Consider the following 135,480-nt stretch of genomic DNA (forward strand, 5'->3'; position numbering starts at 1 on the left):
CCTTCTCCGCTGCTGCAGGCCTCCCTCACCCGCGCCGCACTCCCCTGGGGAAAATGAAAGCTAGTGCCTGGGCAGAAGCAAAAGGGCGGGATCCACTCTCCTTAACGCGCAAAGGAAAGGCCAGAACCAACCCTGAATCTCGAGGCGGGCCTTAGGCCGCTGCTGAACCGCCGGGAGGCCCCGCCCAAGCCCGCCTCCCAGAGCCGGGGACTACATTTCCCGCCGGCCTTCGCGGCCCCGAGGGCAGACCCGCCCTCCCTCTAGCTCACACTGGCGGTGACTGGTTCCCCGGAGGAGGGCGGGGCCTGCCTTAGCCAATAGGAGGGGTGCTCGTTACGGCGGCGGAAGCAGCGGCGCTGGGCTAAGTGGTGGGGGACAGAGTGCTTGCGCCCCGGCGGCGGCGGGGGCGGCGGCTGCAGTGGAGGGTCCGGGGCCGAAGACGTGGGCCCCCAAGCTGCGAGCACCCGGGAACGAGCTCGAGGCTGCGCGGCGACCACTCGGTGCAGCGCCCAAGTAATGGCGGGACGGGCGCCGGGAACGGAGGGGCGAAGAGGGGAGGAGACGAGGGGGCGGGGCGGTCGAGCCGGGCTGCAACGTCCGTCCCGCTGCGCGTCCCCGGGGAAGGGCAGCGGTGCCGGGTCCGCAGTGGCTTGGCCCCAGGCTGTGTGGCGAGCGGGGCTCGGCGGGCGGACCCGGCGTCCTGCAGCCAGAGGGGAGAGGCGCTGGGTTGATTCGGGTGGGCCTGGGCCTTGGCGAGGAGGCGAGCGGCGGGGCGGGCGGGCGGGCAGCCTGGGAGTTTGGCTCCAGGAGCAGTTTAAAGTGACTCTCCACATCCGGGCCCTGCGCCCGCCGCTTTTAGACCCCGGCGAAGGCGAGGCCTCCGCTCTCCGCCCCCCGCGCCGGAGAGCCCGTCTTCCCTGTCATTGGCTCCGCCTCGCGGGCTGGGACGGCCGCGGCCAGGCTCGCGCCTGATTGGCTGGCAGTCGGCGGGCGGGACCTGACTGCGCAGGGCTCGGCGGATTGGTGCCAGGCTCGGTGACGGCCGTCCCGGGCCAATGGGCGGACAGGGGTGTTGGGGGCAGGTTCGGGGAAAGGGCTGGAACCCCCGGCGGCGCGGCGCGGCGCGGTCCGGGGCGGCCCGGCCCGGCTCGGCTCGGCTCGGCTCCGGGCGAGCGAGCGGAGGGCTGGATGTGGTCGAGCCCGAAGGGCACTCGAGTCCCGTCTGCGGCCCGGAGCTCCGCGCTGCCGCCGAGATGGGCCCTCCGCGGCCCGCCCAGCCCGGCGAGATGCAGGCGGGGGCGGCGGGCGGCGGCCGCAGGTAGAGACCCGCGGCTGCGCCGGGGTCCCGGACGCCGGCTCCCGCTCCTCGTAGCCTCGGAGGCCCTCCATCTCCGCCGGGTGGGGGCGAACAGGGGCGTCCGAGAGCTTGGCTTCGAGGGGCCAGGGAGTACATTTCAGAGAAGGCGTGGAGGTCCCGGTCCCTCTGGCTCGGGGGGTCTGAAAGGGAGACAGCTCTTGGGAATTCCTTTTGGGTCAGGTCTGATTCTTTCTGAGGACTGGGCATCTCCTTCTGTGGTATCTGTGACCCCTGCTGCTCCCCTTGTGAGGGTCACAGATACCACGTACTGTATTGTGGCTGCCAGGCAGGATTCAGGTGTTTTAACGTGGAAACCCTAAAAAATATTTGTGGAGGGCCAGTATCCCCCAACACCATGTAAAAGACTTTGCTATTAATTAAACTTAGGTACATCCAAAATTACAGAATTTAGATAATTTCTGCACTGTATATTGATCACAAGTAATTGTTATAGATGAATAATGCTGCAGTGATTGTTTCTGAGGGGAGATATAGGTACTAAAGATGCTTTAATTTTTCATTATAGATTTTAATCTAAGAACCCAGTAATAACCATATGATTGTATGCATGCAGGTGGAAATGAGTTCTCAGCAGTTTCCTCGGTTAGGAGCTCCTGCCGCTGGGCTAAGCCCTGCTCCGGCACAGATCGCCAGCAGTGGTTCGGCAGGACTGATAAACCCAGCAGCTGCAGGTGAGACGTGAGATACTGTGTTGTTTCCGTTTTAAGAATATTGTCAGTTTTCTCATTAAAAGTTAGCAAATTTCTCCTGTGATTTTAGTAAAGACTAAGTTGTCAAATTTAATGAAAGGACATGTTACAATTCTAATTTAAATTTAAGCAGTTCTTCCCCCCTCCCCTATTTTAGTCACATCATTCACGTGTACTGGTTTATTCATGAAAGTTATAGTATAGATGCATAAATGCCTTCTCATTTCCTTAAGGCCCGGAGATATGGTAATAAGAGCCCAAAGCGGTGCCGGGCATAGGCCTTGCAGAGATGCTGCTAACCGTTCTCCAGTATGCAGGAAGGAATTCTGTTGAATTAACAGTGCTGGAGGGGAAGAACTTTAAATAGTCTCCTTCTCTTTAGATATCACGTAAAAAGATGGCACTGCAAAGTGAAACGAAGCACTTTTTCCTATTTATTTTTCTTTGCTATGTGATTGTTCTGTTCTTTATTGTGGTAAATGGTGCCACTGTCTACTCATTGCTCAAACCAGGAACTCAGACATCTTTAACTGCTCTTTGTCTCTTCCACATAAGCTATGGCCTTCTGTCTAATGTTTCAGCCTCTTTTCTATGACTTGGCTTCCCTCTGCCAACTTAGTTTTTGTTACAAATTTATTTTAGTTCTGTTTATTCTTGAAGTGGTAACTTGAAGCAACTCTTATGTCTCCTGCATAATTGTATCTATCACATTTTCTGAACTCATTATAACAAATTCTAGGCTTCTTTTAAAAAATTTTTTTATTGATTTTTTACAGAGAGGAAGAGAGAGGGATAGTTAGAAATATCGATGAAAGAGAATCATCAATCAGCTGCCTCTTGCACACCCCCTACTGGGGGATGTGCCCGCAACCAAGGTACATGCCCTTGACCGGAATCGAACCCTGGACCCTTCAGTCCACAGGCCGACGCTCTACCAATGAGCCAAACCGGTTTCGGCAAATTCTAGGCTTTCTTGACCTTGAGAATTTGAACATTTGTTCCTTTTGCCACAATCTTGCTTCTTCCTTTCCACACTTATTTGTCTGGCTAATTTCTGTTCTTAGGTTTTGAGTCAGATGTCACTTTCTCTAGGAAGCTTTGCTGACTCCCATCATCCATAACAATTGATTGTCTCCTGCCCTTCTGCTAACCAGTGTAGGACACAAAGTGGTAGTCAGCAAGTTATTGTAGAGTAACTGAAAAGTGCCTTACTCCTTCATCACTTTCACCCTATTTTGTCTTTGGTGTAAGTTCACAACAGAATAATTTAAAAGAGCATAGCTAAGATAATATTTTTGAACATCTCTTCTTACATGGAATTATATTGCTCATTTTAAAAGCTGTTAGCAGTAATTGCCCTCATATTTTGTTGAGAAGCAAATCATTGACTTAGGCCAAAATTGTCTATAATTGCAAAGTTCAGAAGTATAGATTACAACAATTCTCTATTGCTTCAAGATTCTTTTTTGGTAAAAATAAACTGAAATTGAGAACTCCAGATTTCTGTAAGGAAATGATAAATAGTTCCAAAAAGAGCTTAAGGAAGATGGTCAGTATATAATAACTTTTTAAAAATATATATTTTTATTGATTTTAGAGAAGGAGGAAGAGATGGAAACATCAGTGATGAGAGAGAATGTTGATCGGCTGCCTTCTGCATGCCCCACACTGGGGATTGGAGCCCACAGTATGGGAATATGCCCAACCTGAAATCAAACTGTGACTTCCTGGTTGATAGGTTGATGCTCAACCATTGAGCCACACTGGCCAGGCAGTACATTATATCTTTTTTTTTTTTAATCTCTGTTGTTCAGATTATTACAAATGTGTTCCTCTCCCCCCCTCCCCCCAATTACTCCCCTCCACCAGGTTCCCACCCCACCCTCTGCCCTTTCCCCACCCCCCATTGTCCTCATCCATAGGTGCACAGTTTTTGTTCAGTCTCTTCCCGCATCCCCACTCCTCTTTTCCCCGAGAATCATCAGTCCACTCCCCTTCCATACCTCTGATTCTATTATATTCAACAGTTAATATTGTTCATCAGATTTTTTAATTCCCTTGGTTTTTAGATTCACTTGTTGATAGTTACGAATCTGTTGTTCATAATTTTTATCTTTATCTTCTTCCTCTTCCTAAATAGCCCCCTTCAGCAATTCATATAATTCTGGTTTGGTGGTGATGAACTCCTTTAGCTTTTTTTTATTTGTGAAGCTCTTTATCTGGCCTTCGATTCTGAGTGATAGCTTTGCTGGGTAGAGTATTTTTTGCTGTAGGTTCTTGCTATTCATCACCTTGAATACTTCTTGCCATTGCCCATCTGGCCTGCATGGTTTCTGGTGAGAAATCAGCTTACAATCGTATGGGTGCTCCTTTATAGGTAATTACCTTCTTTTCTTTGCTGCTTTTAATATTCTCTCTTTGTCTTTTGCTCTTGAAATTTTAATTATGATGTGTCTTGGTGTGGTCCTCCTTGGATTCCTTTTGTTTGGGGTTCTGTGGGCTTCCTGGACTTGTAAGTCTAATTCTTTCCCCAGGTGGGGGAAGTTTTCTGTCACTATTTCTTCCAGTATGTTTTTGGTATCTTGCTCTTTCTCATCTTCTGGGACCCCATAATTCTGATGTTGGTTCGCTTAAAATTGTCCCAGAGGTTTCTTACACTATCTTCAACTTTCTGGATACTCTTATCTTCTTGCTTCTGCAGAGGAGTGTCCTCTGGCTCTTCGTGTTCTAAATTTTTGTCTTGATTCTTGCGATCTTCCAGTCTGTTTTTAGGACTTTGTATAATATTTTTTATTTCAGACAATGTTTTCTTCATTTCTAGTTGATTCCTTATTATTTCTAGTTCCTCCCTTTTCATATCCTCATAGGTCTCATTTATTTTATCGGCCTTTTTTAGGATATTGTTGAATAACCTTATAAATGTAGTTTTGAACTCAATGTCCAATCTTTTCTTTTCTTCCATCTTCTTCCTTTGTGTCCTGGCTCTTGTCTGCATTTTAATTGTTTCCCTAATTTGATGGAATAGTTTTGTGTGCTAGGTGTTCTGGTAGAGCCCAGTAGCACAGCCTTCCCAGTTACCTGCGGTGGACAGTCTTGGTGTAGCCCTTTGTGGGCTGTGTGTGCAATCTTGTTGTTAAGCCTTGCTTATTGTTGGTATCACTGGGAAGCATAGCTAGGAGGGCTTCTGTACCCCACTTGGATGGGGTGGGGTCTCGGGTGGCGCAGACAATCTTTGGTTCCTTGTCAGTCTCGCCTTAGAAAAGTCTTCTCAGTGAGTTTCAGAAGATTGGTTGCAGGTGTGCACACCTCTTTGGTAAAGGCACAGACAAGCTTTGGATTCTGGCCAGTACCTCCTTAGAGAAAGCCAGCTTCTGGGAGAGCTTCTGTGCTCAGCTTGGAGGGGCGGAGTCTCGTGGTGGTGCAGACAAGCTTTGTTTTCCCATCTGCTCCTCCCCAAGTGGCTCCTCCCCAAGTCCCGCAGTAATGGCCTCTGGCTTCACACACCTCCAAGAGATCTCTGCCCGGTGCCTGACAGTCTGGCCTCTCCCTGTCTGGGGCTGTCTATCAGAGCAATAGGGTGGCTCTGTTTTCCTCTCGAACAAGAAAACCAGTCTCGCATTAGCTGTCCGCCCTCTCCGTGGGCCGGGAGTAAGCCAGCACCTTTTCGTGCGCACAGTTCTCCATACCTTCACAGCTCCTGAGGCTCAGCGTGCCTTCTCTCTCCTTCCCAGATGGTAGACCCTCCTCTCAGCCAGCCGTCCAGTGCTTCAGGGCAATGCCTCCCCTGTTTTCCAGTTCTAAATTCAAACTTGTTGCGGTAGGCAGCATTCGGGTGTCTACCCTATGCTGCCATCTTGGTTTCTCCCAAAGCAAAGTTTTGATTTTAGTACATTATATATTAATGAAATTGTCAGTAATCAAAGTCTTCCTGAACAAATTGATTTGGAGGAAATTCATGAAATTGTCCATTTTCCTTAAAATTTTAATTAGGGGGAAAATCTGTTTAGATTTTTCTAAAAATTGATAATGAAAGGCAGAAGTAAAACTGCTTTTATTCATAAACAACATGCTCATGTATGCAGAAAATCCTAAAGAATGTTTGTAACAAGCTGTTAGAACTAATAAGTGAAATTAATAAAGGTTTCAGGATAAATGTTTGATATACAAAAATCAATTCTATTGAACAATGAAATTTTTTAAACGTCAGTTACAGTGGCATAAAAAAAAAAAGCCCATAGAAAAGTCAGGAACATGTTAACAAAATATGTGTAAGACCTAAGATTAGAAAGATATGTAAAACATTGCTGAGAGAAATTAAAGATCTAGATAAATATAAGACCTGTCATGTTCATAAATATTTTTTATACACTGATCTATTCATTTTCAATGTTTTTTATTTATTTTTAAAATCTTTATTGTTCACATTATTACAGACTAGAGTCCCGGTGCACAAAATTCATGCACGGGGGGCAAAGAGGGTGTCCCTCAGCCCAGCCTGCATCCTCCAATCTGGGACCCCTCTCACAATGCAGGACTGCTGGCACCCAACTGCTCGCCTGCCTGCCTTCCTGATTGCCCCAACCGCTTCTGCCTGCCAGCCTGATCACCCCCTAACCACTCTCCTGCCAGCCTGTTTGCCTTCATCTTCCCTCCTCCGCCAGCCTGGTCACCCCTAACTGCCCTTCCCTGCAGGCTTGATCACCCCCACCTGTCCTCCCTTGCAGGCCTGGTGCCTCCCAACTGCCCTTCCCTGCTGGCCATCTTGTGGTGGCCATCTTGTGTCCACATGGGGACAGCCATCTTGTGTGTTGGAGTGATCGTCAGTCTGCATATTACTCTTTTATTAGATAGGATAGAGGCCTGGTGCATGGGTGGGGGCCAGCTGGTTTGCCCTGAAGGGTGTCCTAAATCAGGGTGGAGGTTCCCTTGGGGCATGGGGTGGCCTGAGCGAGGGTCCTCTGGTAGTTTGCAGAGTGGCCATGGCCCCTGGCGACCCAAGCAGAGGCCCTGGCATCTGGAATTTATTCACCTTCTACAGTTGAAACTTTAGCCTGGAGCAGAGCCAAGCCTCCTGCTCGCTTTGTGGCCAGCAGCCATTTCTTTTCGGGTTCATGTATATATCTTCTATAATTTAAACCTTGTAGCCAGGGTATGTGAAATGCTTTGCTTCCTCCATTGCAGTCCAACTCCATGGCTGCCACCATTTCTGTTTGGATTTATTTACCTTCTGTAATTGAAACTTTGTAGCCTTGAGTGGAGGCCTAGGCGGGCAAGGGCAGGAGGAAAGCTTGTCTTCTTCTGTTGCCTGGGAAACCCAAGCCTCCCTCCTGTTCTCTGTAGCTTTGGGTTTATTTAAATACTCGCTCTGATTGGCTGGTGGACATGGCTGGTGGGTATAGCAGAGTGGTGGTTAATTTGCATATTACTCTTTTATTAGATAGGATATTCCTTTTATCCCCCAGGCCTCCCTCCCGCCCCACTGACCTCATCCATAGGTGTAAGCTCTTTGTCCAATCTCTTCCCCCACCCACCACAACCCCTTCCCGCGAGGATTGTCAGTCCACTCCTTTCCATTCTATTCCATTCACCAGTTTGTTCTGTTCATCAGGTTTTTTATTCATTAGATTTTTATTTTATTTTTTTTATTTTTATTTTTTTATTTTTTATTTTTTATTTTTATTTTTATTTTTTTAAATATATTTTATTGATTTTGTACAGAGAGGAAGGGAGAGAGATAGAGAGTTAGAAACATCGATGAGAGAGAGTCATTGATCAGTTGCCTCTTGCACACCCCCTACTGGGCATATGCCCGCAACCAAGGTACATGCCCTTGACTGGAATCGAACCCGGGACCCTTCAGTCCCCAAGCCGACGCTCTATCCATTGAGCTAAACCGGTTTCAGCTTATTTTTTTTATTTAAAAAAAATATATATTTTATTGATTTTTTTACAGAGAGGAAGGGAGAGAGAGAGAGAGCCAGAAACAGCGATAAGAGAGAAACATCGACCAGCTGCCTCTTGCACACCCCCAACCGGGGATGTGCCCGCAACCAACGTACATGCCCTTGACCGGAATCGAACCTGGGACCTTTCAGTCCGCAGACTGACGCTCTACCACTGAGCCAAACCGGTTTCGGCAATTCATTTGATTTTTAGATTCACTTGATACATATGTATTTGTTGTCACTTCGTTCATAATTTTTTATCTTTACCTTTTTCTTCCTCCTCTTAGAGAGTATCATTCAGCATTTCATTTAATACTGCTTTGGTGGTGATGAACTCCTTTAGCTTTTTTTTTTTCCTTTTTGTTTTTCTTGTCTGTGAAGCTCTTTATCTGACCTTCAACTCCGAATGATAGCTTTGCTGGGTAGAGTAATCTTGGTTGTAGGTTCTTCCTATTCATCACTTTGAATATTTCTTGCCACTCCCTTCTGGCCTGCATAGCACCAGTGTATGGGTGTTCCCTTGCAGGTAACTAACTGTTTTTCTCCTGCTGCTTGTAATATTCTCTCTTTGTCTTTAGCCCTTAGCATTTTATTTTTTATTTATTTATATATTTTATTGATTTTTTTTACAGAGAGGAAGGGAGAGGGATAGAGAGTTAGAAACGTCGATGAGAGAGAATCATCAACTAGCTGCCTCCTGCACACCCCCCACTGGGGATGTGCTCACAACCAAGGTACATGCCCTAGACAGGAATCGAACCCGGGACCTTTAAGTCCGCAGACCGACGCTCTATCCACTGAGCCAAACCGGTTTTGGCTAGCCCTTAGCATTTTAATTATGATGTGTCTTGGTATGGTTCTCTCTGGATTTCTCTTGTTTGGGGTTCTCTGTGCTTCCTGGACTTGTAAATCTATTTCTTTAACCAGGTAGGGGAAGTTTTCTGTCATTATTTCTTCAAATAGGTTTTCAGTATCTTGCTCTCTCTCTTCTTCTGGCACCCCCATAATTCGGATGTTGGTACACTTTGAAGTTGTCTCAGCGGCTCCTTACACTATCTTCATATTTTGGATTCTTTTTTCTTTTCCAGTTGGGTGTTTTTTGCTTTTTCGTAGTTCAAATATTTTACTTGATTCCTGCAATCCTCTAATCTACTCTTGGTATCTCTGTATATTATTCTTTATTTCAGCCAGTGTATGCTTAATTTCTGATTGGTCCTTTTCCATATCCTTGAAGGTCTCACTAAATATCTTGGGAGGTTTCTAGAAGATTCTTGAGTAACACTGTAACCGTGGTATTTTGTTTTCATCCATTTCTTTTATTTGTGACTTGTTTCTTTGTCTCCACATTTTGGCTGCTTCCCTGTGTTTGTTTCTATGGACTGAGTAGCTGCTAAGTCTCCTTGAATTGATAGAGTGGCCTTGTGTGGTTGGTATCCTATAGGGCCCAGTGGCTCGGCCTCCCCAATCACCTGAGGTGGACACTCTTGGTGCACTCCTTGTGGGCTGCATGCACAGTCTTGTTGTAGTTAAGCCTTGATTGTTGTTGGTATCCCTGGGAGGAATTGACCTCCAGGCCAGTTGACTGTGAAGATCAGCTGTGTCTACACTGGAAGATCTGTTGTGCAGGAGACACCCTTATGGGGCAGAACTTGCTTCAGTGGGGATTTGGTATTCACTGAGTCTTCCCCTTGAGTGTGACTCTTATGGATGTGAAGAGTTGTAGCCCAGCATGGTCTCATACTGACCACTGGGTACACTGGCACTTGGATCCCCAAGGAGGTGCATGGTCAGCTACTGTCTGGGGCTAGCCAGCGGGAGCTACAGAGAGATCTGCAGATTCCTCCTCTTTGTATGGGGTTTGGAGGTGCCCAGACGGGGCCCAGCTGTGAAGCAAGGCAGGCTACTGCTACTGGGCCTTGGGCCTTCATTTGGAAGCTCCGGCAATCTTTGACCCAGCTGCAGTTGGACAGGCTTTAGGCAGAGAAAGGACAGGCTACTCCTATGCAAAAACCAATGCGTACAGCTTGAGTTGGGTTGTTGTAAATTGGGTGGGGCAGGGTCTCTGGGAATCACCAAGGCAGAGTAAACAGCAATGGCTGCCAGTCAGCCCTGCACTGGACAGGTCCCCGCATCTCCACGTCCCACATCCCCTTGCAGGAACAATGATCACTGCGAGCACCTCTGAGAGAAAGCCGACCTTGCATTACTGTCCTGTTGTCAGACAGTCCAGTTTCACCCCATATGTGCCGGGTCCCCCAGAGTCTCACCCAGAACTTGAGTTCAGAGGCAGTGGGAGCTTGTATCCCCCTCCCGATTAAAAGAGCAGCACATCCATGTGCCAACACTTTCTGCACCTCCGCACCTCTTACCACTATCACTGCGCTTTCTTCACCTCTCTAGCTGTGGAACTTCCACTCAGCCAGCTTTCCTGTGGTCCTAGGTGGTGGTAGTTCTGCCTTTCAGTTGTAATTTTGTTGTGGTTGTGAGAGGCAGCAAGTACCTATGCCGCCATCTTGGTTCTCAGTATTTTTTTAAATAGTTTATTTTTATACGGGGAGAGAGATAGAAACATCTATTGGAGGTTGTCTCCGACAATGTCAGTCCCTCCCACCCCCAGGATCAAGCCAGCAACTTTTCAGTGCATGGGACAACCAACTGAGCCACACCAGCAAAGTTGAAAAACTCAGGATTTTATTTCTTTCATTAATCTTCACCCAAGGGTATTATTTTCATTTCATTTTAGAGAGAGTGGAAAGGCGGGGGAGAGAGAGAAACATCTATGTGAGAGAGACACTTTGATTGGTTGCCTCCCACATGTACCTGACCAGGGCCAGGAATCAAGCTGCTACCAGTATGTGCCCTTGATTGGAATTGAACCCAGGACCCAGCTGACCCTCTATCCACTGAGCCAAACTGGCTAGAGCAGAAAACTCAGTATTTTTAAGGGATCAGTTCTACCAAAGGGATCTAAGGTTCAAAGAAATTCTAATAAAAACCCCATCAGGCTCAGTGTAAAAATTGACGGCCTAAATGTAAAATTTATGTGGAAATCTGAAGACCTTAAATAAAATAGCCAAAGCACTATTGACTAAAAAGAGAAATTTGGAGAACTCTGCTGTCTTACTTCAAGACTTTGTTATAGCTACACTAATCAAGACAGTGTAGTTTTGGCATAAAGATAGAGGTATGTATCATTGGAACAAAGTATAAGTAAATCCACACATAATGGTCACTTGATTTTTAACAAAAATATTGTACATAGGTAATTCAATAGGGAAGTGATAGTTTTTTTCCAACAAAATAATGCCAGAACACCAAAATACACATGTGGGGGGAAATGAACCTTGACCTTTACCTGCACCATACACAAAAATAACACCAAATGTGTCATCATGGATCTAATTCAAAAGTTAAATTTTCTAAAGCAAAACATTGGAGAAACTTTGCCAACTTAGAATAAGTAAAAATGGCCCGACATCACACAAAAACCCCCCACACTGTATAAAGAAGCAACTGATACATTAAAAATGACTGCTTGTCAAGATACTGTTAATAAAATAAAAAGGTATGCCACAGATTGAGAAAAAATTTGCAATAAATGTATCTACAAAGGACTTCTATCCTAAATTCATAAAGAACTCTTGTAATTCAATAGTAAAAAGACAAACATCCTGATTGTTTTTTAATGGGCAAAATATTTGAATAGATACTTTTACCGAAGACTTCTTTAATGTCAAATAAGCACATAAAAGATACTCAACAGAATTAACCCTCGGGGCAGTGCAAATTGAAACCTCAGTAGGAAACTACACATCCACTGAAGTCATTAAAATGAAAAGACCACCAATACCAAGCTCTGATGTCTATGGAGTAAGTAGAACTCATACATTGTTTTTAGAAATGCAAAGTAATCTAGCCACCTTCAGAAACATTTTGTATCTTATAAGATTACATAAATACACAATTACTATCCAACCCAGCAGTCCCATTCATAGGTATTTACCCAAGACATCATACATTGAAAGATTTACCCTTCAATGTTTATTGAAAATTATTCATAACGAGAGGCCCAGTGCATGGATTCATGCACCAGTGGGGTCCCTTGGCCTGGTCTGCAGGGATCAGGCTGAATCTGGCCCCATGCACAGATTTGTCCAGGGTGTGTCTGGCCCATGTCCAGTCAGTCTCTCCCATTCCTGATCAAGGACAATTGGAGCTGGCTGGATGGGGAGGGACTGTGGGAAGTGGCTGGCTGGGGAGAGAAATTTGGAGAACTCTGCTGTCTTACTTCAAGACTTTGTTATAGCTACACTAATCAAGACATTGAAGCTAATCTACTGGTTGGAGCACCTGCCCCCTGGTGGTCAGTGCACATCATAGCAACTGATTGGTCAGACACTTAGCGTTAGGCTTTTATTATATGGGATAGCCACAAACTGAAAACAACCCACATTTTTAAAATTTTATTTTATTGATTTTTAACGGAGAGGAAGGGAGAGGAAGAGAGAGAAACATCAATGACAGAGAAACATCGACCAGCTGCCTCCTGCACACACTCTACAGGAGATGTGCCCGCAACCAATGTACATGCCCTTGACCAGAATCGAACCTGGGACCTTTCAGTCCGCAGACCGACGCTCTATCCACTGAGCCTAACCAGTTTCGGCACAACCCACATTTTCTCACCTGGTTACTAGATAAGCAAAGTTTGTTTTCTCCATTCAATGGAACACAAAGCAATAAAAGGAAACAGACTTACTGGTATACACAACCACATGGATGAGCCTCAAAAACATAATAGAAACCAGTTTGGCTCAGTGGTGGCGCGTCTGTCTGCGGACTGAAGGGTCCCAGGTTTGATTCTGGTCAAGGGCATGTACATTGGTTGCGGGCACATCCCCAGTGGGGGGTGTGCAGGAGGCAGCTGATTGATGTTTCTCTCGCATCGATGTTTCTAGCTCTCCCTCTCTGTAAAAACCAATATATATATATATATATATATATATATATATATATATATATATATATATATATAAATATAAAATTTAGAAAAATCTGATCTGGGAGAAAAGTCAATATGCCAAAATATTAAATATATATTTATCTTTTCACCTAACACTTGTACTTTTGGAAAATTTTTCCTAAAATTTAATGAAGACTCAAAGTATATATGTAGCCCAGCCAGTGTGGACCAGTGGTCCACCCATGAACCAAGAATTCGATTCTCAGTCATTGTACAAACCTGGTTGCATGGTAGATCCCCAGTGTGATATGTGCAAGAGGCAGCCAATCAGTGATTCTCTGCCTGCAACCTGGGCATGTGACCTGACCACGAATAGAACCAGCAACTTCTTGGTTCATGGATTACCAATCTATACTGAGCCACACCAGCTGGGCTTTTTTTTTTTTTTACATTTTTTAAATCAGCCTTACTGAAGTACAGTTTACACATAAAATCCACTAATTCCTCGTTTAAAATTAGGTACATTTTTATAAAAGTACACAGTACTGCCGGGACCGGTTTGGCTCAGTGGATAGAGCGTCGGCCTGCAGACTGAAAGGTCCCGGGTTCGATTCCGGGCAAGGGCATGTACCTTGGTTGCGGGCACATCCCCAGTAGGGGGTGTGCAAGAGGCAGCTGATCGATGATTCTCTCTCATCGATGTTTCTAACTCTCTATCCCTCTCTCTTCCTCTCTGTGAAAAATCAATAAAATATATTTAAAAAAAAAAAAAAGTACACAGTACTGTAACCACACCATAATCATGATATAGAACATTTCCTATCTAACAAGTTCAATCATGGCCCTTTGCAGTGAATTCTCTTCTACATTTACTCCTTAAAAACCATTGTTGTGTTTTCTATCACTACAGCTTTGACTTTTCTGGACTGCAAGAGGGCGCAGGCCGGGCCGAGGTTCCCCTCCACGCCTCCCCGTGTATGAGATTTTGTGCACCAGGGCCTCTATGCATATATATTGATTTCAGAGAGGAAGGGAGAAGGAGAGGGAGATAGAAACAGAGATGAGAGAGCATCATTGATTGGCTGCATCCTATACGCCCCACACTGGACAAATCCCACAACCAGGGCATGTGCCCTAACTGGGAGCCGAACCGTGATCTCCTAGATCAAAGGTCAACGCTCACCCACAGCCACGCTGTCTGGGTTGTTGTGTTTCTTGATCTGGGGTGTTGGTTACTCGCGTGTATTCAGTTTGTTCAAGATCATTGAACTGTACAGTTAACATTTGTGCACTTTTTGAGGGTTTTATTTCAATTAAAAAGTTAAATAGCCCTGGTCAGTTTGGCTCAGTGGATAAAGCCACAGCCTACAAACTGAAGGGTCCTGGGTTTGATTCCGATCAAGAGTATCTCAGTTGCAGGCTCCATCCCTGGCCCCAGTGGGGGTTTATGCTGGAGCCAACCAATCAGTGTCTTTCTCATGTCTATGTTTCTCTCTCTCCATCCATCTCTTTTTTTTTTTTTTTTTTTTTAAATATATTTTATTGATTTTTTACAGAGAGGAAGGGAGAGATATAGAGAGCTAGAAACGTCGATGAGAGAGAAACATTGACCGGCTGCCTCTTGCACACCCCCTACTGGGGATGTGCCCGCAACTCAGGTACATGCCCTTGACCGGAATCGAACCTGGGACCTTTCAGTCCGCAGACCGATGCTCTACCACTGAGCCAAACCGGTTTCGGCTCTCCATCCATCTCTTAAGATCAGTGAAAACACATCCTTGGGTGAGGATTAAAAGAAAGAAAAAAAAAGAATCTGGAAAAAAAAAAATGCCCTTCATTACAAAACAAAACAAAGTAATAATAATTTGCCCCAGAGCAGAGATTAAACATACAACCTAATATGTGCTTGACTGGAATTGAACCCCTGACCCTTCAGTTGTCTAGGATGATGTTCCAACCAATTGAGCCACAGTAGCTAGGGCTTAGATTATCTTTTTAATGTTAGTTTTTATGACATTTTCCACTGAGCCAAACCAGTTACGGCAGTTTTTATGACATTTTAAATAAATATTTCAAATGAAATTATATCATGTATTGCTCTTTCAATAATTTGAGCTCATTTTAGTAGTTGTCAAGTGCTTGGTTCATAGGAATGGGAAAGCCACAGGAACCAAAATAAGTCTCACAGGTGTGACTTTTGGTTTGCTCTCCATCAGGGGAACTTAGTGCCCAAATTCTCTTAAGAACACCTTGCAAGGAAATTGTCAGTTTATCAACTGACATTAACTGCAAGTTCCACTCTAGTATATGCTATTATATTAATCACTATTGGAAAGGCATGACATGCTCTGCTACCCTTCTTCATCTTCACTAGTCAATGATGAGTCTTCTCGAGATGCTGAAGTCACAGCCAGGGAGCACCTGGGATCCAGCAGCTCCCTCCAGGCCCGGGAAGAGAAGCAGGAGCCGGTGGTGGTAAGGCCCTATCCGCAGGTGCAGATGCTGCCTGCACACCACGCCGTGGCATCGGGCACCCCTGTGGCCGTGACAGCCCCACCAGCACACCTGACGCCTGCAGTGCCGCTCTCCTTTTCGGAGGGCCTTATGAAGGTAACGCAGAGCTTTAAAACTTCACATTGAACCACAGCTAAGGACTGGCTGTGATATTGCTGACCATTTTCACCACGTTTGAGGCTGTGTCCTAGTACCATAGTTTGCTTTGACCTATCAGTTCAGCTCTTCTTGGAACTCGGAGTTCTGCTGTTCCGCAGTGTCATCTTAGGAACTTTTCCAGTACTCATTTGACATTGATTTTATTCAAGTTATAGACATGCTAACTCAGCTGATCAATGATTCTCTGGGAGTAGCACTCTTTTTTTTTTTTTTTTTTTTTCTTAATTGATTTCGGAAAGGAAGGGAGAGAGAGAAACATCAATGATGAGGGAGACATCTTTGATTGGCTGCCTCTTGCATGCCCCCACTGAGAATTGAGCCGCAACTCAGGCCTGTGCCCTTGACTGGATTTGAACCTGGGACCCTTTCGTCCACAGGCCGACACTCGATCCACCAAGTCAAACTGGCTAGGACTGGAGTGGCACTCTTTGCCAAGGTTTGGTTTGGTTTTAATCTTCACCCAAGGATATGGTTACTTATCTTTTTTAGAGAGAGAGAGAGAGAGGGAGAGAGAGAGAAACATCCATGTGAGAGGGAACATCATTGGCTGCCTTCCATACATGCACTGGGTGGGGATTAAACCCACAACCTAGCTATGTGCTCTGACGGAGAATTGAACCCACACCCTTTCAGGGTATGGGAGGGCACTCCAGCCAACTGAGCCCCTGGCCAGGGCCAAAGTTTTATTTTGTGTGTGTGTGTGTCATTTTTTTGTTCGTTTTTTAAGATATATTTTTCTTGATGTCAGAGAGGGAGAGAGAGGGACTCATTGATCAGCTGCCTTCTGCACGCCCCACACTGAGGATTGAGCCCACAACTCTGGCATATGCCCTTGATCAGAATCAAACCTGGGACCCAGCAGTTCGTAGGCCGACACTCTATCTGCTGAGCCAAACCAGCTAGGCCCTAGGTTTTCTTTTAATAGCTTGCTAATTTGGGGATAAATGAGAATATTGCCTTGTATATTAGCTTGTAGTCATGTTTCAGTTCCTGTGAGGTTTGCTCGCTTCTGCTCACTCCTGGGGGAGGCAGCATTGTATAGGAGAATGTGGGCTGTAAGCCGTATAGATCTGGACTTTATGCCCGTTCCCGTTGTTGCTCTTCGTGTGTCTTTGAGCAAATGACAGACTTGTTTTGCATGTTCCTCATCTGTGCTGATCCTCCAGCGGAAAAGCTATGATGAGAGGAAACATACAAGGCTTCTGGCATCTTTCCTTTTGTCCCATTGCTGAGTACTCTAAGAAGTTGTCTGCCCCCTCCAGAGTTGACTTGTGTACTTTTAACTTTAACACGAAATACGTTACTCATGCAACGCTGTGGGTAACGTTCCGTGTGCTTTTCGGTTTGCAGCCGCCCCCGAAGCCCACGATGCCTAGCCGTCCCATCGCTCCTGCTCCACCTTCTACCTTGTCACTCCCTCCCAAGGTTCCAGGGCAGGTCACAGTTACCATGGAGAGCAGCATTCCTCAAGCTTCAGCCATTCCTGTGGCGACCATCAGTGGACAACAGGTTTTCCCCTCTTAATCTATTGATTTTCAAACTGAGATGCCAAACTAGACCATTATTTATTGAATGTCAGCAGTGTATTAGGCACTGCACTAAGTAAAAAGTTAAACAGGCATTCATATCTGCAAGAGGAAGATGGTAGGTTTGAGAGAGAAGTAGCTACGGTGAATAAAACCAAATGCACAGTGGTCTGTCGTTTGGCCAGTAAAGGCCGAGATCTGCTCTGGGTGAGGCACTGCCTGCCCTGAGATACAGATCTAGAGAAGACAGTCCGTGTCCTTGCGCTCAGAGCCCGGTGGTGCTTGGTTGTAGTTCCGCATGTGGGTGGGTTGAGAGCTCGCACAGCAGTATTGCTTTTCTAGGTTTTGCTCTGAGGACAGCAACTGTATCTCTCTTGAGTGACTGGCGGGTTCTCTAGCAGTCCACCGATCAGGAACAGTTATTTTTAAGTCTTTTGGGGGTTTTGGTGTGTGTGTGTGTGTGTTATTTTTCCATTGATTTTTAGAGAGTGGAAGAGAGAGGGAAGACAGAAATATTGATGTGAGAGAAACATGGATTTGTTGCCTCCTGCATATGCCCTGACCACAGCCTGGGCCAGGGAGGAGCCTGCAACTGAGGTACATGCACTCGAATGGAATTGAATCTGGGAACCTTTGGTCTGCAGACAGACACTATCCACTGAATCACACTGGCTAGGACTTAAAGTCTTGTGTTTTAACTTAAAATTTTTTTTTTGAAAATGTAATTCTTCTGCATAATATATACAGTATTTGATTTACTTAAATATTTTAAATTACCCATGAAAAATTCTAAACCTCAAAACTTTCCCTTTTAAGTTTTCAAGGGAAAAAAAAAATCGGTATTCCAAAAAGGTGCATTGTGTTTTACTTTTGTCCCATTGCTGAGTACTCTAAGAAGTTGTCTGCCCCCTCCCCCCACCCGCCTCCTGCCCTGCCCCCAAACACACACACACGAGAAACACTGGCATTAGGGTTGGGAGAATATGAGGAAGGGGTGTGTAGGGGTGAACTGAAGAACCAGTATAGGAGTATTTGCTGGATGCTGACATTTACTTAGAAACAGAGCATAAAGAATGGATGACTGCAATGGCATGCAAAGGAAATGGTGAGAATAGGAAAAAAAAATAAGCTTTTGGCCACGACAGAAAACAAGCCTGAAAGAGTAATATGAAGATGAGAGTGTCCAGAAGTGGCCAGTCAGTTGTGGCATGTGTCCCGAGTCCAGCTAGTGGATGTGTTCACAGTCACTCACCGGGCCTGCCCACAGGCCACCGTGCAGCATGCTGTGGGAAGAGCTCAGTGTCCTTCCCTGGGCGAGGCACTCTGAAATGAGCAGCTGGTCCACATTTGGAGACCGCGGACCTACCAGAAGTAACATCTAAGCCACAGGGGCTTCGACTCGCAGGGGGAGAACATTGCCTCGTGTCTGTTGCAGGGCCATCCCAGTAACCTGCACCACATCATGACCACCAACGTGCAGATGTCCATTATCCGCAGCAGCACTCCTGGGCCACCGCTGCACATCGGAGCTTCGCATTTACCTCGAGGTAAAGTCTGCACGTTTTGTTCAAATTCTTGAAATGCAGTATACATTTGGTAGAAGATACGGTTACACAAAACATATCCGGAACCAGTTTATTCACATGACAAGACAGTAGAAATAAGGGCAGTACATGTTTTTAGCATCATGTAGTATGTGCTTTTTATAGATACAACAAGTATGTGTATGTGTGTGTAAACTTAAAGCAACTTAGATTTTTTTTTTAATCTTTATTGTTCATATTGTTACAAAAGTTCCTCATTTTTTCCCCCCTCCACCAGGTTCCCACCCCACCCTCTGCTCTTTCACCACCTCCCATTGTCCTCATCCATAGGTGCACAGTTTATATTCAGTCTCTTCCCGCACCTCCCACTCCCCTTTTCCCTGAGAATCGTCTGTCCACTCCCCTTCCATACCTCTGATTCTATTACATTCAACAGTTAATATTGTTCATCAGATTTTTTAATTCCCTTGGTTTTTAGATTCACTTGTTGATAGTTACGAATCTGTTGTTCCTAATTTTTATCTTTATTTTCTTCCTCTTCCTAAATAGCCCCCTTCAGCAATTCATATAATTCTGGTTTGGTGGTGATGAACTCCTTTAGCTTTTTTTTTATTTGTGAAGCTCTTTATCTGGCCTTCGATTCTGAGTGATAGCTTTGCTGGGTAGAGTAATTTTGGCTGTAGGTTCTTGCTATTCATCACCTTGAATATTTCTTGCCATTCCCGTCTGGCATGCATGGTTTCTGTTGAGAAATCAGCTGACAATCCTATGGGTGCTCCTTTATAGGTAACTACCTGCTTTTCTCTTGCTGCTTTTAATATTCTCTGTCTTTTGCTCTTGGAATCTTAATTATGATGTGTCTTGGTGTGGTCCTCTTTGGATTCCTCTTGTTTGTAGTTCTGTGTGCTTCCTGCACTTGTAAGTCTATTTCTTTCCCCAGGTGGGGGAAGTTTTCTGTCACTATTTCTTTCAGTATGTTTTTGGTATCTTGCTCTTTCTCATCTTCTGGGACCCCATAATTCTGATGTTGGTTCGCTTAAAGTTGTCCTAGAGGTTTCTTACACTATCTTCAACTTTCTAGATTCTCTTGACATCTTGCTTCTGCGGAGGAGTGTCCTCTGGGTCTTTGTGTTCCAAATCTTTTAATTGATTCTTGCAATCTTCCATTCTGTTTTTAGGACTCTGTATAATATTTTTTATTTCAGACAATGTATTCTTTATTTCTAGTTGCTCCCTTTTCATATCCTCATAGGTCTCGTTTATTTTATCGGCCTTTTCTAAGAAATCCTTGAAAAACCTTATAAGCATGGTTTTGAACTCTATATCCAGTCGCTTTTTGTCCTCCATTTCTTTCATTTGTGATCTGTTTCCTTGTCTTGGCATTTTTGCTGCTTCTCTGAGTTGGTAGGGTGGCTTTGTATGCTAAGGTGTCCTATGTGGTTCAGTGGGTCAGCCTCCCAGTTATCTGAGGTGGACACTCTTGGTGCACCCCTTTGTGGACTGTGTTTACAGTCTTTTGTAGTTAAATCTTAATTGTTATTGGTATCACTGGAAGGAACTGACCTCCAGGCCAATTGGCTGTGAGGATCATCTGTGTGTCTGTGGGGAGACAGCCTTATTCAAAAGCCTCTGTGCTCAGCTTGGATGGGGTGGAGTTTCAGGATGGAGCCTACAGCCTTGGCTTCCGGTTAGCCCCGCCCTATGCGGTTCCTGAGTCTCAGTGTTCCTCAGTGTCCTTTGGTACTCCCTGCAAGCACCTGTGACAGAAAGGTGCCCTCGAGTTTCGCCCACTACCAGACAGTCTAGTCTCTCCCCCAACGAGCCTGCAACTGGGATTCAGTGCAGTTGGAAGTGGGGTTCAGTGCAGTTTGGAGCTTTTGTCTCCTTCCTGCTAGAGCAATCCAGCGCACAGTAAACAGTCAGTCCTCTGCGTGCAATGTGCGCCACTCCAGGATCTGCTTTTCGTCGCTCCCCCGAGTTTCCGCCTTACAGCCTAGAATCCCTCTGTATGAGCCTGGGTCCTCAGGGTCTGGCCCAGAACTGGGGTTCAATGCAGTCGGAACTGGGGTTCAGCACAGTCTGGAGCTTTTATCTCCTTCCCACTAGGGAACACCAACCAGCCACTCAGCCACCCCTCCTCTCCGGCTCCGTCCTCTCCCCACGTGCGCACCATGTCTCCGTATTTTAGGCTTTTACAGCTCCTCTGATTTTCCTTCTGGTTTTCTCTTTTCTTCTAGTTGTAGAATTTTCAGTCAGTCAACTTTCCTGTAGTTCTGGATAATGTCCACTTTATATTTTAGTTGTATTTTATTGAAATTGTTGTGTGAGGCTGCAGTTAGGCGTTTACCTATGCAGCCATTTTGGTTTCTGCAATTTAGATTTTTAATGTCTAAAAATGGTCCTTTTTAAAGAACTCCCCAAGGCTATGATAGCCTAAACATGGTCTTATTTTTAATAAATTGCAAATACAAATACTGATGAGTTGCAAATACTAATTCCTATATGTTTAAAGTTTTAACCAAAATTTTTTATTCTCATAGCAGTAAGATGTCTTGCAATTAAGTTCAAGTCAGTTATGATTTATTAAATTTAATGAGGTTTTTCAACTTCCTGGTCAAAAATGTTACTTTCTCATGGAGTGTATAAAATCATTGCTTGCGCCGAGACTGGTTTGGCTCAGTGGTAGAGCGTCGGTCTGCGGGCTGAAGGGTCCCTGGTTTGATTCCGGTCAAGGGCATGTACATTGGTTGCAGGCACATCCCTGGTGGGGGGTGTGCAGGAGGCAGCTGGTCGATGTTTCTCTCTCATCGACCTTTCTAGCTCTCTATCTCTCTCCCTTCCTCTCTGTAAAAAATCAATAAAATATATTTAAAAATAAAATAAAATCATTGCTTGCAAAATTAGGTTAAAAAATGCAAAATCAGGTTTACTCTGGCTTAATGTAACTTTGTAAGTCACAAGGTGAGGCTCACAGATGGCAAGGCATCTTTGTAAGATCAAAACTGTCCATGAATATACTGAGTCATCTTCTGCCTGTCACAGCGTTGGCATTGCGCTGACGGTGCAAAGGCAGCGGTGGATCTGGTGGACCTTCCCTGTCTGTCTGGTGGTTAGATTGTTGGAGGGTTGGCCTGCATCAGCAGAGGCACCAAAACAGGCTCCTCACTGCTTCATTGCTACATACTTGCAGCTAAGAAAATAAAAAAAAAAACACCGAATTTCATTTAAGAATGTGTTTTAAGAAGCAATACAGATCAGTAAACTTGTTAAATCTCAGCCCTGAGTGCACAGTTTCTTAATTTCCTATGTGATGAAATAGGAAGAATTTCCACTGAATACTGACATTGAGTTTTATTAATTCTGATTATAGTCCCAAGGAATATAATGAGAACTATTTAAATTTTGAGTCTACTAATGAAAAAAATATTTTCCAGGTGCAGCAGCTGCTGCTGTGATGTCTAGTTCTAAAGTAACCACAGTCCTGAGGCCGACTTCCCAGTTGCCAAACGCTGCAGCAGCTCCACCAGCAGTCCAGCACATCATTCACCAGCCAATCCAGGTACGTGTAGGGTGTAGGGTGTCAACCAGGAAGTGTGAATGCCTACTCTTGAGTCATTCGTTCTGCTAGGCAGTGAGAATCCTTTGACCTCAAGTGAAGGGAAGGTTGAATCATATACAATGTCTGATCCTCTGTAAGAATTCAGAAGAGGGCTGAAGCCGGTTTGGCTCAGTGGTAGAGCATTGGTCTGCGGACTGAAGGGTCCCAGGTTCGATTCCGGTCAAGGGCATGTACATTGGTTGCGGGCACATTCCCGGTAGGGGGTGTGTAGGAGACGGCTGGTCGATGTTTCTCTCTCATTGACATCTCTAGCTCTGTCTCTCTCCCTTCCTCTAAAAAAATCAATAAAATATATTTTTAAAAAAATAGAATTTAAAAGAGGTAGTAAAGAAAATTGGCTTTTTTTTTTTTTTTTTTTTTTAAATCCTTACCCCAGGATATGTTTTTATCGATTTTAGAGAAAGGAAGGGAAATAGAGAGAGACAAACATTATTGTGAGAGAAACATCCATCAGTTGCCTCCCGTATGTGCCTGACCAGGATCAAACCTGAAACTTTCGGGTACACGGGACGACACTCCCACCAGCTGAGCCACACTGGCAGGCAAGGCTTTTGTTAGGAGGAGGTGGGGGCAGTGCCGTGAGCAGTGGCAAGGAGGATAGTGATTGTTCCCTACAGTGTTTATTGGTAAAGGCTAGTGAGAGCTGAGCGGCTCTAATTTGGATAGGGGTTTAGGAACCCCTGTTTTACACACATATGTATATTTTTTGAGGAAGACAGTCTATGTATGCTTTTCAGCTTCTTTTCAAGGAAATTTGCAATCTCGGTATTACTGAAGTATAATGCAAGATTAAGTGATATTGCTGTGTCTCAAAACAGAACTCTTAAGATATAGAAAGTAAACTTGATTTTGTACGCTGCAGAGAGCTACTTAAGTTTTTTGAATAATGTATAATCAGACAAGTATCTGAGAGAGATGAACATAGCTGAATTACATGTAGGAGACGAGATTGGTGATATGTATCAGAACAGGTTTAAAACAGTGAGGAAAAGTGCTGATTAGGACACTGGGTAGTACATGTCCAGCCTAGAGCTTTCTAATTAAAAAGAATAAAAGACCTTGCTGGCTAACAAAGCAGTTAGAAACTGATGAGGTTCCCCAGGAAGACATGTGGCAGATAGGGAGGATTGGAGACGGAGGGGAACTGAGCGAGGACAGTGAAGCAGCTCTCAGGTCAGACAGCACGCTGTAACCATAGGCACGGAGGGAAGAGGCACGGAGGGAAGCACAGAGCTCAGGAATGGTCAGGGTTTGTCTGGCTGGTGCCGCGCAGGAGGTCACGGTTCCATTCCTGGGTTGGAGGCTTGATCCCCAGGAGGATCAATGATTCTCTCTCATCATAATGTGTTTTTTTTTCCTCTCTCTCTCTCCCTCTCCCTTCCTCTCTGAAATCTATAAAACATATTGTGATTAAAAACAAAAACAAAAACAGTGGGCAGAGTTTGCAGATTTAAGTATATGTAACAAGGTCAAGAAAGAGGACCCACTGAGAGGAGCTCCGATAAATAGCAGGATTGACAGTGGACAAGCAGGGGAAGCCCGTGTGGAGCTCAGTTGTCAGGTGAAGGTCTCACACGCATGTAGCGGTAAGGGAAGTGTGTCCATGTGAACGCCTCCAGAGAGCATCTGGACACTGAATCTTTTGAGAGCAAGAAGGCCACCACTGTGTGTTTGCCTTTAGTACGCTAACGTGGATGCCCTGAGGGCCAGCCACTCGCTCTGTCCAGGGGCTGAGGAGCCCTGTGCGGACAGCACTGGTTTGCGTGGTAGTGTCAGCTGTCTGCACCAGGGCCAGCAGCAGACATGTGGGAGATCTGGATCTGAAAGGTTCAGGCCAGTTTGTACTGACATTGATAGTAAGACAGAATTTTTAATCCAGTTGTACTTAGAAAGAAGGGACTTGTGTTTTATCCAACCAAAATTGGATTTCTTTTTTATAAGTCTGACTCTTGGATAACAACATAGCCAAAAAGATAATTCCTTAATAAGAATGGTACATAAACATACTTACTTGAAGGCCCAGATTTCAAATTATACTTTTAGTGTTTGTCTTACTATATGTTGTTTTGTTTTTTGTTTTAACTGAAATATTTTTTTCTCTGCCTTGGTAGTCTCGTCCACCTGTGACGACTTCTAATACCATCCCTCCTGCTGTGGTAGCAACTGTCTCAGCCACCAGAGCTCAGTCTCCAGTCATCACCACAACAGCGGCACATGCTGCTGATTCAGCACTGAGGTATGTCTGGGTGTTTGATGATCAAGCCATTCTTCCTTCTCCTCTCCCTTTCTCCTTTCCATCCTTAATACCTTTCCTAACTCAATAAATACTTACTGGGTCCTTTGTAAAATGAGTTATTAGGTGTTCTAATTACTGAGGATAAGACAAATTCCTACCTCAGAGTTTCTATTTTAGGGTCTGGAGACACAATTAAAATATATATATACACTTTTTTAGATGATGAAAAATGTTTCTGGGGAAAATTAGATAGGGTGAATGTCATTTGAAATGATGGGGGCTAGTTTTCCATAACGTGACCAGGGAGGGCTTTGATAAGAATACATCTGAGCAGATGTGATAACCACATGGCTGTCGGGCTAAGAGCATTGTACGGTGGGCCCTGAGACAGGATATGTTTGCCCATGAAAGGAGCAGCAGGAGGTTATTTTAGGAGTGTGCAGGGTTCCCCAGTCATCGGGTGTATGGCCCACACTATGATTTAGACTGTGCTGGGTTTCAGTGAGAGCCTCAGTGAGAGTTTGATCTGACGTTTTAGGAGGATCAGCCTGGTTGCTGGATAGAGTAGGCTTTAGAGAGGCAAAGTTGGGAACAGAGGAATTGTTTGGAAGGGCATGGCAGAAACCCAGGAGAGATGATTGTTGGGGATAAAATTATATGGTTTAGATTCTAAATAGAATTGTGGAGGAATTGCATAGAGAACCAGGGAAGAAAAAAAAGAGCTAGCATTAGGCCAGCACTAGGTGGCTGTGCAGCCAGGAGGGTGCAGCTGCATTAACTTCAGATGGAGAACAGTGGGGAATCAGTTTTGGGGAGGAAGTCCAGACTTTAGTTCTGGGTATTTTAAGGTTGTACTGACTTCTGAGCATCCAAGTGGAGATACTGAGATAGGATTATATACAAATTTGGAGCCAGGGAGGAGTTCTGGAGTAGAAAACTTAGTACGACAGTATAGTTTGGCAAGAGGTTTATGAGGGAAAAACGGCTCCCAGTTGAGAGAGCTGTAGGGGAAGAAGTGTTCACAGAAGAAGCAAGATTTATTAGGGCAGGAAGGTAAGGGTATATTCAGAGATGAGGCGGAGGATACATGGGATTTTACTAGAGATGAATTGTGAGTCCGAGGGTACAGTGGGATGGTGGAAATGTATTTGGGGCAGGCAGTGGGATTTGTCTTGCTAGGAGTACACAGAGTTCTGGTAGTCTTTCTTGATTTATCCCTGTGTGTGGGTGCCAGGGAAACCTGTGGCAGTGGAAACAGTGATTCGCTAAAGGAAAGCAGGAGTAGTAGGCATGAGGAACAGAGCTGTCAAAAACTAGAGACTCTCCCTAAAACTCCATGACCAGGTGGAGGCAGGAGAGACTAGAACAGTGGGGAGACTGGGGCTCTGCCTGGATTTCCTTCTTGCCGGACCAAGTACATTGAAAGGAAACAAGGACAAGAAAGAAGGTTGCACTTAGGATACTGGGCTTTTCAGGGACTATCCAAATGGCTGAGATTAACAGATGGTTGAAGAGAGAATGGGTTTGGAAAGTCATTGACCTACAATTAAATGTGTGAAGTATCTGAGTTTATTCAGGAGAAATCAATCCTAATCCTAATGTATAAAAACCCTGGGTCCGTAACGACTAGTAATGACCACAGGCTCGACCAGATGCCAGGCTAGGGATCTGAGGGAGCTGGAGCTGTAGGCCCCTGGCTGTCCGTGGCAGCGCCTGGGAGGAGGAAACTGTGGGCCCAAATGACCAAAGAACCGGGCCAGCTCTCACGGTGTGGGGGGCGGGGCTGAGCAGGCTGAGGAGCCTCGCAGGGCAGGGGCAGTGAGCATGGCGCTTTGAGGGGCTGCTGAGGCAGAAAGCGTCATGCGGCATGGGCAGTAGAGCCCGAGGAGCCTCGTGGGGCAGGGCCTGTTAGCGTGGAGGTCATGGGGCGGGGGCCACAGAGGTGGAGGAGTGATGCTGGGCAGCAGACATGGCCCTGATTGCAGCCAGGCCCAGGGAACCTGAGCGGTTTAATCGTGTGCAGGGCTACTAGTAGAGTAATAAGGGCTTAGAACCAAACGGAAGAAAATAACGTTTAAATGCAGAATAGTGCCTAGAACTCACCTTAAATATTAGCTCTTATCGCTTACTAGCTGTGTGACATCAGGCAAGCTGCTCAGCTCCCCTCACTTTCAGTCCCCTCTTCAATAAAGTGAGGACATGTTACTTCGCTGGTAATTGACTATGTTGCCTGAGGCACAGAGACACAACTGCCCAACATAAAATAGACTGGGTGTAATCATTTTAACTTTATGTTACCTTTAAAAAGTTAATAGATTCAGATGTTATGTTGAAACTCAAAAGTATAAATATGTATGCAATATGTATGCAATGAATTCTAGGGCTAGAGTAGAGTGTCTAAACCCCCCCCCCCCCCCCCATTTTATTGGAGCATCTATATTTTCTAGTGTATTGAGTTTTTAATAATAAATGGACATTGAATTTTGTCAGATTGCTTCAGCATTCATTCATATAAGTATTTATTGTGTACCAGTCATTGCTCTGGACACTAGAAATACATTAGTAAATTAAACAGACAAAAACCCTAATAATCAGATGATTTTTCTAATTACATAAATGTGATAAATTGCTAGTATCTAACTCCCTTTGAATTCTGGAGATAGAAAATTTAAGCAGGCCATTTTCCATAGACAAAATAGAAAAAAAATTTTAAGTACTATCTCCCAGAAAAGCACCAGCACCAGATTATTTCACTGAGTCCTACCAAACTCCCAAAGAGCAGATAAACCAATGATGGTTAAATTGATTCAAGAGAGAAAAAGAAGGAAAGTTAAAATAAAAACTTAGGTGATAGGTGACCGTTAAATGATTCAATCCTTTCTATCAGTATTTGATTATTTTTGTTGTTTTACATTACTTAGTGGAATGAAATTGTCTTACTTTCTTTGAGAAGGGCTGATTAGGCATGGAACAGAGTGGGGAATCTCAGAGGGAATGCTTGGGGGGACAGGAAGGTAATCAACCACAAGGACCTTGTTTGCATATAGGCATGACCCATGGACACAGACAATGGGCCTGTGAGAGCCTGGGGCTGGCAAGAGGGGGCAGGTATCAGGGGGGGAAAGGGGATATCTACCTAATAAAAGATGCTAATTGCCCATACCTTCATTATACACACCAGCCAATCAGGAGTGAGTATGCAAATTAACCCACCTTTGTTGGGTTAATTTGCATATGCAGGAGCAACCAGGGACAGGGCAGGACACATGCATCGTTGCCATGGTGACGACACAGGCATTCCGCATCACCCTAGTCGCTCAGGGCCTCTGGGCAGCATGGGAAGGCAGAAAGGCTACTCAGGCCAGAGCAAAGACTGTGCCGGAAGCCAGTGCAACAAAGGCCCATTCTTGCACGAATCTTTATTTGTGCATCGGTCCACTAGTATATAATACTTCCAACATTAATTATTTTTTTAAAAAAGAAGAAGGGCTTATAGGATCCTGTGGAGTTGGGCAGGAACAGCCACAGCTAATTTGTAGCATGTTGGGGTTCCTGTCCCACCCTGCCTGGAAGGCAAAAGCTGGTTCCAGACTGACATTTGGTATGTGAAATTTTTCTTCAACATCTGCAAGGGGGCCTCACCTGAATTCTAAGCTCAGAGAGAGAAACAACTGACCAGGGATAGAACTTGCAACCTAGGTCAGCCTCTCGCTGGAGGAACCACAGCCAGGGCATGGGTATCCTGTGGACAGCTGCAGATCATGTTGCAACATCCCCAACCACAGAATCACGCTCAAGGGGTAGAGCCTTGCTGAAGTGAGTCGTTGGTGGTCGTTGCAGCAGCCATGAATTGACCTGAGAGTCCATCCCTCTCATTGATGTGTCAACAGCAATCAAGGCTCAATACAATGGGAGGGTGTATACAACCCAACTCAGCAGCATTAAAAAAAAAAAAAAAAAAAAAAAGTAATGAAGGATAATATACTAACTGAAATAATAAATTACAGGGAATCAACAGTAGAGTAGATGAAGCTGAGAATCAAATTTCGTTCTCTGATTTGGAATATAAGGAAGCCAAAAACATCCAATCAGGACAGCAAAAAGAATCCAATAAAATGAGGATTGTGTAAGGAGCTTCTGGAACAACTCCAAGTGTACCAGTCTTTGTAGCAGAGGGGGCGGGAAGGAGGAAGAGAGCAGGACGTTGTGAACTTCAGAGGCCTTGCAGAGGGCTGCACCCTGGAGCCGCCTGTCCCCTGCCATGGTGAATCCCACCGTGTTTTGGAAGTCACTGTGGATGGTGAGCCTTGGGCCGGGTGGTCTACAAGCTGTTTGCAGACAAAGTTTCAAAGACAGAAACCTCGTGCTCTGAGCACTGAGTAGAAAGGATTTGGTTATAAAGGTTCCTGCTTTGTCAGAATTATTCCAGGGTTTATATGTCAGGCTGGTGATTTCACACACCATAATAGCACAGGCTGCAAGTCCATCTATGACGAGAAATTATTTTGTTAATATATTTTTATTGATTTCAGAGAGAATGGGAGAGGAAAAGGGAGGGAGAGAAACATCACTTATGAGACAGAATCATTGATTGGCTGCCTCCTGCACGCCCCTCAAATGGGATTGAGCCCGCAACCTGGGCATGTGCCCTGACTGGAGATCAGATGTGATTTTTCTGGTTCATAGGTAAATGCTCAACCCACTGATCCAAGTTGGCTGGACTATGGGGAGAAATTTGATGATAAGAATTTCATCCTTTTAATATAGACTGATTTCAGAGAGGAAGGGGGAGGGAGAGAGAGAGCATACGGGTCCTGGCATCTTGTCCGTGGCAAATGCTGGACCTGATATAAATGGCTCCCCATTTTCATCTGCACTGTACAAGGCAGCTCCCATAAGACCGTCAGCTGGTTTATCAAAATGAAGTTTTCAGGCCAAGAGGGATTGAAAAATATTCAAAGATGAAAAGCAAAAACCTACAACCAAGATTAGTTTACCCAGCAAAACTATCATTTAGAATTGAAGGGCAGATAAAAGAGTTTCCCAGATGAGAAAAAGCTAAAGGTGTTAATCACCACCAAACTTAATATTACAAGAAATGTTAAAGGATCTTATTTGAGAAGATAAGAATATGCACAATAATTTGGCAAAAAATTCTTATCTGTAAACAAATGAATTTTAAAAAATGAAGAAGCAGAACAGAAACAGATTCATAGATAGAACATTTTGACAGTTGCCAGATGAGAGGAGGGGTTAGGGGGATGAGTGAAAAAGGTGAAGGGATTAAGAAGTACAAATTGTTACACAGTGGTCATGGGAATGTAAAGTACAGCTAGAGAGCATTGTTAATATTGTAATAACTGTGGAGTTAGATGGGTACTAGATTTATTCAGGATGGTCACTTAGTAGGTTCTAGAATGTCTAATCACTGGGGGGTGCCTAACACTAATATAATGTATGGCACCTGTAATGGAAAATTAAAAATGGTTCAGCCCCAGCCGGGGTGACTCAGTTGGTTGGGCTTTGTCCTGTGCACCAGAGGTTACAGATTCGGTCTGGTCAGTGCTTATGCCCAAGATGAGACTCGATTCCCAGTGGGGTCATGAGTTCCCGGAGGCAGCGCCTCAATGTTTCACTCTCACATGGTGTTTCTCTCTCCTTCTTTCTTCTCTTAAGTTTCTTCTCTCTCTCAAAATCAATTTAAACTTTTTGAAAAAATTATTTAAATTAAAAATTTTAAGTCTAAAAAAGAAAAGAAGAGCTTGTAGGACTGATGTTTTTTTGTTTTTTTTTTGTTTTTTTTAATATATTTTATTGATTTTGTACAGAGAGGAAGGGAGAGAGAGAGTTAGAAACATCGATGAGAGAGAGTCATCGATCAGCTGCCTCTTGCCCACCCCCCACTGGGGATATGCCCGCAACCAAGGTACATGCCCTTGACCGGAATCTAACCCGGGACCTTCAGTCCCCAAGCCGACGCTCTATCCATTGAGCCAAACCGGTCTTGGCAGGACTGATGTTTTAATATTAGTTTTCACATGATTAAAATCGTTTCCCCAGGTATCCCAATACCTTAGTAGCAGTTTGGCTGGTGAGAAGCCCTGCACGCGGGCTCCACTGCCCATTGGGTAACTCCTGCTCGTCTGAGCGCTTTCTCCTCGTACAGCTTGAGTCAGGCTCGTGGCCTGTCTCTGCTTCCCTGGTTAGAAACCAGTCATTTCTCGAGGTTCTTTGGTTCATGTTAGTGGGAACAGTATTTAGAACCCAAGATCTGGGTGCGAGGGGTACACATTGCTTCTGAGGTATCATAGCGTTAGGCTGTTTTTCTAGACAGAGATAGTCAATACAATAAATACAGGTCTTGATACTGATATTTCCAAATGAGATTTCACAGTACAGGTTTTTCTTGCTTTCTTAGATTTTGTATTTTTGTCTCTGATACTGAAAACCTTGTTTCCTAAAGACAATATAACTACTTGGTTTTTTTCATCCATACTAGTAAAAAAAGTTTCAGAGTAACAAATCAGAGTTCCAAGTCCATTTGTCATAAATGAACCCCTTGTTTTCTGTAGATTTCTACTAATAGTAAGATTACTGAGTAAAATTTGAGATGTCTTTATATTCTTGCCTTCAGACATCCCATAAGCAGAGTGGGAATGTGTTAAAAGTCACTTGAAGTGATTCTTTTCCCTGTAGGACATGAAACAACACTTCCTTTTTCCTAATTCATGTTCACATGTTTCCAAAATATAAACTTAAAAAAAGTCACTCTTGCCGAAACCGGTTTGGCTCAGTGGATAGAGTGTCGGCCTGCAGACTGAAAGGTCTCAGGTTCGATTCCGGTCAAGGGCATGTACCTTGGTTGCGGGCACATCCCCAGTGGGGGGTGTGCAAGAGGCAACTAACTCATCGATGATTCTCTTTTCATCGATGTTTCTAACTCTCTATCCCTCTCTCTTCCTCTCTGTAAAAAATCAATAAAATATATTTTTTTTAAAAAGAAAGAAAAAGAAAAAAGTTACTCTTTTCTCCATCCCATAAATACCACTTTTCCATGTTCCTATCCCTTTGCTCTTTAAGGTAACCTGATAATATTTTTATTGTCTTTCCAGTCTATGTTTACATAATTTACATAATTTATAGTTGTGATTATTTGTTTAAATTAGATTTTAATTTTTGGATTTGCTTTGTGAACTCTTTCAAACATAGAAGGTATGGATTTGGTTCAAAAACCAAAGCTAATGTAAAGATGGAACTGCAAGGACCCCGCCCCCTTCCCAAGTCACCATGCTTTTGGGAGGCTGCCTGTCATCTGATTTGTCCTCCCAGAGGTTTCTTCCACACGCATGCGTGTATACGCAGATAAACACATGTGTTCCTTTGTCCGATACTTTCTCACAGGACATGCAGCATGCTATATTTATACATACTGTTTCTTACTTGCCTTTTTCTCTTAAGAGTCTACAGTAAACCCTTGATTTTGTGGACCTCAATCGAACATACTTCAGATTTAACAGACAAAATTTCCAGTCCATATGTCTTATGTGAGAATTAACACTCTTTTAACTTAAAATGCTTTTAACCAAGATTAGCAGGTTATTGTCTATTTGATTATTTTTAACAAATTTTGGTGAGTAGGCCTTATGCTGGAAGAAACACTAGAAATTTCACAAACATAAGTAAATATTGCAAATCTACAACTATAGTCTACATATTTAAATCCAAGAGTCTCTGCTCATAAACAATGTTCAGCAGATGATTAGAACATGACCAATAATGGCTTCTATTGTCATGTGGCATGACAGCAGCAGTTAATGTGTGCCGGCCGGCCCATGTTCCCACGTGTGCTAGGCCACACACCAACCTGTGCATCTGTGTACGCAGTGACTGGTGAACACATGCATTTACTAGGCCTACTCAGATTAAAGTTAAAATTACAGTAACACATAGGAAACTTCTGTGAAATTAAACTTTCATACATACTTACTAGTAATTATAATTACACCAATGTGTCACATTATGTAAAAACAGGTAAACTAATTCGTCAAATTTTTAACATGCATTCATTAAACCTATTTTATTATGTAACGGACTTTTGGCTTTAACAGACACTCCCTCACTCGATTATTCCCTTATATTGAGGTTTTACTGTCTTCTGTAGGAAGACACATCTTACTCATTCTCTTTGTCCCCTTTTAGGGTGAAGTGACAGACATTGTACCATATGCGGTTGCATATTTGTAATGGTGTAAGTGGTAGTCCTAGGTCAGAGAATAAATGCCTCAAGTTTCTCACCTAAAATATGGCAATAATATTACTATTTCAAAGATCATTTTGAGGAGTAACTATTTACTGTAGGTAAAGCACATAAAATATATCTAGTGTGTAGTGTGCATTATATATACAGGATGGGCACAAGTAGGTTTACATTTGTTAATTTGGAAATCTTCCTCCTATATAATAGAGAGTTAATATGCAAATGGTCATCACACTATAATGGCTCAGACACTTAACACTGGGGAGAGAGGAATGGGGACTGGCCAGGCACAAATGAGCTCAAGAGAGTGGAATGGGGACCAGCCAGGCTGTAGCTTGAGAGAGGGATAAGCCGCCCACCCACGGTCCTTAGAGCTGGGGCTGGTCCGGGTGCCAGGTGCCTGCGACCAGCCGAAGGAGGGAATCCTGGGTCCCGGGTGAAGGGCGAGGCAGAGGCTGTTAGGCACAATCAGGCAGGCAGGGAGGCATACGTGGTTAGGGACAATCAGACAGGCAGGCAGAGAGATTAGGGATGATCAGGCAGCCAGGAAGAGGGGTTAGGGGTGATCAGGCAGGCAGGCAGGAGAGTGGTTAGGAGCCAGTGGTCCCAGATTGTGAGAGACAGTGGGACATCCCCCAAGGGGTTCCCGATTGGAGAGGGTGCAGGCTGGACTGAGGGGACCCCTCTCCACCCGTGCATGAATTTTGTGCACGGGGCCTCTAGTGATACAATACTCAGTAATATACAAGAATAAACTGTTTGTGTTTCATGTACTCACAATTGTAACCCTACTTTGCCCCTATCCTACGTAAGTATTCATTGGGGGGTATATCTATGTATAAGCTGGATCTCTTAAAATACGAATGTCTTTACGTTTGAATTAAGGAGACCCTTTCCAAGCGATTCTAATCACATTGTTCTTTGTTTAAAGGATGTCCAAAATGGTTTCCGTAATTAGGTTCATTTATCCTAAAACCTGTCATATTTTTCATTATGTGTGCATGAATCTCTGCTTCTCATTGGAAGTGCTGGGCATGCCTGGCTTCCATGGCGCTGCGTGGTGCCTGCACCGTCAGCTCCAGGCATGTGCCTCCTCCTCGGTGAGCTCCAGCAGTGTCCACAGCTGCATGTGTGCCCTGGCTTCCCGCTTCCCTTGGAGCTGGGATGATACCTTTAGTTCTCTTTCTGCGGGGAGAAAGCTGTCCTTTGTAAAGTTGATTCCCCGGTAGCTCTCTGATTTTATTGATTTCAGAGAGGAAGGAAGAGGGAGTGAGAGATAGAAACATCAATGATGGGAGAGAATCATGGATCAGCTGCCTCCTGCACGCCTCACACGGGATCTAGACTGCAACCTGGGCCTGTGCCCTTACTGAGAATTGAACCATGACCTCCTGGTTTATAAGTCAGTGCTCAACCACTGAGCCATGCCAGCCAGCTAGGTCTGATTTTAAAGCATTTTGAGACGGAATCCTTATGATAAAAACCATTGCTTAGTTTGGACACATGAAATCTTAGTAACCATTGCATTGAATTTCATATTCTAGAAGGATACTATCCTAAGAGTCACATCTTCACCCTTACAGCTCAACTTAACCCATTTTCTTCTCTGCTTTATATTCACACTAGAGGCCCATTGCACGAAGAGATTTGTGCAATAGGCCTTCCTTCCCTTGGCTTCCAGCACTGATTTTCCGCTGGCACCCGGGAGCCAGGCCTTCGCTCCGGCCAGAGTCTGCCGCCTTTGCTGCGGGCACCGGCCAGTCTGCCTTCGTCTTCACTGCAGACTCCGGAGTATGCAATCTTCATCTTCGCTGTGGCCAGAGTGCTGCTCCTGTAGATCCCTTCACCCCTGCCCTCCCTCTCATAGCAAGCGCCCTGCCCTGCCCGGCCATTCCGTGCCCAGAGCAGCTGGGCGGTGGCAATCTTTCTCTTTATAATTTGCATATTCCCTCCTGACTGGCTGGTGGAAATAGGAGAGTGATGGTTACTTTGCATGTTTCTCTTTTATTAGTGTAAATGGTTCCAAAATATAAAAGGATAGGAATGTATACAATAAAGAGTATTGCAATTGGTGACAGTGAGAGCTTTATATGTGTTGTGTATGCGTGAGTCAACTTAGCCCTTTATAGATTTAGAATAAACTTGCTTCATTAGACCTGCTTTCTGATGTAGCTAAACTTTTACCAGCCCAGTGAAGCACCCCAACGTCTCTTTCAGGTAATTGTAAGCAGCACAGTAGTTAATATCAACAGGAAGCAGATTATTATTGTAGATCACGCATGGGGGAAAAAGGGTGAAATATTAACTGCAGCAGTGTTCGACTCTATTCTGTGCAGTGAGAAAACCTGAGTCATTTTCAAGGTCCACCATTTCTTACTTCTTTTCAGTCAGGTCAAGTTTCTAAGCTTTCTAAGTATCTGCTTTTTGGCTAATGAAAAGAAAATAGGATTCCACCGAGTCTCCTATCTACCTACCCCAGGACTTCTGTGAGGATCAAATGAGATGAGGTACAGAAAACGCTTCACAGGCATTTGGTTACAGCGTGAAATGTTTCCACCTGGCTATAAAGTGAGTCGTGCTCCTGGGCTGAAGAAACTGCAAGGAGGCTAGTCGCTAGGGAGAGGAAGCCAGGTGTTGCAGTGTAATGTTATTACCTGGTGCCCACAGACAGCGCCTCGGCAGCATAGGCTGCGATTTGGGGAGGTGTCACTCTGGGGTGGTGACAGGGCCTGTGTCCGACTTAGAGGAAACCAAGTGTTGCTTTGTCAGCGCCAGGTCTGCATTGCCATTTCTGTAAACGGCAAGTACATGTTTCGGCAGTTCCTGCGTTGAGCATCTGCCCCTGGTGGTCAGTGCACACCATAGCAACCAGTCGGACAGGTGGAGGGATGCAGCATATTAGCCTTTCATATATATATAGAGGCTTCCTTGAGATTGTCAGGGAGCTTTGATGAACTATATGGAGGGTGCTGAGAATAACTAGGTTTAACTTCTTCAGTTCATGGTACATGTTGATTGTTTTTTAAATGGTGCTCACAATTTCAGAAGAAAAACTTGATGGGCCTTTTACTTAACTGGTTCGACAGTGGACCTCACAGACTTCTGAAAAAAATACAACTCTCCCTGGCCAGTGGTTCAGTGGTTAGAGCATTGGCCCAATGTCCAAAAGGTCATGGGTTTGATTCCCTGTCAAGAGTGCACACCTGGGTTGCAGGTTCAATTCCAAGCCCTGGTCGTGACACATGTGGGGGGTTAACAGTCCATGTGTCTCTTGGGTTGATGTTTCTCTCTCTTACTCTCTTTCTCTCCCTCTCCTTCCACCCCTTTCCTTTCCACTCTAAAAATCAAGGGAGAAAAACTTAGCCTTGGCCTTCGGCTTTAATGGGTTTGGCTCAGTGGATAGAGCGTCGGCCTGCGGACTGAAAGGTCCCAGGTTCGATTCCGGTCAAGGGCATGTACCTTGGTTGCGGGCACAGCCCCAGTGGGGGGTGTGCAGGAGGCAGCTGGTCGATGCCTATTTCTCATCAATGTTTCTAACTGTCTATCCTCTCCCTTCCTCTCTGTGAAAAATCAAAATATATTAAAAAAAAAAAAAATAGCCTCCAGTGTGGATTAACAACAAAACTACCTCTCTGTGACGATGGCTAGTCCCAGGGAGTCAATGGCGTTGGTGCCTGTGCTGTGTCTGCAGAGAAGTTACAAGTCACGTCTGTCTGTCCTTCCAGTCGGCCAGCTTTGTCTATCCAGCACCCACCATCTGCGGCCATCAGCATTCAGCGCCCTCCCCAGTCACGGGACGCAGCAGCAAGAATAACACTGCCCTCGCACCCTGCACTGGGGACACCAAAGCAGCAGCTTCACACCATGGCGCAGGTAAGGCAAGGGCGGGCCGGCTGTGTGCTGCTGCTGTGGTTCAGTGAGAACGGCAGAAGTCCGAAGCATGTGCAATCCTGAAGGCCGTGGTTGCTTCCTAACTGGACGGAGTGGCAGATGCTTGTCTATAACTCTGTTCTGGGTCTCCCCACAGAAAACGATCTTCAGCACGGGCACCCCAGTGGCTGCGGCAACAGTGGCACCTATTTTGGCAACCAACACCATCTCTTCAGCAACCACAGCCGGTGAGTCAGCAGCCCTGCTCCTGCTTTCTCCCCGGTTCCTTTCACCCCTCCGCTAAAAGAGTAGGCCATGAAAACTATCTTAACTTCTCTCAAGAGCTTGTCTTGGGTTTGTGAGAACCTGCAATGTGTTCAGAGGCAATTGTTGAAGAATTTTCCTTTTTTCTCCCTTTTTAGGATCTGTGTCACACACACAAGCCTCCACGAGTACAATTGTTACCATGACAATGCCCTCCCATTCATCCCATGCCACCGCTGTGACCACCTCCAACATCCCAGTTGGTAAGTGTGGTACACCCGTCAGACAGAAGCTAAAAGGGGATTGTTCAGCCTCTCTGATGAGCTCTTCTTATGGATAGTATTGATTTTTTTAGCTGTTGAGTTTCAAAGTAGCAGTGAATTTAACTTTTCACAATATTTGTTGTACAGGTTTGGCATGACGGTAGGGAGAAAGGAATAATAATCTTTGAGAGCTCAAAGTAAACTTTAACTCGACTTTTAACTGCCTTAAGAATCAAACTTTACTCTTTTTATGTGTAGCTTTTAAAGAAATAGATTAACTTTACTGACAGAGAAACGATAGGGAAAGCAAGTGAGAAGCAAAGATCTGGAATGAGGAGAAGTGATGGATTGTTCAGGAAAAATCTTTGGTTGACAGTAGTGGGAAGAGAGCTAAACGTAGGTTTTCCTTGAAGTGAACACTTCATAACTGCCTTAAAGTTCCTTCTAGTCTTCACTATCCCCCCTTTTACATAGTGCACACTTTGAATGTTTAAAAAACCTTCGGAAGGTTCTGGCAGCACACTTGAGTCACTAGGAGTAGGACCTGGCAAACGTCCCATATGATAGGCCATCTGGTAGATGCAGGCAATTCAGGCCTCCCAGGTCTCTGCCCAGCTGCTTGCCAGTGGCCAGTGTGAACAGGGGCGTGCCCATGTTCCAGGGAGACTTTCTGGACACAGAAACTTGAATTTCATATCATTTTAAGTGTCACAAAATGCTCCTCTCCCCTCAACCACTTCACTCCGCAGGCCTTGCTTAGCTCCCAGGCCTCACGGCAGCGGGCAGCAGGCAGCATTTGGCTCTCGGGGCACAGGCTGCCAGCCTCGATCCTAGGACCGCTGTCCCTCTCATGGTCTCGCAGACAGACTGCGGCCTAGCGGCTGCTCTCGCGCGTCCTTTGGCTCTGGTGTTAGCTTAGCGTCGGGCCGCGTGATGAGCGTGCCCTCGCGCCCAAAGTAAGGCTGTGTCTGTCCGCTGGCATGCTGACGTGCTGAGCACGAGGCCTTGGGGTCTAATGGCCAGACCAGAGGGGTCCTGCTCCCATGTGCTCCTCCAGCCTGGCTGCTCTTCTCCCTGCTTGCGTTTTGCGGATGCGAGACAGACTGCAGCTGCACGGCCCTCTTACCAAACTTTGAGGACACTTTTCAAATAATGGTAACCCAGATAACGGGGCTGTGCCCACCCTAAATTGGTACTATGCACCCCCAAAGACAGGTAGCCGAGAAGACAGTGCTGCTGGCTCTTCCTCCTGTCACTGCTCGCTCAGCCTCCACCACACTTCTCTCATGGCCCTTCGGAGCTCACTTCTCTTCTGTGAAAGGAAGTTTGTTGTGTGTGTCTGGTTTCAGCAGTAATGCACTGGTTTTTTTTGTTTGTTTGTTTTTAATATATTTTATTGATTTTTTTTTTTTACAAAGAGGAAGAGAGAAGGAGAGAAAGTTAGAAACATCAATGAGAGAGAATCATCGATCAGCTGCCTCTTGGTACATGCAACCAAGGTACATGCCCTTGACCGGAATCGAATGCTCTATCCCCTGAGCCAAACCGGTTTCGTCAGTAATGCACTGTTATTGAAAAGATCATTGAGCCGAAACCGGTTTGGCTCAGTGGATAGAGCATCGGCCTGCGGACTGGAGGGTCCCAGGTTCAATTTCAGTCAAGGGCATTTGCCTTGGTTGCAGGCACATCCCTAGTGGGAGGTGTGCAGGAGGTAGCTGATGGATGTTTCTCTCCCATCGATGTTTCTGACTCAATCTTGATAATTCCGTATTGTCGTGACAAACCAACGTCTGGCTATACTTGCCATTGTCGGCAGTTATCCTCAGCTGTAACATCAGAGCCCAGCCCGTTCTTTTCACGTTTGCAGTCCAGACTCTCATGAGGGAATCTGCAGCTGTGAAGAAAATCAGACCAGTGAAGAGGAGGCAGTGTATCTTATAGGGCCTCTTTGGTTTTCTCTTGATCCCTCTGAAAAATTATTTTGAGATTAGTTCTTGTTAATGTCACGTATCTTCTTAAGAGATCACAGAGGAAGTCACCTCACTAAATGTACCAGAATGGTTTGGTACCTCAGTGGTTAGAGCACTGTCCCAATATACCAATGTTGCAGGTTCGATCCCTGGTCATAGCATTTATATGAACCAACCAATGAATGCACGATTAAGTGGAACAACAAAATCTATTTATCTTTCTCTCTCTCTTTCTCCCTTCTTCCCTCCCTTTCTCTCTCCCTCAAATCAATCAATAAAAATTTTAAGTAAAAGTACAAGAAGATAGAATTGTGTTTATATCTTCTTCCTCCCTCCCTTTCTCTCTCTCAAATCAATAAATAAAAATTTTAATTAAAAGTACCAGGAGACAGAACTGTGTTCATACATTTTTGCTAAAACTAGCAACTTTATTCCTGTCCTAAGTTAATACAGTAACTTAGTTCTGTATTCTGTATCTCCTTAGCTCATTTATTTTTGAATTTTAACCATTTACTGAATCTAGATATGAAAATCATTTGACAGAAATATCTAAGCATTTAACATCTGCCACCTTAATGTGATTGGTTTCATCTAAGTTCAGTTAGGTTTTTGCTCTAGTTTTGTTTTCTTATTTTATAGTAACCCAAATACTTTTTTGTTACATCATAATAGGATCCCTGTACAAAGGTTGAGAAGGAAAACTTGACATTAAACTTAGAGAATTGATCTTCAAGTTTAGTTCTTGAGGATATATTAAATCACTTAAGTGGTTTTTTTCCAGGTGAGACTGAATATTGAATTCAGCCATTGTTACCTGTAAGAATATATTGGGTCAGGAATAAAAGTGATTAAAAATGAACGTAGAGTTTTCTCCTCTAATGAACGCTTATCTCCAGTAGATGACCATCTGTTTTCTCCTCTGGCCCACACATGCCCATGTCTTAGAACATACAAAGCCGAGTTAGTCACAGCATTTAGACAATGAAATTACCTTTGGATGTAGTAGCCTTAAAGCCAAGTTATGGTTTCTGCATTATATTTTTCCTTAAATTTTATTTAATAATAGAGAATGTGGCTTTTTTTAATTAGAAAAAAGTAAAGATTTAAAATTTGGAGTGTGTTTACTGGTAGGAACCACTGTTTAGTTATCCTACAAATGACAGCTGCATTCTTTGGAAGGATTATTTTTTCTGCCTTTTATGGGAAGAGTGAAAAACAAGGCTTAGTTGCTTTCCACTCAATACTCTACTTCTTACTGCTGGAGAATTTGCCATGCCAGCTCCTCCCTATGAGCCAACAGATGCCATCATCAGTGTTCCAGTGGGCCACCCAAGGGCATCCTGCAGGAACTTCTCCAGCTAACTCCCAGAAACTCCTGGGCCTCATGGTGGTTGTGCTGCTCTCCTTTGGGGTTCGATGCGTTGCACTCTGGGTAATGGGGGGCATCATCTTAGTCTCTAGTGGTTCTGTGCTGTCACTGATGTAACAGGTCTTCACACAGATAAAACTTTTGTCCTTCTGTCGGGTAGGGGACCATAAAAAGCCACACCAAGGCATTATGGGGTGAGTTAATGTTTGACCAGATATAGCTAATTTTTAAATTATATTTTTATTGATTTCAGAGAAGGAAGGAGGGGGGGGAGAGAGAGGTAGAAACACGATCAGCTACCTCCTGCACTTCCCTCCCCCACTGGGGATCAAATGATGACCTCCTAGTTCATAGGTCAACGCTTAACCCCTGAGCCACACCAGCCAGCCTAGCAGGCTAAATTTATATATATTAAAAAATCAATTATACATATATCAATATATGCACAGTTTGTGTTCAGTCTCTATCCACACATCCCACTCCCCTTTCCTCCGAGAATCATCAATTCACTCCCCTTCCATACCTCTGATTCTATTATATTCACCAGTTAATATTGTTCATCAGATTTTTTTTATATATATACATATATATACACACACACACACACACACACACACACATATATATATATGTATATGTATAATTGATTTTTTTACAGAGAGGAAGAGAGAGGGATAGAGAGTTAGAAACATCGATGAGAGAGAAACATTGATCAGCTACCTCCTGCACACCTCCTATTGGGGATGTACCATCAACCAAGGTACATGCTCTTGACCAGAATCGAACGTGAGACCTTTCAGTCCAAAGGCTGATGCTCTATCTACCGAGCCAAACCATTTAGGGTTAACTATTTATTTATTTATTTTTTTTTAGAAAAAAATTTTTTAAATAATTTTATTTTTTTAACATTTCATTTATTTATTTATTTATTTAACATTTTAAGAGTTTATTTATTTTTTTAATTTATTTTTTTAAATAAATCCTTATTGTTCATATTATTACAAATGTTCCTTATTTTTTTCTCCCTCCGTTGCTCCCCTCCACTAGGTTCCCACCCCACCCTCTGCCCTTTCACCACCCCCCATTGTCCTCATCCATAGATGCACAGTTTGTGTTCAGTCTCTATCCACACATCCCACTCCCCTTTCCCCCGAGAATCATCAATTCACTCCCCTTCCATACCTCTGATTCTATTATATTCACCAGTTAATATTGTTCATCAGATTTTTGTTAATTCCCTTGGTTTTTAGATTCACTTGTTGATAGTTACGTATTTGTTGTTCGTAATTTTTATCTTTATTTTCTTTCTCTTCCGAAAGAACCCTCTTCAGCAATTCATATAATTCTGGTTTGGGGGTAATGAACTTCTTTAGCTTTTTTTTATTTGTGAAGCTCTTTATCTGACCTTTGATTCTGAGTGATAGCTTCGGCCGGACAATGTATTCTTTATTTCTTGTTGACCCCTTATTATTTCTAGTTGATCCCTTTTCATATCCTCATAGGTCTTGTTTATTTTATCAGCTTTTCTTTGCAAATTTAGAGGCATAGAGTTAACAGATAGGTGTCTCAAGAACCATAAAGTATGTCCCAGTTCACCTACACCTTCGAATCAAAATTTGATTGCAAATTGTAGAGGAAAGCAAATTTTGAGCCTGATATTAATTTGAAAACTCTGTTTTTTATTTTGACTTTGCTGTAAGGTATTAGGTAAAGTCATAGGATATTAAAAATTAAATTATTATCTAGAGATGATGAAGCTGGGACTTAGAAATTAAGATGATAGTCTACGGCCATACCACCCTGAACGCACCCGATCTCGTCTGATCTCGGAAGCTAAGCAGGGTCGGGCCTGGTTAGTACTTGGATGGGAGAAATTAAGATGATATACTCAGTAGTAATAAGCCACATTGCTGCTTCCTTATGGACCCGGTTAAGGAGTAGAATCTAAGGACTTTGTCATTCCTATATTTACATTTTCATTTGTTTCTGCTTTGTTTGTTTTTTAATCAAAAGTTTTCTCCTCAAAAAAAGGATCTCAGGTCAGGGAATGAGGCCTGGTTGCTAATATTTTTGTTAAAGGAGTAATGCTGAACCCTGTTTTGATAGGGTGAAAATATTATATAAGTGGACTAGATTACCATTGCCTGAATTTTTGCATGGGTCAGGTCCTTCTGCCTGGCCGGCGATCAGGGCCATCTTGTCCAGTCCCAATTGGGGCCAGCTGGCCAGGGGGAGAAATTGTGGGAGGTTGCCTGGCCATAGGAGTTGGCTGTGAGAGCATACTGGCCACCAGGGCACAGCTCCTGCATTGAGTGTCTGCCCTCTGCTGGTCATGCACACCATAGCCACCATCTGGTTGACCAGTCGTAACAGTTGCTTAGGCTTTTATATATATAGACTAGAGGCCCCATGCATAAAATTTGTACATGGGGGGGTCTCTCAGCCCGGCCTGTACCCTCTCACAATCATGGACCCCTCTGGAGATACAGTTGGACATCCCTCTCTCAATCTTGGACTGCTGGCCTACCTGCCTCATCTCCCCTAAGCACTCGCCTGCCTGCCTGATCGCCCCTAACTGTCTCTGCCTTGGCCCCCACTGCCATAGCTTTGTCTGGAAGGTCATTCGGCTGTCCGGTCTAATTCGTATATTATGCTTTTATTATTATAGATTACGTTGAAATAATTTTGTTGAACCTTGTGTACTCATCTTTCATTTTTTATTTTGATTAAAACTAAAAATCCAGCCCTAACTGGTTTGTCTCAGTGGATAGAATATTGGCCTGCAGACTCCAAGGTCCCAGGTTCGATTGCGGTCAAGGACATGTAGTGGGGAGTGTGCAGGAGGCAGCTGATTGATATTTCTCTCTCATCGGTGTTTCTAACTCTATTCATCTCCCTTCCTCTCTGTAAAAAAATCAATAAGATGTATTTTAAAAAGAACAACTAAAAATCTAGACTTCTTATTACTATTTGCATTAAGATTGTTATACAAGAATGATTTGGTTTGACAGTGAAAGCATACAAGCAATAATGTCATTGGTTTTCCGTTCTGTAGCTAAGGTGGTGCCTCAGCAGATCACACACACTTCTCCTAGGATCCAGCCTGACTACCCAGCGGAGAGGAGCAGCCTGCTTCCCATTTCAGGACATCGGGCCTCTCCGAACCCTGTGGCCATGGAGACTCGAAGTGACAACAGGTGGGAGACAGCCTGCCATTTACACTGCTTAGTGTGTCACTAATTGTTTTGATTTTCAATAATATAAAATGTTCCACAAATAAGGCATATATACTGAGTGGCCAGATTATTATGACCTCTGAATGTATAATAATCTGGCCACTCACTGTCCTTCTCTTGAGTACCCCATTTATTTGATACCATAAATACTATAAATGGTGCACCTGATCAGTTTTCCCCTTTGCACTGGCTGATAAGAGAGCTCAGGGCCAATAGGTGGTTGATCTCCAACAAAAGTTTAGAATGCTTTTGGTACCCATTTGAGATACAAATGGGTACAAAGCATTTTGGTGAGTGGCCAGATTATTTTGTGTTCAGAGATCATAATAATCTGGCCACTCAGTGTATGTACTTATTTTTAAACTAGAGGCCTAGTACACAGATTCATGCACCAGTAGGGTCATTGTATTATTTCTCTTGCAGTTTTAAGAAAATGTCTGTATTCAACCATTCTCCTTTTGATGGGTGTTCTCTTAGGATCCATTGTTTTGTTTTCTATGTTTCTATGTATGATTTATTTTGAGAGTTAAGGTTGCTGACCCTAAATATTTCCATTTTCATCTCTGAAGAACAAAGGCATTCTTATTTAATCTTGAAAGTATATTTACCCCTGGAGCAATTTTTTAGCTTTCTGCCCTCTTTCATACATCGACATTTTTTAAAGATATGGATAGACCAGTTTTTGTAGAATATTCAATATGGGCTTGTCAGATTGTTTCCTCATAGTTAAATTCAAGCTATGCATTTTTGGAGTGAATACCATTGTTTGATACGTTCTTCTCACTACTATTACATCAGAGAGCTCATGCTCTTTCTTTGTCGTATTAGTTACTTAGAGAAGATGTGATGTTTGCCAGATTTTCTTACTATAAAATAGTGTTTTTCTTCTTTATAACTAAGTATTCTATGTGGAAATACTTTGAGGCTATTAATATCCTTTCCCCCAGTAAACTTTCACAAAGTAGTTTGTTTACTGATGATTCTTGGCTGAATCAGTTGAGGGTTGTTGCAATATGATGGTTGCAAAATAGTGACTCTTTCTAACTATTGTTGCTTTCACATTTATCAGTTGACATTCTGATATATAGATATCTTCTCATTTTTCCCCATTTATATTTTTGTGTATTTCATTTTTTTAGTATTAGCCTGGGCTCATAGATTTGGTTTTATTCATTACTACAGGCTCAATACTATCTATTTTGATGCTCAAATTGTCTCTGGCTTGGTTCATGGGAGCCCCTTCGGACTAGTTCCTGTGGTTTTGCCGTGTCCTAGTCATTCCAGCCCTTCCCACAATATGATTCCCCAGGCCCCTCCTAAACTTTGTCAGCATCTTGGAGTCCACCATTTCTCCAAGGAGCCTGGTTCCTTTCATCATTTAGAAACCAGGCATTAGCTGTTTGTTTGCGTTTTCTCTAGGCTCTTTCAGCAGACAGAGGTAAGAAGTATGTAACACTTTACAAATTCTTTACTTAGCACATGGTTATACCTCTAATTCCCCCGGTCCCCGCCCCCATTGCATACTTGCACAGGAAGTCACTTCAGCAGCTGGTCACTTTTTAAAATTTTTAATATATTTTATTGATTTTCAGCAGAGAGGAAGGGAGAGGGAGAGAGAGCCAGAAACGTCAATGAGAAAGAAACATCAATCAGGTGCCTCCTGCACACACCACACTGGGGATGTGCCCACAACCATTTGACCAGAATCGAACCTGGGACCCTTGAGTCTGCAGGCCAACATTCTGTCCTCTGAGACAGACCAGTTAGGGCTGGGTTTTTAGTTTTAAACTGCAGGGCAGCATCTGGTCACTTTAAATTGTCCTGACCCACATGGCACATAGGAATGCTCCAGCTTTTCCTGTCCGTGTCCGTCCTTTCAGCTGAGCATGCCTGTTAGCGCTGAAAGGCTGTGAGTCCTTTTGGATTTCTACGTAAATGTTTATTTCATCTACAGATAAGGTCAGGTTTTTGAGGGATGAGGGAGTTTTTTTCATTTCTATTTTATATACTTAGGTTTTTCTTGTTGGCTAAGCTTCCTATGTGATGTTGAATATAACAGAAATAGTGAGCATCCTCGTCTTGTTCCTGACCTAAATGGGAAGTCTCTGAAATTTCATAATCAAGTTTTGTAGATATTGTTTTCAGTTTGAGGAGCAGAGTTTTGTTTCTGTCCTGCTTTCTTAGACATTGAGTATTGAATGATAATTTAATAGCATTTTTATATCTTTTGCAAAGTTTCCAATGATTCTTTTACATTTTTAATATGATTTAAAACATAAATAGAAATTCTGATATTGAGTCATTCCTACTTTCCTGTGGTAAAGCTTATTTGATAATGATGTATTTAATTTTATATAGTAACTAGTGACCCAGTGCATGGATTCCTGCACATTGAAAAGAAATTAATTAGAAGGTGGCCAGCAGGGCGGGACTGGGCAAGACAGGCCAGACACACCCAGGAGCCAACCTCCCACGGTCCTTCCAGCAGGTGGGATCCCTCAGCCTGGCCTGCAGGGATTGGGCTGAAACCAGCTCTCTAACATCCACTAAGGGGTCCCCAAGAACGAGAGGGCACTCTGCAAAGTTGCTGTTGTACAGGGTGTGGAACGCAAATGCAAGTGAGCAGTAAACCAGATTCGGGCGACAGGGCCCCCGCAACAAAATAACCCACAGCCGAATGGTGGAATCACCTGGCCTCGCAAGGAATCGGGCTCCCTCTTCTCTGGTTCCGGGGTGCTTCACTGCCGCTGCCAAATCACTGCATCTTGGCAGTGTATGCATTGAGCATCTGCCCCCCGGTGGTCACTAAATGTCATAGCTACCAGTCAGATGGACACTTGGCCACTAGAGGCCCAGTGCACAAAATTCATGCACCTAGGGATGGGGATGTCTCAGCCCAGCCTGCATCCTCTCCAATCTGGGACATCCCTCACAATTTGGGACTGCTGGCTCCTAACCACTTACCTGCCTGCCAACCTGATAACCCCCAAACCATTCCCCTGCCACCCTGATCAACGCCTAACTGCTCCCCTGCTGGCCAAATTGCTCCCAGCTACCCTCCCTGCTGGCCCAGTTACCCCCAACTGCCCTCCCCTGCTGGCCTGGTCGCCCCAAACTACACTCCTCTGCTGGCCTGATTGCCCACAACTACCCTCCCCTGCCAGCTATCTTGTGGCAGCCATCTTTGATCACATGGGGGTGGCCATCTTGTGTAAGGTGGGAGGGTCAATTTGTATATTACCTCTTTATTATATAGAACTAGAGGCCCAGTGCCTGAAATTCATGCACTCAGGGGGTGCACTTAGCCTGGCCTGCACCCTCTCACAGTCTGGGAGCCCTCAGGAGATGTTTGAATGCTCTCTCCCCAATCTGGGCCTATCAGAGGGGCCGGCCGGCAAGGGGGAAGAACCTTGGGTGTTGGCTGGCCCCCTGATCAGGGCCAGTGAGGGGGCCAGCTGGTCGGGGGGAATAGCCATGGGAGGTTGGCCCCAGCCAGCCCAGCCCCAAACAAGAGTGGGGCCAGGCCTAGGGAGCGAACCATGCTTGAGTTTGTGCACCGGGCCTCCAGTGTACAGACATTACTCCGTGATCTCTTTCCTTTGATCTGATTATGAGAGCCCAGTGGGGTGTTGCTATGGCAGTGGGAGTGTGAAGAAGGTTGGGGGACAGGGTCATTTGAAGGTAAGTCAATAGATCACTTTAGCTCATTATTATTTGTGTTCCATCCATAGACCGTCTGTTCCAGTCCAGTTCCAGTACTTTTTGCCAACATACCCACCTTCTGCATACCCTCTAACGGCACACACATATACCCCAATCACCAGCTCTGTGTCCACCATCCGACAGTATCCAGGTATGATTCCCACTGTGAAGATGACTTAACATTTTCATTTTTTCAAGCAGTGAGATAAAAATTGATCACTGAGTATTTTGTATGGGTTTAACTACTCCAGCTTCTACGTTCAACTTCATTTCAACTACGTTCACATAACATGTGAAGCTTTAACGTTTTAAATTACCATCTCTTTCTTCTTTAAAAAGTTGTTAGTATTGTTAGTGATATTTGCATGATTTTTGTCCCACCTGAGGACAATTATGTTAACAATTTTTGTTGCACCTTAAAATGGTAGTGCCGTTAAAACGAGTAAAGCTGCTCTCTTCTTTTGTTTCTTGGGGTGTTTATTGTGTTTTTCACGTTAGTCTACTTATGTTCAACACCTACTATTCTTTCTTCTAAATAGTGTGTTTGCTTTAATCTATAAAATAATTCTTAGACATCAGTGTCTGTATAATATGTTCCTTGGGACTCAGCTCACTTTAGGCATGAGAGAGCCTGGCTGTCTAGTTGTGGACATTGCCTTCTGCTGTGCAGACGAGGCCTGCAGCCAGGGCCACAGATGGCTTGAGGATTTGAAGAGAGGAGGTGGGGGACTCGGTGCAAACAAAGAACGAAATTCTTTGTTTAACTTAATTAAAGCTACACAAACTTCAAACATGTTTGGAAAAACTCATATGAAACTACTTTTTCAAAATGTAGATTTTATGGAATCAAAATATAAATCCAATATTTGGGGGTTTATTTTATTTTATTTTATTTTTTGTTTCCTTAGTTTATTCACATAGACACTTTTCTACAGAATACTAATACAAGCATCCAAAACCAGATAATTAATATTGATACAATAATAGCATTCAATTCATTCCAAAACACCTCATTCAAATATCCTAACTTTTTCAATGTCTACTTTTCCTTCCTGGTCCAGAACCTACTCTAGGATCATGACTCACATTTAGTTCTCATAATTTTTTTTTAAATGTCTTTATTGATTAAGATATTACATACAGCCGAAACCGGTTTGGCTCAGTGGATAGAGCGTCGGTCTGCGGACTGAAAGGTCCCAGTTCAATTTCGGTCAAGGGCATGTACCTTGATTGCAGGCACATTCCCAGTAGGGAATGTGCAGGAGGCAACTGATCGATGTTTCTCTCTCTCTCATCAATGTTTCTAACTCTCTATCCCTCTCCTATCCTCTCTGTAAAAAATCAATAAAGTATATTTTTAAAAAAACAGTATTACATACATATGTGCCCTTATCCCTCCATTACCCCCCACCCCACCTCCACTCATGCCCTCACCCCCTGTTATCTGTGTCCATTGGTTAAGCTTATATACATGCATACAAGTCCTTTGGTTGTTCTCTCCCCCTTACACCCACCCTCCCCTACCTTCCCTCTGAGGTTTGACAGTCTGATCGATGTTTCTCTGTCTCTGGATCTGTTTTTGTTCATCAGTTGTGTTGTTGATTATAGTCCATAAATGAAATGTATCTTTCTCTTACTGGCTTATTTCACTCAGCATAATGCTCTCCAGTTCCATCATGCTGTTGCAAATAGTAAGAATTCTTTCTTTTTTACCACAGCATAGCAATGGGATCACTGGATCAAATTCCTAGAAGTGGGATCACTGGATCAAATGGGACAAATCCAATATTTTTAATAAATATTTTATTTGAATTGAGAATGTGCTTTAATAGCAAAATATGCCCTGAAATTTGAAGACATACTATAGAAATAAAGTGAAACGTAACTTTTTTTTTTTTTAAATATATTTTATTGATTTTTTACAGAGAGGAGGAGAGAGGGATAGAGAGCTAGAAACGTCGATGAGAGAGAAACATCCACCAGCCGCCTCCTGCACACCCCCACTGGGGATGTGCCTGCAACCAATGTACATGCCCCTGACCGGAATCGAACCCTTCAGTCCGCAGACCGACGCTCTACCACGGAGCCAAACTGGTTTCAGCGAGTGTAACATAACTTAATAAAAATTTTATAGTGATTACATTTTAAAATGATAATATTTTGTATATAATCCAAAAATATCTTAAACATATACTAATACTAATCTGGCTGTGTCTTTTTACTTTATATTACTTTATTTATTGGGCTAAGTAAATTTTTATTTCAATTGGAATGCTGGTCTAAAACTTTGAAAACATTATATTTAAATCACTTTAAAAACAAAGCTCGTGCTCTGGCTGGTTTGGCTTAGTGGATGGAGCATCATCCTTTGGATGGGGTGGTCCCGGGTTCAATTCCAGTCAAGGGCACATGCCCAGGTTGCGGGCTTGATCCCCAGTGTGAGGCATACATGAGGCAGCCCAACAATGATTCTCTCTCATCACTGATGTTTCTGTCTCTCTTTTTCCCTTCCTCTCTGAAATCAATAAAAATATATTTAAAACACACACACACACACACACACACACACACACACAAAGGCTTCTTCATCTATGCATTGTTTTTATATATTGGTTTGTTTTATTTTTAATATAAGTTTTAATCTAATTTTTATCTCTAATGTGGAAAAGTAGCTGAATTCTTCTGAATATTCTGTCATTTTTTTGCTGTTCATCAAATTAACATATTTTTTTTTTTTTTTAAATCACTCTTTATTGTTCATATTATTACAAAGGTTCCTCATTTCTTCCCCCCTCCACCAGGTTCCCACCCCACCCTCCGCCCCCTCCCCACCCCCCATTGTCCTCATCCATAGGTGCACAGTCTATGTTCAGTCTCTTCCTCCCTCCCTTTCCCCGATAGTAAATCCCTTTTCAGATAGTAAATCTGTTACTTAGCATTTTCTCATATCAATAATACCTCCACATGCCCAATGATACACTTCACACAAAAGACATTTCCAAATAGGTCAACCAGCCTCATCCAGGCCCCACCCAAGGCACTCACAGATCAACACCCCAGCCCTATACTAACTCAACACATCCAGATCTAAGCCTTCATCACTTGATTCAGCAGACCCTCAAGTTCCCGCAAAAGTTTCCAGCCATGTCTGAGAGGCAGCCGTGGGCAGGGACAGGCGAGGAGCGAGCTGTTTCGGGCCTGGCTGCTCTGGGCCTGGCCTCTGTTGCTCTGGTTCGTTCCACAACCAGCTGCTCCGGGTCTGGTCACTGCCGCTCCCGACCTAGTTGCTCTGGACTTGGCTGTTGCTGCTCCGGGCCTGGCCGCGCCCGACCCGGCTGCTCTGGGCCCGGTTGCTCCGGTCCCGGCCGCTCCGGGCCTGGCCGCTCCCAGCCTGGCAGCTGCTGCTCCGGGCCTGGCCGCTCCCAGCCTGGCAGCCGCTGCTCCGGGCCTGGCCGCACCCAACCCGGCTGCTCCGGGCCAGGCCGCTCCCAGCCCGGCAGCTGCTGCTCCGGGCCTGGCCGCTCCCAGCCTGGCAGCCACTGCTCCGGGCCTGGCCGCTCCCAGCCTGGCAGCCGCTGCTCCTGGCCTGGCCGCACCAGACCCGGCTGCTCCGGGCCTGGCCGCTCCCAGCCTGGCAGTCGCTGCTCCGGGCCTGGCCGCACCAGACCCGGCTGCTCCGGGCCTGGCCGCTCCCAGCCTGGCAGCCGCTGCTCCGGGCCTGGCCGCACCAGACCCGGCTGCTCCGGGCCTGGCCACTCCCAGCCTGGCAGCTGCTGCTCCGGGCCTGGCCGCTCCCAGCCTAGCAGCCGCTGCTCCTGGCCTGGCCGCACCAGACCCGGCTGCTCCGGGCCTGGCCGCTCCCAGCCTGGCAGTCGCTGCTCCGGGCCTGGCCACACCAGACCCGGCTGCTCCGGGCCTGGCCGCTCCCAGCCTGGCAGCTGTTGCTCTGGGCCTGGCCGCTCCCAGCCTGGCAGCCGCTGCTCCGGGCCTAGCCGCACCTGACCCGGCTGCTCCGAGCCTGGCCGCTCCCAGCCTGGATGCTCCGTGCTTGGCTACTGCTGTTCTGGGCCTGGCTGCTCCCAACCCGGCTGCTCTGGGCCCGGCTTCTCCGGGCCCAGCCACTCCGTGTCTGGGTGTTCCTGGACTGGCCACCCTGGGCTTGGCCGCCTCTGCCTCAGGCCTGGCTGCCACTGCCCCAGGTCTGGCTGCTCCAGTGCTGGCCGTTGATGCTCTTGTTCTGGCTGCTGCTGCTCTGGGGCCTGGCCACTGCTGCTCCGGGCCCAGCTGCCACTGCCTTGTGCCTGGCCACTCTAGGCCTGGTCGCCGCTGTTCCAACATTCTGTCCCTTTTTTCTCTTTTTTTTTTCTTTTTTAAAAAAAAAACAAAAACGCATTTATGTTGCAATGTTGGCTGGTGCGTTGAGTTCTGACTTAGTCTTTGATTTTTCAAGATCTTCTTTGTATTCTTTCTTAAGTAATTTTACTATCATTTGCTCTCACTTGATTTCTTCACATTGAGAACTTCTTTGGTTTCTTCCTCCTTGTCCTGGGAGCTCAGCAGGTTGGCCTGTGGCACCCCTTTGTTCTCCGAGGGCTCCCGCGCTGCTCCAGCCTGTTGCCGGGGTCGGTGGCGCCGCCCAGGAAGCAGCCCCCGTCCTTGGCTCTGTTGCCCGCACTCAGCAGTCGAAGGCTCAGGGGCACCCCCCCCCCCTGGGGGCCCCGTCGCCCGGCTCCTTGCTGGCGCCCGGCTGGCCGGTGTCCGGCAGGGGCTCCTGCTCCACGTCGCGTTCCTCCAGTCTGGAGCTTTCTTTCTTCCTCCCACTAGGGGAGTCCAGGATCAGAGTCAACAGACTGTCCTCTGCGCACAGTGTGCGCGACTCCGGGGGCTCGGCCTTTCGCCGCGCTCCCAGGACTCCACCTCACAGCTCCGTCTCCCCCTGCCCGAGCCTGGGTCCCCAGGGACTGGCCCAGACCTGGAGTTCGGGGCGATCTGGACTGAGGCTCAGAGCCGCCGCCGGAGGCTTTGTTTCTTCCGGCTAGGGTAATCCAGCATCAGAGTCAACATTCAGTTCTCTGCGCGCCATGTGCGTGCGACTCCGGGGGCCCCGCCTTTCGCCGTCCCCCGGGATTGTCTCCCCCTGCCAGAGCCTGGGTCCCCAGGGTCTGGCCCATAACTTGGGGCTCAGCGCTGCCGGTTCGGGGGTTCAGCCCAGGCTGGGGGTTCTATTTCCTTCCTGCTAGGGAACGCCGGGCAGCACCCAGCCCTCTCCTCCTCTCCGGCTGCGACCTCTCCGAGCGCGCGTGCGTGCGAGCGCGCCGCATGTCTCCGTACCTTAGGCTTTTTTTTCAGCTCCTCTGATTTTCCTTCTGGTTTTCTCCCTCCTTCCTATTGTAGAGTTTTCAGTCAGACGACTACCTGTAGCTCTGGGCAATGTCCACTCTACATTTTAGTTGTATTCCCTTGAAATTGTTGTGAGCTGCTGCGGCTAGGTGTATACCCGAGCAGCCATCTTGGATCCTCCTTCCAAATTAACATATTTTTAAAGGACATTCATAACCATGTTCTTTATTAACAATCTTACAGAGATAAAGTAATGCTTGATTGCTGCCAGAAGTACCATGCTTATTGCTGAAAAGTCTTAAGTCTTTTTCTCAGTGGCAGCACTTACCTCCTTCTAACCCCTTGGCTTTCGCTCACAGTGCAGTTGTTTTGCCTTTCTGCAGAAGGTAACGTGTGAGCAGTCTGTATTTCTCTGATACTGGCCAACTGACAAGATGTGCCGAGAGGAGGCCGAGATGGCGGCTTAGGTAAACACACCTAAACTGCTGCCGTACACAACAATTTCAAAACTACAACTAAGACAAAACGTCTATCACCCAGAACCACAGGAAAGCTGGCTAAAAGGAAGCTCTACAACTAGACTGAAAGATAAAGAGGAGCATTCAGGGCACAAGTGCTAAAAACTGAGGTACGGGGGCGCGGACACAGTCCGGGCTGGCGGCGGATCCCAGCTGGCGGAGGGCATTGCTTTCTTCAACCCGAAGAGAGACAAGCTCCCAATCTCTCTGAAATCCAGTTTCTGGAGAGAAGCTAGACTGCCATCAAGTCGGAAAGTGAGGGTGGCTTCCTTGCAGAGCTGCACGCAAGAATAATTGTTGCTGTGCCGGGGCGTGAGACCCGGGGAGACGCGGAGATGCTGTCAGAAAGGCAGATGCGGGCAGCCATCGCTGTTTGCCATGCCCCAGCCTAGTGATGCTCTGAGACTCTGCCCTGCACAGTCTACAAACTCACCCAAGCTCCAAGCAGTGGCTTTTGCATATGAATGGCCTTCTCTGTGGTAGTTTAACCTAGCAAACTTGCAACCTGGTGCAGATAGCTCCAAAGCCTCCAAACTCCAAGCAGGGAGGAGAGGACTGTGGTTCTCACTGTAGCTCCTGCAGGGCGGCCTCAGACTGTAGCTGAACTGCACCCCATTGGATATCCAGAAGCCAGTGTTTCTAGAGCTCATTTTCAACCCCTCACACCCATAAGTGACACATTCGGGAGACGGACTCAGTGAGCACCAAAGCCCCACTGAAACAAAGTGTGTCTCCAGTGCAGCAGTTCTTCCTTTAGCTGGTCCTCACAGACAACTGGCCTGGAGATCAATTCCTCCCAGTGTACCAACAGCAATCAAGGCTTAATTACACCAAGACTTTGCACTCAGCCCACAAAGAGATATAGCAAAAGCGACCACCTAAGGTGATTGGGGAAGCTGAGTTACTGGCCCCTATAGGTCACCTACCACACAAAGCCACTCCATCAACACAGGGAGGCAGCCAAAATGAGGAGACACAGAAGCATGACACGAATGGGAGAGATGGAGGAAAGTAAACTACTGGACAACACAGAGTTCACAATCACATTTATAAGGTTACTCAAGAATCTTCTAACATTCCCAATAGGGAGTGTGCAGGAGGTAGCTGATGAATATTTCTCTCTATGCTTCCTTTCCTCTCTTTAAGAAATCAATAATATATATATATATATATATATATATATATATATATATATATATATAGAATCTTCTAAAAACCTTTTAGAAACTTGATGAGACCTCCCAGAAGCTTTGTGAGACCTTCAAGACCTTAATGAGAATACAAAAAAAATGGAAAAGGACCAGTCAGAAATTAAGCATACAATCTCTGAAATAAAGAATATACAGAAACTCAACTATGGATAAACATGCCCCAAGAATCAAACCAAAGATCTGGAATATAAGGAAGAAAAAAATCACCCAACCAGATAGGCAGAAAGAAAGAAGAATCCAAAAGTGAGGATAGTGTAAGGAGCCTCCAGGACGGCTTAAAGCGTACCAACATCTGGATTTTTGGGGTGCCAGAAGAAGAGAGCGAGCAGGATATTGAAGACCTATTGGAAGAAATAATGACAGAAAACTTTCCCTACCTGGTGAAAGAAATTTACCTACAAGTTCAGGAAGTGCACAGAACCCCAAACAAGAGGAATCCAAAGAGGAACACTCCAAGACACATCATAATTAAAATGCCAAGGGCAAAAGACAAAGAGAGGATCTTACAAGCAGCAAGAGAAAAATAGCTACTGTGTTTCCCCGAAAATAAGACATCCTCCGAAAATAAGACCTACTTAGAGGTTTCCTTCTGAGAAATATAAGGCAACCCCCTGAAAATAAGGCCCCCCTAGGCTCTGTCTCAGAATGCTGTTGCTAAACATGAGAGATTTGGACCACTAATTCTAAAAGAAATGGAGTCACAAGAAATTCACCAGGAAATTCAGGATTTTATTTTCATTTAACAATAAATGTGTACTGTATTCTTCTTCATGGAAAAATAAGACATCCCCTGAAAGTAAGATCTAGCACATCTTTGGGAGCAAAAATTAATATAAGACACTCTTATTTTCGGGGAAACAGAGTAGTTACCTACAAGGGAGCACCCATACGACTGTCAGTTGATTTCTCAACAGAAACTATGCAGGCCAGATGGTAATGGCAAGAAATATTCAAAATGATGAACAACAAAAACCTACAACCAAGATTACTCTACCCAGCAAAGCTATCATTCAGAATTGAAGGTCAGATAAAGAGTTTCATAGATAAGAAAAAGTTAAAGGAGTTCATCACCACCAAACCAGGATTCGATGAAATGCTGAAGGGTATTCTTTAAGAAGAGGAAGAAGAAAAAGGTAAAGGTAAAAACGATGAACATCAAATACATACCTACCAACAAGTGAATCTAAAAATCAAGTGAATCAAAAATCTGAAGATCAAAATGGACTGGTGAATATAATAGAATCAGGTACATAGAAAGGAATTGGACTAACGAATCTCAGGGGGCAGAGGGTCTGAGGGGTTCGGGAAGTGATTGGACAAAAATCTTACACCTGTGGATGAAGATAAGGGCGGGGGTAAGGGCGTGGGGTGGAGTTGGGAATCAGGTGGAGGGGAGATATGGGTGGGTGGGGGGAAGAAAAACACCTGTAATAATCTGAACAATAAAGATTTATTATTTTTAAAAAATTATTTATGTATTAATATTCTTATTGATTTCAGAGAGGAAGGGCGAGGGAAAGAGGTAGAAATATAAATGATGAGAGAGAATCGTTGATCAGCTGCCTCCTGCATGCCCTCTGCTCAGAATCGAGCCTACAACCTGGGCATGTGCCCTTAACCCGGGACCCTTTAGTCCACAGACCTACATAAAGCCGACTCTTAAACAGATCTTGCTTTCAACAAGCTTAGAGTCTAATAAGGAGATAGGATATGAAGAGATACTGTAATAGACCAAGTACGGAGTCCCAGAAGAGAGGCTTGAGCAAACCCATGCTGCTTCTGAGGTGTGAGACGTGATTTCTGTGAGCCGGTAGGGCTGGACGTCAGGAATGGTCTTCCCATGGGAAGTAATGTTTGGAAGCATCGCTCAGAATGGAGGGGAAAGAGGCATGGTGCAGCCACAGAAAAGGATATTTCTGTCCGTGCATAAAGCATAGACTTCGTGCTTGTAGCAGGTGGTTCAGTATTGGCTGAGCACAGTGAGTGACCTTGAGGGGAATTGCATGCTCTGCAGGCAGACGGCCCAGCTTCCCTGAGCAGAGACAACAAAGATCACTTCTCAGGGACACAATTATGCTCTGAGGGTTACTTACTGTGGCAGCAGGGAAGAATGACATGTAGCAGTGGCTGTAAATTCACCTGTGTACTAACTTTCACTCTTTTTTTCTTGATCATAATAAAAACTTAATCTTTTTTTTCCTCTGGTTTATAAAACTTTTAATTATATCTGTTTTTTAAATTGGGATGCAATTGACATATGACATTAGTGTCAGGTGTACAATATAATGATTTGATAATTTCTTTAATAACTTTTTAAAATATATTTTTGTTGATTTCAGAGAGGAAAAGAGAGAGAGAGAGAAACATCGATGATGAGAGATAATCATTGAGTGGCTGCCTCCTGCACTGCCCACATAAGATCGAGCCCGCAACCTGGGCATGTGCCCTGACCAGGAATCAAACTGTGACCTCCAGGTTCATAAGTCAGCACTCAGCCGCTGAGCTATGCCAGCTGGGCAGTAACTTTTAAGTTCTGTCATAGCAGCTTTTAAATATGCAGTTCAGTCACCGTGCTGCATGTTACATCCTATGACTTACTTATTTTATAACTGATCGTTTGTACCTTTTAACCCCTTCATCCATTTTTACCTACCCTTCCAGCCCTCCCGCTTCCCCCAGCCTCGCCTCTGCACCAGTTTTAATCTGTTGTCTGTGTCTGAAGTTGGTGTACTAGTATGTTTGTTTTTTCTCAGATGCCACATATAGATAAGTTCATACAGTATCTGTCTCTTCCTGGATTACTCACTCAGCATAATACCACAAGGTCTGTCCATGTTGCAGATGGCAGACTCCATTCCTCTTTGTGGCTGAGCAGTATCCGTGTGTGTGTGTGTGTGTGTGTGTGTGTGTGTGTGTTTGTTTCCTATTTCCTTCATCTACTCACCTGTCAGCAGACACTAAGGGTGTGGATGTCTTGTGGATTTTTTTGGTAACTTGTATTTGTTTTCTTTCCACAAGAAGTGAGCAAGTTCTTTTTTTGTTGCTTCCTGGGAGAGCTTTTATTTTCAGTTTTGTTGTTTTGAGTTTGTTTTTAATGTACACACAGATAATGTGCTTGCCTGATAGGAAAAAGGAAACTTGCTTGTCTCTTTTTAATAAGTATATGGAATTTAAAATTCATAACTGCTGTATTTCAGAAATGCCTATAGAGTGATTCTATAAATTAAAACAAAAATTCTTAACTTGGGAGCTATGAGTGTATCTGAGAAGTTTTAGGTTACTTATTTAGCACAATTGCCTGGCTCACATTTGGAATTTAATAGAGTGCTTTTTTGCCTTTTTAAATGCAATTTCTAGTAATCTGCAAATAAATCCTATCAAATGGGTAGGTGAGTGGAGAAGAACCCCTTAGCACGTTAAGCGCCACGTCAGTCACTGGTGACTGGCACTAGGCTCTCCGTCCGGACAGTGTCCGTCACAGGCAGTATACTTTTTCTTCACTGGTGCCCAACGATATACAATTTAAAAATTATATTCTTCTATTAATTTTAAGTAATTTGGAGATCATAAAAGAATGAACCTTATTATTGTTACCAAAAATTTTTTAATAAATATTATTAAAACACGGTGTACACAAAAATACTTGTCCTGTGCAGTTTTCACAGAATGTTATAACTTGTCAACTTTCTGGCAATATCTCGCCCAAATCATGCTGCATTATCTTCATAGCATTTTTTACAATGTCTTCGGACTGTAGACACTCTTCCAGTTTTTTGTTGCAGTTAGTGATGAGATATTTGAGGTGTATTTACAGTACTGCTACTTGGTATTTCTTCATCCTGACAATGTATTAGATGGACAGCTAATTTCTTCCAAAGTTCTGTGATACTCATATTCTTCTTGCTAATATTTTAAAATAAAATATGAGCATTGAGAACAGTATTTAGTAGGAGCTTAGAGGCTAGCTTTTTATACAATTTAATTGGTTTCGTAACAGGTTATTATAGGCACTCACTTGATCAGATATATCAACTGCTGCTTTTCCTGCATTATAATCCACTACAATTTTTGGTTTCAAGTAGTGACTTGATCTATTTTCAACATTCACCATCTCTGATGTATGTTTTGTTGAAAGAAAAAAGATGTCCGGCTTATCTTTCCATTTTAAAATGGTTATTCCTTTTTTGTTCTCTTTTGCTATAATTTCTCCCCATTTTAACTTCTTTGACGTTACTTCATGAGGATTTCCCTGTTGATTTGAGCGTAATGTTCCTACTAAATGAGTATTATTACCGAGTAATTTATATGCTAAATCTAAACTCGTGTACCAGTTGTCTGTGTACAATGTCTGTCCCTTACTGAATATATCTCTACAAAGAGACATAACAACATTAGTTGGTGTTTTATTTTCTTTTTCTAAACTTTTCCCTGCATATACACGGAAAGCATACGTGTACCCAGATCTGCTGCACAACTTAAATAATTGAAGACCATACTGGTGGTGTTTTTGTTTTAAGTATTACCTAAATATTATGCAGCCACAAAATGGTATCAAAGATTCATTGATACATATAACTTCAGATAATCATAATATTTTTTAAAATTTATTTCCATGTTATCTATTAATTGTATTTTGCGTAAACGATTGGAAACATCTGTCTCCCTATTGTCTGGAAAATCAGCATTCATAATAAGATTTCAAATCTACTTCTTGACCTTCCCCCTTCCCCCACCCCCCCGGGAAAGTTTGTATATATGCAGGATCACGGGACCAATATAAGCATAAAGATGGTAGTCTAACGAGTCCAATCCATAGAATAAACCAAAACATCTTTTCTTTTCATTTCTGTTGGTCACAGTCCACCTACACAAACGCTGTGAGTTTTCAACCCCTAGTTTTTGTGGCGCATATACGTTCGTTTGGCAATGTCCTCAAACAATTCATTAGGCACAAACAGTTTATAAGAATCCTCTGCTGTTACACATGACTACATTCAAGTATTCAATCCTAAAGGCAGGCAGGCAGGTGAAAAGCATGATCCTTGGTTATATCCTTGGTAGATTACCTCTTAGATCATGCCATTCTTCAAAATCCTCATCCTATGATGACGAGAAAAGAACAACTCTACGACGTATCTTAGGAAAACTGATTTCACTTGAATCGCTTTCACACGCTTCTTCTGACATTGTCACTGTTACGGGGAAAGAAAAATGGTTTAAAGTGCACTGGAATGCAAACCACAGGCCACTGACTGAAGAGAAAGCATTTCTAAGAGAACACGGAGTACAGGTTGAGATAACTTCGTACAAGAAACGTATCTGCAGATACGCACGCAGCCTTAGCGCAGTCTCACCCAGACCTCTGGCCGCCAGCATATCGGTAAAATCAGATATTACCGGCTAAACGGAAAGGAAGACAAAACAGGCTTGGCACTTCACGTGTTCATATATAGTTTCATGTAGTGATTTTTATTTTTATTTGTTTGTTAATCCTCACTCAAGGATATTTTTCATTGATTATTAGAGTGGAAGGGAGGGAGAGGGGAAAGAGAAACATCCATGTGGGAGAGACATCCATTTAGTTGCCTCCCACATAGGCCCTGACTGGGGCCTAGTTGGGATCGAATCTGCAACCCAGGTATGTGCCCTTGACTGGGAATCGAACCAGACACTCTAACCTCTAAGCAACACCCACTGTGGCTGTAGTTTTTTGTGGGTTTTTTTTTTGTTTGTTTTTTTCCAGAGAGGAAGGGAGAGGGAGAGAAAGAAACATCAATGATGAGAGAGAATCATTCATCAGCTGCCTCCTGCACACCCCTCACTGGAGACAAAGCCCAGAATCCCACATGTGCCCTGACTAGGAATCAAACTGTGACCTCCTAGTTCATAAGTCAAAGCTCAACCACTGAACCACACTGGCCGGGCTAAGTTTTTCTTGTTGTTGTTTCATTTTATTAGAATTTAGATCTTGTGCAGTAGAAAAATTCTGTTTTTCAATTTAGTGTTTTTCTTCTTATGTGGACTGTGTCTAATCAAAGCTGCCATTGTAGTCAGTGTCTGCATCCTTTTCAGTTTCAGCTCAGGCTCCTAACTCTGCCATAACAGCTCCGACTGGTGTTGGGGTGGCATCTACAGTTCACCTCAACCCCATGCAGTTGATGGCAGTGGATGCATCTCATGCTCGGCATATTCAAGGGATCCAGCCTGCACCCATCAGTACACAGGGGATACAGCCAGCCCCCATTGGGACCCCAGGAATACAGCCGGCACCAATTGGTACACAGGGAATTCACTCAGCAACCCCAATCAGCACCCAAGGGCTTCAGCCTGCACCAGTGGGTACTCAGCAGCCTCCGCCCGAAGGAAAAACGTCAGGTAATTTTAATGTTTGGCATGAAACTTGATGTGGAGAAAAGGGAGTCACTGGGCTTAAATTCTGAATCTGCCACTTGCTGGCTTGTGGTCTCATAATTTCTCTAAGCTTTCATTTTCACTTTGTAACAAGAGATGCTTAGAACTTATCTGTCAGGGTCATTGTTGCCTTAGAAATGCATAAACAGCCTTCAGCTGTTTGCACAGGGTAAGGAGCACTCCATGGAAAGAGTTCTAAGCTGAGAGAACAATTCACCTTGTAATCGAAGGACTCTCATTCCTTGTAGGATTTTTTAGAAGAGTTTATGTAACGCAGTAAAATTAGGATAGACTGGAATGTTGGCACCATTTTTAGGATTGAAAGTGGTTGTATTTTACCAAAACTGGAAGAAGATTTCCTGAAATATACAGTTACGTATCTTTCTCGTTTATTAATAATTATGATTATAGACCAGTGAAAAATGGTTATTGATCATGCCCCACTAGATGAGTAACCTCCTACTTGCCTTCTGCTTTTGGGCGCATGAACATGATGTTCCTGTTTCTTATCGTCTTGAATTTGGCCAGTCAGAACATGGAGACTCTGAGTCTGGCAGTCTGATTGTTTCTAGTTGTCTATGTGAGACTTTAGTAATGTTTCTTTCATTTCCCTCTCCTCATTGTTCTTGTCTGCCCGCCCTTGCCTGTCTCTCAGCAATGGTGCTGGCAGATGGAGCCACAATTGTAGCCAACCCTATTAGCAGCCCATTCAGTGCTACTCCGGCAGCAACCACCGTGGTGCAGACCCACAGCCAGAGCTCCAGCACCAGCGCACCCGCCCAGGGCTCCTCCCCCCGGCCGAGCATCCTTCGGAAGAAGCCTGCCGCAGATGGGTGAGTGGGCCCAGGAGAGCGGTAACCCTCCGGGACTGGTGTCACCTACACAATGGTCTGATTGGGCTGAAGGCTGTGCTTGTGTTCACCTCTACGATCATGCCAGTAGTGTTCCCGCATGTTTCTGTCCACTTGTACCCTCACCAGCTGTGTGGGTCCCAGGAGACAGGGTGCGTGTGGGGTGGAGGTGTCAGCCGCCTTGAGGACCAGGGTCTGGATGGTTGTCAGGCTCTGTAACAGGACATTCTGGCCGGAGCCCTTCTCTCAGACCCACTCTGGTCTAACATTTGCTCCCACTCTGCGAGCCTGTCCGTGCCGCGCTCCTTCCGGACTCTCCCTTGTGAAATCAGCATTAGTTCTCAGTCTGAGCAGCACTGGTCTTTGACCACCTTGATCCATGTGTCTGACTTGGCTGCCAGGAACTGGCTAGGTCAGCACAGATACACTGACACAGTGATGATCGTAAATCCTTACCATGGATTCAGATGTTAGTGTGAAGTAGAAAGGAGGTAAGGCGTGCTAGAAAACAGCCAGAGGAGTCACACCGTCTGCTTCCCAGAGCACTGGGGAGGACAGCGCAGGGGCCTGCTGTGTGTTGTCTTTTTTTTTAATTGATTTTTTACAGAGAGGAAGGGGGAGAGATAGAGAGTTAGAAACATCGATGAAAGAGAATCATCAATCAGCTGCCTCTTGCACACTCCCTACTGGGGATGTTCCTGCAACCAAGATATATGCCCTTGACCGGAATCGAACCTGGGACCTTTCAGTCCGCAGACCGACGCTCTATCCACTGAGCCAAACCGGTTTCGGCTGTGTGTTGTCTTGTAATACTATTTGACTATTCTTGTAATATTATGCCTATATTATATTGACAAAATTTTTTAAAATCCATGAAAAATACTTAGCCAGTGCAGTGCTTTTATTTGCTGTACATATGCCTGGTACTTCCTTCAGTTTTCGGGTTTGTCTCTTTCAGAATTGCAGTTCGGAAAACCCTCATTCCTCCTCAGCCTCCGGAAGTAGCCAGTCCTCGAGTGGAGGGCTCCGTGCGGAGCACATCCGGGTCCCCGAGGCCCACAGGGTGAGCGCCTCACTGTTTCCACTCGGCTCCAACAGCACGCCATGCGGAAGCAGAGTGCCACGCATGTGACAGGTTTCACACCATCTGCTTGTTGTCATTATGTGCTGTTACTGGCTGTATGGCCGCACACGGTTTTCAACCTCTCTAACTCTCATTTGCTTCACTTCATCAGGTACTTATCTTTTTATTTTTTAATGAGTTTTTTAAAATATATTTTTATTTATTTCAGAGAGGAAGGGAAAGAGAGAGAGAAAGATAAAAATGTCAATGATGAGAGTTCATCATTGATCGGCGGCCTCCTGCACACCTCCTACTAGGCATCAAGCCTGCAGCCTAGGCATGTGCCCTTGAATAGAATTGAACCAGGGCAGTACTTAACTTTTTAAATAAAATGACTCATTAAAAGTACTTAGAACCTGTGTCATAGTAACACCAAGTTATTTCTGCTGTCATAATGGCATGACAATAGTTCATTCATGCTTTTTTCTTTTCTTTTTGTCATCTTAGTTTCAGAAGTGAAATTATTTTGGATAAAAATGAGACAATATAACAGCATTTAAAGTACAATATAAAGTGAAAATCATTGTTCTATTCTTCACCCACCATTCCCCAGAATATTATTGATTGGTTATAGTTTTGTTAAGTATCTTTCCATGTCTTTTTCTACATAAACATATAGATAGATTGACAGATCCTTCCTCAAAAACAAGATTTTTCTGTATCTTACTTTTTTATACTTATCACTAATAGCTTACCATGTTAATATTTTTAGATCTACTTCATTCAAAATAATTATGAATGCCTCGTATGTGCCAAAGGTCCTTTTAGAATCTGGGATTTCATAAGAGTGGCTATCATTGTTTCTAACGAGTGTAAAGAAACCATAAGGAAAGCATGAAGTGCCTGTGCAGTGACGGAGGCAGAGGGGCGGGGTGCGGAACGGCTCCTCCCAGAGGCTGCGGTGCGGACGGAGAAGCCGAGCTCCCTGGGGCTCCCTGTGCTTCTGGGCGGCAGAGGCGAGAGCGGGGCCAGGGTTTGATAGAAGAGTTTTCGGGGCCATGACTTTGCACGCTGATGCAGGAATGTTAAACTGCAAAGTGATCTTAATCAGGGAGGCAAATAAAATTATGTGAGCTTTAAAAACATTTGTGAAAATATTAACTGTCAGTTATAATAGATAGGAAATGAAAAAAATAGTGAAAATAATATTTAGTATGCTGTAATTCAAAACATTAGAAATATGGAGAATTCAAATGCTTTCTTTCTTAAAGTGATTCAGGAGTGTTGGGAACACGCTGACCTTCACGTGTGTAGCTTGGATGCGGGACAGGAGTTTGTCTCTGCCGTGGGGAACCGCACAGCCTTTCTGAGTTTGGATCTCCTGGCACTCTTTGTTAGTACAGTTGGCATACAATCTTACATGGTCAAACCTCGGATCCCAGTTATCTCCCATATTGAACAGTTCGGTTCTCTACCAAGTTGTTCACAGAAAAAATGTTTCAGCCAAAACCGGTTTGGCTCAGTGGTCCCAGGTTCGATTCCGGTCAAGGGCATGTACATTGGTTGCAGGCACATCCCCAATTGGGGGTGTGCAAGAGGCAGCTGGTTGATGTTTTTCTCTCATCGACGTTTCTAACTCTCTCTCCCTCTCCCTTCCTCTCTATAAAAAAATCAATAAAATGTATTTTTTTTTAAAAAGAAAAAGAAAAAAAATGTTTCAGTTGTGAGCAAAACTTGGGTTTTTTCAACCTAACACCGCTTTCATACTGATACCTGTAGGATCAGCCACACTTCTCTCAGGCAGCCAGCAAAAGAGAGAGTACGGTGTGATTCAGTTCACCACTAACCCTCACAGTAACGTCTCAGGAAGTTGTGCCGTGAATATTTTGCTGGGTTTCCTTTTTCTGACTTAGTTGCTGCAGCTTATTATTAATTCACACAGTAAGTCACCATGGATCCTAAGAAGTTAGCAATAGCAGCAAAGTGAACAGTGAACAACAACAGAGCTGAGGCTGTGCTGTCTATGAGAAAGGTTAAAACAGGATTGTTGGGGGGTTTGGGAACAGATTCACTAGATTTAAATTAATTCCAAAGGGAAGTAATGATACGGTTTTTGTACAAATCACTTCTTGAATTGCCTTCTGGAACAAACTAGGTTTGAGAACCAAGATTCCCCTCCAGTAGTTTTCGGTCTAAAACGACGGTTGGAGTTTGTGTAGCTTACAGTGTGCTCTCCCGTATTCTTTACTGTACCCCTTCCCCTTCCCCTCCAGCCTCAGCCCTCAGCTCTGGCAGCCACTATTTGCTTCTGTAAGTCTTTTTGGGTTTTTTTGTTTGTTTTTTTATGCTACATATAACTAAATTACTCAGTATTTGTCTTCCTCTGATTTATTTCACTTAGCATAGTACCCTTCAGATCCATTTATGTTGTGCAAATAGGATTTCATTCTTTTTATTTCTGAGTAATACTCCATTATATATATGTACCCCATCTTCCTTACTCATTCAACTTGGATACCTAAGTTACTTCCATCTTGGCTATTTGAGATAACATTTTTTGAAAATAGTTTAACTAAATGCCATGACAGTTGCATGGCATGGGCTGGTAAAGAGCACACCAGCAAGGTCATCTGGCCAGAGGAGGGCGGGCCGGCAGGAACCCCGGCAGCCGCACCGCGCCCAGCTCCCTCTCAGGAGGCACTGTGGCAGCAGGGGGATCTGGGGGTACAGGCCCTGCAGGCAGCGGCAGGGATCTTGAAAATTGGTGTTTTTCATTTCCCTCTAATAAAACCTAGAAGGGGAATTGCTGGGTCCAGAGGCAGATGGTTTCCCATAGGGTCACGCCAGTTCACCCTTCAGCCAGCAGTGCCCACCGGGCCTTCTCTGCCCGCCTCGCCGCACTCACTGCATTGGCTTTGCTCCGAGCCTTCCGCAGGTGGGAGGTGGCCGCCTGGCTTTGCATGCGTTTCCCTAATGATTACTAATGTTAAGCAAGTTCTCATACGGCCGTTGGCCATCTCTGTGTCTTTGAAGACACGTCTCTTCCCTCTTAGAACTGTTTTTTGGTGGTGGTGGTGGATTTTCTGTTTGATTTTCTCTGATCCATGGGCTATGTAGTAGCATGTTATTTTGTCTCCACATGTTTGTGTGTTGTTTTTAATTTTCTGGCTGTAGTTAATTTCTATTTTTATGCCATTGTGGGCAGATATTACACTTGTTATAAATTCAATCTGCCGAAACCGGTTTGGCTCAGTTGATAGAGCGTCGGCATAGGGACTGAAAGGTCCCAGGTTCAATTCCGGTCAAGGGTATGTACCTTGGTTGTGGTCACAACCCCAGTAGAGGGTGTGCAAGAGGCAGCTGAGGCAGCTGATTGATGTTTCTCTCTCATCGATGTTTCTGACTCTCTATCCTCTCTCTTCCTCTGTAAAAGATCAATAAGATATATGTAAAAAATAAAATAAAAATAAATTCAATCTTTAATTCTTTGAGGCTTGTTTAATGCCCTAATGTGGTTTGTCCATATGCATGTGAGAAAAATGTGTACCTCTAGATTGGGGGTGAAATGTTCTGTAAGTGTTAGTTATGTGATCTGCTCGAAAAGGACATTGCAGCCATTGTTTCCTTACAGTTGGAACTGCCTTTTGTGGGTGATCTGTGCATTGTGGGTAAGGTGCTGAGGTCCCCGGCGGGTGTGGTACTAGCTGTTCCCTCCTGCCTGTGTGTCCATTAATACTGCTTCATGTGCTTTGGTGCTCCTCTGTGGGCGCAGTGTATGTGGTGACAGCCTCTGCTTCATCATCCTTCATCATCATGTAATGTCCTTGGACTCTTCACATTCTCTGTTTTGTCTGAGTGTTGCTGCCACAGCTTGCTCTTTGTTTCTATCTGCATAAAACTTTTGTTCCATCCCTTCACCTTCTGTCTGTGTGTCTATCTCACTTGAGTCTCCGTGAGGTAACGTACAGGTGGATCTTACTGTTCTATTCTTTAAGCCAGCGCTCACCAACCGGTGTCTGTGGACCACTGTGGTCCGTGCGGTCCGAAAAGTTGGCGACCGCTGCTTTAAGCCACCCTGTCTTTCATTGGAACGTTTAGTTCATCTGCAATTAAAGTACTTACTGATTGCCATTTTGTTCATCGTTTTATAGTTGTTTTTGTTGGTCTTTTCTGTTCCTTATTCTCTTGCTCTCTTTTGATTTGCTGGTTTTCTTTAGTGATTTCCTTGGGTTCCTTTCTCTTTCTTTTTGTGTATTTCTTATAAGTTTTTGTAGGGTGTGGTTATCATGAGGTTCATGTATATCTACCCATATCTACAGAAGTCTGTGTAAAGCTAATTGGCATTTAAATTCAAACACACGTTGTTTACCTTGCCATGGGGGGGGGCGGGGGCGGCGGTGGGGGGCGGAGTGCGGCGTCAGTCCTGGCTGGCCGCGGGTCCGTCCTGGCTGTCCGTGGTGGAGCAGAGGAGGCAGGCGGCCTGAGCGTGTGGCCTTCCCTGCCCTTCTGGTACACGTGGAGCTTTCTGGTGTCCCTGCATTTTGGGGTTTTCTGTTTGATTTTCTCTTTAATTGTTTGTTGTCCAAATTAGGTCCGAGCGGGGCCGCCCTGAGGGTATGTGCTGCAGCTCCCCACACGCTCCCCACTTTCTACAGGCGGAGCAGCCCTGCGTGCTCCCACACATATGCGGGCGGGGCTGCCCTACCTGTGCGTGCAGCAGCCCCTCTAGTTCGGCACTTTGTCTGGAAGACACAGCCCCACATGTGCATGCAGAAGCTCCCCGCTAGCTCTGCCGTGTCTCCCACACGCATCCCTCCGTGCCGGCTCCACACTGAGCACTTTGCTGGCTCCTCACTCTCTCCAGGCTCGTGCAGGCCAGTGGGCGTGCAAAGGGCACCTTGGAAATACTGGGTGTAGAGACCCTGTGCTTGTCATTCTGGCGTTTCCCTGTTCTTCCTGGCGTATCTCCTGGGATCGTGGCCTGCAGGTCAGCCTGACACCTGGCAGGCTCCCGCAGTTCACGCAGGGCCAGCCAGCACGCTCCCATCCCCCGTGGTTCTGCACGTTCCCTCGGCTCCCAAAGAGCTTGGCGGTTTGCCAGCCTTCTCTCTGTGGTCTCTCTCTTTGTTGTGCAGAAGCTGCTCAATGTCCATCACTCGTCTCTTGGGAGAAATTGCTCCAAATGAGGCGTACATTCTTCCAGTGGGCACTTCGCAGGAGGCAGCTCCCATCCTGCCCGCCAGCTCGCCCCGCCTCTGGCCTGCATGGCACCCTTTGGCTTTCAGGGTGAACTGTCTCCCAGAGGCCTCGCAGGGAGCCTTGGCAGCATTGTTCCTAGGCCTCGCTTCATCCCGTTACCCACCCTCAGCCTCACCACTCATGGAGTGGGGGTAAGGGAGAGAGATCAACAAAGGACTTGTGTGCATGCATATGGGCCTGGCCAGTGGCCATAGACAACGGGGGGTGGGGACATACGTGGGGAGGGGTTTGGCGTGAGAATTGGGGGATGAGGACAATTATGTGATATCATAATCAATAAGGAAATTTTAAAAAAATAAATAAAAAGGAATTACTCTGGCTCCTGATGAAAGTGAACTACAAGTAGGCGAGAGTGGAGGAGGTAGGCCAGTGGGGGGTGATGGAGACACGTTGTCTCTGAGCCCTGGACCGGCATGGAGGGAGGAAAGCCTTGGGAAGAGCTCGGCTCGGGCACTGTTGAAGGTGCAGCTGCAGATGCTCTGAGGGAGCAGGCAGTGCCTCCGGCCTGGTCTTCTGTCTAAATGAGGGTGGCTGAGATCTTCATGGGGCAGGGAATCGAGTTTTATTTTAAACATTTGTGGTTAGACACACCCAAGTGGAGGTGTCAGTTGCATTGTTGGATGTAAAATTCGACTTGAAGATGAAGGTCCATACGGGTGATTAAGATTTGGGAATTCCAGCAAACAAATCTGGAACACATGAGCATGGACGAGAACCCATTTGCAATGCGCGAGAGTAGAAAATAGAGGGTGCGAGACCACGTGCAGGACACGCTGTCTTTCGAGGTCAGTCCACTGTTCCTATACGACGTGATTTTCCCAGGTGCATTGGTGCCCTGACTAGCCCCAGTTAATGAACAGTTATTTCCGTCACTGCCGTCATGATCAATGCTGCCTTGCATCTCTTGCCCTGTGAATTCTGATTTCCACTCACTATACTTGTTCGCATCTTCATGAATTATTTCTCCAAAATTCTTCGATTTTTTTCTGGGTGAAATTTCTCCACATTTTTGCCAACACTGCATATTAAATTTTATAAATGGTAAATATTTTTTTTTATTGTTTAAAATACTTTTCTTTAAAGTAGCATATGGAGCTTGCTGGTGTGGCTCAGTGATTGAACATTGACACATAAACCAGTGTTACAGAGAACTGGAATAAATTAAGCAATGCTCAGAGAGTTCGGAGTTACATTTATTACTCGAGGGTCCAGAGGAAAATGTCTCAAATTCTGGGCCCCAACATGCAGGAACTCTCCCTATTTATATGATTTTACCTTCTTTGTCTCCCAAATATGGAGTGTTTCCGGCCTCTTTTGCAAGTCTTTTTTTTTTTTTTTTAAGTTTTTTTTAAATAAAGCTTTATTGTTCATATTATTACAAGTGTTCCTCATCCCCCCCCCCCATTGCTCCCCTCCACCAGGCTCTCACCCCACCCTCTGCCCTTTCACCACCCCCCATTGTCCTCATCCATAGGTGCACAGTTTGTGTTCAGTCTCTTCCCACACCCCCACTCCCCTTTTCCCCGAGAATCGTCAGTCCATTCCCCTTCCATACCTCTGATTCTATTATATTCAACAGTTAATATTGTTTATCAGATATTTTAATTCCCTTGGTTTTTAGATTCACTTGTTGATAGTTACGTATTTGTTGTTCATAATTTTTATCTTTATCTTCTTCCTCTTCCTAAAGAACCTCCTTCAGGAATTCATATACAATAATTCTGGTTTGTCGGTGATGAACTCCTTTAGCTTTTTTTTTTTATTAGGCCTTATCTGGCCTTCGATTCTGAGTGAAGCTTTGCTGGGTAGATTATTTTTGGCTGTAGGTTCTTGGTATTCATCACCTTGAATATTTCTTGCCATTCCCGTCTGGCCTGCATGGTTTCTGTTGGGAAATCAGCTGACAATCGTATGGGTGCTCCTTTATAGGTAACTACCTGCTTTTCTCTTGCTGCTTTTAATATTCTCTCTTTGTCTTTTGCTCTTGGCATTTTAATTATGATGTGTCTTGGTGTGGTCCTCCTTGGATTCCTTTTGTTTGGGGTTCTGTGCGCTTCCTGGACTTGTAAGTCTAATTCTTCCCCCAGGTGGGGGAAGTTTTCTGTCACTGTTTCTTTCCATATGTTTTTGGTATCTTGCTCTCTCTCTTCTTCTGGGACCTCCATAATTCTGATGTTGGTTCGCTTGAAGTTGTCCCAGAGGTTTCTTACATTATCTTCAACTTTCTGGATTCTCTTGTCTTCTGGCTCTTTATGTTCCAAATCTTTTAATTGATTCTTGCGATCTTCCATTCTGTTTTTAGGACTCTGTATAATATTTTTTACTTCAGACAATGTATTCTTTATTTCTAGTAGATCCCTTATTATTTCTAGTTGATCCCTTTTCCTGTCCTCGTATGTCTCATTTATTTTATCGGCCTTTTCTAGGAAATTTTTGAAAAACCTTATAAGCGTAGTTTTGAACTCTATATCCAGTCGCTTTTTGTCCTCCATTTCTTTCGTTTGAGATCTGTTTCCTTGTCTCTGCATTTTCGCAGCTTCCCTGAGTTGGTAGCCTTAAAAGTCTCTTTGTTCAGCTTGGATGGGGCAGAGTTTCAGGGTGGAGCCTACAGCCTTGGCTTCCATCAGCCCCACCCTATGAGGTTCCTGAGTCTCAGTGTTCCTCAGTGTCCTTTGGTACTTGCTGCAAGCACCTCTGAGAGAAAGGTGCCCTTAAGATTCACCCACTACCAGACAGTCTAGGCTCTCCCCAATGAGCCCGGAATGGGTTCAGTTCTGTTGGAAGTGGGGTTAGAGCAGTCCGGAGCTTTTGTCTCCTTCCCGCTAGGGCAATCCAGCGGCACAGTCAACCGCCCGTTCTCTGCGCGCAATGTGCGTGCCTCCGGGTCTTCCTTTCGCTTCTCCCCTGAGCTTCCGCCTTTCAGCCCAGGCTCCCTCTGTATGAGCCTGGGTCCCCAGGGTCTGGCCTAGAACTGGGGTTCAGTGCAGTTGGAACTGGGACTCAGCACAGTCCAGAGCTTTTGTCTCCTTCCCGCTAGGGAATGCCAGCCAGGCACTCAGCCCCCCCTCCTCTCCGGCTCCATCCTCTCCATGCGTGCAGTGTGTCTCCGTACCTTAGGCTTTTACAGCTCCTCTGATTTTCCTTCTGGTTTTCTCTTTCCTTCTCGTTGTAGAATTTCCAGTCAGTCGAGTTTCCTGTAGTTCTGGGTAATGTCCACTTTGTATTTTAGTTGTATTTTATTGAAATTGTTGTGTGAGGCTGCAGTTAGGTGTTTACCTATGCCGCCATCTTGGTTTCTCCCTCTTTTGCAAGTTCTTAAAGAGCCCGTATGTGCTGGGCCTTGTGGCCTCAACCAGAGGCCTGGCCTGGGAAGGTTTAATGGCCTCACTGAAGTGGGAATAGTCTTATTTTCCTTATTATTTAAGCAAGCAAGCAAGCATTTACAGAAGCCAAATAGCAGGGTTAAAGTTTCAAACAGTAGTTTTTATATAAGATGGTGCTTCACCAGGAGGTCACAGTTCAGTTTCTAGTCCGAGCATCTGCCCAGGTGTGGCCTCCATCTCCAGAAAGGGATGAAATCTATAGCAGAATAATTGACTGAATTTGTTACTTAATGAAATAACCACAAAATCATGAAGGAAAATGCAAAGATGAAATACAGAGACTTCCAAGAGCAAATGATAAAGTGAAAAGAGATGACAGATGAGTTGACAAAACTCGTTGAAGATTCTGGAAGAAACCATCACAGAATAAGCCAGAATTAAAAACAGCCCTGCCTGGTTTGGCTCCTTGGTTAGAGTGTCGGCCCCTGACCAAAAGGTCTTGTGTTTGATTCCCAGTTGGGTCAGATGTGGGAGGCAACCAGTCAGTGTGTCTCTCTCACATCAATGCCTAGCTCTCTTTTTCCCCCTCTTCTCTTCCTTCCACACTCTCTCTAAAGATCAATGGGGGAAAAATTTCAGGTGAGGATTTAAAAAATAATAATAAAATAATTAGTCATAGAGGATAGAAATGAAAAAGTGAATAAAACTTTTAAGAGAAAGATAAAAATCATACAGAACATAATAAGATACCAGATCAACATGCAAATGTCAACATCTCTAAAATCAGTATATGATTTAAACTGATAGCATTGCCGAAACCGGTTTGGCTCAGTGGATAGAGCGTCGGTCTGCGGACTGAAAGGTCCCAGGTTCGATTCTGGTCAAGGGCATGTACATTGGTTGCGGGCATATCCCCGGTAGGGGGTGTGCAAGAGGCAGCTGGTCGATGTTTCTCTCTCATTGACGTTTCTAGCTCTCTGTCTCTCTCCCTTCCTCTCTGTAAAAAATCAATAAAATATATTTTTTTTAAAAAGAAGAAAGAAAGAAAACATTTGTAAAAATAATAAATAAATCTGATAGCATGTTAATATTCTGTAATTGACTGTTATATCCTTAAGTGGTACACAAAATATTGGTGTGTCCTATAATTGTTGGCAACTACGATTCAATGAAATAAGGAAATAGTGGTATTACGTGATGGTATTAGATGGGTTTGGGGAGTGAGGGAGACCTCTATTTATGAAATGTGAAAATAGTACCAATTTAAAACAAAACCAAAGGCCGAAACTGGTTTGGCTCAGTGGTAGAGCGTCGGTCTGTGGACTGAAAGGTCCCAGGTTCGATTCCAGTCAAGGAAATGTACATTGGTTGTGGGCATATCCCCGGTAGGGGATGTGCAAGAGGCAGCTGGTCGATGTATGTTTCTCATCGATGTTTCTAGCTCTCTATCCCTCTCCCTTCCTCACTGTAAGATAACTCATTATTTTTTAATCCTCACTCTGTGCCTGCTTAGAGAGAGAGAAACATCGATCATTTGCCCGCAACCCAGGTATGTGCACAAGACGGCACTCCAGCCAGCAGAGCCACTCTGGCGGGCCAAGCTGACCATCACCCAGTGAACTGCATGAGTTTGCCTTTCATTTAAAAAGGGCTGCCGCTTGCGTCTCTAGGCACTTACAGTGTACAGGTGGTTAAAGCAGGCACCAGGCGGTACTGATAACGTCTGCCAGGCACTAACAAATCCTCAATTGCCGCCCAACCTAGAGCGCTAAATGCAGCCGCTGTTCTAAGCTCCCTGTGGGCTCCTCTCCTCCTGGGCGAGGGCCTCCGCCGTGCCGTCGGCCTGGGTTTCTTCGTGACTGTCAGCGTCTTCCTGCCGCCTCTCCTCTCCGTGCAGCTCCTTTCCCTGCAGCTCACACTGGCCTACACTCCCCGTCTCCTCTCCCGTTGGGAGCACCTGTAGCAGCGAAGGACAGAAGATGCCAAAGTTGGACATTTATATCAGAAAAAATGTATTTATTCTGCCTTCACTCTTCATTCTGCTTTCTCTTGTGGAGATTAGTAACTAATACTGCTTTGTCTTCAAAGGCCTGGTCGTGGCCTCTCATCTCTACTACTGGGACTATCCAGGGAGCTTATTAACTTTGATGTCCTTACTGATATGTTTCTGTTTCGGTGTGTTGGTGTCTGCATTAGGGTCCAGCCAACTGGCGGCTCTGTCACCTATCGTGCTTTCCCGATGGAGTGGACAGTGGTGTCTGTGTCCCCGGGCGGCGGGGGCATTCTGAGACCCACACTTAGGTGACAGTTTGTTTAAGCAGCTGGGGGGGGGGGCATTGAGGCGTGGGGTCCCGGCTCCCTGCTTGGCTCTGCCCGCACCGGATAGCAGGAGCGAGACAGCAGGGGGCGCCGCCGCCGGACTGAGTGTCGCTCCGAAGCTCTCGTGCTGAGCAGCCCTCTCGGCTGCAGAGAACAGACGTTGGCTGGGACGCCCTTTGTCAGCGCCCTAGGACGTCCCTGCCGCCGCTCCCGAGCCCTCAGTCTGGGCCACGAGGCCCGGGACCCGGAGCTGCAGCCGCCCTGCCCGCTCGCTGCCAGCCGGCCTAGGCGTGCCTGCAGCCTCATCCTGCCCCTGCTCAGGCGATAGAATGGCGAGGCGAGCTTTAAATTGAAAATCTTCTTTTTAGATACCTTCAACTTCTTTTACAGCACTCTCTTTTTTTAAGTTGTTAATATGAAAATCTACAAATGTAGAGAAAATATTCAACTGGGTTTAACTTTTGACAATTTACCATATATTGTCTTTTTTGGTGCAGTTAAGTTACAGAATTTCACTTTTAAATATTTCTTGTGAATTTTGACAATTATGATATATCTAGATGTGGGTTTCTTTTCATGTATTCTACTTAGAGATTGGTGAAGTTGTGTGTGTATATAGACGAATGGTTTCGTCACATGTGGGCGTTGCTGGCCGTTACTTAGATGTCCTCTGGCCCTTCCTCTCCTTCCTCCCCGTTCTGTTCCTCCATTTTGTTTTCCGTTTCTCAGGCTGGCGCATCTCAATTGACCTGTCTTCATGTATGCGGGTCTTTTCCTTATGCCTCTTAAACTATGCTTTTGAACCTTCAATTGACTTTTTTCCTTTCAGCTTTTATATTTTTTCAATTTCACCTATTTTATAATTCCTCTGTATTGACATTTTCAATTTGCTGAGACATCATTTCCATTATCTTCTTTTTTTTTTAATGAAGTTCTTTGGCCATGGTCTGTAGTTCTTTGAAGTTATTTAAAATTGCTCATTTAGCCCAGTCGCTCAGGGGTTGAGCATCGACCAATGAACCAGGAGGTCACTGTTTGATTTCCAGTCAGGGCACATGCCCAGGTTGTGAACTCAATTCCCAGTGGGGGCCCTGCAGGAGGCAGCCGATCAATGATTCTCACTCATCATTGATGTTTCTATCTCTTCCTCTCTCTTCCTCTCTGAAATCAATAAAAATATATATATTTTAAAAGGAAGTTTTATGTAAACAGAATCATAATTATTACATAAATTATATATATTGCATACAATAATCTAACAATACTGGCTTATATCCACTCAACATTTTCTTTTGAGATCCATTCAAGTTGCAGCTGTATCAATAGTTCTTTTTTGAGTGGGTAATATTGCATCATAGGAATGTACGGAATTTGTCTATTTGTTTATTGAAATACATTGGGGTTGTTGCTAGTTTGGAACTATTAACAAATAAAGCTGCTGTGGAAATTCCTGTATAGTTTCCTTGGTAGAAACACGTTTCCCTTTCTCTAGGATAAATCCAAAGAGTGCACTAGCTGAGTTGAATATTTTTTAATTTTATAGAAACTTCCCAACTGTTTTTCCAGAGCTGCAGTACCGTTTTAAATTTTTACCTGCAACATATGAGATTATTTTATCCTACAACCTTGCCAAATAAATTCATTTGTTTGGCCCTGGTTGATGTCCCAATGGTTAGAGCATTAGCCCGTGCTCTGGGTTGAGGGTTCGATTTCCAGTCAAGGCATGTACCTGGGTTACAGGGTCCATCCCTGGCTCTGATCTGAGTGCCTGTGGGAAGTAACCAATCAATGTGTGTGTCTCACATCTATGTTTCTCTCCCCCTTTTCTCCCTCCCTTCCACTCTCTGGGGGGGGGAAAAAAGAAAAAATATCTTGAGTAAGGATGGATGGATAAATAAATACATTTCCGTCTTTTGTGCTAGGATCCCCTTTTGTAGATGTAGTTGCTTCACACCCTTTCATGCACTTAGTGGTATAAGGTTTGTAAATTTTACTCTCACCGTCCTCACGGGTGTGGTGCTGCACCCGGCTCTGCTTCACACGGATCTCTCACCTGGCCCTGTGGAGTGTCCTTCCTGCGCCATTTGCCATCTGAATCGGAATCTTTGTGCCAATAACTCAACAAGTCCCATTTTCCTTCCTTCCACCCCCGGAAATCACCATTCTACTTCCTTTTTCAATAAATTTGACTGCTGTTGGTTCCTCAAAGAAGTGAAATCATAGAATATTTGTCTTTCTGTGATGGGCTGATTTCACTAGCATTGTCCACCAAGTGCATCCTGTCTCATGTGGTCCCATATATTTTTCAATCTCCACTTGGTTTTTCAGCCTCTCGGAATGTTTCCACTTATTGTGCTAATCACAGACTTAGCCAGGACAATGGAAATTTAGCACAAAAGTATGTCCATAGGCACAAGAAACATTTTCCATGGTAATGGAGCTCCGTGTATCAGGTTTTTCTTTCATGGGTTGTGCTTTTGGTGTCACGTCTAAGAACTTCACCTCCATCTAGGTTTTCTTTTGTATTTTCTTATATACATTTTGCATTGAGGTTTAGACCAGGTTGAGTCCAATTTTGTATATGGTCTGAGGTTTATAGGCTGACTTTAATTTTTTGCCTATAAATGTCCATTTAGTTTTGGTTTGAACTTAAGAGGTATCATTTTGTGTTGTTTTTTATATCCTGAATTTTCAGCAATTTTCTATATATATAAAAGCTTAAGCAACTGAACGACTGTTTGACACATACCGACCACCAGGGGGTAGACGCTCAATGCAGGAGCTGCGCACTGCGGCCCGCCCCCCCCCTCCCCCCCGTGGTCAATGCGCTTCCACAGTGGGAGCTCCACTCAGCTGGCTGATGGGCGCCAGATGCCAGGCTCAGGACAGGCGAGCGCAGCTGCGGTGGGGCAAGCCTCTCCTGCCTCTGAGGCAGCACTGCTGAGTGGTGGGGGCAGTGTGGGGGGAATGAGCAGGAGCAGTGTGGCGCCCAGCCTGGGCTCAGGGCTCCTCCCAGCTACTGCTGCTTCACGCACTACTACATCCCTCGGGTGATGTCAGACTGCAGGCTGGCCTGCAGGGATCAGGCAAACCAGCAATTGAACAATCCCCCAAGGAGTCCCAGATTGGAAAGAGGGTGCAGGCCAGGCTGAGGGACCCCACCAGGGCACGAATCCATGCACCGGGCCTCTAGTAGTAATGCAAGTAGGTAAATCTTTGCAGCTATTAAATGAATTGTTCCACTTAAAAATAATGTTTAAGCAATTGTAATGACATGTATGAGTTGTTCTTATAAACCTGAGAAATCAGGCTCTGGCTGGTGAGGTGCAGTGGGCGGGGCAGCACCCCACTGGGAGGTGCTGGTTCAGCTCTGGTCAGTGGGCTGGGCGGCGGCGCGCACACTGAAAGGTCCCTGGTTCGGTTCTGGGTCAGGACACGGGCCCAGGTTGTAGGCTCAAATCCGCAGTAGATTTCATGCAGGAGGCAGCCAATCAATGTTTCCCTCTCACATTGATGTTTCTCTTTGTCTTTCCCTCTCCCTTTCTCTCTGAAATCAGTAAAAATATTTTTTAAAAACCTGAAAAAATAGGATGTACATTTTTAAACACTGTATTTGTAGCTACTTTAGATGTCTGAAGTATCTCTGGTAAAATATACAGTCAGGCCTCATTTCTCGAATGTTTCCCACCTTGAACAATTCGGTTCTCCATCATGTTGTGCCCAGAAAAAATGTCTTGGTTGTTTACCAGAACTTCGGTTCTGGGCCTGACAGCCCTTTTGCTGATAGCTCAGGTGGCAGGAAGCACCTCACAGCGGGAGGCAGGGGAGAGAACACTTCGGTGGCGGGTAAATGTGCGGTCAGCACCGCTTTAAAGCACAGCGAGGCCCCCGGAGTGCCGCGTGGCTCTGGTGGCGTGCTCACGGCAGCAGCAGCCCCGGGCGCAGCCGCTGCGGGTGGCACCGAGGAGAGCGGTCAGCGGTGACGGCATTTCCGAGGCAGCGACATAAGACGTTGTTTAAGGCTGGTGAGGGGTTGATAAATTTAAGAAAAGAAGTGTTTGCTTATAGATGAAACAGTATATTGGACATGTACAGTACATAAGAAAAGTTAAAACATCATTTGGGGGTCTGGAACGCATTAATTCTATTAACATTATTTCTAAGGGGGGAAAAAAGAAATCGTTTTTTCAAACAAATTGGTTCTCCAACATCCTTCCGTAGCAAATTAAGTTCGAGAACTGAGGTTCCACTGTTCTGGTGCCTCTGGGTAGAGGTCTGTGTATGTGAAGTGGAGGGAAATTACTTTTAATTTGTATTATTTTCTATCTTTGCCATGTGCATGAGTTTCCTCTTTTATAAGAGAAGCTACATATGAAGTATGAATACAGTTGTAATCAATCGAAAGACCTAAAATACATATGCATTAAGGAATTTTGGGAGGAAAATGCACAACATAATGAAAATTGGTCGTTCTTGATGACTTTGATTTCTTTACAATTGACTTGGTTTTCTAAATTAATTTTACTGCTGCTTAAATAAAATTAAATTTAATAAAATTAAATTAAAAAACATGTTGGGTGACACAAGGAGAGGTATTTTTAAAACTAATTCCCTTTTAAACTTTAGAGTTCAACTTTTAGAATCAAGAAATATTTTAGTTTTGCTGTGTCTTATAGAAAGAATTCGATCAGTGTCCATCCTCTAAGTCTAAGACGTTGCAGGTTGAGGAAGTTTTCTGTTGTTTGCTACATTATCTCTGCTTTTGTGTTTCAGTGCCAAACCTAAGTCAGAAACCCACGTATCAATGGCCACTCCAGCCACCGTGTCCATGGAAACTGTGTCCAATCAGAATGACCAGCCCACCATTGCAGTCCCTCCCACTGCGCAGCAGCCTCCGCCAGCCATTCCAGCCGTGGCTGCGGCGAGCCCCCCGTCACAGCCGGCGGCTGCGCTCTCCACCCTTCCCGGGGCCGTGCCCGTCACTCCGCCCAGCACCACCAGCGCGGCCGCGCCCCTGCCCGGCGCAGCCGCAGGTGGCAATCCCTCCTCGCTCCTGGGCCCTCCTGTGCCTGAGATAAAAGTGAAAGAAGAAGTGGAACCAATGGACATCATGAGGCCAGTTTCTGGTAAGTTCATTCCAAGGATTCGGTGTGGGCAGCTGCTCCTCCCCTTTTCCTCACTCCTCAGAATCCCAGCTGGTGTTCCTCTTCGCCAGGAATGCTGGCCCCTCCATTCTCATCTTAAATTTGCACTTTATTACTTTTTAATAAATGGAAGCTCCATTTTGCTAATTTTATAATTAATTTTATTAACCAAAATTATAAAAAAGATTAATTACGATAGCTTTTTGTATTCTTTAATAAAATACTGCCCCAAAGAAGAAAACCTTGCCATGTAAGAGGATCAGTCGTTGCTAAGTCCTGCTATTTACAATTTATCTCCTGCCTATATTATTGTTACACAATAAAATAAGATTTATGTTGTTGAAAATACGCTCTTGACAAACTTAATATGTGTTTAGTAAAATCTTCAAACTATTAATTATTCCTTTTTCCTCTACTCAACTGTAAACTCTCTGTAAAGGCAGATGACTGGAAGTTTTCTTTCTGTTTGATTTTGTTTTTTAATAATTTCTTATGGATCCTGTTTTTCATAACTACGAAAGTAACTTTCAGTGATAAGAAATTTATAAAAACAGCCAAAACTAGTTTGGCTCAGTGGATAGAGCATCAGCCTGCGGACTGCAAGGTCCTAGGTTCGATTCTGATCGGGGACATGTGCCTTGGTTGCAGGCACATCCCCAGTGGGGGGTGTTGCAGGAGGCGGCTGGTCGATGTTTCTCTCTAATCGATGTTTCTAACGCTCTATCCCTCTCTCTTCCTCTGTAAAGAATCAATAAAATATATTTTTTTTTAAAAGAAAGAAATTTATAAAAACAGCCAAAACCAGTTTGGCTCGGTGGATAGAGCGTTGGCCTGCGGATTGAAGGGCCCTGGGTTCAATTCTGTTCGGGGGCATGTGCCTTGGTTGCAGGCACATCCCCAGTGGGGGATATTGAAGAGGCAGCTGATTGATGATTCTTCTCTCATTGATGTTTCTAACTCTATCCCTCTCTCTTTCTCTCTGTAAAAAATCAATAAAATATATATATATTTTTTAAAAATTATGAAACCAGACAAAGTCCCAGTGGAAAAAGCACAACTCTTGTCATCTACCAAATGTGACAGTTAAAAAAAAAAAAGGCAGGGACAAAATACAAGGGAAAGGTAGGGCTGGAGCTGTGATATTTAAAAGACTTAAAGCAAGGCCTCCTGAGGAAGGACCTCGGGTGGGGACCTGGCAGCAGGAGCGGAGCACACGGGGGAGCCACGTGCCCAGGTGTGGGCAGAGGCAAAGCCAGAGGAGCAGGGTGGAGCCTGAGCATGGCCCGCTGTGAGGACGTGGCTCTCAACCTTTCTGATGCCGTGGCCCTTTAATGCGGTTCCTCATGTAGTGACCCCCAACCATGACGTCGTTTTCGTTGCTACTTCATAACTGTAACTTTGCTGCTGTTATGAATCCTGATGTGAATATCTGTGTTTTCCGATGGCCTTAGGCTCTACAGCCACGGTTCTCAGCCTGGGGGTCACGACGTTCGGAAGGTTGGCCGCTGTGCTAGAGGGTCAGCGCAGAAGAGGCCTGCAGTCCTGCGTTTCTGCAGGCCACGCGGCTGCTGTGGGAGCTCTGGAGAGGTTATTGCATAAACTGAGGGAGCAGTGAGGCCTCCGCCGGGGCAGTAGCAACAGGAGTGCTGGAGATGCGCGGGTCAGGGGCACTTCTAAAGCAGAGCTGCGGACAACCGGGAGAGGGCAGTGGCAGGAGGACCACGTTCTGTAAGAGGGACTGGGGTGTGACGGGGGAGCCTGGTTTTGGAGTCGGAAGTGGGCGGCAGCACGGAGAGTAGCTGTCATTGTGGGGAAGGCCGTGAGTCCACTGCGATCCCGAGAGGAAAGCGCAGATCACACGGGCCTGTGCTGAGCTTCGCGAGCCACTGCGCCTTGGGCGGGCGGGGGGGGGGGGGGGGGGGGGGGGGGGGGGCCTGCGTGGAGAGTGCCTGGCGGGTGTGCTGTCCTGGGAGCAGGCAGAAATGCCTCAGGGATGGGGTCATCGCTGCTGAAAGCTTAGCTTAAGACTCGTGAATGGACCCAGAGGGTATTATGCTAATATAACCAGTCAGTCTGAGATAGACCAATGCCATGTGATTTCTCTTATATGTGGAAACTAAAGAACAAAATAACGAACAAAACAAACAGGCCTGGGTGCAGAGAACAGCCGATGGTTGCCGGGGAAGGGGGCTGGAGGGGCGGTGAGGAAGGCAGGGCTGAGAAGCAGGGTGGGCAGTTACAGAACCGTCTGGGGCGCCAGCCCAGCGAGGAGCAGTGTGGGTAGCACTGGCGGGAACACCAGTTCACTTGGTCGAGTGTCTGACTGTCTGACCTCTGTGCTGCCACCTGAAACTAATACCAAGTAATTATGAAAATAAACGAACTGGAAAAAATCTTAATGAAACATAAAACTTTCAAAAACATGAGGACTGAACCGCGACCATTGGCTTTAGCAGCTGGGGCGTGGCGATCCTGAGAAGAGCTGTGTCCATGATGCCATTAGTCAAGGGTGATTGGCAAGCTGGAGAGGAGCGTGGGGCCCGTGGGCAGGCCCTGAGGTTGTGTAGAAGGGATGGGAGAGGAAGGGCGGGACGCCCAGAGGAGTGTTAATCCCTGTGGGAGCTCCCACCGGACAGAACCGAAGGTGCTGGGAGAGGAGGTTCCTGGGCCATGTGAGGGCTGGACCGTGTGGTCCCCGTGCGAGGAAGCGGGTGTATGTGATGGGGTTATGGGCGTTTTCTGGTGGTTCCTTTTATTGTGTTCACTCACTCACTTGCTGTAAAATTGAAAGCAAGGTGATGAGCTAAGAGCAGGGCTGGGGAAGAGGTGCTGGGAGTGAGAGGGAGGGTGAAGTGGCCGGGTGGAGAGAGTGCGTTTAGCAGATGCTCTGGGGTCGCCCGCAGCAGGAAAGGCCGAGGCCAGCGAGTGAGCCGGAGTCGGCGAGCATGAGCACGGTGCGGGCTGCCAGAGACAGTGTGCACAGGAGCCAGGGGAGGTGCATAGGAGAACGCAGGGAGAAAATCGGTGGTAGAATTAAAAACCAGTCAAGGGAGAGGGATAACCAACAGCAACGAAAGAGGGAGGTGGGATGAGTGGCTGGTCGCTCCTAGCGGGATGGGCAGTGGGAGCGGCCGCCAAGGAGGGACCTGGAAAGCGGAGACGGCAGCTAGAATTGAGGGGAAGAGGCGAGTGTTCAAGGGGCCTGTTGGGCCTGGGCACCGAGGCGGGAGGGCCAGGGCTTAGGGATGTGGGGGTTGGAAGTGAGGTGGAGGCGAACTTGTGTCATGATTTGTAAGCCCCAGGTGTAAGAGTCACGCACGCCCAGGCCAGTGCTCCCTCCCCGGGGAGGCTGCTTGGCAGGAGGCTGGGCGCCGTGGCGGCCAGAGCGGAGCAGCCCAGCTCCGGCTGTCCTGCGCTTGCCGTGGCCTGGGCCTTGTTCTCTCATCTTTAAATTGGGAGGCATACAACATGCCTACTGATTCAGATTATCTTAAGAGTATATGAGTAAGCAGGGTAACTTCTAAGAAGTCATGCTCAAAAGCTTGAAAGAGTGGCTTGAAATGTGGTTTCTTGTTCCCCTTGGACGAGAAGCTCAGAGTGGTGTGTGGGCCCCGTGAGGTCCTCAGGGTTGGCCCTGCCCTCCACGGTTTACACCGGTGCTTGTGATTCCAGAGCTGCTCCAGGCCGGCGGTCACTCCTGCCCGGAAGCAGTTGGGCCTCCTGCAAGGACAGAGTGGGGTCAGGAAACACCTGGCCCTCTGCACAAAGGAGAGCCACTGATGGACAGCAGGTGGCGCTCTCCGCTGCGGCGGGTTCTCACACACGTGTGCGCTCTCTCCCCCGCAGCCGTTCCTCCGCTGGCTGCCAGCACCCTGTCGCCGTCTCTTGCATTGCTGGCTAACAACCTCTCCATGCCTACAAGTGACCTGCCGCCTGGCGCCTCCCCAAGGAAAAAGCCTCGGAAGCAACAGCACGTGATCTCCACAGAAGAGGGGGACATGATGGAGACCAACAGCACGGACGACGAGAAGTCCACGGCCAAGAGTCTCCTGGTGAAGGCGGAGAAGCGCAAGTCTCCTCCCAAGGAGTACATTGGTAACGGCCGTTGGGACTCTGTGTCGGGGAAGCTTTCCCAAAGCTGTTTACATAGTCAGACTCCACCACGGCTCACTCACTGGGATTTACCTCCAGGATGTGGTGAATCCTATTGCATAAAAGGCTAATGTGCAAATGGACTGAATTGCAGAACGACCGGTCACTCTGGTGCACTGACCACCAGGGCCAGCTCCTGTATTGAGTGTCTGCCCCCTAGTGGTCAGTGCACTCTCCAAGGGGGAGCGCTGCTCAGCCAGAAGCCAGGCTCCCGGCTGGCGAGCGCAGCTGCGGTGGCAGAGCCTCTCCCCTCTCCGAGGCAGCCCTCCATGTCCGACGGCTGGCTTAGTGCAGGGAGTGGGTCTACGCCGGCAGGCGGACATCCCCAAGGTTTCTCGGACTGCAAGAGAACACAGGCTGGGCTGAGGGGACCCCCACCACCACCGAGTGCATGAGTTTTGTGCACCAGGCCTCTAGTATGTAATAAGCTACTTAGCATCTTCTTTTTGTCCCCTTTAACAGATGAAGAAGGAGTGCGGTATGTCCCTGTGCGTCCAAGGCCGCCCATTACTCTGCTCCGTCACTATCGGAACCCCTGGAAAGCTGCCTACCACCACTTCCAGCGATACAGTGACGTCCGGGTTAAAGGTTAGCTCCCCAGAAACTTCATTGTTAATGCATGGAATTGGTCTTTGACTTGCCTGTATTACAATCACAGAGGAAAAGACAGGTTCACAAGTTTTCACTTTCTAAAAAACCTTAAGTTTTTGTTATAAAATCTGAAAACTTTAATGTTTTACTTAGACAAAATGTACATTTGGGTATAAAATTTGGAAAATGACTTTGCCTGAGAAAGCTGTGTCTGCTTTATTAGAAACTCAGTCTAATAAACAAGTGACGACATTGTTCTTGGTAAATTTCACATGCTCCCAGCTCCTCGGGTGGTGGCAGATGCTGCTCCGCCCGGAGCTGAGGAGGGAGCTGAGCTCCGCGCACGCTCAGATGCACGCGCAACCTAAGCTCCAGGGAGCTGTGTCTCCCAAAGGACCGCCTGTACCTAGCGTGTGACTCCGGCAGTGGGCAGCGTTCACTCTTGTTGTTGAACGTAAGAACATTTTGATTGACCAACCTGTGATAAAAATGCTGGTGGTGCTTAGTGAATACTGGTGCCGGTAGACGGTAGTGTCCTTGGTCTCAGGTGCGGTCCTCACACAAAGAAGTGTAAGGTAGCGGAGGCTTGGCCATGTTTCCCGGGCCTCGTGTAGCCACTGGGACACCCCTTGAGGGTTTCCGCAGCCTCAAGGCTGGCAGAGCTGGACTGCACTGACTCATCTCTTCGAGCAGTTCAGTCTCTACAGCAGCATGTCAAACTCACAGGCTAATACGGGCCAACTAAACAAGGATCACATGTATGTGGACCACAGAAAAACAAAAGCTCCCATTTCCAAAGAAATGTAGGTTTATTTCTATAGAGAAATGCTGAATACAAAGGGCTGAAATAAATGAGTCACCGTTAACATAAAATAACTGAACATTTTAATAAAAATTAATATTTTTGCTTGAACATTAACTTACTAGTCACTGAATAATTAATTAGTGTAACATAAATAAACCTGTTTTTCTTATTCTCCAAAAGCGAAATATTTCCTGTTGTGCACACCAAGTAAGTCAATACAAGACTAATGACGTGGCCATCAGCTGCTAAAATATTCGCTATTGGTGTTAGTGGAGAGAAATGGTGTGCCTGCACATAAGTCGCATAAGGGAAATGAATGCAACACGATTATAGTAATCAGTCATTAGTGAACGTTGTAGTTCGTTATTAGTAATTATGTACAACGGGATATTGTAAAAATTAATTTATGAAATTTTTATTAAAATGTTTCTTACATCACGTTATATTGGCTGGGCTGCAAAAATATTCGTTATGGACTGCATACAGCCACGGGCCGTGAGTTTGACATGCTTACTCTAAATGGAAGTACACGTGGCAACATGTTCCCGCTTTTCTTCCTCATGAGTATTCCCTGAGGTTTGAAGAGCAGGTAAGGTTTCCAAAGGCAGAGAGTGCTGGCCTATGAAGGAAGAAGCAGGGTGTGGACCACTGACCTCTCCTCACGCTAGAATTCCACAGCCTCGCAGTGAACATTTAAAGGGCTCCCTAAGTAACATTTTAAGCCATACTAAAAGATTCTGATTGCTTGTTGGGACTCCCCGTAACTGTACATCTTCTGTTTGAGCATGTCCGTATTCATCACCTTTGAACTGCTTTGCCAAAGTTTTAAAATCATAGTCTTCAAAATAAATCAAGATGAAGTGTTAAAAATTGATCAGGTAATTCACAGGAAGAAAAGAAAAGCAAGATCAAGAAACCCAAGAAATTCCCTGGCCATTTTGGCTAACTGGTTAGTGTCAGCCCAGGTCCAAAAGGTCACGGGTTCAATTCCCAGTCAATGGCACATACCTCAGTTGCAAGCTTGTGCAGGAGGTAACCAATTGCTGTGTCTCTCTCACATCAATGTTTCTCTCGCTCTCTTTTTCCTCCCTCCCCTACACTGTCTCTAAAAAAACAAACAAATAAAAAAATGGTGGAAAAAATACCCTTGGGTGAGGATTAAAAAAATAGAAGCAGCACAGGAAACCAATAATAATGTGGCAGACTTAACCTTACATATCAATAATTACCTTAAATGTGAATAATCTGAATATACCAATTAAAACACATATGATAGAATGGATGGGAAAAAGATCCACCTATATTCAGTCTATAAGAAACTCACTTCAGCCGAGACCGGTTTGGCTCAATGGATAGAGCATCGGCTTGGGGACTAAAGGGACCCGGGTTCGATTCCGGTCAAGGGCATGTACCTTGGTTGCGGGCATGTCCCCAGTGGGGGGTGTGCAAAAGGCAGCTGATCGATGACTCTCTCTCATCGATGTTTCTAACTCTCTATCTCTCTGCCTTCCTCTCGGTACAAAATCAATAAAATATATTTTTTTAAAAAAAGAAACTCACTTCAAATACGTACATGGACATATGCAGATTGACAGATAGAAAAATATGCAATGGGAAAATTTTAAAAAGCAAGAGTAGCTATATTAATATCAAATAAAAGTAGACCAGAGGAAAGGAAATTATTGGAAGCAAAGAAGAGCATTGTTTGCCATTAAACAATGTAGAAGCAACAAAAACCAAGAGCCTCAGAATACTCTAAGCAAAATGCCGGAACTGGTTCTTTAGGAAGAGGAAGAAGATAAAGATAAAAATTATGATCAACAAATACGTAACTATCAACAAGTGAAACTAAAAGCCAAGGGAATTAAAAAACCTGATGAGCAATATTAACTGGTGAATATAATAGAATCAGAGGTATGGAAGGGGAGTGAACTGACGATTCTCGGGGAAAAGGGGAGTGGGGGTGCGGGAAGAGCCTGAACAAAAACTGCACCTGTGGATGAGGACAATGGGGGGTGGGGAAAGGGCAGAGGGTGGGGTGGGAACCTGGTGGAGGGGAGTAATTGGGGAGGGAGGGAAAGAGGAACATTTGTAATAATCTGAACAATAAAGATTTATTAAAAAAACACACACACACACACAAAATGCCGGAGCTGGAGGAGAGACTGGCGGATGTGCGGTGACGGGAGAGCTTCAACGCCTCGGTCTCAGCAGGGGCAGGAGCACTTGACAGTCAGCACGGATGTACCAATAGAGCTGAGCACCATAATACCAGCATCTAAGAAATGTGCATACTCACTTGTGAGGACACGTTCTCTCAAGCGCACATTGAGCATGTCAAGACAGACGTGTCCTGGACCCGACAGCAAGTCTCCACAGATTTAAAGGCATTGAAATTATACAGATTATCTTCATTTCCTATAATGGAATCACATTGGAAACCAAAAACAGATAACCCAAAAACCTCCAAACCATAGAAATTTAAACATTTAAATTGCTTCTAAGTAATGGGTCAAAGAGGAAGTCTCAGCGTTTTTTTAAAAAAATAAAGTGAATGTAACTAAAATGAAGGGTAACCAAAATATCTGGGTGGCAACTAAAGCAGTGTCAACAGGGAAATTTATAGACTAAATGCTACATTAGACAAGAAGAAACTGCTCAAAGTTCCTACAACAAAAACAACAAAGAGCAACATAAACTCCAAGCAAATAGAAGGAAGAAAACAGGAAAGGCCCCAGAAATCAGTGAAATTGAAGAGGAAATTGAGCCCCGGCCAGTGTGTCTGGGTTGAGTGTTGTTCCATACACCAAAAGGTCACCGGTTCCAGTCAGGGCACATATCCGGGCGCAGGCTCCGTCCTCACTAGTGGACATGCTGGAGGCAACTGATTAATGTTTCTTTCTCATCAATGTTTTCTCCCTTTCCATTCCTCTCTTTAAAATCAATTTTAAAAAATTTTCTTAAGAGGAAGTTAAATAAAATCAATAAAACAAAAACTGGTTCTTTGAAAAAATATCAATAAAATCAAATCTCTAAGCAAAACTGAAAAAGAGGCAAATTGGAATTATCAGGAGTGAAACGGAATATTACTACATATTGTGCAACCATTAAAAGCATCCTATATAATAAAAGCCTAATATGCTAAGTGTTCAGGCGGCCATTCAACCAATCAAAGGGTAATATGCTAATGATATGCTAAGGCAGCTCAACCGCTTGCTATGACATGCACTGACCACCAGGGGTAGATGCTGGGGTCTGGCCAATCCTCCCTCCTTCCTCCTATCCTCCTTCCTCCCCACCTTCCCTCCTCCTCCCATCCTCCCCTCCTCCCCCCTCTCCTCCCCTCCCCTCCCCTCCCCTCTCCACCAGCCACAGCCCTGCCCGGCCCCACTGGGCCTCCCCTCCGCTCCCCTCTCCCCCCTCCCCTCCCGTCCCCTCCTCTCCCCTCCCCTCCCCTCTCCGCCTGCACGGCCCTGCCTGGGCCCCGCTGGGCCTCCCCTCCCCTCCCCTCCCCTCTGACCACTCCTCCCGGCACTGGGCAGAGGTGTGTGCACTGTCGCTCGCCCTCACCTCCCCGGGGCTCGGGTTGTAGAATGGCCACCGTCTCCTGGGGCGCCGTTACAGACCCTCCCAACGCGGGGCTGCTCAGGAAAACACTTCATAAACAGGACAGGCACACTTCCCTGACCAGCAGCTCCATGCTGCACTCCCCGGAAGCAGGAGGACATGTGCCCAGATGCCCCAGCAGCTGTTTGTGATACAGCTGGGACTAGGCGGTGAAGGAGGGCTCGGCGGGCCCATTTCTTTCTTTTTTTTTTTTTAAATATATTTTATTGATTTTTCACAGAGAGGAAGGGAGAGGGATAGAGGGTTAGAAACGTTGATGAGAGAGAAACATTGACCAGCTGCCTCCTGCACACCCCCTACCAGGGATGTGCCCGTAGCCAAGGTTACATGCCCCTGACCAGAATCGAACCCGGGACCTTTCAGTCCGCAGGCCGATGCTCTACCGCTGAGCCAAACCGGCTTCGGCATCGGCGGGACACGGACAGGAGCGTTTAGATGCTCCCGTCCGCGGCCATTTCCTGGGTGTGATCCTGTTCTCTGGTGATGGCAGATGCACCGGTGTGAACCTGACTCTACTATTTTTAGCAGCGTTACTGAGAGAATTCACATGTTACAATGGGCAATGGAGCGATGGTTCGTGCATTCACCACATGGAGCCTCCGCCCGCAGCTCGCTTTGGACTCCCCTCTGGCCTTGGCTGGCCTCCCGTGCTGCCCGCCCCCCAGGGGAGCGCCCCGCGCTCACACGGCAGGTGCACAGAATCACTCGGAGCATGGACCAGCACTTCATTCCTTATTCCCGCTTACGTACCGTGTTCTAGCCGTCATCTCTTCATAGGCATTTGGGCTTTCTCCAGTGTTAATTATGAAAATGCTGCTGTGAACATTCGTCCGCTTTGTGGGGTACCCTGTCGTTTCGCTTGGACATATAATTGGGAACAGAACTGCTGGGTTGTTCACTAACGCTGTATGTGACATCCCAACAGACGCTAGACTTTGTTTCCGTCAGCTGTGAGAGGCGTCTGATTGCTCCACAACCGATCGTAGCTCACTGGCTTCTTTATCGCACATGCTGGTGGCTGGCATGGCTGCTTGGTTTGATTCTGTTTTAATCCTCGCCAAGGGTACGCTGACGTGGGGAACAGCGGGGCTGCCTCCCACATGTCCTGCCTGGGGCCGGGCCTCGGACAGCTCCGTCGCCCGCCAGCCCGCCCTGCGGTTCGTCGCCGTGTCCCTGGTGGCCTGGCTCCCCCGAAGAGGCTCCCCCCGCCCACGGAGAGGCCCCGCCCCCCACGGAGAGGCTCCGCCCCCCCTCCCGAGAGGCTCCCCCCTGGAGAGGCCCCGCCCCCGGAGAGGGGCCCCCCCCCCCCCAGGCTCCCCCCCGGAGAGGCTCCCCCCAGAGGCTCCCCCGGAGGTGTCCTTTGGAGGTCTTGCCCTTTTTAATTGGTTTGCCATTTTATTACTGAGTTGTAATTCTTCATGTGTGCAAGGTAAAAGTCCTTATCAAACATATCTCTGCTATCTTTGCAATCTCCTGTGAATCTCTATTTCACACACCGTGCTTTCCAGCGCTTCCCGTGGGTCCGAGGTGCGGGCAGCAGTGTTCTGCGGGAGACCGATCGCCTACCGATACCTCCAAGGCTCAAACATCGCTCAGGAGCGTTCATGCTGATGTTTGCCTGCCAAACAGGGTTTGGGGTGTTTTAATTGACAAACTTCTTAGAGAAGTTTGGGTTCACAACAAAATTAAAGTGCCGAGGTTGCCCCCGCCCCCGCGCCTCCTGCCGTGGGCGGCTTGTCACCGGGATGCCTCCCTGTGGGCCTTGGGCTCCGGGCGGGGTGTGCACAAATACAGGGGGGGGGGGGGGGGGTTGTTTAAGAATTCTTAAATTTTTAAAAAATACTACACAATTGTGTCGTACTACACAATTCCGATTCCTGGACTTCTCTACCCAAACGGGAGCGTCACACAGATTTGATTCGTGATTTCCCTGAGACCTGGTGGCGCTGTGGCGCCTCTGAGGACGTCTCGCCCAACTCCCACCTGCTTGTGAGCGACACGCCCCCTGAGGACTGTCACACCCCCGTGACCGGCTCCCTCTTTTAAGAGAGGAGAATAATCACTTGTGGCTTTGGCGCTCACTCCGTCAGCAGAGCCTGTCTGTCAAGCATTCTTAGTGATGGACAAAGAGCCTTATTATGTTGTGACTTCTGTGCCTAACAGCTTAAACGAAAAGACTTAAAGACATTTAAGTAAAGAAATCCTTTTGTGTGTTTTTGTGTGTGTGTGTTTTAATATTTTTTGTTGGTTTTTACAGAGAGGAAGGGAGAGGGATAGAGTAACATCGATGAGAGAAACATTGATCAGCTGCCTCCTGCATACCTCCTACTGGGGTTGTGCCCGCAACCAATGTACATGCCCTTGCCCGGAATCACACCTGGGATCCCTCAGCCCAAAGGCTAATGCTCTGACCTCAGCCAAACCAGTTTGGGATCCTTTTGTTTCTTATGGTCTAAAGTTTTACTTCATGTCTCCTTTTTCTCCCCGATCGATCCCCCAGCCCTCCCACCCCCGAGGGCAAGCCCCACCGCCCAGTGTCTGTCCTCGGTCATGCTCATTGCCTGCATACTAGTCCTTTGGGAATTCTTGATAAAATAGTAGCATTTGAATAACGTGAGCACTAAGGATTTTAGCTTCCTGAACACTGAGTGCACTTTCTGTTTTCCGTTCCAGAGGAGAAGAAAGCCATGCTGCAGGAAATCGCCAGCCAGAAGGGGGTGTCCTGCCGGGCCCAGGGCTGGAAAGTCCACCTCTGTGCTGCCCAGTTGCTACAGCTGGTAGGTGGGGTGGGCTGCCGAGGCGGGTGGCGTTCTCCTGGGCGATTCCACCACCCAGTCGCCATGGCTCAGGGTTTTTGGGGTGCTTTTCCCGTGTCTGCCTCACAGGTGTAACCGATCTAACATACCTTACTCTGGTCCGCTGAACCAAAGCCCAGGCGCACTCTGGTGTGAGCCCGCAGCACAGCTCAGCGCGGTGACATGAAATAGGCCTCAGACGCCACTGTGCGCCCTCCCCGCTCTGCTCCCCGGCACCAGCATGGCCCCACTGTTTGCTGGGGGCTGGGCCAGCTCGCTGCCCTCTGACCCCGGGCCCGAGGTGGAGTGTGACCCCACGTGTCCATAGTCGGGGACGGTCTCGGTTCGGCCGTGTCCAGAGTCCTGGGGCGGGTCTCCCCGTCAACGCGAGGGAGGGCACCGGGAAGCAGAAGTCTCCATCGCTGGAAGAACGGGCCCGACAGCGTGGTTTGGGTATAAGTTGGGGGCGGGGAGCGAGCCAGTCCTGTCCTCACAGAAGCACGTGTGTGCGCCGCATGGACTTGTCCCAGAGGCACATGCTGCCCTCCTCCGACCCACCCACCAGGGGTCACAGTTCGATTGCCAGTCAGGGCACCGGCCCGGGTTTGGGCTCGATCCCCAGTGGGGGGCGTGCAAGAGGCAGCCTATCAGTGATTCTCTCTTATTGATGCGTTTCTCTCTCCCTCTTCCTTCTCTGAAATCAATAGAAATACATTTTTTAAGTTAACCTAGCCAGTTTGTTTCAGTGGGTAAAGCGTGAGCCTATGGACTGAAGGGTCCCGGGCTCGATTTAGGTCAAGGGCACATACTCTGTTGCAGGCTTGATTCCTGTGCAGAAGCAACCAGTCGATGTGTCTCTCTCACATCAAAGTTTCTCTCAGTCTCTCCTCCCTTCCATACTCTAAAAAAATCGGCCGGGAAAATATCCCTGGGTGAGGATTAACCAAAAACAGTTACCCTTGAATATGGATCTGAATCACAGCAGGCTGTATTGTAAGTGTTCCTGGCCACTTCGGCCACTTTGAGAAAGGGTTCCCCCGCCCAGACGGCCCTCGCGCAGTTTAAAAGGCGGCCTGGCGCTGAGCCAAAGGAAGCATTTCTGAGGTCCCCGTCTCCGCCTGTGTGTTGCAGACGAATCTAGAACATGATGTCTATGAGAGACTCACCACCCTACAGGAGGGGATCCTCCCCAAGAAGAAAGCAGCCACTGACGACGACCTGCACCGCATCAGCGAGCTCATCCAGGTGGGCCGCCTCACCTTTCTCCCCCCTCCCCTGCCCTCCCTCCCCTCCACCTCTCCCCCCTTCCCTCCCCTCCCCCTTCCCTCTTTTCCTTCCCTCCCCCTCCCCCCTCCCCCCTTTCCTCCCTCCCCTCCACCTCTCCCCCCTTCCCTCCCTCCTCCCCATGCCCCCTCCCCTCCTGTCCCCCCTCCCTCCCCTCCCCCCTCCCCCCCCTGTGTGGTTCTTCCTTTCTCCCCTTCACCCGCTCGGGTTTACCAGAGCTTGCACGTCAGCCTGCATTGCCCCTAAGGCTGAAACGTCTTGGGTGTGAAAGCCCCGCGTGCCCCGGGCTGGCTGACGGCTGTCTTGTTCCAGGGGAACATGCAGCGGTGTAAGCTGGTGATGGACCAGATCAGTGAGGCCAGGGACTCCATGCTCAAGGTTCTGGACCATAAGGACCGTGTCCTGAAGCTTCTCAACAAGAATGGGACTGTCAAGAAGGTGTCCAAGCTGAAGCGGAAAGAGAAGGTCTAGCTCCAGAGGAGCAGACGTGGAGGAGGAGCGTGTGAAGGAGGGGGCAGGCGGGGCGGGAGGTGGAGCCTGAGAGAAGGAAGCTCCGTAGCCCAGTGAAGGCGGAGGCTGGCACCTGGCTTCTACTTGTCCCGGCCTGTTCCTCCTCAGGCGCCGGCATCGGGATGCCGCGGGCATCGGTGGCCGGTGCCGCCGTCTGGTGTGTGCCTGTTAAACTGTCGTGGCTGCCGCCGTGCGCGGCCCGGCCGGAGGCTCCGCCCGCAGCCGCCGGACCCCTGTCCGCCCGCACGAGGCCCCGGCCCTGTCCTGCCGCCTCCGCTGGCCACGGCCCCCCCGGACTATCAGTTATTGTCATTTGTAAGAACATTTCAAAGTGAAGCTGTCCTGTGTCTGTCCTGCGTGTGTCCATGGGGTTTGCAGAGACTCAGAGCGGGCCGCACGAGGGCCAGAGGCCCGCTGTGGAGTGGCTCGCGGTTGTCTGCTGCTGCGGCCGGGGACGCGTCAGCCTGTGTACACACACCTCCCAGGACAATAAAGACTCCGCGAGGTTTGTACACGAGCATCGTGTGGTGTCAGTCCGTGCTCTGAGCGCGCTGGCACGCTGACCGCCGGCGTGTCTCGCACAACGGGCCCACTCGCCTGGCCCTGGGCCTGGGCGTGGGCGCTGCTCCTCCAGGGCGAGGCTGGGCGGTGCGGTCCTCGGGGTCGGAGTGAGCACCTCGGAGGCGCAGTGGTGGGTGCGGCCTCCAGGCGTGTGGTCTGCGGTCGGCACAGTTACCTGCTCCCGGGCCGCTGGCCGGACGGGTGCGGTGGCCGGCCCCCGGCCCCACAGCCTGTCCCTCCGCCGGGCCTGCTGGCTGCGCCTGGAGGCCCCGTGGCCCCCGCGGGGCCTGCTCTTCTCAGCCCGGTCCCGCAGACTGAGTCTGCCCGAGTGACCGGGCCTCGCTCGGGGCGCGCTCCCTGCCCGGGAAGGGCTGGAGGAGAGGCTTCTGGCTTCTGGGTCAGACACAGACCTGATGACCGACCATGGGAAGCGGACGTCCTTGGAGCCGGCGCGCTCCCGGGCGCGGGGCCGAGCCTGGGACACGCCTCCGGGGACGGCGCTGGTGCCGCCGGCCCCGGTCCTCGTGCACGTGGCCGTGGCTGGGGGGCTGCTGGCGAGTGGCGGGCAGACTCAGGTATTGGGACGTTGCTTCACAAGCCTGTGTGTGTGTGTGTGTGTGTGTGTGTGTGTTCGTGTGTGTGTGTGTGTGTCCGAGGATTAGCACCTGCATTAAACAAGACTCCCTGCCCTGGCCCAGGAGCCCTCCGCAGGGCCAGCGCAGGCAGAGCCAGTGCCCGCCGGCCTTCTCCGTGGGGAGAGCAGCAGGAGGGAGAAGCGGTGCGCTGGCCACCGCACAGACTCAGTGAGCTGTTCGCGGAGCACCAGCTGCGTACAGTGAACTAACACCCCGAAGCATGCCCTTCGGCTTGACGTTTGTTTGCACCCACGGAAGCCAAAGCAGAATGGTAAGCGTGTCTGAGCCCCACGTTTCCTTCACCTGTGACCTCCTGCCCTCACCTGCCTCCCCAGTTCCAGCTCCTGTGCTCTGCCCCTTGTGCGTTTTCTAGGATGTAGGAATGGGATCACCAGTGTGTTATTTTTTATGGGAAGGAGTCTGACTTTTTTACACAGGGTAATGGAAATTTATACTGAGTTATATTCATGTCGCTAGTTTCAAGGGTTCATAGCTTTATTTTAAGTGTATTGAGGTGACGTTGTTTATTGCTTTTTATTGCTGATCAGCAAGCATTCCCTCCTCGGGCTGTCCCACAGCTGGGTCCCCGTCACAGGGAAAGGCACACTGCTGCCGCTGCCGCTGCCGCTGGTCGTTGGAGTAAAGCCCTCTGCGCGTTCTGCTCTGGGGCACGCGCTTCCTGTCCCCCTCACCCGAGGTCATTTCCCTGCTGACTGCCGAGGAAGTGGAAGGGAGGGAGAGAGAGAAACATCTATGAGAGACATCTATTGGTTACCTTCCACATGCACCCTAACCTGGGCCAGGGATAAAGCCGGAAACAGACCCAAATGCCCTTGACCAAGAATCGAACCCACGACCTTTTGATCTGAGAGCCGTTACTCTAACAGCTGAGCCAAACCAGCTAGGACTTCATACAACCTTTTTTTTTTTCTTAGCTGATTTTAATAGTATGACTTAAAACCCTTATACTTCATATTGTCATTATGCAAAATACACAGACGAATATCCTTAAAAATATAAAATAAATAAGCAAGACATGAAAATAGACAAGTTTCCATTAAAATAAATGAAAATTTTTTTACAAAAGATAATTTTGCCTGAATATCTTTTTGAAGAAGAGAAATATCATTTAAACAATATTCAAGTTGGTTAAGCAAGTTTTTAAAGTATTATAAAATATTTAACTTTTTTTTCATTTTATTTTTATTTATTTTTTTAAGTCTTTATTGTTCAGATTATTACAGGTGTTCCTCTTCCCCCTCCCCCCAATCGCTCCCCTCCACCTGATTCCCAACCCCACCCCATGCCCTTACCCCCGCCACTGTCTTCATCCACAGGTGTAAGATTCTTGTCCACTCTCTTCCCAAACCCCTCAGGCCCCCTTCCCCCTGAGAATTGTCAGTCCACTCCCTTTCTATGTCCCTGATTCTGTTGTATTCACCGGTCCATTCTGTTCTTCAGAGTTTTTATCCACTTGATTTTTAGGTTCGCTTGTTGGTAGGTATCTATTTGATGTCTTTTTGTTGTTCATAATTTTTTACCTTTACCTTTTTCTTCTTCTTCCTCTCCTTAAAGAATATTCTTCAACACTTCATGTAATTCTGGTTTGGTGTTGAACTCCTTTAACTTTTTCTTGTCTGTGAAGCTCTTTACCTGACCTTCAATTCTGAATGATAGCTTTGCTGGGTAGAGTAATCTTGGTTGTAGGTTCTTGTTGTTCATCATTTTGAATATTTCTTGCCACTCCCTTCTGGCCTGCATGGTTTCTGTTGAGAAATCAGCTGACAGTCATATGGGTATTCCTTGGTAGGTAACTAGCTGTTTTTCTCTTGCTGCTTGTAAGATTCTCTCTTTGTCTTTTGCCCTTGGCATTTTAATTATGATGTGTCTTGGTGTGGTCCTCTTTGGATTCCTCTTGTTTGAGGTTCTCTGTGCTTCCTAAACTTGTAGGTCTGTTTCTTTCACCAGGTAGGGAAAGTTTTCTGTCATTATTTCTTCTAAAAGGCCTTCAATATCCTGCTCGCTCTCCTCTGGCACCCCAAAAATCCAGATGTTGGTACGCTTTAAGCTGTCCCGGAGGCTCCTTATGCTATCCTCACACTCACACTTTTGGATTCTTCTTCCTTTTTGCCTCTCTGGTTCGGTGATTTTTTTCTTCCTTATATTTCAGATCTTTGGTTTGATTCTTGGGGCATGTTTATCCATAGTTGAGTTTCTGTATATTCTTTATTTCAGAGATTGTATGCTTCATTTTTGACTGGCCTCTTTCCATTTTTTTGGTATTCTCTTTAAGGTCCTTGGAGGTCTCATCAAGTTTCTCAAAGGTTTTTAGAAGATTCTTGAGTAATCTTATAAATGTGATTGTGAACTGTGTGTCATCCATTAGTTTATTCTCCTCCATCTCTCCCATTCGTGACATGCTTCTGTGTCTCCTCATTTTGGCTGCCTCCCTGTGTTGATGGAGTGGCTTTGTGTGATAGGTGACCTATAGGGGCCAGTAGCTCAGCTTCCCCAATCACCTGAGGTGGTCGCTTTTGGTATATCCCTTTGTGGGCTTAGTGCACAGTCTTGGTGTAATTAAGCCTTGATTGCTGTTGGTACACTGGGAGGAACTGACTCCAGGCCAATTGTCTGTGAGGACCCGCTGTGTCTATAAAGGAAGAACTGCTGCGCTGGAGACACACTTTGTTTCAGTGGGGCTTTGGTGCTTACTGAGCCCGTCTCCCGAATGTGTCACTTATGGGTGTGAAAGGTTGAAACTGAGCACTAGGAACACTGGCTTCTGGATCTCCAATGGGTGCAGTTCAGCTACTACACCCTGCAGGAGCTACAGCATGAACCACAGACCTGTCCTCCTTTGCTAGGTTAAACTGCAACTGAGAGGGCCATTCATATGCAAAAGCTGCTGCTTGGAGCTTGGTGTGTTGTGAAGGGCGGAGTCTCAATGCGGAGTCTCAGGGTGTCACTAGGCTGGGGCATGGCCAACAGCAATGGCTGCCAATCAGCCACCTCTCCCATCCGCGTCCCTGCGGACCCACATCTCCCCGTGTCTTGCGCCCCAGCACAGCAAACAAAAATTCCTGTGTGCAGCTCTGCAAGCAAGCCACCCTCACTTTCGGACCCGATGGCAGACAGTCTAGCCTCTCCCCAGAAACTGGATTTCAGAGAGATTGGGAGCTTGTCTCTCTTCGGGTTGAAGAAAGCAATGCCCTCTGTCAGCCGGGATCTGTAACCAGCCCGTATCCTGTCTGCTCCCTCCTACCTCAGTTTTTCAGCGCTGTGCCCTGAATTCTCTTTTTCTTTCAGCCTAGTTGTACGGCTTCCTTTCAGCCCGATTTCCCTTGGGTTTAGGGTGATAGACGTTTTATTTTATAGTATATTTGAAATTGTTGTGCACGGCAGCAGATTACCTATGCTGCTATCTTCGTTCCTCCAAATATTTAACTTTTTATACAGATTTTTTAATGGATTTCAGAGAGAGAGAGAGAGAGAGATTGAAACATCAATAATGAGAATCATTGATCAGCTACCTCCTGCACACCCCCTGTTGGGGTTTGAGCCCACAAGCCTGGGAATGTGCCCTGACAGAATTGAGACATGACCTCCTGGCTCATAGCTCAATGCTCAACCTCTGAGCCACACTGGCGGGGCAAAATGTTTAAGCTTTAGCAGCAGCAAGGTCTATATTGTCCCCAATTTTTTCATATAAACGGAACTTTCAAAATTGCAACGTCCGCTGAGCTGGGTTCTAAGGCATCGGGTTCTAATTGAAAAATTGTCTTTGCATCTTCTAACATTTCTGTGGTGCTATGAAGACCACCGATGTGATGACATGTCATTAAGCATCGCGGGGTTGTGGCCTCTGGAAAGCCACGTGGCCGGTCAGTGCTGAGGTCCCCAGTTTAGGGTGTGGGAGACTCCAGTGGTTTAACTGGACAGCACATTGCTCAGCAGCAGGGCTGTGGCAGCTCAGGCCCCCGGGGGGAGGGTCACAGTGTAGCTCCAGTGAGCCAGCTCGGCCCATGCTGGGAGGGACAGCTCCAGCACCCTGGGGGATGACCGGGTCAGCCAGAACCGGAGGAATGCTCTGTGGAGGCCCAGGTGAAGCACAGAGTGCCCGTCCCTGACCCTGATTGGTCCACTTCTATGCAAATGAGGACTCCAGGTCTCCACAGCTTGATTAATCCAAACAACACTGCTGATCGGTAGGAATGGAACTGCTCTGATTGGATGGTGAAGGTGCAAATAGGGATATAGCTGTACAGCTCCAATTGGACAGGGAAGACCAAGTCCTATTGGTCAAATTCTATCCTAGGAACTGCTTTCTAAGGGTCAACTCGCAGCGAGCAGGAGGCCCTGCTGGAGGCCAGGGGGCTGGCAGCCCAGCTGGGTTTCCCTGCAACAGCCTGTGGGACCTCTGAACAACGGCTGCCAGATCTGTGACGAGTCCGAGCCCAGGTGACCACAGGTCTTTTCGCAGCCCTGACACTGCTCCACCCAATCACAACCCATGTCCCTCCAAAAGCCAGCATCTAGACATTGTTTTAACCGGCTTTATTGTAGTGTGATAATGCATGGACTAAACACCGGTCTTAATGTACGATTTCATGCATTTTGACAAATACGTGTGCCCACAGCCAACACCTGCGTGAAGACCCATGACCTCTCCAGACTCCAGAACGTGCCTTTGTAGTCAGCATGCCTCTGCCCCCCCCCCCCCCCCCGCAAAGGTAACACTGGTCTGTCATGGGTTTGTCTGTCCTTGAACTTCATGTAAATGGCCTTGTACCATCCATATTACTTGTGTCTGGCTTTTATGCTCAGCATAACCTGAGATTCAAACATTTTTTTTAGGTATTATAATCATTTCATTTTACTGCTTAGTGGTATTCTTCTGTGAGACACTGCAACCGTTTGTTTATTCATTTCCCTATTAAAGGACCTATTGCTTCCAGGTAGTGACTTTTACGAATAAAGCTGTTATAAACATTTGCATGCAGTTCTTCTGTGGAAATAAATTTTCAAGTCAGTTGGGTAAAAACTGAACTGTGTTAAAAGAAACTGCCTTCCAAAGTGACAGTCCTATTTTGCATTCCCACCAGCAGTAAGTTGTTTCTGGGCTTACATTTTACCAACATTCAGTGTTGTCCTTGGTTGGTAGTTTATCCATTTTAATAGGTGTGTAGTGGTATCTCACTGATTGTAGTTCCCTAATGTTATATGATGTTAAGTATTTTATATATTCCTTGGCCATTTTTGTATTGTTTTTTTATGTATTGTTTGTTTTCTGACTGAGTTTTAAGAGAGTACTTAATATATTTTGGATATCAGTCCTTCAGATATGCGTTTTGCAAATATTTGCTCACAGTCTGTGGCTTATCTTTTGAAGAGCAGAAGTTTTTTACTTCAATAGATTACAGCATCAGTGTTTTCCTTTCCTAGGCTGTGCTTCTGAGTTATATCTAATGACTCATCACCAAACAAGGTGATCGCCTGTTTGTTGGTCCTCACGTGAAGGCACTTTTCCATTGCTTTTCAGAGAGTGAGGAGGGAGGAAAGAGAGGAGAGAGAAACTTCCATGTGAGAGAGACACACAATGACTGGTTGCCTCCTGCATGCGCCCAGGAGCAAACCCACAACCCAGGTACATGTCCTTGAACAGGAATGGAACCTGTGACCCTTCCATGCACTGACCACTGAGCACACCAGCCAGAGCTTGTTACAGGCTTTTTATAATTTTGTGATTTACAAAATGGAGCATCACTTTGAGGTAGTTTTGTTGAAGTATAAGGTCTGTGTTAAGGCCTGTTTGTTGTTTGCTGACAAGCTGCTGGAAAGTCTTTTTTCAGCAGGGGATGATCTGCGGTCTGTTTAGGTGAAAGCTTGTGTCTGGACTCTGAGCCATATTCCACTCATCTACGTCCAGCCTTCCACTGCCAAACACTTGGTATCTACTGAAACTTTTAAGCCTGTTGTGAAATTGCAAAGTGTGGGTTCTCCATTTTGTTATGTTTTTAAAACATCATTCTAGCTGTTCGGTATTAGGTTAAATTAAATTTTATGATCTGCCTGTCAATTTCTGCAGAAATGTCATTGGAAATTTTGAAGATATATTGAGTATAAATTTTGGAAATTTTGCCACCTTATTATAGTCTTCTGGCCATGATCATAGCTTGTCTTTCTATTAATTTAGTAGTAATTTAATTCCTCCATTAGTGTTCTATAGTATTCAGAGTAAAATCTTTTTGTTCAACTCATTCCTAATTTTTTTTTTTTAATTGATTTTTAGAAACAGAGGAAGGGAGAATGAGGGAGAGGGAGACAGAGAGAGAAATATCGATTTGTTTTTCTACCTCATCGTTGGTTGCTTCTTGTATGTGCCCTGACCGGGGATCCCATCCACAGCCTTGATGCGATGCTGTCATCAGCTGAGCCAGTGTAAATGAACTTATCCTCTTAATTTTACTTTTATTTACTCATTACTACTGTACACTGCAATTGATTTTTTAGTACACCTCCAGCACAGTTCAGGCAGAACTGGAAGTGCACTCTGTTATTTATTTTGAAACAGTTTGAAATATAATTTATAACCAATACAATTCACCTATTTAAGGTATATAATTTAATTCAATGTTTTTTATATTTTGCAATTTTAAATTGTTGTAAATATATATATATATATATATATATATCACAAAATTTGTCATTGTAACCATGTTAAATATACAATTTTGTGGCATTTGTTACATTATATTATGCAAACATCGCCATTATCTATATCCAAAGTCTTTTTATTGCCCCTTCGTAATCATTGAGCAATTATTCCTCATTCTCCCTAACCCAACCTCTGATAATCTCTAAACTATTTTGTGTCTCTATGGATTTGCCTAATTCAGGTAACATACAGGTGGATTCATGCAATATTTGTCCATTTATGTCTAGATTATTTCATTTTGCATAAGATTTTTCATGTTTATCCACGTTGTAAAAAGAATCAGAACTCTATTCCCTTTTCTGTCTTAATAAATTCTTTATATGTATGTATGTACCACATTTTATTTTATCCATTTATCAATTCATAGACACTTTGTTTTTACCTTTTGGCTATTGGACATAATACTGACCTCACTGAATAGATCTTCTAGATAAAAAAAAATAGGAAACAGCAACCCTAATGGATACACTATATCAAATGTATTTAATTGACATGTCCAGAACATTTCAGCCCAAAGCTGCAGAATATACATTCTTCTCAAGTGCACGTGGGACATTCCCGAAGATACAACAGAAGTTAGGACATAGATTAAGTCTCTACAAGTTCAAGAGCATTCAAATTATGTCATCATCTTCTCGGATCCTAATGGCATGAAACTAGAAATCAACTACAATAAAAACACCCAAAAACATTCAAACACATGGAGGCTAAATAGCATGTTATTAAATAACTAGAGGCCAGGTGCACAACATTTGTGCATTGGGCGGGAGGTGGGAGGTCCCTCAGCCTGGTCTGCACTCTCTTGCCACCCAAGACCCCTCGAGGGATAGCCACTATGCTCACCAGCCATAAGTGGCGGTGCCCCTATGGGAACACACTGACCACCAGGGAGCAGCTCCTGGGTTGAGTTTCTGCCCCCTGGTGGTCAGTGTGTGTCATAGCAACCAGTCCTTCCACCATTCAGTCGATTTGCCTTATTGAGGTTTTATTATATAGGATGAGTGAGTCACCAATGAGATCAAGAAAGAAATAAAAAAAAAAAAAAAACTTCCTTTAAACAAATGAACATGAACACACAAAAAGTGGAAATCTATGGGATACAGTGAAAGCAGTGCTGAGAGGGAAGCATTAAAGGCCAACATAAAAAAACAAGAAAATTTTGCTGAAACCGGTTTGGCTCAATGGATAGAGCGTCGGCTTGGGAACTGAAAGGTCCCGGGTTCGATTCCGGTCAAGGGCATGTACCTTGGTTGCAGGTATATCCCCAGTAGGGGGTGTGCAAGGGGCAGCTGATCGATGACACTCGATGTTTCTAACTCTCTATCTCTCTCCCTTCCTCTCTGTACAAAATCAATAAAATATATATATATATTTTTTAAAAAAATTTGAATTATTTAACCCTACAATTTAAAAATTAGAAAACAAGAAAAGCCAAGAGAAAGTAGAAGGAAGAATATAATAAAGATCAGAATGGAAATAAATGACAGAAAGACTAAAAAATATATATATACAAAAGATCAATTTATCTTTTGTATATATACATTTTTTAGTCTTTCTGTCGTTTATTAAACCAAGAGCTGGTTCTTTTAAAAAATAAACAAGATTGCCGAGACCGGTTTGGCTTAATGGATAGAGCGTCGGCTTGGGGACTAGGGGGTCCTGGGTTCGATTCCGGTCAAGGGCATGTGCCTTGGTTGCGGGCATATCCCCGGTGGGGGGTGTGCAGGAGGCAGCTGATCGATGATTCTCTCTCATTGATGTTTCTAGCGCTCTATCTCTCTCCTTTCCTCTCTGTACAAAATCAATAAAATATATTTTTTTAAAAAATAAACAAGATTAATGAATCTTTATCAGGACTCATCAAGGAACAAAGGAAGAGGACCCAAACAAAACCAGACATGAAAGATAAAGTGACCACACCACAGAAATACAAAGGATTGTGGGAAAGTATTATACTATTAACAACTATACGCCAACCAGCTGGACAACCTGGATGAAGTGGACAAGTTCCTAGAAAAATGCAATCGCCCAAAACTGAATCAGGAAGAAGCAGAAAACCTGAATAGGCCAATAACAATCGATGAAATAGAAGCAGTAATCAAAACCCTCCCAGCAAACAAAAGCCCGGGTCTGGACAGCTTCACAGGCGTTTTATCAAACATTCGAAGAACTAACACCTGTCCTCAAACTATTCCAAAAAATACAAGAGGAGCACTTCCAAGCTCTTTATACAAGGCCAGCATTAACCTAATTCTAAAAACAGATAAAGAGGTTACAAAGAAAATTCAGGCCATTATCCTGTATCTGATGAACATAAATATTAAAATCCTCAACAAAATATTAGCAAGTTGGATCCAGCAATATATTAAGAAGATCATAAACCATGCTCAAGTGGGATTTATTCCAGGGATGCAAGGCTGGTACATAATACTGGTATGATATTTTCAAATTAACAAATGTGCCGCATCACATAAACTTAAAGAAAAATCACATGATTATATTAACAGACACAGAAAAGGCATTCAACAAAATCCAACACCGACTTTTTATAAAAACTGTCAGTAAAGTAGGAATAGAGGGATCATACCTCAACATGATAAAGACCATATAAGACAAACTCACAGCCAACATCGTACTCAAAGGGCAAAAACTAAAACCACTTCCTTCCAAAACAGGAACAAGACAGGGATGCCCACTCTCACCACTCCTGTTCAACATAGTCCTGAAAGTCCTAGCCATAGTGGTCAGACATGAAGAAAAAATAAAAGGCATCCAAATTGGCAAGAACAAAGTAAAACTGTCAATTATTTGCAGATGATATAATATTATACATAGAAAACACTAAAGACCACCAAAAATTAGATTTAATAAATTAATTCAGCATTATAGTAGGATACAAAATTATCACCCAGAAATTGATGGCATTCTTATCCACCAATAATGAACTCTCAGAAAGAGAAACTGTATTTTTTTTTATTTTTATTTTTTTTATTTTTATTTATTTTTATTTTTATTTTATTTTTTTTAATAAGTTTTTATTGTTCATATTATTACAAATGTTCCTTCCCCCCCTCCCCACCATTGCTCTCCTCCACCAGGTTCCCACCCCACCCTCTGTCCTTTCCCCACCCCCCATTGTCCTCATCCATAGGTGCACAGTTTATGTTCAGTCTCTTCCCACGCCCCCCTCGCCCCTTTTCCCCAAGAATCATCAGTTCACTCCCCTTCCATACCTCTGATTCTATTATATTCAACAGTTACTATTGTTCATCAGATTTTTTTTTAATTTCCTTGGTTTTTAGATTCACTTGTTGATGGTTACGTATTTGTTGTTCATAATTTTTATCTTTATTTACTTTCTCTTCTGAAAGAACCCCCTTCAGCAATTCATATAATTCTGGTTTGGTGGTGATGAACTCCTTTAGCTTTTTTTTATTAGTGAAGCTCTTTATCTGACCTTCGATTCTGAGTGATAGCTTTGCTGGGTAGATTATCTTTGGCTGTAGGTTCTTACTATTCATCACCTTGAATATTTCTTGCCATTCCCTTCTGGCCTGCATGGTTTCTGTTGAGAAGTCAGCTGACAATCGTATAGGTGCTCCTTTATATGTAACTACCTTCTTTGCTCTTGCTTCTTTTAATATTCTCTCTTTGTCTTTTGCTCTTGGAATTTTAATTATGAGGTGTCTTGGTGTGGTCCTCTTTGGATTCCTTTTGTTTGGAGTTCTGTGCGCTTCCTGGACTTGTAAGTCTAATTCTTTCACCAGGTGGGAGAAGTTTTCTGTCACTATTTCTTTCAGTATGTTTTCGATATCTTGCTCTCTCTCATCTTCTGGAACCCACATAATTCTGATGTTGGTTCGCTTGAAGTTGTCCCAGAGGTTTCTTACATTATTTTCAATTTTCTGGATTCTCTTGCCTTCTAGCTTCTGTGAAGGAGTGTCTTCTGGCTCTTTATGTTCCAAATCTTTGACTTGATTCTTGCGATCTTCCCTTTTGTTTTTAGGACTCTGTAAAATATGTTTTATTTCAGACAATGTATTCTTTATTTCTTGTTGTTCCCTTATCATTTCTTGATGGTCTCTTTTCATATCCTCATAGGTCTTATCCATCTTTTCTAGGAAATTCTTGAAAAACCTTATAAGCGTAGATTTGAACTCTATATCCAGACGCTTTTTGTCCTCCATTTCTTTTGTTTGTGATTTATTTTGTTGTCGCATTTCGCAGTTACAGATGGGACGTGGTTTCAGGGTGGAGCCTGCAGCTTTGGCTTCCGTCAGCCCCGCCCTATGCGAGTCCTTCAGTGCTCGCTGCCGGCGCCTTCAGAAAGAGAAACTTTAAAAAAAAAAAAATGCCATTTGCCATTGCAACAAAAAACTAAAATACCTAGGAATAAACTTACCAAGGAGGAAAAAAACCTGTGCTTGAAAAACTATAGGACAGAGAAAGAAGAAACTATAGGATAGAGGGAAAAAAAGTGGAAGAATATACTGGTACTGTGTTCATGGATTGGTAGAATTAATATCATTAAAATGGTCATACTACACAAAGAAATCTATAGATTCAATGCAATCCGTATCAAATAAAAAAATACAAATGGCACATTTCAGAAATCTAGAACAAATACTCCCCAAATTCGCTTTTGGAGAATTGAAAGAGACCCTGAATACCTGTAGCAATCATAAGAAAGAAGAACAAAGCTTTGGAATCACATACCAGATTTCAAATTATATAAGATATCACCATAATCAAACAGCCTGGTACTAACACAAGAATAGGCATATAGATCAATGGAACAGAACAGAGACCCCAGAAAATTACACTCAATATTTGACAACGGAGGCAAGAGCATACAATGGAGTCAAGAGAGTCTCTTCAATAAATGGTGCTGGGGAAATTGGACAGCTACATGCAAAAAAATAAAACTAGACCAGCAACTTACACCATACACACACAAAAAATACCTCAAAATGAATAAAAAGCTTAAAGTAAGTCATGAAACTACAAATCCTAGAAAGGATGATAGGCAACATATCTTAGTGATATGTTTACCAACACATCTAGGGCAAAGGGAACTAAGGAGAAAATGCATACATAGTACTATATCAAAGTAAAAAGCCTCTGCAGAGCAAAAGAAACCAACAAAATGAAAAGGGAGCCCATTGAATAGGAAAATATATTTACCAATGACATATCTAATAAGGGGCTATTTCCAAAATATATAAAACTGGAGGCCTCCTGCATGGATTCATGCATGGGTAGAGGGAGGGCCGGGGGGTGTCTCAGCATGGCCTGCACCCTCTCACAACCTGGGACCCCTTGAGGGATGTCCTACTGCTGGTTTAGGCCCGATCCCCACAGGCAAGGGAAGTGGGTGGCCAGGAAGGAGCCCAAGCCAGGGCCAGGGACCATGTCGCTCTCACTCAGCCCGGCCCACAGCGCCTGCCACCGCAGGCCGCTTGGTAGTGCTGCCGCGGACGTGGGAGAGGCTCTGCCACCACCGCTGTGCTCAAAAGCCGTGAGCCCTGCTCCGGCTGAGCAGCACTCCCCCTGTGGGAGTTAGGCAGCTCCTGCATTGAGCGTCTGACCCCTGGTGGTCGGTGTGCATCATAGTGACTGGTCGACCTGTCGTCCTGGTTGTTCAGTCATAATGGTTTCTTATGCTTTTATATATTTAAATTAGAGGCCCGGTGCACAAAATTCATGCACAGGGGTGGGGGGTTGTCCCTCAGCTCAGCCTGAACCCTCTTCAATCTGGGACCCCTCAAGGGGTCCAATCCCAAACAGGCAGTCAGACATCCCTCTCACAATCCAGGACTGCTGGCTCTCAACTGCTTGCCTGGCTGCCAACCTGATCACCCCCTAACCACTCCCCTGCCAGCCTGATTGATTTCTAACTGCTTCCCTGCCATCCTGGTCACCACAAACTGCCCTCCCCTGCAGGCCTGAGTCCCTCCCAACTGCCCTTCCCTGCAGGCCAGTCATCCCCAACTTCTCTCCTCGGCCAGCCTGGTCACCCCCAACTGCCCTCCTCTGCAGGTTTGATCACCCCCTTGCAGGCCTGGTCCTGTCCTCCCTTGCAAGCCTGTTCCCTCTCAACTGCCCTCCCCTGCTGGCCATCTTGTGGCGGCCATCTTGTGTCCACATGGGGCCACCATCTTTGACCACATGGGGGCAGCCATCTTGTGAGTTGAGTGATGGTCAATTTGCATATTACTCTTTTATTAGATAGGATAGAGGCCTGGTGCATGGGTGGGGGCCAGCTGATTTGCCCTGAAGGGTTTCCTGGATCAGGGTGGGGGTTCTTTTGGGTCGTGGGGCAGTCTGGGCAAGGGGGCTGTGGTGGTTTTCAGGCTGGCCACGCCCCCTGATGAGCCAAGCAGAGGCCCTGGTATCTGGGATTTATTTACCTTCTACAATTGAAACTTTGTAGCCTTGAGTGGAGGCCTCGGGTACTGAGGTACTGAGGCAGAGGTACTGAGATGCCCGCGCAGAGAGGATTGGCAATTGAGTGCCCAGCTGGCTTTCTCAATCAGGAGGTAGACAAAAGCTCCCAACTACACTGAACTCCAGTTCCGGGTGAGACTCTGGGGACCCCAACTCACTCAGGGAGAAACTAGACTGTCTGGCAGTGGGCAAAACTCCAGGTTTCTTTGGATATATTTCTAGAAGTATACATCTATATATGTTCTCTCAGAGGTGCTTGCAGTGATTACAGAGGGACCCTGAGACACAGGGGCCTATTAGGGCAGGGTTGATGGGAAATCAATGCTGTCTTCTCTGCCCTGAGACGTTGCCCCACCCAAGTTGAGCGTAGAGGCTTTTCAAGTCTTGTCTCATTAGGGTGTCTCCAGCACAGAAGTTCTCCCAGCATAGACACAACTGATCCTCACGACCAATTGGACTGGAGGTCAGTTCCTCCCAGTTATACCAACAACAATCAAGGCTTAACTAGAACAAGACTGTGCACAGAGCCCACAAGGAGTGCACCAAAAGCGTCCACCTCAGGTAACTGGGGAGGCTGAGCCACTGGGCCCTTTAGGACACCAGCACACAAAGCCAATCTATCAACTCAGGGAAGCAGCCAAAATGAGGAAACAAACAGATGACAAATGAAAGAAATGGAGGAAAGCAAATGACTGGATATAGAGTTCAAAAACATGGTATAAGGTTTTTCAAGAATTTTCTAGAAAAGGCCGATAAATTTAGTGAGACCCTCGAGGATATAAAAAAGGACCAACTAGAAATTAAACATAAAATGACTGAAATAAAAAGTATTATACAGAGATCTAACAGCAGACTAGAGGATCACAAAAATCAAGTCAAAGATTTGAAATACAAAGAAACAAAAACACCCAACCGGAAAAGAAAAAAGAATAAAAAATTATGAAGATACTGTAAGAAGCCTCTGGGACAACTTCAAGTGTACCAACATCAGAATTATGGGGATGCCAGAAGGAGAGAGCAAAATACTGAAAACCTATTTGAAAAAATAATGACAGAAAACTTCCCCCACCTGGTGAAAGAATTAGACTTACAAGTCCAGGAAGTGCACAGAACCCCAAACAATAGGAATCCAAAGAGGACCACACCAAGACACATCATAATTAAAATTCCAAGAGCAAAAGACAAAGAGAGAATATTAAAAGCAGCAAGAGCAAAAAAGGTAGTTACCTATAAAGGAGCACCCATACGATTGTCAGTTGATTTCTCAACAGAAACCATGCAGGCCAGATGGGAATGGCGAGAAATATTCAAAGTGATGAACAGCAAGAAACTACAACCAAAAAATGTGCACTGAGGAAAATCCAAGATGGCTGCACAGGTAAACACCTAGCCACAGCCGCACACAACAATTTCAATAAAATACAACTAAAATATAAAATGGACATTACCCAGAACTACAGGAAAGTCGACTGACTGAAAATTCTACAAGGAGAAAACCAGAAGGAAGAGCAGAGGAGCTGTAAAAGCCTAAGGTACGGAGACACGGTGCACACGTGGGGAGAGGACAGAGCTGGAGAGGAGGGGTCGGCTGAGTGCCTGGCTGGCGTTCCCTAGTGGGAAGGAGATAAAAGCTCTGACTGTGCTGAACCCCAGACCCAACAGCCCTGAACCCCAGTTCTAGGCCAGACCCTGGGGACCCAGGCTCAAACAGAGGGAGCCTGGGCTGTGAGTCGGAATCCCAGGGGAGCAGCGAAAGGAGGTCCCGGAGGCGCACACATTGCGCGCAGAGGACGGACTGTTAACTCTGCTGCTAGATTGCCCTGGTGGGAAGGAGACAAAGGATCCGGACTGTGCTGGGCCCCAGTTCCAACTGCTCCAAACCCCAGTTCTAGGCGAGACCCTGGGGACCCAGGCTCATCCACAGGGAGCTGGGCTGTAAGGCAGAAACCCAGGGGAGCGGCGAGAGGAGTTCCCGGTGGCGCGCACATTGCGCGCAGAGAAGGGATGGTTGGCTGTGCCGCGGGATTGTCCTGGCGGGAAGGAGACAGGGGCTCCAGACTGCTCTTAACCCCACTTCCAATCCACTTCCAACTGAACTAAACCCCAGTTCCAGGCTCATTGGGGGAGAGCCTAGACTGTTCGGTAGCAGGCGAAAATCGAGGGCACCTTTCTCTCAGAGGTGCTTGCAGCGAGTACTGAAGGACCCTAGGAAATACTGAGACTCAGGAGCCGCATAGGGCGGGGCTGACAGAAGCTAAGGCTGTAGGCTCCACCCTGAAACTCTGCCCCATTCAAGCTGAACACAGACTTTTTTTAAAAAATATATTTTATTGATTTTGTACAGAGAAGAAGGGAGAGAGAGAGAGTTAGAAACATCGATGAGAGAGAGTCATCGATCAGCTGCCTCTTGCACACCCCCTACTGGGGATATGCCCGCAACCAAGGTACATGCCCTTGACCGGAATCAAACCCGGGACCCTTCAGTCCGCAAGCCAACGCTCTATCCATTGAGCCAAACCGGTCTTGGCTGAACACAGAGACTTTTAAGGCTACCAACTCAGGGAAGCTGCAAAAATGCCGAGACAAGAAAATAGATCACAAACGAAAGAAATGGAGGACAAAAAGCGACTGGATATAGAGTTCAAATATACGCTTATAAGGTTTTTCAAGAATTTCCTAGAAAAGGTGGATAAGACCTATGAGGATATGTAAAGGGATCACCTAGAATTAATAAGGAATCAACAATAAATGATAAGGGATCAACAAGAAATAAAGAATACATTGTCTGAAATAAAAAATATTATACAGAGTCCTAAAAACAGAATGGAAGATCGCAAGAATCAAGTCAAAGATTTGGAACATAAAGAACCAGAAGACACTCCTCCGCAGAAGCAAGAAAGCAAGAGAATCCAGAAAATTGAAGATAATGTAAGAAACCTCTGGGACAACTTCAAGCAAACCAACATCAGAATTATGGGGGTCCCAGAAGATGAGAGAGAGCAAGATACCGAAAGAATACTGGAAGAAATAGTGACAGAAAACTTCCCCCACCTGGTGAAAGAATTAGACTTACAAGTCCAGGAAGCGCACAGAACTCCAAACAAAAGGAATCCAAAGAGGACCACACCAAGACACCTCATAATTAAAATTCCAAGAGCAAAAGACAAAGAGAGAATATTAAAAGCAGCAAGAGCAAAGAAGGTAGTTACCTATAAAGGAGCACCCATAGGACTGTCAGCTGATTTCTCAACAGAAACCATGCAGGCCAGAAGGGAATGGCAAGAAATATTCAAGGTGATGAATAGTAAGAACCTACAGCCAAAGATAATCTACCCAGCAAAGCTATCACTCAGAATCGAAGGTCAGATAAAGAGCTTCACTAATAAAAAAAAAAAAAGCTAAAGGAGTTCATTACCACCAAACCAGAATTATATGAATTGCTGAAGGGGGTTCTTTCAGAAGAGAAAGTAAATAAAGATAAAAATTATGAACAACAAATACGTAACTGTCAACAAGTGAATCTAAAAACCGAGGAAATTAAAAAAAAAAAAAACAACTGATGAACAATATTAACTGTTGAATATAATAGAATCAGAGGTATGGAAGGGGAGTGAACTGAAGATTCTTGGGGAAAAGGGGAGAGAGGGGTGCGGGAAGAGACTGAACATAAACTGTGCTCCTATGGATGAGGACAATGGGGAGTGGGGAAAGGGCAGAGGGTGGGATGGGAACCTGGTGGAGGAGAGCAATGGGGGGGGGGGAGAAGAGGAACATTTGTAATAATTTGAGCAATAAAGATTTATTTTAAGAAAAGAAAAGAAAAAAGAAACTACAACCAAGATTACTCTACCCAACAAAGCTATCATTCAGAATTGAAGGTCAGTTAAAGAGCTTCACAGATAAGAAAAAGCTACAGGAGTTCATCACCACCAAATCAGAATTATATGAAATGCTGAAAAGTATTCTTTAAAAAGAGGAAAAAGAAGAAAAATAAAAATTATGAACAACAAATACACATCTATCAACAATTGAATCTAAAAGTTAAGTGAATAAAAAAATCTATGAACAGAATAAACTGATGAATATAGAATCCAGGGCATAGAAAGGGAGTGGACTGACAATTCTCAGGGGGAAAGAAGTGTGGGGGTGCGGGAAGAGACTGGGCAAAAATCGTACACCTATGGATGAGAACAGTGGGAGGGTAAGGGCAGAGGGTGGGGTGGGAACCAGGTGGAGGGGAGCTATGGGGTGAAAAGAGGAATAATTGTAATAATCTGAACAATAAAGATTTGTTAAATTTTTATAAATGGGCGGAAACTCTAGCTGGTTTAGCTCAGTGGATAAAGCATCAGCCTGTGGACTGAAGGGTCCTGGGTTCAATTCCAGTCAAGGGCACATGCCCAGGGTGTAGGCTTGACCCCCACAAGGGGACATGCAGGAGACAGCGAATCAATGATTCCCTTTTATCATTGACTAGAGGCCTGGTGCATAAATTCATGCACCACTGGGGTCTCTCGGTGTGGCCTGCAAGTTTGAGCCAAAACCAGCTCTCGGATATCCCCTGAGTGGTCCCCAGGTGGGAGAGGGCGTAGGCCAGGCAGAGGGACCCCACAGGGGCACAAAGCGGTCTGGAGAGGGACGCAGGGGGTCGGCCAGCGGGGAGCAGCCACAGGAGGGCTCCAGACTGTATCTGGCATGTCTTGCTCAGTCCGGATTGGCTAGACCCAGCAGTAAGCTAACCTACCAATTGGAGTGTCAAGCAGTTGAGCAGCCTTAGCATATCATTAGCATAGCATATTATGTTTTGATTGGTTGAATGGCAAACCTGTCAACCAGACACTTAGCATATAAGGCTTTTATTATATAGGATTATTATATGGGATGTTTCTATCTCTCTCTCCCTCTCCCTTCCTGTCTGAAATCAATACAAATACTTTTTTTAAAATGGGCAAAAGACCTGACTAGATAATTTCTCAAAGAGCAAATACTGGCCAAGAGACGTATGAAAACATGCTCAAAGTCACTAATCATGTGAGAGATGCAAACCAAAACGACAACGAGATGCCTCACACCTTCCAGAATGGCTATCATCAACAAATCAGCAAATGCCAGGTGCTGGCGAGGATGTGGAGAAAAAGGAACCCTCGTGCACTGCTGGTGGGAATGCAGACTGGTGCAGCCATTGTGGAGAACAGTGTGGAGTTTCCTCAAAAATCTAAAAATGGAACGGCCATTTGACCCAGTGATGCCACGTCTAGAAATATATCCAAGAAGCCAGAAACACCAATCAGAAAGGATACATTCACCCCTATGTTTATAGCAGCACAATTCACCATAGCTGAGATTGGGAAACAGCCTACATGCCCATGAGTAAATGAATGGATTACAAAACTGTGGGACATTTACACAATACTATGCAGCAGTAAAAAAATAAAATAAAATAAAATAAACAACTCTTACCCTTTGAGACAGCCCAGAGGGACCTGGAGAGTGTTATGCTAAGCAAAATAAGCCAGTCAGAGAAAGACAAGTATCCCATGATCTCACTCATATGTGGAATCTTGTAAGTACCGTGTGCTAACTGATTGCCACTGGAGCTCCTCATATGTGGAATCTAACCAACAAAATAAACCAAGGGACAAAATAGATCCAGAGACAGAGAAGCATGGAATAGACTGCGAATCTCAGCAGGAAGGCGGGGGAGGGTGGGGGTGGGAAGTGGTCAAACATAGGACCTGTATCATATATGCATAATCCAGTGCCTGGAGCTGGGGTTTCGGGGTAGGGGTGGACTAGAAAGGCGTCAATGAGGGAAAAGGGGGGCATGTGTGATACTTTCAACAGTAAAGATTTAATTTAAAGAAAATAGCCCTCACTGGTTTGGCTCAGGGTATAGAGTCGGCCTGGGGACTGAAGGGTGCTGGGTTTGATTCTGGCTCGGGGCAGGGACCTCAGTTGCAGGCTCCTCCGCAGCCCAGCCCAGGTTGGGGCATGTGTTGGAGGCAACAATCAATGTGTTTCTCTTACATGGATGTTTCTATCTGTCTGTCTCTCTCTCTCTCTTCCACTCTCTAAAAAAGAAAGCAATGGGTAATATCCTCAGGTGAGGATTTTTTTAAGTTTTTTTTAATTTCTTTATTGATTAAGGTATCACATATTTGTCCTCAACCCCCCCCATTGTAACCCCCCACCTCCCACTCATGCCCCCACCCCCCTATTGTCCTTGACCATTGGTTAGGCTCATATGTGTGCACATAAGTCCTTTGGTTGATCTCTCCCTTTTATCCCCACCCTCCCTTTGAGGTCCAGTAGTCTGACCCATGGCTCCTTGTCTCTGGGTCTGTTCTTGTTCATTTGTCTGTGTTGTTCACCCCTTCCCCCAGATGAGTGAGATCATGTCCTACTGGAAATATACGTATGAGAATAAAAAAAATGAGACAAGCAATAATCGTTATGCTGAGAGGCATATGAATCAGTCTGTGGTGAGTTTCTTTCTGGGCCAACAGTTCTTTTGAGACCCAATTTCAGTGTCAAACAGTTCCTTATGTGTACATGTCAGCAATAATATTTCAGTTCTGGATGGTGGACAAATGGTGGTGATGCAAACCCAACCCTCTCTAGTTTGGTCCTGGGGAACCTGCAGTGATACACAGCTGCTGACTGCTATTATGGTAAAGTGTCATCAGCGACTTCCATCTCTGGACTGCTTCTCTTCTGCCTTCATGGTTGGAGTAATCCTGTCAATTCCTCTCTGTTGCCAGAGTCCACATGGTCTCGGAGTTGTTTTCTGAAAATATACAAACATATTCTAGACCAAAAGTTAATAAAGGGATATTTTCTATAAATTTGACTTGCGATCTTTTCTCATTTTTTGCCCAAATGATTTTCCTCTGTCTTGTTTTGACACCATGTGTGTTTTTCATGGGTGTCTTGTTGATAGCATTACAATTAATTTTCTAAAGTACAAATTTTCTAGATGTAATTTATTTTCAGGATATTTTTTCTTACTTGATATTCTTCTATTTTCCCCCTTTTTTATTTAAATATTAGGAGGATTTTGAAATTTTTATAATGTAGTCTTGATAGCTTTTAAATTTTAATTTTTTGCACTATAATATGACTGCTTTAGGTTCATTTCCTGTTGAGAGATTTTATCCTGAGATGAACTACCAATTAAAATTAGGAACAGCTTTTTGTCCAGTGCAATTAGTTTTTCTAGGATATTCACTTATTTCTATTAGCCAATTTAAATTAGCCTGAAAACTTGTCTACTATTTTACTGTCAAATTTAACATAAAATAAAACAATTTAACATAAATAAAACAATCTCATTTTACCATTTAAATATTAGGGGAAAGGATTATTTGCTTTCTTGAGTAGGCTCTGAGCATTCCTGGTGGTAGGCTGGATTTAGATATCAAAAACCCACTCCCTCACACCATCTTCGCAAGACAACTCAAACAAGTCTTGTAGTGGTGAGAGGGCAGCTGCTGTCAGCCAAGTCTGTTACCGGGTCCCGGTTTGAGCTGGGCCTGGGAAGGTAAGCAGCCATGGGGGGCAGGAGACTCCCTCAGCAGGGGTGAGGGTCCAGGCCCCTGCAGAGTTGGGGGAGTGAGGGTCTGTGCCCCACCTCCGTTGACCCCTAAGTTCTCTCCTGATGGCCCCCTGCGGCTGTGCCTGTCTTAGGCTGTTCCTTCCCTGAGGAATCTTACCCATCTCTGGCTAACCAGCCATCCTCCGGGGCCAAGCAGGGTGACGTGAGGTTCAGTTCTGTCTCCTTGGTAGCCTGTGCCCCCGTGGCCTCCATGCCCAGCACCTGCCTTAGGATTCCTTCGCCTGCTGGCGGGGCCCCAGCATTGATCTTAGGGAACCCAGGTTCCTTCTCCAGGTTTTTTTTTTTTTTTTTAAGTTTTAATTAAAAAAATTAAAGAAGAAAGAGGATCACTGAATTAGGATGTCTGGGCTCTCTGTCAAGGGTGGGGCAAAAGTGGGTTCACAGTTGTTCCTATGGGAAATAATACGATAATTAATAAATAACAATAAAACCTGTTTCTGGTAGTCACAACTGTAAGCCTACTTGTGCCCACCCTGCATGTGTGCCAAGGTTCTGTCACCAGAGCCAGTGAATCCACGCCGCTGTCATGCGAGGGCCAGCTTCAGGGACGGGCTGTTCCATGCCACAGCGAGGGGAACAGCAGCTCCTCAGCTGCTTACCCGGGAGAGCAGGGGGAGGGGGGAAGGGCGCGGGGAGGGGGACAGGATGGGGGACGGGGGAGGGGGACAGTGGAGGGAGGGGGACGGGAGGAGAGGGACAGGGGGGAGGGGAACAGCAGGGGGAGGGGGGCAGCGGGGGGAGGGGGACAGCGTGGGGAGGGGGACAGGGGGAGGGGGACAGGGGGAGGGGGACAGGGGGAGGGGGACAGGGGGAGGGGGACAGCGCGGGGAGGGGGACAGGGGGAGGGGGACAGGGGGAGGGGGACAGGGGGAGGGGGACAGCGGGGAAAGGGGGACAGGGGGAGGGGGACAGCGGGGAAAGGGGGACAGGGGGAGGGGGACAGGGGGAGGGGGACAGCGCGGGGAGGGGGACAGGGGGAGGGGGACAGGGGGAGGGGGACGGGGACAGCGGGGAAAGGGGGACAGGGGGAGGGGGACAGGGGGAGGGGGACAGGGGGAGGGGGACAGCGCGAGGTGGGGGACTGGGGAGGGGGACAGCGGGGGAAGGGGGACAGGGGGAGGGGGACGGGGGAAGGGGGACAGGGGGAGGGGGACAGGGGGAGGGGGACAGCGGGGAAAGGGGGACAGGGGGAGGGGGACAGCGGGGAAAGGGGGACAGGGGGAGGGGGACAGCGGGGAAAGGGGGACAGGGGGAGGGGGACAGGGGGGAGGGGGACAGGGGGAGGGGGACAGGGGGAGGGGGACAGGGGGAGGGGGACAGCGGGGAAAGGGGGACAGGGGGAGGGGGACAGGGGGAGGGGGACAGGGGGAGGGGGACAGGGGGAGGGGGACAGCGCGGGGAGGGGGACAGCGCGGGGAGGGGGACAGGGGGAGGGGGACAGCGGGGAAAGGGGGACAGGGGGAGGGGGACAGGGGGAGGGGGACAGGGGGAGGGGGACAGCGGGGAAAGGGGGACAGCGCGGGGAGGGGGACAGGGGGAGGGGGGACAGGGGGAGGGGGACAGGGGGAGGGGGGACAGGGGGAGGGGGACAGGGGGAGGGGGGACAGGGGGAGGGGGGACAGGGGGAGGGGGACAGGGGGAGGGGGACAGGGGGAGGGGGACAGGGGGAGGGGGACAGCGCGGGGAGGGGGACAGGGGGAGGGGGACAGCGGGGAAAGGGGGACAGGGGGAGGGGGACAGGGGGAGGAGGGACAGGGGGAGGGGGACAGCGGGGAAAGGGGGACAGGGGGAGGGGGACAGCGCGGGGAGGGGGACAGGGGGAGGGGGACAGCGGGGAAAGGGGGACAGCGGGGAAAGGGGGACAGGGGGAGGGGGACAGGGGGAGGGGGACAGCGGGGAAAGGGGGACAGGGGGAGGGGGACAGCGCGGGGAGGGGGACAGGGGGAGGGGGACAGCGGGGAAAGGGGGACAGCGGGGAAAGGGGGACAGGGGGAGGGGGACAGGGGGAGGGGGACAGGGGGAGGGGGACAGCGGGGAGGGGGACAGCGCGAGGTGGGGGACTGGGGAGGGGGACAGCGGGGGAAGGGGGACAGCGTGGGGAGGGGGGCAGGGGGAGGGGGCAGGGGGAGAGGGACAGGGGGAGGGGGACAGCGCGAGGTGGGGGACTGGGGAGGGGGACAGCGGGGGAAGGGGGACAGCGTGGGGAGGGGGGCAGGGGGAGGGGGCAGGGGGAGGGGGACAGGGGGAGGGGGACAGCGCGAGGTGGGGGACTGGGGAGGGGGACAGCGGGGGAAGGGGGACAGCGTGGGGAGGGGGGCAGGGGGAGGGGGCAGGGGGAGGGGGACAGGGGGAGGGGGACAGCGGGGGAAGGGGACAGGGTGCGGGGAGGGGGATGGCAGGGGGAAGGGAACAGGGGGAGGGGGACAGCAGGGGAAGGGGGACAGGGTGCGGGGAGGGGGAGGTGCAGGGGGTCGGATTGTCCCCGGAGGTGGGCGCTGGCACCGGCGCCAGGTCACGGGAACAGGCTGCCGGCAGGAGCAGGGCCTCAGGACCGGATCGCTCCAAACGGAAGCTGTACGTCCGGCCGGGGTGAGCGTGGCTCCGGAGGAGGGAGGACTGTTGCTCGGTGTGCGCTCCGGTCCCAGCTCACAGCTCCAGTGCTTATTGCCTCCTAATCAGAGCCCGGAGCAGGGCGGATGTTCCTTATAACACAGTGAGTCCCTAATCTTCCATTCCCACCCCCCGAAGGTCTAAGAGGACATGCAGAAGACGGGTCTTCAGGGAGGGGAGCCGGAGCCCCCGGCCCAGCCTGGTTTGCGGGGAGAATAACGGAAATGCCTCCTCCGGCCCAGCCTGGTGTGCGGGGAGAATAACGGAAATGCCTCCTCCGGCCCAGCCTGGTGTGCGGGGAGAATAACGGAAATGCCCCCGGCCCAGCCTGGTGTGCGGGGAGAATAACGGAATGCCTCCTCCGGCCCAGCCTGGTGTGCGGGGAGAATAACGGAATGCCTCCTCCGGCCCAGCCTGGTGTGCGGGGAGAATAACGGAATGCCTCCTCCGGCCCAGCCTGGTGTGCGGGGAGAATAACGGAAATGCCTCCTCCGGCCCAGCCTGGTGTGCGGGGAGAATAACGGAAATGCCTCCTCCGGCCCAGCCTGGTGTGCGGGGAGAATAACAGAATGCCTCCTCCGGCCCAGCCTGGTGTGCGGGGAGAATAACGGAAATGCCCCCGGCCCAGCCTGGTGTGCGGGGAGAATAACGGAATGCCTCCTCCGGCCCAGCCTGGTGTGCGGGGAGAATAACGGAAACGCCTCCGGCCGGCCGCCTCAGCGCCCTGGCCCACCTGGCCGCGCTCCCTCTGAGCCGCTGCAGGAGCTGGAAGAGCAGGAGCTCCACCAGAATGCTGGTGTAGGCAGTTCTAGCAGCTTTCAGCATCATTGGGAAAAGGCACAGAACTTTTAAGGTTTCAGCCAAGACCCTAAAATTGGGGTGTCGAACTCAATCAGAGAAGGGGCCAAAATCTAAAATCCAGCCCAAATCGCGGGCCGAATGGTTTACTGAACAGTCATAAACTGACAATGTCATAAACTGACAGCAGAGTGCAGTGATGACAGCACGGTGGGGGCCACATTGCAAGGCCTGGCGGGCTGGATTTGGCCAGCGGACCTTGTGTTTGACACGTGTGCCCTAAAAAGTTGTTAGGGGCATGTTCCCAGCAAAACCAGAGGGCAAGTTCCTTCTCTGGTAAAACTTGGAAGTGAGAGCCATGTCATCATTTGTTACTCCCAGACTTCGTGATCCCCAAGGACCACCAGAGAGCCGAGTCGCATGCAATAAATAAAAGAGCCTTTTCCATGCTAGCATGGGCTCCGTCCCACTCACGCCAGCAGCATGGCAGAAGAGAGAGTGAATTTCGCCCAGTCCAGGGGTTTTAGTCCGGTCGGTGGTGATGTCACTGCCTTGGCTAACCCTGATAGGGCTGAGTCCAGTTACAAAATGGAGGATAACTCTGCCCTGCCCCACAGTGCAGTCAGGAGCTCATCCTCACCCCGACCTGCCCTCTCATTCCCTCCTTGTCTTATGTGCCTGAGTCAAATCATTGACTCAGCCTACTTCCTTTCAGCATAAACAACAAATACAGTTACCAAGACCCTTAGTACCACAGTTCCCATCAGTATTGTCCTCACTGAAGTCCAGTTCCCCTCCTGCAGGCATCAGTTCTCCTACTGGCCTGTGTGGAGCCCAGGCTGGGGATCTCACAGGTGAGGCCGCTAGTTGCCAGGATCCAGGCCATGCAGGAGCTGGGAGTCATGTAGTCAGGTCTGGGTGCCATCTACTTCAACAGCAGTGGGTGTGCTCAGGATAGCAGTGTAGTGTCCCTTTGAGTCCTTGGGCAGTGAATTTCTTTACCCACATTGAGTTCCTGGGCTACAGGGTCTGCGGTGGGCACTGGCAGTGCATCTGGAGCAAGCAAACTGCAGAGCCTGTAAGGACTTGAGTAAGGGAATGGTTACCATACATGATCCCCTCCCAAAAAAAGGGAAACTTGTCCCAGTAAGGGGTACACCTGGCCCTCAAGAGGGCAAAGGACTGGGGGTTGGTCCAATTTTCACTGATTCTAGGACACATTTAGTTAAACCCCTTTTCCAGAGTCTCACATGTCCTAAGGCTAGAGCTATACTCTGAGGTACCTTAGCTACCAAGGTGGGGCTGTTATCTGATACTGGCAGCCTGAATCTAGGTATAATCTCCTGGAGTAATTTCTTGACTACTATAGAGGCAGTTTCTGACTGAGTGGGGTATACTTCAACCTAATCTGAAGTGTCTACAAAACCTAGACCTTAATGCTGGTGGTTTAATCTCTGAAATCCACCTACCAATGCTCTCCTGGGGAAGTTCCCTGGGACCTGAATTCCCAGGGGGACCCCCTTACCTTGCTTAGCATTTACCTGTGCACAGACAGTACTTCTAGCAACTCTGCCTCACAGAAGTTCAAAACTCTTGGTGACACTTAAGTGGGTAATCTGGTGTCACTGGGCAACTCTGACCTAGAGCCTCTGGACCAACAGTCTTGCATATGGAGGGTCCACCAAACATCTGGTCTGTCAGGGGCTTGCTTCTGTTCAGCCGATTCCTTCTGGCTGCAGTTGGTAATGCTCTTTTCTCTGTGGATGGCACAGTGTCTCCATCAAAGGGCCTGGATTAAGGCCAAAAGTTCTGGAATTGTGCCCAAATGGTGTGGTCCAGGGTGACTACCACTGCCTCTGCATATCAGGTCCCATCCTCAACATAACTGCTCCCATCCGTGAACAGTACCTTGTCGTCTGTTACCTCTGTGTAGTCATGAATGGGTTCCTCCATCATCATCTGGAAGCAGGCTGGCAGGGTTGATGGCCAGAGTCTTATGAATCCAGACACAGGCTGGTCCAGGAGAAAAGCTTGGCCCAGAGTCTGCTTATCTGCCTCCTTCACCAGCAATGCTGTGGTGGCCACTGCCTGGAAGCACGCTGGCCACCCTGCTGCCTCAGGGTCCAGTCTCTTAGACAGATAGGCAACAGGTCTCTTCCAGGGACCTCGAGTCTGAGTGAGAACCCCTTTGGCAATGCCTCTTACCTTACTCACGTAGAGGTGGAAGGGCTTCGCGACATCTGGCAAGGCTAGGGCAGCTGCTGAGATGAGAGCCTTCTTGATGTCCAAGGAAAACAGGCAGTTTGTCCGGTGGCTTCCTGGGCTGATGTATGAGTCCTATTGGCTCTCTCAAGACTAAATAGGCTTCCCCAATGCCCATCAGGAAACTAACAGGCTTGCCTCTCCTAGCTAACCTGTCAGGACATTCTCTTTATAAAATGCCACATTTTCCCTACAGATACAAATTTATCTGCATTTCTAAGCCTCCCTTCTACTCTCCCCCGCAGAACATCAGTGAAAATTGTCCAAGCAGTCACGGGGGGTTAAATCATAAAAATAATTGTTTTCACATTGTTTTAACACAATTCTAAATCATATAGATTCCTCATCTGACAAAATGAGAATAAATCAATCCTTGAGATATTTGATCATTACTGCTTATTCTTAACACATGTAATACAGTTTAGCCTGCCATATTCTAGGCATTTAGTTACTGCAATTAACTTTTCCTAATTCAATTTATACTTTGAACTTTTAAGCTGGCAAGTCAAATATATTTGGCATTTTTTTAGATTAATAACATTACATTTCTAAGAAAAAATACAAGACATCATAATTAAGAGCCTCAATTCTGTTCTCTAGATTTTTGATGAGGCAAATCTAAATTTTACTTTCCTGTCTTTTTTTCTTTTACATCCTGCTTACTTAGGGGGAAGTTTCAGAAACAGATATGGTCACACATTTTTTTAGATCTCAAAATTTTTTTTCTGAAGTTCAAACAAAGCAATGAATAATCTCTTTGCAGGAGAGCTAATAGTCTTGCGCACTCCAGCCTCCCCTAGACCTCTCCGCACCAGAGGCAGTTTACTAAGATTTAAGACAATGTCAGAAAAAAGAATGAAATTTGGCTTATACTGAGGAGCATCCAAGATGGCTGCTTGGGTAGACACCTAGCTGCAGCAGCTCACAACAATTTCAATGGAATACAACTAAAATGTAGAGTGGACATTGCCCAGAGCTACAGGTAGTCGACTGACTGAAAACTCTACAATAGGAAGGAGGGAGAAAACCAGAAGGAAAATCAGAGGAGCTGGAAAAAAGCCTAAGGTACGGAGACATGCTGCGCGCTCGCACGGACGCGCGCGCGGAGAGGTCGCAGCCGGAGAGGAGGAGAGGGCTGGGTGCTGCCTGGCGTTCCCTAGCAGGAAGGAAATAGAACCCCCAGCCTGGGCTGAACCCCCGAACCGGCAGCGCTGAGCCCCAAGTTATGGGCCAGACCCTGGGGACCCAGGCTCCGGCAGGGGGAGATGGGGCTGTGAGGCGGAATCCCGGCGAAAGGCGGGGCCCCCGGAGTTGCGCGCACATGGCGCGCAGAGGTCTGAATGTTGACTCTGATGCTGGACTACCCTAGCCGGAAGAAACAAAGCCTCCGGCGGCGGAGCTGAGCCTCAGTCCAGACCGCCCCAAACTCCAGGTCTGGGCCAGTCCCTGGGGACCCAGGCTCGGGCAGGGGGAGACGGGGCTGTGAGGTGGAGTCCTGGGAGCGCGGCGAGGGGCCAAGCCCCTGGAGTCGCGCACACTGCGCGCAGAGGACAGTCTGTTGACTCTGATCCTGGACTCCCCTAGTGGGAGGGAGAAAGAAAGCTCCAGACTGGAGGAACGCGACGAGGAGCAGGAGCCCCTGCCGGACAGGACACCAGCCAGCCAGGCGCTAGCAAGGAGCCGGGCGACGGGGTCCCCTAGGGGGGGGGGTGCCCCTGAGCCTTCGACTGCTGAGCACGGGCAACGGAGCCAAGGACGGGGGCTGCTTCCTGGGCGGCGCTGACCCCGGTAACAGGCTGAAGCAGCGCAGAAGCCTGCGGAGAACAAAGGGGTGCCACAGGCCAACCTGCTGAGCTTCCAGGACAAGGAGGAAGAAACCAAAGAAGTTCTCAATGTGAAGAAATCAAGTGAGAGCAAATGATAGTAAAATTACTTAAGATAGAATACAAAGAAGATCTTGAAAAAAATCAAAGACTAAGTCAGAACTCAACGCACCAGCCAACATTGCAACATAAATGCGTTTTGTTTTTTTAACAAAAAGAAGAAGAAAAAAAAAGAAAAAAGGGACAGAATGTTGGAACAGCGGCGACCAGGCCTAGAGTGGCCAGGCACAAGGCAGTGGCAGCTGGGCCCGGAGCAGCAGTGGCCAGGCCCCAGAGCAGCAGCAGCCAGAACAAGAGCATCAACGGCCTGCACTGGAGCAGCCAGACCTGGGGCAGTGGCAGCCAGGCCTGAGGCAGAGGCGGCCAAGCCCAGGATGGCCAGTCCAGGAACACCCAGACACGGAGTGGCTGGGCCCGGAGAAGCCCGGCCCAGAGCAGCCGGGTTGGGAGCAGCCAGGCCCAGAACAGCAGTAGCCAAGCACGGAGCATCCAGGCTGGGAGCGGCCAGGCTAGGAGCAGCCAGGTCGGGTGCGGCCAGGCCCGGAGCAGCGGCTGCCAGGCTGGGAGCAGCCAGGCCCGGAGCAGCCGGGTCTGGTGTGGCCAGGCCCGGAGCAGCGGCTGCCAGGCTGGGAGCGGCCAGGCCTGGAGCAGCTGGGTCTGGTGCGGCCAGGCCCGGAGCAGCGGCTGCCAGGCTAGGAGCGGCCAGGCCCGGAGCAGCAGCTGCCAGGCTGGGAGTGGCCAGGCCCGGAGCAGCCGGGTCTGGTGAGGCCAGGCCTAGAGCAGCGGCTGACAGGCTGGGAGCGGCCAGGCCCGGAGCGGCCGGGACCGGAGCAACCGGGCCCAGAGCAGCCGGGTCGGGTGCGGCCAGGCCTGTAGCAGCAACAGCCAAGTCCACAGCAACTAGGTCGGGAGCGGCAGTGACCAGACCCGGAGCAGCTGGTTGTGGAACAAACCAGAGCAACAGAGGCCAGGCCGGGAGCAGCCAGGCCCGAAACAGCTCGCTCCTCGCCTGTCCCTGCCCACGGCTGCCTCTCAGACATGGCTGGAAACTTTTGCGGGAACTTGAGGGTCTGCTGAATCAAGTGATGAAGGCTTAGATCTGGATGTGTTGAGTTAGTATAGCGCTGGGGTGTTGATCTGTGAGTGCCTTGGGTGGGGCCTGGATGAGGCTGGTTGACCTATTTGGAAATGTCTTTTGTGTGAAGTGTATCATTGGACATGTGGAGGTATTATTAATAGGAGAAAATGCTAAGTAACAGATTTACTATCTGAAAAGGGATTTACTATCGGGGAAAGGGAGGGAGGAAGAGACTGAACATAAACTGTGCACCTATGGATGAGGACAATGGGGGATGGGGAGGGGGCAGAGGGTGTGGTGGGAACCTGGTGGAGGGGGGAAGAAATGAGGAACCTTTGTAATAATATGAACAATAAAGATTGATTTAAAAAAAAAAAAAAAGAAAAGAAAAAAGAATGAATTTTGTTCATAGGTCAATCACAATTCATACTTAAGTAGCTATATGACTCTGCTTAGTTGAAACCAATGACAAAGACTAAACATTGTAAGCAAGGCCATCTGGGCAGCTTCACCATGGAATCACCTGCCACTCCCTGCAGATCACTGGAGTAGCATTCAAATGCAAATGAACACATTCTTTAGCTGAAGACTCCCAGCCATTGCCATCTAGTTTCCACCTCACAGCGGGGAATTTCAAAAGCTGCTTACAATGACTTGGGAAACCAATTTTAATTTATCTCCCAGTTATCTCCACCACTTTTAAAGCTCATTCTGTTCACAGAAAAGGGTTTTAAGCACAGCTCAAAACTATGTGCACTCATTTTGAACTGGCCTTTTCCTTTACATGAGCACAGAGATTCGCCCTTGAGCTCTTCTCCCGAACCCGACACCGCCACGGACCGGAGGCCTCCGCGCCGGCCCAGGCCCCGGAGCGAGGCTGCTGCCGCCGCCCCAGCCACACTCCTCAGGCGGCCCCGAGGAGGAAGCGCGGGTCACCCCAGCGGCTTCCTAGCTCCACCTCCCCTTCTCCAGGCGGCCAGCAAATTAACCCAGGTGCCTGCTCCCGTCCAGTGTGTGTGTGTGTTCCCGTCCAGTGTGTGTGTGTGTGTGTGTGTGTGTGTGTGTGTGTGTGTTCCCGTCCAGTGTGTGTGTGTGTGTGTGTGTGTTCCTGTCCAGTGTGTGTGTGTGTGTGTTCCCATCCAGTGTGTGTGTGTGTGTGTGTGTGTGTGTGTGTGTGTTCCCATCCAGTGTGTGTGTTCCCATCCAGTGTGTGTGTGTGTGTGTGTGTTCCCATTCAGTGTGTGTGTGTGTGTGTGTGTTCCCATCCAGTGTGTGTGTGTGTGTTCCCGTCCACTGTGTGTGTGTGTGTGTGTTCCCGTCCAGTGTGTGTGTGTGTGTTCCCGTCCAGTGTGTGTGTGTGTGGGGGGGTGTGTTCCTGTCCAGTGTGTGTGTGTGTGTGTTGCTGTCCAGTGTGTGTGTGTGTGTGTGTTCCCATCCAGTGTGTGTGTGTGTGTGTGTTCCTGTCCAGTGTGTGTGTGTGTGTGTGTTCCCATCCAGTGTGTGTGTGTGTGTGTGTGTGTGTGTGTGTGTTCCCATCCAGTGTGTGTGTGTGTGTGTGTGTGTTCCTAACCAGTGTGTGTGTTCCCATCCAGTGTGTGTGTGTGTGTGTGTGTGTTCCCATCCAGTGTGTGTGTGTGTGTGTGTGTGTGTGTGTGTTCCTGTCCAGTGTGTGTGTGTGTTCCCATCCAGTGTGTGTGTGTGTGTGTGTGTTCCTGTCCAGTGTGTGTGTGTGTTCCCATCCAGTGTGTGTGTGTGTGTGTGTGTGTGTGTGTGTGTCTGTTGGCGCGGATCTCCAGGTGACCTGCCTAGGCTTCTGGAAACCATCAGGACTCTGGTAATAAACTGTGTGATTCGTGCATCTTAAATGTTTGTCTCTTGTGTTTAGTTCATGCTCGGTCACACTCAGTAAGAACTGTGGGCAATCCGTATAAGTCCAGTTCTGGCTGAGGAACCCGTCACCTGTGCATATGTTCCCACCTGAGGCTGAGTTGGAACAAACATATTTTATTGTTAGTTTATAAATTAAATTAATTTGATTGTTGTTAACAAAAAAAACATTGAAACCCCGTAAAGAATTTTAGTGAGTTTATTTGAGCCTTACTGTCGACATATGCCGGGAGGCAGAATCTCAATGAATTGAGAGAATGCTCCGAAGAATGGCGGGTTACATTTCTATTTATACATTGCCATCAGAGGAGGGACATAGGTGGGTTACATGAAATTCATTGGTGATGGAGTAAAGAGGTGGGAGAAAGCGAAGCGGTGGGAAACTCCTGGGACTGGATAAAAAGTAAAATGATGGACGTGTACTCAGGTGAGTGTAGGGACAATTAACATGATAACGAAGGAATTTGAGGCATCTGTCCTGGCACCCACCCCATTTGGTTGTGCCCCAGGGGCTCCGGAAAAAAGGGAAGTTACAAGTTACCCAGACATCTCACAGATATGTTATCTTAGAGGCTGGAAGGCAAATGGGCTCAGTAAAGAAGATCTAAGTTGATCTTTGTCAGGTGAAATATTAGCCTAGGACATGACTGCCCACTATAACTTGTTTGTAGTTAGATATTTAATTTTCAAACCATCTTTTGTGGTTATCTTAGGTCTCTGAGTTTGCAAGACTGCCATGCAGGCCTCTCCTGAGCTTGTCAGGTTAGCATGTAGCTCTTTTCCTTCACATTGTTATAAAGTAACTATATTTTAAAAATTATTTTAATTTTAATCCTATATTTCTTTCTAAATAATAACAATACTAACTTGTATTATTTTTCCTCTGAATTTTCCGTAACGTAAGTTGTAAGTGTCACTTTCAAGGCTGGTGCTAGATTTTTTGCTGCCACTATAAAATATAAATAATACAAGTACTGTCTGCTAAATTCAAGAAAATTTATGTATTTATGAAATAAATAAATTACTTATCTAAATTATCTGAATAGCTGATAAGTAATGACATCTTTGTTTAACTAGCTTACTAGCATGCAGCACGTTGTGTATCGTCTGAGAGACAGTTACAAAATGTTTTCATCATTGCCATTCCCAAAAAATGCCATTGTTCATTAAGTCCAAACAATGGTGGTTGAATTTTAACAACTGATCAACAATGCGAACTTTGATAAGCAGTTCTCAATAATCAGTTCTCAACAATTATTTGTTATTATTAAAGTTTAACATTATAAAATTAACAAAAATAATATAAAACTCATATCCTGGTTAAATGGCCACATGGCCTCTGAAAACTGTATATTCCCTTCCTGTTCTCCAGCTATTCCCTAGCTTGTCGAGCATTCTTTCCAAAAATCGGGAGGTTTTTAAAACGCCTCAGGACGTGGGACAAATTGTTAGAAATCAGGACTGTCCCCCTAAAAGCGGGACGTCTGGCCCCCACACTCTAAGACAAGAGCCACTTCTGCCTCACATGCCTGGCAAGTGCCACCATCTTGTGAGAGCCCTGTGTTCACATGGCCACATCTTGGTCTGTTTGGGCCTGAGAAACTGCTGGCCCTCCTCTGGTGATTCTCTGAGACCCACCACCTCAAAGGCCCATAGCTTCCTGTGGTAGAGACTGGCCTTGGTCCGCCTTAAGTCTTCTGCTGAGGGGCCTCAGACCCAGCACAACCACACAGTGAGAACCGCACACCCAGCCCCCGAGAACATACCTCACACTGCCAGAGGCTCCTCGGTGACTGAGACTAACAGGTGGGGCCGGGACAAGGGGAGCTCCAGGTGCCTTTGGCCTTTGTTGACCTGCCCCCGGGGGGGAGGGGGGGGGCCTCCGGCCTTGACCTGAGCGTGGTCCCTCCCATGTATACTCAGCAGAGGCAGCCACAAACTGGATTGCTCTGAGGCTCCAAACAGATAGGCAACAGCTAACTGTGGGAAATGCCTGTGATTGACCCGCATAGAGGCCTCACTAAGAAGCTCCCCATCCCCCTTTCTGGGTATATATCAGAGAAAATCCAAAACCAATTCCAAAGAATATGTGAACCTCTATGCTCATTGCAGAATTATTTACAACTAGAGCCTCAGTGCACAAAATTCATGCACTGGTAGAGTCCTTGGTGGCTGCTGCCTGCCAGCTGGGTACTCTCTGCCTTTCCCTGGTCGACTGCCGCCACTGCTGGCTGGGGCCTCCTCTCTCCCCCCCAGCCAGCCCTGCCCCCTGGTTGGACTCCCAGACAACTCCTGGTGAAGAGGACAATTTGCATTCTACACTTTTATTAACCAGGATAGCCAAGATTTGGAAGCAACCCAAGTGCCCATCAATACTATTATAGATGAGTGGATAAAAAAGCTATGGCACATAGATACAATAGAATATTACTTGGCCTGCCGAAACCGGTTTGGCTCAATGGATAGAGCATCGGCTTGGGGACGGAAAGGTCCCGGGTTCGATTCCAGTCAAGGGCATGTACCTTGGTTGCGGGCATATCCCCAGTAGGGGGTGTGCAAGAGGCAGCTGATCGATGACTCTCTCTCATCGATGTTTCTAACTATCTCTCTCCCTTCCTCTCTGTACAAAATCAATAAAATATATTTAAAAAAAAAAAAAAAGAATATTACTTGGCCCCAAAAAGAATAAAATCTTGCCATTTGTGATAGCATGAGTAGACCCAGAAGGCATTATGCTGAGTGAAATAAAAACAATAAAAATAACAGAAACAGACTCAAATACAAAGAATAGACTCATGGATTGCAGAGGTGAGAGGAGGATGCAGCCTGAGTGAAAAAGATGAAGGGATTAAAAGTACAAATTGGCCGAAACCGGTTTGGCTCAGTGGTAGAGCGTCGGTCTGAAGACTGAGGGGTCCCAGGTTCGATTCCGGTCAAGGGCATGTACATTGGTTGCGGGCATATCCCTGGCAGGGGGTGTGCAAGAGGCAGCTGGTTGATGTTTCTCTCTCTCATCGATGTTTCTAGCTCTCTATCTCTCTCCCTTTCTCTCTGTAAAAAAAAATCAATAAAATATATATTTTTTTAAAATAAAAAAAATAAAAGTACAAATTGGAGGCCTGGCCAGTGAAGCTCAGTTGGTTGGAAAGGTTGTGGGTCTAATTCCTGGTGAGGGCACATACCCAGATTGCAGGCTCAGTCCCTGGTAAGGGTACATCTGGGAGGCAACATTTAATGTTTCTCTCCCTCTCCTTTCCTCTATCTTCAGGGAAAGAATTTTTTTTTTAAAGTACAAATCAGTAGTTAGAAAATAGTTTCAGAAAGTACAGCATAGGAATATGGCCAATAATCTATATATACATAAAAGCCTCATATGCAAAGTGTCCCCTCGGGAGTTCGACCGTCCAGGAGTTTGATCGCTCGCTATGGCACACCCTTACCACCAGGGGAAGGCTCCAGTTGGGAGCCGGCAGCCAATAGGGACCCTATCTGTGCATGAAGTTGGTGCACTGGGCCTCTAGTATTTTATTTTATTTTTTATTTTATTTTATTTTTTAAATCAATCTTTATTGTTCATATTATTACAAAAGTTCCTCATTTTTTTCCCCCCTCCCCAGGTTCCCACCCCACCCTCTGCCCTTTCCCCACCCCTCATTGTCCTCATCCATATGTGCACAGTTTATGTTCAGTCTCTTTCCGAATCCACCACTCCCCTTCCCCCCCCCCTGAGAATTGTCAGTCCACTCCCCTCCCATATCTCTGATTCTATTATAATCAACAGTTAATATTGTTCATCAGGTTTTTTAATTTCCTTGTTTTGTTTTTTTTAATTAATAAACTTTTATATTTTTAAGAATAAATTTTAAAATCTAGTAATATTAAACCTTGTTTTTTCTGCCCTGGGAACTGAGAAGCAAACTTTGTTTACATGTAAACTTACCCTTAGGCTATCAAAAGGCGTAGCCATTAAAATGTAAATGGACACATTGTTTAAACATAGCTGCTGGCTGGAATCGGATTACCTGTTCTGGGTGGGAAGGGCTTGTCATTCCCTTTTCTCCATTAAAATTAAGGTGTTAGCTTTAAAACCTCTTTTTGGAAAGAGACCTTAAACTTTCAGAACTTTAAATTTTTCGGGTAGCAAATCAATTACTTAGCATCTTCTCAAATCAATAATACCTCCACATTCCCAAGGATACACTTCACACAAAAGACATTTCCAAATAGGTCAACCAACCTCATCCAGGCCCCACACAGGGCACTCACAGATCAACACCCCAGCGCTATAATATCTCAACACATCCAGATCTCAGCCTTCATCACTTGATTCAGCAGACCCTCAAGTTCCCCCCAAAGTTTCCAGCCATGTCTGAGAAGCAGCCCTAGGGCATGGGCAGGTGAGGAGCGAGCTGTTCCAGGCCCGGCTGCTCTGGGCCTGGCGCTGTTGTTATGGGCCTGGCCTCTGTTGCTCTGGGCCGCTCCATGCCCAGCTGCTCCGGGTCTGGCCGATGCTGCTCCTGGCATGGCTGCTCCTGACCTGGCTGTTCCAGGCCCGGCTGCTCTGGGCCCAGCCGCTCTGGGCCTGACCGCTCTGGGTCTGGATATTCTGGGCCTGGATGCTGCTGCTCTGAGCCAGTCTGCTCCGGCCCCGGCTGCTGCTGCTCCAGGCCTGACTGCTACTGCTCTGGGCCTGGCTGCTCCCATCCTGGCTGCTCTGGGCCCGGCCGCTCTGGACCTGGTTGTTCTGGGCCTGGCCGCTAAGGGCCTGGCAGCCCCCAGCCTGGCTGCTCTGGGCCTGGCTGCTGCTGCTCCGGGCCTGGTTGCTCCTGACCTGGCTGCTCCCGACCTGGCTTCTCCAGGTCTGGCTGCTCTGGGCCTGGCAGCTCCCGGTCTGGCTGCTCCCAACCCGGCAGCTCCGGGCCTGGCTGCTGATGCTGCAGGCCTGGCTGCTCCCGACCCAGCTGCTCTGGGTCCGGCTGCTCTGGGCCTGGCCGCTCAGGGCCTGGCTGCTGCTGCTCCAGGTCTGGCTACTCTGGGCCTGGCTGCTGCTGCTCCAAGCCTGGCTACTCCCGACCCAGCTGCTCTGGGCTCAGCTGCTCCAGGCCTGGCTGCTGCTGCTCCCAGCCTGGCTTCTCCGGGCCTGGCTGCTCACAACCTGGCTGCTCCGGGCCCGGCAGCTCTGGGCTCGGCTGCTCCCGGCCTGGCTTCTCCGGGCCTGACTGCTGCTGCTCCCGGCCTGGCTGCTCCCGGCCTGGCTTCTCCGGGCCTGGATGCTGCTTCTCCAGGCCTGGATGCTCCCGACCTGGTTTTTCCGGGCCCGGATGCTCCGGGTCTGGCTGCTTCGGGCCTTGCCGCCCCAGGCCTGGCTGCCACCGCCCCAGGCCTGGCTGCTCCGGGTCTGGATGCTGCTGCTCAGGGCCCGACTGCCACTGCCCTGGGCCTGGCTGCTCTGGGCCTGGCCACTGCCACTCCAACATTCGGTCTTTTTTTTTTTTTTTTTTTTTTTTAAGGCATTTATGTTGCAATGTTGACTGATGGGTTGCATTCTGTCTTAATCTTTGATTTTTCAAAATCTTCTTTGTATTCTTTCTTAAGTGATTTTACTATATTTTTGCTATAACTTGACTTCTTCACATTGAAAACTTCTTCAGTTTCTTCCTCCTCGTCCTGGAAGCTCAGCAGGCTGGCCCGCAGCACCCCTATGTTCTCCTTAGCCTCCTGCGCAGCTTCAGCCTGTTGCCGGTGTCGGCACCACCCAGGAAGCAGTCCCCGGGCTTGGCTCCGTGGCCTGCGATCAGCAGTCGAGGGCCCAGCGGCACCTCCCTCCCGGGGTCCCTGTCCCCAGGCTCCTTGCCAGCGCCAGGCGGTGGCTCCTGCTCCTCATCGCGCTCTTCCCAGTCTGGAGCTTTTTCTCCTTCCCGCTAGGGCAGTCTAGCATCAGAGGCAACATTCCGACCTCTGCGTGCAATGTGCACGACTCCAGGTGCTCTGCCCTTCGCCGCTCCCCTGGGATTCCGCCTCACAGCCCCGTCTTCCTCTGTTTGGGCCTGAGTCCCAGGGTTTGGCCTAGAACTGGGGTTCTGTGCTGTCGGATCTGGGGTTCAGCACAGTCCAGAGCTTTTATCTCCTTCCCGCTATGGAACGCCAGCCAGGCACTCAGCCTTCCCCTCCTCTCTGGCTCTGTCCTCTCCACGTGCACCGTGTGTCTCCGTACCTTAGGCTTTAAAGCTCCTCTGATTTTCCTTCTGGTTTTGTCTTTCCTTCTTGTAGAATTTTCAGTCAGTCGACTTCTTGTAGTTCTGGGCAATGTCCATTTTACATTTTATATTTTAGTTGTATTCCATTGAAATTGTTGTGTGTGGCTGCGGTTAGGTGTTAACCTGTGCAGCTATCTTGGATCCTCCTCTCCAATACCTTGCGCCTCTAGTATTTTAAGAACTATGTATGGCGTCAGATGCTTACTGGAAATACCAAGGGGAACACTTTGTAAAGTATCATATTGTCTAACCACTATGCTGTACACCTGAAATTAATACATGTAAACTGTAATATAATAAACTATAAAGGGAAGATAAAGATTTCATTAAAATTATTTATTGTGCTCTGCATCATCTGGTTTTTAATTGCTCAAGTAAACCAAATTTTCTCAATTAAAAAAAATATTTTATTGATGTTTTACAGAGAGAAAGGGCGAGGGATAGAGAGTTAGAAACATGGATGGGAGAGAAACATCAGCTGCCTCCTGCACACCTGCTACTGGAGATGAGGCCGCAACCAAGGTACATGCCCTTGACCAGAATCGAACCTGGGACCTTTCAGACTGCTGGCCAACGCTCTATCCACTGAGTCAAACTGGTTAGGGCTCTCAATTTTATAATAGCTAAACTTTGCTTCTAATCATTTAAATATTTGTAATTGCTTGTTTTTCATTCTTACCATGATTAAATAGATAAGTAACATAAGTGAGTCTCTTCACAAAAGGGGAATGGGAAACTAATTCCTTGTGATTTGGAAAGCGGTTTTAATCTAATTGCCGCCTTCCTGAAGAGAACCATGGACTAGTGACGGTCTGCACATATCCTCAGATCATCCCCCTGCTGAAGGGCCACAGCTGCTCAGTTACTGAAATACCTCAAGAGGGCATTTCCTGCTGGAAAAATCCTGTCAGAGCCTCCTAGCAACAGGGGAGCCCATTTCCCCAGACAAATTCTGCACCAGATATGCAAATAGTGGCAGAGATTGCAGCACTTCCATGGGATGGTCATCCCCAGTCCTGTAGCTTTGTAGAACCGACCAATGAGATAGTCAAAACTCAACTTGTTGAAGCCGTTAACCGGCCTTGGCCAAAGCCCTTCCCTGCTATGGCGTAGTCTGAGCCTCCCTCTTTTGAAGTCATCACCAGAAATTGGAAAGGATGCCCTGGGGATGGACATACCTGCTTTATTAAGAGACCCTGTGGCTAATTTTAAATAAATTATCCTTGGAGGGAAGGAAGATGGCGGCGCTGGGTATACACACCTAAATAGCTGCTGGGCACAACAAGTCCAAGGAAAAACTATAAAACAAACGTCTATCTCCCAAAAACCAAACGGAAGCTGGCTGAGAGGAAGCCCTACATCTAGCCTGAAAGAGAAAGAGGAGAATCCTGGGCACAGCGCTGAAAAACTGAGGTAGGGGGGCGCGGATGTGATAAGGGCTGGTGGAGGATCCCGGTGCGCAGAGGGCAGTGCTTTCTTCAACCCAAAGAGAGACAAGCACCTGATCTCTCTGAAATCCAGTTTCTGGGGAGAGGCTAGACTGTATGCCATCGGGTCAGAAAGTGGGGCTGGCTTGCTTGCAGAGCTGAGATTTTTTACTGTGCTGTGGTACGAGACAAGGGGAGACACAAGGACGCCATCCGAGAGGCGGCCGGGCAGCCATTGCTGTTGGCCATGCCCCTGCCTAGTGACACCCTGAGACTCCGCCCCTCACAACACATCCAAGCTCCAAGCATCGGACTTTGCATATGAATGGCTCTCTCAGTTGCAGTTTAGCAAAATTGCAACCTGGGGCAAACAGATTCAAGGAGGACAGGACTGTAGTTCACACTGTAGATTCTGCAACAGTACTGGCCTCAGACAATAGCTGAACTGCACCTCACTAAGACCCAGAAACCAGAGTTCTAGTGCTCAGTTTCAATCCCTCACACCCATAAGTGACACATTCAGGAGACGGTCTTACCAAAGCCCCACTGAAACAAGGTGTGTCTCCACTGCTGTTCTTCCTTTATATTCACAGCAGGTCCTCACAGACGATTGGCCTGGAGGTCAATTCCTCCCAGTGTACCAACTGCAATCAAGGCTTAATTACACCAAGACTGTGCACTAAGCCCACAAAGGGATATAGCAAAAGTGACCACCTCAGGTGATTGGGGAAGCTGAGCTACTGGCCCCTATAGGCCACCTACCACACAAAGCCACTCCATCAACACAAGAAGGCAGCCAAAATGAGGAGACACAGAAGCATGACACGAATGGGAGAGATGGAGGAGAATAAACTAATGGATGATACACAGTTCAGAATCACATTTATAAGATTACTCAAGAATCTTTTAAAAACCTTTGAGAAACTTGATGAGACCTCCAAGAAGCTTGATGAGACCTTCAAGAACCTTAAAGAGAATACCAAAAAAATGGAAATGGACCAGTCAGAAATTAAGCATACAATCTCTGAAATAAAGAATATACAGAAACTCAACTATAGATCAACATACTCCAAGAATCAAACCAAAGATTTGGAATATAAGGAAGAAAAACCACCCAACCAGAGAGGCAAAAAGAAAGAAGAATCCAAAAGTGTGAGGATAGTGTAAGGAGCCTCCGGGAGGGCTTAAAGTGTACCAACATCTGGATTTTTGGGGTGCCAGAGGAGAGCGAGCAGGATATTGAAGGCTTAATGAAGAAATATTGACAGAAAAATTTCCCTACCTGGTAAAAGAAATAGATTTACAAGTTCAGGAAGCATACAGAACCCAAAACAAGAGGGATCCAAGGAGGGACACACCAAGAAACAACATAATTAAAATGCCAAGGGCAAAAGACAAAAAGAGGATCTTACAAGCAGCAAGAGAAAAACAGCTAGTTACCTACAAGGGAGCACCCATACCACTGTCAGCCGATTTCTCAACAGAAACTATGCAGGCCAGAAGGGAGTGGCAAAAAATATTCAAAATGATGAACAACAAGAACCTACAACCAAGATTACTCTACCCAGTAAAGCTATCATTCAGAATTGAAGGTCAAACAAAGAGCTTCACAGAGAAGAAAAAGTTAAAGGAGTTCATCAACACCAAACCAGAATTACATGAAATGCTGAAGGGTATTCTTTAAGGAGAGGAAGAAGAAAAAAGTGAAGGTAAAAATTATGAACAACAAAAAGACATCAAATAGATACCTACCAACAAGTGATCCTAAAAATCAAGTGAATAAAAAAATCTGAAGAACAAAATGGACTGGTGCACATAATAGAACATAGAAAGGGATTGGCCTAACAATTCTCAGGGGGTGAGGGAAGAGATTGGACAAGAATCTTACACCTATGGATGAAGACAGGGGCGGGGGTAAGGACATGGGGTGGAGTTGGGGATCAGGTGGAGGGGAGCTATGGGGGAAGAGGGGGAAAGAGGAGCACCTGTAATAATCTGAACAATAAAGATTTATTATAAAAAAAAGAAATTATCCTTGCCTGGCCGATGTTGCTCAGTGTGTGAGCATCGACCCATAAATGCTTTTTGTGTTGTTATTACTATCTAAAATATTTTTCACTTACATATTCCAAAAGGTGGGAAAAACCCTTAATTCTGGTACCATGCACTGTATCAATTAAGGTGTAGGAAACAGAAACCACACGAGTCACTTCAGCAAAAGGGCTTTAATCGAGGAATTGGTTACACAATTCCAATTGTTATAAGTCTAGAGCGATGAAGCAGATGGCCCCCAAATTAGCCCCCCCAGTGTGGGAACCAGGCCAGTGTCGCCAGCCAGCCAAGGCTAACTAGAGTGTGGAGGCCTTGTTGTTCCGTACACTGATGACCAAGGTCACTCTGAACATGGGACTCTTAATCGGGGTGTCCGAGGACTACACAGCTGGAGGCCACAGCAATCACACGGCACACTGTGCCCTGTGTCACTGTTGGCAACTGGCCTCTCTAGCCTACGCAGTACAACGCGGCACTGAGCAGCTGGTGTGCTGCTGTGCTGCTGCTTCGAGAGGGGCAAGGCCAGAGGTCGAGAGGGGCCAGGCC

General features: G+C 46.6%; 1 protein-coding gene across 1 annotated transcript; it reads left to right on the plus strand.

Annotated features, from left to right (window-relative positions):
- The first annotated feature begins 342 nt into the window (after positions 1–342).
- Positions 343–93,220, plus strand: SAP130 (Sin3A associated protein 130). Its single transcript, XM_084891997.1, has 21 exons — positions 343–513; positions 1,932–2,049; positions 15,350–15,585; positions 16,999–17,157; positions 18,610–18,721; positions 22,153–22,277; positions 24,449–24,573; positions 36,556–36,703; positions 36,858–36,948; positions 37,123–37,227; positions 43,622–43,763; positions 47,534–47,655; positions 60,646–60,948; positions 61,640–61,817; positions 62,794–62,898; positions 78,573–78,925; positions 82,790–83,038; positions 83,558–83,683; positions 90,792–90,895; positions 92,045–92,158; positions 92,510–93,220. Exons 2-21 carry the CDS (start codon positions 1,938–1,940, stop codon positions 92,666–92,668), a joined length of 3,168 nt encoding a protein of 1,055 aa, XP_084748123.1. The 5' UTR covers positions 343–513; positions 1,932–1,937; the 3' UTR covers positions 92,669–93,220.
- Positions 93,221–135,480: the final 42,260 nt, after the last annotated feature.

Source organism: Pipistrellus hanaki, assembly GCF_964339955.1.
Source record: "Pipistrellus hanaki genome assembly, chromosome: 8".
Lineage (NCBI taxonomy): Eukaryota > Metazoa > Chordata > Mammalia > Chiroptera > Vespertilionidae > Pipistrellus > Pipistrellus hanaki.

Excerpts from the sequence above, each read along its gene's own strand:
- SAP130 (XM_084891997.1), top strand. The coding sequence starts at position 1,938 with ATGAGTTCTCAGCAGTTTCCTCGGTTAGGAGCTCCTGCCGCTGGGCTA. Across the intron at positions 15,586-16,998 it reads TTTCGGAGGGCCTTATGAAG|CCGCCCCCGAAGCCCACGAT; the intron begins GTAACGCAGAGC and ends TTCGGTTTGCAG. Across the intron at positions 36,704-36,857 it reads AGCTTCACACCATGGCGCAG|AAAACGATCTTCAGCACGGG; the intron begins GTAAGGCAAGGG and ends GTCTCCCCACAG.